Here is a 142,298-nt window from a genome sequence, read left to right as displayed (position 1 = left end):
CAAGTTTCCATTTTTACTTGCGTAGCTTGGATGTTTAATGAAACTAAGTCGTCTGCAGTAATTAGTGATAGTTTAAATCACAGCAAAATCGATGTTTACGTTTTCATAACGAAGCTTATTCAAGAGATAAAAAAAACAGCATGGCGATTTTGAAAGTATTTTCGTTTTCTCGGACGGAAGTAGCAGTCAATTTAAAAATAAGTTTATTGCTTGGAGTTTACCTGATTTACTGGCCGAATTTGGTTGTAAAAAACTTGAGTGGAACTATTTTGCAACGTCACATGGTAAAGGTGCAGTCGATGGCGTTGGAGCAGTTGTGAAAAGAAAAATCTGGCAAATTACAAGAACAAAAAATGTCGTTTTAAACGATGCATTCTCTTTTTACAATTGTGCGCAAGAGCACATTACTGGAATTAAAATTTTATATTTTGGAGCTGATACAATTTCCGAGATATCTCCAACTTTATATCGAAAATGGAAGGATATACCGAATATTGCAGGTATCAAAATGGTGCATTCGATTTCCTACGACGAAAATCTTAAGCTACGAACTGCTCGTACGGCCTACTCAAAATATAACAATATTAAATAAATATTTCTTGTGTTTTATATATGTTTATATCTTTTCAATCAATAAAAGGAATACTTGTTTGCTTTATTTAAGAAAAGGTTTCCAAAATCCAAATAAAAACTTGATGGAAAAATCGTACGTTCGCGACCCGTACGTTCGCGACCGGTACTCAACCTTATAAATAAAAAACCAATGGAAAAATTTCAGCGTGCAATTAGTTAGGAGGAAGTTACTTTATTCCAATTTAATATAAATTAATCCTTTTAGAATAGTTTGCTCCATTTCGCTATTTTTTGCGTTTTTCTAGTTGCACCCAAAAGCAACTTCCATTATTCGTACGTTCGCGACCGCATGTTTGTCGCTAACATATTAAAAAATAAAAATCGAAAGATCTTACCTTTTGCACCAAAGAAAGACCTAGCAAAATGCTATCAAAACATAAAAAAAAAATTAAGACAAATTAATGTTTTCCTTGTTTTTGAACTTTAAATGCGTGCGAACGTACTGTTCGCGACCGTTGGAAATGCCCATCTATGAGTATACAGGAACGACAATTTATTAATATGTATATCCACATAAAAGTGCAACAACATGCATATGGTGACTAAATTTTAATTTTAGAATTGAATTTCGATAAAATGAATAATGTCGATTTTCTAGGAATAGACCTAGTACCTAGTATATAACCGGAAATTATGCAAGACGCAAATGAAATGAATGTCTTTGGCTAGAAATATGTATGACTGTTCAATTAACTGTTTTCTTAAATAATAGCATTAAAAATTAAAAGCCATTAAAATATCTCTTACATTTTAGTATATTTAGCTCAAATTTAGTACTATTACTCGTATTGGGGAAAGTGCTGTCAAGTACAAAAATTTGTATGCATTTAATTAAACAAGAAAAAACGTCTGCACCTTTACTTTAACACTTTTCTCTGGATTATTTCAATTATATTAGTACATATGTATGTCTGTTTAAACAAAATCCGAAAGAGTAACCCGAAATGGCTTGCACCTATCAGAAAACGTTCCTTCTAGATATGAACAACCTTCAACTCGAATTAAGGTAAGGGCTTTTATGAAAATCTTTGTATTGATCGGTCAGTTTGTATCGTACAGCTGCCATGAATGCTGAAGTGGTCCGATTTGAACAATACGATTATAGCATTGCTATGAACAACAATTTGCCAAATTTTATAGGGATCTAGCTAAATAAAGCTACTTGATTTTGATCGATCAGTATAAAAGCTGTATGCTATACAGCCGCATTGAGCATTTACCACATACATATGTACTATATACCATATATTCTTCAGGTTCTCCAACGCTCCTTGTAGCAAATTTAATATACCTTGTTCAGGCTATTAAATACTTGAAAACGTTAAGAAAAAAGTTTTCCACTCTTCCATAAAGTATATTCACTCCTGGTGGAACCGGCAAATATAATATATAGTGTCTCATAACTACTGCATTTGTATTTATTTTCTTCAGATACTGCAGATAGTGCGTATTCGACCAATCGAATATCCATCCACGCGAATTATCACGAAATCCGAGTAATGTAAACATCACTTTAAAATACATTAGTGTAATAAACAGGATGACTGAATTTACGAAAAGCCAGTTATATTAGTGTTATCTGATATCCAATTAAAAAAAAATTATTGTTCATTTTAATACAATACTCCTTTTCCCTATTAGGCACTTTGTAGGATGATTTTTATTCTGGTTCACCTAACTATTTTTTGCAGGGCCGTAGAAAATCGGACCCGTGAAGAATTTAGGATCCATGCAAAATTTCTTGTAGATAATAAAAAAGTGTTCCATACCAGGACTGGAGTTGTTCAATCACTCGTTGCTTGCATTCCATATATCACAGATTTAAGCTCCATTTCATTATTTCACTTAACAGTATATGTATGTATATGTACCAACAATAAAGAAATCGGAGTTAAAATGCTCAAATAATTGTTTAGAGTACTTTATTTTACGACCAAATAATGTTAAAATCGGACCACAACTGTTCAAACGACCAGAATACTATATATACGGAATATTTATGTAAGTGTTTATGGCCGACTTTTTTTTATCGAAATATCGCTCAATCTATAAATTATATTATTGAAATTCAGAGAATTTTTTTCCCAATCATAACGTGCCCTTGTGTCAAGTTTTGCTCCAAGGCCTGATTCGAAGCGGAATTGTCGGCATACTCTTTAAACTTTACCTCTCAGAAAAAAGTCGAATTGTGTGATATCACACATGCTTGGTGCCAAATCGACTGGCGCAAAACGTGAAATTATCTGCTTACCGAAATATTCTCTCAATAAATCCATTGACTGATGCAATATGCGGGAAGTAGAGCCGTCTTGTTGAAACCAAATATCGCCGAGATCACGAGCTTCAATTTCAGGCATCAAACAGTCGGTTACCATGGCGCGATAAAGGTTATGTTCCGTCCGTTACCATTTTTGAAGAAATATAGCCCGATGATTTCACTGGCTCACAAACCACACCAAACCTTTGTTTTTTCTGAATAAAATGGCAGCTCTTCAATCTCTTCAGGTTTCTCTTCGTCCCAAATGCGCGGAATTCGCTTGTAGACATACCGATTGAGACAGAAATGGGCTTCATCGCTGAAACGTCGGATCTTCTTGGAAATTTTCAAGAGCCCATAGAGCGAAGCGATGTCGCCTGGGAGGTTCGAGCGGCTTCAGTTCATACACAAGCTGTATTTTGTACACTTTCAATTTAAGATCTTGAAGATTTAAAATACGCCAAAACGTTTCATACGTCAGTCCAAGTTGCAGCGAACGGCGCCGAATCGACTCTACACGGTCTTCGTGTACACTCTCAGCTGCGGCTGCTATATTTTCTTCACTGCGTGCTGGACGTGGTCTATTCGGTTGAATATTATCCAATAGTGAAAGCTGGCACGACTCACATGTGATCCGTCAATAAAGGCTATTGAAAAAGAATAACTCTCCTGGGTATTGATCAACATATGAGTTATCTTAATGAAATTCAGAAAGCATCTTTAACTGGTAATAGTATACTGTGGTGTTAAATGAGGTCAAAAAGGTAAATGCTTTTCTTAGCAGCCACATAATACAAGTATATCTAATACAAGTATAAGAATTTCAAACTTCCGGTTGGCTTTATACCATAATAGGTTGTCAAAAAAGTCTTGCGGTATTTTCGCTAGTTGGCGCTGAAAGCTCGTAGTTCTAGTTTTATTCGTCGCATCGGGTCATACACGTGTTTGATTGATTGTCGTTTCTTTTAAGTCGTTCGTGAGTTATAGCGTCGCAAACATGGAGCAAAATAAAGAGAAAAAACGGCATATTTTACAGTACTACTACGATAAGGGCAAAAATGCATCTCAAGCCGCCAATAAAATTTGTGCAATTTATGGACCCGATACAGTTTCCATTTCCACCGCTCAACGATGGTTTCAACGTTTTCGTTCTGGTGTAGAGGTGGTCGAAGATGCGCTACGCTCCGGTAATTTTTTCAATAAAATACCGCAAGACTTTTTGACAACCCATTATATAGTACATTCATCGTCGGTATGTAAGATATCTTAAATATACACACTATAGTTTAATGCCGAATAAGTGCTTCTAATGAATATTTTTGCTAACAGCTGAAAGTGATTCTGAAGAACTTGAATTTTATAGTTTTTTTAGAAATAGTCGAAATTTCGAAACATAAAACATTTTATGTAACAACCTTAATGCCATTTTGTTAAGTTTTTTACGTTTTGAAATATAACTTTAGCCATAAGTAAGTTTTATAAAAAATTGCGGGTAACCACTAAAACTGTTTAATTAATATAATTAGGGGTTTCACATAGTCTCATAAAGTTTTAAGTTATAACGATCCGAAAACATCGCGTCATACCCATTTGAGAAAATTAAAAAAATGAGTTTTGGGGTAAAACCGTTTAAATGCGAAGCACTGCATTGACGTGGTTTGATGGGAGGAACTTCAGAACTCGAATCAATTTGAAGTTTTGGGAGAATATTTGTAACATATTGTACTATTTTATACTTTGCAACTATCCAGATGTGCTTAAAACTAACTATCCAAAACAGAAGAACTCATCATAACATTCGAAATTGGTTTTTCTTGGATAGTCTAAAATATTGATTTTTCATACTACATGGTAGAGGTTATACTCTGCGAGAAGATTCCATTCACATCTTTTTGAAACCGAAAATAATAGAAATATTTTATTAATCATTAGCGCTGCACTTTATTTCATGACATTGACTCCCCTTCCTTGACCCAATGACGCATATTAGTTGCAGCGTAGTCAAGCGGGTCGCCGCTAACGATGCGATTTTTATACTCTCGCAACAATGTTGCTAAGCAGAGTATTATAGTTTTCTTCACATAACGGTTGTTTGTAGGTCCTAAAACTAAAAGAGTCAGATATAGGGTTATCTATACCAAAGTGATCAGGGTGACTAGTAGAGTTGAAATCCGGATGTCTGTCTGTCCGTCCGTCCGTCTGTGCAAGCTGTAACTTGAGTAAAAGTTAAGATATCATGATGAAACTTGGTACACGTATTTCTTGGCTCCATAAGAAGGTTAAGTTCGAAGATGGGCAAAATCGGCCCACTGCCACGCCCACAAAATGGTGGAAACCGAAAACCTATAAAGTGTCATAACTAAGCCATAAATAAAGATATTAAAGTGAAATTTGGCAGAAAGGATCGCATTAAGGAGGGGCATGTTTGGACGTAATTTTTTTGGAAAAGTAGGCGTGGCCCCGCCCCCTACTAAGTTGTTTGTACATATCTCGGAAACTACTATAGCTATGTCAACCAAATCCTATAGAGTCGTTTTCTTCAGGCATTTCCATATACAGTTCAAAAATGGAAGAAATCGGATAATAACCTCGCCCACCCCCCATACAAAGGTTATGTTGAAAATCACTAAAAGTGCGTTAACCGACTAGCAAAAAACGTCAGAAACACTAAATTTTACGGAAGAAATGGCAGAAGAAAGCTGCACCCAGGCTTTTTTTAAAAATTGAAAATGGGCGTGACGTCGCCCACTTATGGACCAAAAACCATATCTCGGGAACTACTAGACCGATTTCAATCAAATTCAGTATGTAATATTCTCTTAACACCCTGATGATATGTACAAAAGATTGGTGAAATCGGTTCACAACCACGCCTTCTTCCAATATAACGCTATTTTGAATTCCATCGGATGGCTTCTCTGTATAATATATACATTTGGAACCAATCATGATAGCGGAATAAAACTTTACACAAATACGGTAATTGAAAAATATGTTAATGACGGATAATGAAATCTCGATTATCACTTTATCGTGCGAGAGTATAAAATGTTCGGTGACACCCGAACTTAGCCCTTCCTTACTTGTTTTCTAATACTTACATTTTAAAACTCGTGATATCTTTCGAATCAAATAGTTAAAAAAGTTATATAAAGGTATTGAGACAATATTGAATATGAAGTAATTTATTTTGAGTATTAATACTACGGTAGAAATGAAGAGCTTTTAGAGAAGCGGCATTTTTTTTAAATTAAAGAACACTTATTGTGACGAAACCATAACAGTTAGACATATGCTGTCGCGATATTTTCTATATGTAGATAATCATACGACGATGGAGCAGACGTTCCATTGCCCGACCGTGAAGAAGCTCGAATAGCAATTACCCGTCTGAAGAACAACAAAGCGGCGGGGGCCGATGGATTGCCGGCCGAGCTATTCAAACACGGCGGCGAAGAACTGATAAGGAGCATGCATCAGCTTCTTTGCAAAATATGATCGGACGAAAGCATGCCCAACGATTGGAATTTAAGTTTGCTCTGCCCAATCCACAAACAGGGAGACCCCACAGTCTGCGCCAACTACCGTGGGATAAGCCTCCTCAACATAGCGTATAAGGTTCTATCCAGCGTATTGATATTCACCATGCGCCAAATCTTGGAAAAGACCCGTGAAAGGAGAATCGATACACACCACCTCTTCGTCGATTTCAAAGCTGCTTTCGACGGCACGAAAAGGAGCTGCCTTAATGCCACGATATCTGAATTTGGTATCCCCGCAAAACCAATACGGCTGTGTAACCTGAAGTTGAGCAAGACCAAAAACTCCGTCATGATCGGGAAGGACCTCTCCGAGCCGTTCGATACCAAACGAGGTTTCAGACAAGGCGACTCGTGCTTCTCGACTATCGTGCGACTTCTTCAACCTGCTTCTGGAGAAAATAGTTCGAGCCGCAGAACTAAAAAGAGAAGGTACCATCTTTTATAAGAGTATACAGCTGCTGGCGTATACTGATTGATATTGATATTATTGGCCTCAACATCCGCGCCATTAGTTCTGCTTTCTCCAGATTGGACAAGGAAGCAATGCAAATAGGTCTGGCAGAGAACGAGGGCAGGACGAAATATCTCATGTCATCAAACAAACAGTCTTCGCACTCGCGACTTGGCTCTCACGTCACTGTTGACAGTCATAACTTTGAAGTTGTAAATAGTTTCGTATATTTGGGAACCAGCGTAAACACCACCAACAATGTCAGCCTAGAAATCCAACGCAGGATAACTCTTGCCAACAGGTGCTACTTCGGACTGAGTAGGCAATTAAGAAGCAAAGTCCTCTCTCGACGAACAAAAGCCAAACTCTATAAGTCACTTATAATTCCCATCCTGCTATATGGTCAACAAGTTGACGTTGCGAGTTTTCGAGAGAAAAGTTCTGCGAAAGATTTACTGCGAATATCGTATTCGATGGAACGATGAGCTGTATGAGATATATGACGAAATTGACATAGTTCAGCGAATTAAAAGACAGCGGCTACGCTGGATAGGTCATGTTATCCGAATGGACGAAAACACTCCATCTCTGAAAGTATTCGACGCAGTACCCGCCGGGTGAAGCAGAGGAAGAGAAAGACCTCTACTCCGTTGGAAGGACCAGGTGGAGAAGGACCTGGCTTCGCTTGGAAAATCCAATTGGCACCACTTAGCGAAAAGAAGAAACGACTGGCGCGCTGCGCTTTATACGCCAGTAAAGAAGAAGAAGAATCATATTTTATGTTGTACTAAGTCGTATTACATTTTTGTTCAATGATCAGTAGTATTCGCAGCGCACATTGTTGGCTTTTAAGAATCCCTAAATGTTTGATATTAATAATATAGTCTATGCTCACCGAAGAGAGTATAGCTTCCCAACGGGAAAATAATTTTTCAAATACGTCAAGTAGTTTCTAAATTAGCGCCTCGTTACAATTTTTAGATGAGCTTGGCAGAAAACGTGCTTAGTATTTTTACCTCATAAACGAAATATTAGAAATGTTGTTTACAATTACTATAAATGTTTGATAGTTGCATAGTATAGTTGCCTTTTCCAATCCTCTGCTTAAACGTATAAAAAGACATAACTAAGCAGTAAAGACTTAGCAGGCTTTATACCTCATATATCGGCGTGTTTTACTCAAAACAGTGTATCTTTGTGTCTAAAATAAATAAAATTGGAAGAAAGCTTGACCTAGCTACTATATTACTACTGTCAGGATTTTTGAATATCCGGTAGGTAAGGTACCTTAAAGAAACCCAGGAAACATTTTTAATAAGTGGCATGTTAATAATAATGTCGTTTTGTCAAAAAAGTCTTGCGGTATTTTCGCTAGTTGGCGCTGAAAGCGCGTAGTTCTAGTTTTATTCGTCACATCGACATGCTATACCTTTTTGGAAAGCTCATTTCACACGCTTACACGTGTTTGATTGATTGTCGTTTCTTTTAAGTCGTTCGTGAGTTATAGCGTCGCAAACATGGAGCAAAATAAAGAGAAAATACGGCATATTTTACAGTACTACTACGATAAAGGCAAAAATGCATCTCAAGCCGCCAATAAAATTTGTGCAGTTTATGGACCCGATACAGTTTTACAGTTTCCATTTCCACCGCTCAACGATGGTTTTAACGTTTTCGTTCTGGTGTAGAGGTGGTCGAAGATGCGCCACGCTCCGGAAGGCCTGTCGTCGAGAATAGCGATAAAATCGCTGAATTGGTCGAAAGAAACCAGCATAGTAGCAGACGTAGCATCGGTCAAGAGCTGGGCATGAGTCATCAAAAATTCATTTCAATTTCAATAAAAAAAAAAAAAATTCAATAAAAATACCGCAAAACTTTTTTGACAGCCCATTATATAGTATTGGCAAAAATCGGGTTGATACTACGACAACTACCATATACTATATATAATGATTTTCGTTTTTCTAACAAACCTTATACCGAATATGTCGGTCAGTGTATGAATTAGAATAATATATGTGACCTGGTCTACGAAAAGGGGGCTTAGGTGTCAAAAAAAGGAGAACAATTAATGAGATAACGAGAAACTGACGATTATTTTTAACAGCTTTTCCCAGAAAACTAGTTTTCGCACGTTAGCCCTCTTTTCGTAGACCAGGTCACATACATATGTATATAAAATTGCTTAGATTCCGATCTTCTGGTTAAGGTTTTATTCTTTTATGTATTTCTCTGGCTTTGATTCTTGCAAGTTGTAAGAGTATAAAATTTGCGGTTGCACCCGAACTAAGTTTCTCTTTCTTCTTATAAGTAAATATGCACTTATTAATTTTAATATCTTTTTTTTGCAGACGAACCAAGGAGAATTCTTCATATACTTGCGCCGCTTAAAGCCATTAGGCATTCAGCAATATACTATGTATATGACAGCATAAATATATTCAAATTGTATTTAGATTTGTAATGCAAATTACTTTGTGATATTTAAAAACAAAAAACACTCATTTTAATTGAACTGAAGCTTCAACATTAAAAAGTTATATTTTGAAAATTGTGTTGAAACAACAAAAAAACCAAAGATTTTTATAATTTCACAAAAAAGTGTTGTAAGTTGGAAACAATTAGCAAACTAAACGATATTAGACACGTGGTCAAAGTTGCCAATTACAAATAAAACATTGAAATGGCTGAACAAGTGGAACAATCGCTGAACAATCAACAAAATGACGCGCGTAAAATACGCAAATCACCGGAATTTCAACCGATGCCCAATCTCACACCTGGCGCCATACTCAGAGAACGCAGTTTTGTGCGCACCTCCAATCAACAGGTAGGCAAATGCAATTAATTTCATATACATATGTATAGTAAGTTGATTTTGAATGGAAAACACATTCTCGAGGTGTTATGAATACATAACACAAATGTCTGCATACACATATGCATATGTTTATACATACTTAAATACATATGTATATGAGTTTTCTTCACTTTCGAAACTTGTGCAATTTGTGTGATTTAGGTTTTTCGGATACATTTATTTAGAGAACACTCGTTACCGCAAAATTTACCGAACATTAAGCATGAGGTTATGTTTAATTTCTTTCTCTGAGTACCTATTTCACAGGGTGGCTAAAAGTACCATCAATCGATCCAAGTTAAACTGTATTCGAGCTATTCACCTTTAGATCTCATGTAGGCCATGTTTTAGAAAAAAACTTTGAAGCCTCAAAACTTAAAGTAGAGTATGGGTAAATGAAGCGTCGGTGGTCTTATATTACTGCAGTAAGGAAGCTAACTGAAAATTAAGTAGTTCGTTCTATAAAACATGCTGTACGTGTAAGACGAGCGGCTTTATCCCTGAAAGGACATTAGTTGAAGTATATAGTGTTGTGTGCAATACTCTTCATGTTGACTAATGGTGAGTAGCGGGGGATAGCGGGCTAATGATTTTTCAATTAAAATAGTGCTTTTGGTTTCTTGACGCTTTTTGGGAATGAGCCGAATAAAGCTGCGTTGTAAAATCCTAACATATTATTAGTAAATTTCTAATCACCCTATTTAAAATTAATAATGAAGTCCTTTGTCGATTTTGTTTCAATCGTGTGAAAAAATGCCAAATTAATCACCAAGTTCAAATATAAGAAGGCTTTAGAAATATTTTTTAATATGTTTTCAAGGTGTCAGTAGGGTAATCTTTTGTATTTTTTTTTTTTTTGTTTTTTTTTTTGCATTTTCTGTTCTCTTATACTCTTAGAATTAATGTAGAAACCCACTTTACCATTGGAAGGTTTCGAAAAGACCCAAAAATAATAATACCGCTCGACGTTCGGAGCGCTCGGAGTGCACACCTCAAACTTTAAAGGCGTTTTTCTCAAATCACACTTTTTTAAACTGGCGGACATGATTCCGGTCGAACTACTCAACCGATTTGCTTATTTCTTTTTAATGTTCACAAAACGCCTGGCTATCGTCCCAACGTCTTTTTATAATTTATTGATAGCACTATGACAAAATTTATGTAAAACAGGAAAAACGTTAACTTCGGCTGCACCGAAGGTAATATACCCTTCACAGGTGCATTTCTTTTAGTAATTATGTGTCCAGTTTGTATGGAACCTATATGCTATACATAGTAATCCGATCTGAACATTTTTTCGGAGATTATGTTCGTGAAGATACCACGCATTTGACGTGAGTGACGAAAGTTTTCCATACAAGCGCTTGATTTCGATCTTTCGGTTTGTATGGCAGCTATATGCTATAGTGAGTCGATTTGGACAAATTCTTTCGATATTACATTATTTCTATAAACAATAACTCATACCAAATTTCGTGAAGATATATTGATAAATGAGGAAGTTTCCCATGCAAGTATTTGATTCCGATCACTCAGTTTGTATGTCAGCTCCGATATCAGCAGTTCTGACAAATGAGCAGCTTCTTGAAGAGAAAATGACATTTACAAAATTTCAAAACGGTGTCCTAAAAACTGAGGGACTAGTGCGTATATATACAGACAAGCAGACGGACAGACAGACAGACGGACATGGCTAAATCGACTCAGCTCAACATACTGATCATTTATATATATACTTTATAGGGTCTCCGACGCTTCCTTCATCGTGACAAACTTAATATACCCTGTTCAGGGTATAAAAACATGGGGAAAAATTTAAAAAAAAACGTTAATTACTGTTTTATTTATCAACATTTTTTCATGATTCTAGTAGGGAAGATAACCATTCACGTACTTTTTAAGAATAAATTGGGTTTTTGTGTTTCAGATGATCCAAACATGAGACATCGTATCCGCCAGTGAAAAACGCTTCTCATTCACTCAGCCATTTCTCCGACAGATGTCATCAAAAAATTCCGAAAACATTTGTTTATATACTTCACGATATACCTCATGATATGTGAAAAAAGTTCTATTGTAGAATAAAAATTTCTATAAAAAAATGTCAAAAAAATAGGCCAGATTACCCTACTAACCTATTAAAAATTGTTGTCAGCTAAAAATATTTTCCGAAAAAGTGCAAATTTTATCAAAATTTGAACGTCTATGGATGAAAAACACGAAAAATAGCATTATTCAAAGTTCTGTCTATCTGAGGCTATAAACTTCTTTTCGACCTTTCTGGTAATTTGTGAATTTCATCCCAAAAGCACTGCGCCGGCTTGGCGGCCAAAAATAAATCAAACCAATTTTTGATACCACGTTCTGACGTGAATCGTATTCCAGTGAGGACGTTCTGAACCGATCGGAACAAATGGTAGTCAGAAGGCCAAGGACTGAGCCTTAAGGACAGCAAAACTTCCCAGCCGCTGTTTTCCAAATAGCTTTTAACCGGTCTTTCAACATCTAGCCGAGCGTAATTATGGTGGAAAAATATTGCCTCGTCTAGTGGTGAATTCCCGGCGTTTTTCAGCAAACTATTTTTAAAGTGTTGTTGCCGGTAGGGTTCCTCATAACGGTATCAGCTGATTTTAGAAGCTAATAATGCAGTACGCCCTTCTGATCCCATCATTTTGAGAATTGTGGAACTTCAGAATTAGCGTGGCTTCTAGTTCCTAAATTTTATATACTTAATATCGAAGGTATTTTGTAAAAATTCACTTTTGTTCGAACCACCTCATGAAACTTGTAGGTAGGTAGATTAAGGGGGGCGGCAGAACATCCTTGGCCCCGGGCGCCCGAAGTTGTAGCTACGCCACTGATTTTTTGCATTTAGGGGTGTAGGAATGGATCTATTTTTCATCAACAGTTATAATCTGATACAAAAACGACTTATTTTTGCAGCATTCAAGCAACATTTCTGAGATGCAAAATCGTCTTTCAACTTTTCTTTGCTTTAATTCACATAGCATTTACTTTTCTTGCATTTGAATGTATTTAGCAAACCACTTTTAGAAAGTTCGCTCAGATAGAGCATTTTCATCATAAACTTCCACCAAAGTGCAATGACTTTGCTAGAGTTTTATTTATATTAAAGTAATGATGAAGAACATCCCGCGAAAACACTTTCCCTGGTATAAAGTTGGACATACTTGTATTTAAGTTAAAAAAATGCTGTTGTTTGTGCTTCAAATGAATGACAGAAAAAGAGCACAAGGGCAGTAGCTCTCCAACGCATGCTAAGAATATAGGAACAATGAAATAATAATCAAGTTATTCTACTGTTCTTTAGAACTACTCTAAATTTGTCTGATAAACTTTACTCTCCAGATTCACTTACTGGAATGCATCATTCCTTGTTTGGAAAACTTTTTTATTTAAAAAGTAAATTTCACGAAATTTGGCAAATATTATTAGCCAATACATACATCGCTCCAAGTTTCAAATAAATTGTTCAGATGTAACTACTACTATTAGCAAAAATAGTATGACTTTGTTCATACATAATTTTAAAATTCTTAATTTATTCTTCAAAATCTATGTAATCCACCTCAAAGTAATACCTCTTGTCCCAATACACCAGAGCCGACGTTTTTAGTCTATAATATAGTCTATAGTCTTCAATGCGTGTAGTAATTCACGTTTAATGTCTTTAACTGACTCGAAACGGTTTCCCCGTAGCGGTCGTTTGAGACCCGGAGCTAAATCAGGTGATTACGTAGGTTGCGACACGACATTGTTTGAAAATTTGGCGAAAAACTTTCGGAAATTAAATGCAGTATGCGACGGTGCATTATCATGGTGGGAAAACCAAGACTTGTCGGCCCATAATTTCATCCTCTCTTTACGAATAGCTTCGGGCAAACGATACATAATACTCAAATAGTATTTCTTGTTGACAGTTTGGCTGGTCGGAAGGAATTCGGAGTGCACCACGCCTCGATAATCGACGAAAATTGTCAACATAACCTCTCGCTTTGACTTGCTAAACGTGGTTTTTCGGATTCGGTTTACCTTTGCCACGATATTCGGTCGGTTGATCGTCTGTTTCCAGGTCCAATTCTCATCGTAAGTAATAATACGTTGCCTGACATCCTGGTAGTCGGAAAGCATTGTTTCACAGACGTTGATTTTGGAACCAATCGTTTTTTCACTTTTTTAGGCCTAAATGATCTTTCAAAATGGTTTTCACTGATCCTTCTGATATTCCAACAATGTCAGTAAGGTCTCTGACTATAAATAGGCGATTCTCAAGCACCAATTCTTTTATTTTATTAACGTGTTGATCATCAGTTGATGTTGATGGCCGTCCTGAACTTGGTTCGTCACCACGCCTTCTCGACCTTCTTTGAATCATTTATACCAATCAAAAACACTTTCTCGCGAAAAACAATTATAACCGAAGGCCTTTTCCAACATTCTGAACGTTTTAGGCACCAGAAATTTGAGTCCTCATATAAAATTTAATGGAACATTTTTGTTGAATAATTTCACTCATCGTAAAAATCGCTGAATGCAATGTGTACTTCAGAAAGGTAAGCGTATACTAAACACTAATGATCATTTTGACGTGAGATGTGGACGAATGGGTTTTTGCGCGAAATTTAAATTAAAATGTCTCACAGTAGTATTATAGCATATACATAGTTGCCGTAGAACTGACCACAGAGATTGTTATCCAAAACATCGCTACATTCTGCGATCAAAACGGATCACTATAACCTATATCTGCCATACCCACTGAGCGATCAAATGCACCAGTAAGAGTTTTATAGCTTCGGTGCAGCCGAGGTTAACGCTTTTTCTTGTTATTATTGTAGTACAACAACATATTTATATCAAAATTTTAAATTAGGCACCATTAAGTTTACAGATCTAACGAAAGTTTTAGTTTTTCAAATATAATAAAATTTTATATAAAGAATATTCAAATAATTTACTCTTAACTGCTTTTACAGAATATCAACAAAAGGCGCAGTCTCGCTTTCAATGTACAAACTGCTGCAAATCAACACGGGCAAATGCGTGGAAAACCTGCTATAGACATCTATAGACCACCGAGTAAGTGTGAAGCTCTTAATATGTTTGACAAGCTTATACTAAAAGTGTTATTTAGAAATAACCAGATATAATTAAAATGCCAATAAAAATTAAGTTTCAATACTTTAGAGCTAAAGTATTCGAAAACATGAAAATCTCATTGGTTCACATACGTCTCCCCTTATAAAAGCTTCTTGTCTTTAGTGCTTTGTGAGGCTATAGAAGTTTAGAAAAGAGAGTGGCTCAAGACGAAAAAAGCTGTTATACATACATTTAGCTGCGTTTAACGTTTATAGCCGCATATCAGCGATATTTCTTTGTTTTAATTGGATATGTTAGAAGTTTTTTTAAAAACAGTAGACCACCTGAGGAACCGATACGTTAAAATTTACATGAATTACAGTTAACAGAGTTTCCACACACATTTTTATCTAATTTGCAGGCAATTTTCATTTATGTTAAGAAATATTTTCGAGGGTTTGGAAAATTTCTGCAATGATAAGTAGAGAAAAGAACCACTATTGCTGGATATAACATGAATAAGGTTTAGACGTTAAGAAAGGATCATTATAATTCAGTGATTATTGGTTTGCTTAAATTATATTCTATATACAATATTTTATTCGGGGATATATCCATGATTAAATCTATGACACAGTGTTTTCCCATTTTTTGAATTAATTGATTGACCAAACATGGATGCAATCAGGTTAAGAAAAATTTCCCTAAGGTTGATTAGAGTTTAGTTTGATCCAGGCAATATATTGTTAGATTTTATTATATGATTCTGAAAAACCGAAGGACCTAAAAACCGACTTTTTATTTTATTGCATAATTTATTTCTTATGTACATATATGAGGACCTTGCGCTATAGCTTTTTGGACTCACCCAACATTAATGAACAACTCTAATGCTTTCTTTTTTTAAGCCAGGCGTTTTCGTTTTTAAAAGCTGCGCTAACTTAAATAGTGTCTACTCCAAGCGGCTTCGAATGCTTCAGCTGTTACATTGCATGTGCTCCACTTTTCGAAATTCACTTCAAAATGAAATTGCCGACACTTTCTTAATCGTAGCATTTTTTCCTTTCTGTATTTTTCCGAAATTTCACACCATTTGCATACCGCATCCCACACCCATCTACGAAAACGTACTATCTGTGTTTATCATATTCGATGGTACAATTTACCACAATGATCGAATGCAATTCGAAATGTGTTTGTGGCAAAAAAAATCTGTTCTAAATGCATGAAATACCCAGATGTTCGCAATGATGGCGGCTCTTCACCGGCAACCTTAAATAGGTTAAACATTAATGCGCAGGAGTTCCAAATGGGTAGTACGAATGCCGCGCGCACCACACCTCCACGTGGAGATGGAAATAGGGCTGGAGATAGTCGGTAAATACTGCCTGTCGCAAGGCTTTGCTAATAGAATTTCGCTTTCGATTTTTCATTTACAGAACTTAACTTCAACCTACAACATTCTTCCAGTTCATCGGCGGTTATTTATCCAACGGCGACTTCACCTCAAGGCTTAGTACCACAATCGAAATCATCGGTAGCACTGCATCAGCAAATGCAATATATGGCAGCCACAAATGCGATGGCCAATCGTCGACAGGCGGGGCTCTCCCTGGGCAGTATGCCGATGACAACGAACCCGATCGGCAACAAGATGCATCATGTGGGCGCTCATCGACCCATTTTGGTCACACATTCACATCCGTTGGCCGTGAATCGGTTTTCGGGTGGTGTGTCACAACAAATACCACTAATTAACTCACCATCCAGTGGCAATATATTACACGTATGTATAATACGCTTTATCAGTTACGTATTTCTAATATTATTATGAATTAAATAAATTTATATTTGCAGCAAACAGCGAATACGAATCGTGTAAAATTCGCCAATGAACCACACAAACATCACAGCCATAAGAATGGACAAAATCATCTAAGTCACGACTATCAACAGCAGCAACAACAATTGAATGCCATGTCACAATATGCCGCCGCCAATGGCATCAGCGATTCATATATAAATGTGAGCCCGCTACAGCGTTCGAAATCTTTGTCTTCCGCAGATGCATTGACACGCGGCATTGCTGGCCTTGGGTTGGCTTTGGGCAACGAGGTGACCGACATCGGTCAATTCAGCCCTGACATACAGGCATTGATCGATACAGCTTTGGACGATCCAAATAAATTGAATTCGCGCGCTCTTATGGAACTGACGTCACACTTCATTAAACGTGCCGTTGAGGGTCGTCGCTATGCTTTGCCCATCTCACGTCTCTGTCTAAATATTATAGCCAAGGAGCAGAAAGAGACTTTCTTGGAAGCCCTCTTGAATACTTGCCGACAGTGGTATCAGGAGCGTGAAAAGGTAAATAAACTGTACATTTATTTTGATCGTAGCTACCAAGTTGGCGTGTCAAAAAGTTGTTAAAAACAAGTAAGGAAGAGCTAAGATCGGTTAAAACCGAACATTGAATACCTTCAGGTACATAAAGCCTGTTAGTTATATGGGTTCTAGGGCGAGTTTTGCCTGATTTTATGCATTATAAGCACAAATATCAACCGTTATAAGAAAAACGCGCACTCTCAATTTTATTAAGATAACTCACATATTGACCGTTGTATGCGGTATAAAGTAACCCGAAAGTTGGAAACCTTTTTACTAGGTATATGGTGGCTAAAGGAAGATCCCACTCAACCCATTTGTCGCACACAGACATACAACTATTAGGAAAGAATTCTGAATCTGACACAATGACCTATATTATCGATGAAAAGTCAACTATAGGTACTGGAGTCCACTTATTCGGTATCTAAGGACTGGAACAGTTTTTTTTAGACTTGGACAATAGGAGTTTCTGATAGCTCTTTGGCCTTTTGTCAAGTGAGGTGTCAGCCTGGCCTTTGGCAATATAGATCATAATAAAGACTGCCCTCTGGTACCGCCTTTTCCTCGCCTGATTTGGGGATTTCTCTTCTTGCGTTGCTCATCTTTTTTAGGCGCCAGTGTACTTTGGTTGGTATTCATGGCTGCTCTGGAGGTGGGAGTTCCATATTTATACTATGAGTTCTTTGGCTGGTACATCCGGGAGTACTCTTAATCGCCTTTTAACTGGAGGCAAGGAGGGTATCATCGCGAACTTCGTTAGGGGTCCTGGAGTCCTATAGGTCATTATCATTGGCTGAATACCTTGGCTTACGGTGCTGCTGTTATGGGTATCTTCATACTTCCACAATAGGGAATGGGCGTAAGACCGAAGGTTTATTCGTCCATTTCCCATTGTAGCCATTGTAGCATTTATGAGGTATCCCTCTTACTTCGTAAATGTAATAAGTGTACCCATTTGGATTGCATGCATTACAATTAGTTAAGCCACGGCAAGGCCACCAACGCTGAAGAAGTTTTTAACAACAACATATTTTTTCTCTTTCAGTTACTATACTCCATACAAGGCATGAAATCGCCATCCCGTCTACGCTTTACCGCTTTCATGGCTTTCCTTACCGAAATGTTCTGTCAACTTAAGCGTCGTCAATTACAACTTCGTACTCAACGTGAAGGTGCACCACCACCATTGGTCTTACTGACGTTACTATCCAAATGCTGCGAAGACTGTGTCAAGCCACCTGTGCGTTCGCTGTCCGAGGTGAGTATACATACATACTTTATAAGTCAAGTCGAAATATAAAGCAAAAGGCTAAAACCGGAAACAATTTGTATACGTTGAAGAAAAATTTACACAATACACAACAATAAAACTTTCTGAACTATGGTGAAAGGCTTCTACAGGCTTTTATCATCAGTCTTAAATAAATGAAATTTTAAATTAAGATTGAATAACTAAACTTCGAGTCAATCTTAAGGCGTACGGAATTCCTGTAATGACCATACAGTTTGCATGTAATGCCAGTATGTTATGCCCTGAGGCCGCCAACCGTCTTTTCGAGACCGTGTGAGTAGAGTAGCTTGCGTGTTTTCCTTCGGCTACTTTGACATGATCGCATCTGCATGCCCTTAAGGATATTCCATCTCACCCTGATACGTCTGTTAGCACTTACAGAAATTTCATTATGTGTCCTTTTTAGCGACTTGCGTATTTCCTGAACTGGGACGGTAGCCAAGTGGATGGCACATTTAGTAATCGTACCTACTATTTTTCTTCCCGGACACAATGCGATGTGGGATTAATTACCCGTCTCATCAGCTTTTCTAACTCCTGTAACCTTATTGTTGTAATAGGGCGCCTTGAGATCTAGCTTCACTTTTTGTCTTGAAACTTTCTCACCAAGCTAAACCGATCCCCTGCTTATCGAGCTATGCCCAAAGATTCTTGTGGAAAACTCACCTAATGCTGCAGAGTTTTCTATTGCAATGTTAGTTGGTGTCAGGTTGCGTAACCTTTCTATTGCAGCCTTTGGGGTGATTCTTAGAGACCCCGTTATGAAAAGAGCAGTGGGCCGCTACATTCGCTACAACGATTTCCTGTATAAGATTTTACTGGCAATGGTACACCACACCAGAGCACTGTAAAACAAGATTGACTTGATTAGTGCTATGTAACAGTAATGCAGAAGGGCAACTGATAGTCTCCATGTTGACGCTTACATCTTTTATATGAGTAGAGAGCACCACTGTCATTTTTCACTTTCCCTTTTCCACATTGTCTTTCCATATCAGTTTGTTGTTCTTAGTTACTGCCAGGTACTTGATATGACCCTTAGTAGTTAACTCTACCGTTGAGACTAGGGGGTTGCTATGACGGCATCTTCCACCTCCTTGTAATGAGCACTATTTCCACCTTACCGGCATTTACCTCTAGGTTAGCGGACATTGCTAGTTGGTGTGTGACTTCAGCGCTGTTCATCACGCTAAAAATTGTGCATAAGAACTTTCCCATCATTAGTTTAGCTACATATGTCATCTATATCAGTTCGAGCGCTCCTACGTCAAATTTATATCAAATTTGATTACACTGTGGAACACGTTTGGGATTATTGTCTGGGGGTTGAGAAATTACATGTCAGGGTAGTTTTTTTTTGTTTTTTTGCCAAAATGTTACAACTAAGCAAAAAACAGCAAGATAAGGAAAAAATTTAAAGGGTCATAAAAAAAACTGACACATACGAACGCCAAACCCTTTGAGGGTTTTACTATACTGACCTAGTGCCATCATAGTAACCTGACTTGGAATTTCTCACCCCCCAGATTAGCTTTTGTACTTTGTTACGAAATTTTACATTGTTCTTTGTTTTTTTTTTTTATTTTTTTTTGCAGATCGAATGCCTTTTCTATGTTCTAACCTGTATCGGGCAAGATATGGAATTGCAGTTGCCGCAACAATTGGAATTGCTATTGTCGCTGGTGCGTGATGCTTTCTTGAATGCAAGTGACGCCGCACCGGCCATTCGTCGCACCTTATTGCAATTAATTGAACTACAAGCGTCACACTGGCAATTGCCCGGAAACACTGTTTTATACTACTATCCATCGGCAAAGTAGTGAAAAGGCCAACACCACTCACAACTCAACTCAACTCAACTACCACTTGAACCAGACTCAACTTTTGTTTGCACTCTTCTTGAAACTGAAACTCCTCAGTGCGCCGGACGCTGCGCAGCGGCTTCGTGTTCACGCAATCATTTCAATTTTTATTATGTACTCATACACTGTATGTGGCACTTTACTGTTAGATTAATATTTATACATATGTACATACATATATGTATGTATGTAGCTGCAGTTGTGCCTTTTATTATATTTATTTTATTATGGAATAAGATAAGAGTGAATAGTTTTTGTGAAAGCATTTATTGAAAATGATGCAAATTGTATTAAAAAAGCTAAGCGCCTGCACTGACTTGCGAAAAGCTTCTAAAAAAGCCAACATTAGTAGTAAATATAGGCTGAAACTATGCATATACATATTAATCGTAATTTCGGAAACGTACTAACCCAAAAGAAAGTCTGTCATAACACACTTTCTTGACACATGACAGAAATAAAATTTCATTTAAAAACAATTTTTACATTTTCATTGTTTAGGAAAAAACGCAATATTTTTTTAATTCGTGTCAGTAAGTTTTAGAACATTTACATACATACACACAAATCGTATATAGCGAACCTATACATTATAATTTTTTAATTGTTTTTCGTCTGTGAAACTTTAGACATTTAACAAAAAAAAATGAAATTTATTTATTTTGTATAATCGTACTCCTATAACTTCATTAAGTTTCTTATGTGTAGAAAGATAGAGAAGCTCAAATTATTTATAAAAATACACAATTGCACTGCACACTCGTATACAAATCATACAAAAATATTATAAAAATATTTCTCTAAGGAAATAAGCGTAAAAACTATTTCTTTAATTAATGCACGTGAAAAATGTTTAACAAATAAAAAATAAGAAAAAAATAAACTTTAAATACTAGTCAGAGAACAAGAAACTAGCGGTACTTTTCTTTAAGAGACACTCGTGAGTAATTAACACTACTTTACTCTTTAACTAACAGGTCTTCTTCGTTATTGGCGTAGACACTGCTTACACGGTTATAGCCGAGTTAACAGGGCGCCAGTCGTTTCATCTTTTCGCAATTCGACGCCAATTCGTGATACCAAGTGCAGTCAAGTACTGCCCCGGCGAGTACTGCGTCGAATATTTTCAGAGCAGGAACGTTTTCATCCATTCGGACGACATGACCCAGCCAGCGTAGCCGCTGTCTCTTAATTCACTGACTAACGCAAATGTCGTCTTATAACTCATACAGCTCATCGTTCCAACAAAAGCGATATTCGCCGTTGCCAATGCGCAAGGAACCATAAATCTTCCGTAAAACCTTTCTGTCGAAAACTCGTAAAGTCGACTCATCAGATGTTGTTATCGTCCATGCTTCTGCACCATATAGCAGGACGGGAATAATGAGTGACTTATAGAATTTGGTCTTTTTTCGTCGAGAGAGGACTTAACTTCTCAATTGCCTACTTAGTCCGAGGTAGCACCTATTGGGAAGAGTTATTCTATTACGACTACGAAGTTATGACTGTCAACAGTGACGTGAGAGCCAAGTCATGAGTGCGACGACTGTTTTTTTGATGATGGGAGATATTTCGTCTTGTCCTCGTTCACAACAAGACCCATTTGCTTCGCTTCCTTATCCAGTCTGGAGAAAGCAGAACTAACGGCGCTGATGTTGAGGCCAATGATATCAGTATCATCGGCGTACGCCAGCAGCTGTACACTCTTGTTAAAGATTGTACCTGCTCTAGTCAGCTCTGCAACCCGAATTAGTTTCTACAGCACTAGATTGAAGAAGTCGCTCAATACCGAGTCGCGTTGTGTGAAACCTCGTTTGGTATCGAACGGCTCGGAGAGGTCCTTCACCATCCTGACGGAATTTTCGGTATTGCTCAACGTCAGTTTACATAGCCGTATTAGTTTTGGGGGATACCAAATTCAGACATAGCGGCTTAAAGCCAACTCCTTTTCATGCTGTCAAAAGCAGCTTTAAAATCGACGAAAAAGTGTATGTCGATCCTCTTTTTACGGGTCTTTCCCAAAATCCGTTGTTGATTTTCCAGGCCTGGAGCCACACTGATAAGGTCCAATCAGTTTGTTGACAGTGGGTTTTAATCTTTCACACAATACGCTCGATAGAACCTTATATGTGACGCGATGTTGAGGAGTCTTATCCCACCGTAGTTGGCGCAGATTGTGTGGTCTCACTTTTTGTGGATTGGGCAGAGCATACTCAAATTCCAACCGTTGGACATACTTTCGCCCGACCATATTCTACTAAGAAGCTGTGACTTGTTGTCGATTGTAACGTTCGAAGTAGGCAGTCTGTTTTATCTCCGCTGAGACACGGCACTCCTCATCGTACCAAGTGTTCTTTTGCCTTTTCCGAAAACCCAGGGTTTCGTTTGCAGCTGTACGTAAGGAGCGTGAAATGCTTTCCCACAGCTTCCTTATACAAAGTTGCTGATGGGTGCTCTCAGAGAGCAAGCTAACTAACAGGTCAGAATTATTTAAAATAATTATAATAATGCCAAATTTGGCAAACAAGACTAAGCCTAGGGCAAAACCCGGCAAGGAGGGGTTGAAGGTGAAAGTTATGTATCTACAGAGAAGCGATCAGTCCATGAAAGACGTAGCTGCAAGTCCAATTGAAGGAAGAACCAAAAATGGGTAATGGGGTGGGTACCGGGATCTATTGCGTGCAGTAGTAACTCAAGCGACTCAGTAATCTGCTGGAATACTGCAGTATCTTCCTGGCTGAAGTCTTTGCGGTCAGAAAAGCTGCTGAGATAGTCAAAAACGCGGAAACCGAACCATTTAAGGAAATACGCAAATCCTACTGACAGACGGATCAGTGTGAGGGCATGCAAATCGCCAAAATCAAAGGTAAGTAAGTGGAAGGGTAACACGCAAGCTTTCTTCTCACACAGTATCGACAAGATTGAGGTACGGCTGTTGACCTAGTCACCGTTCATAAAATATATTATTAACGGTGACATATAGTATATATGTCGAAAGTACAGGAAAGTAGGCATAAGAGTGACGATGAAACACCTCCTTTGCTTTTGTCTGGCTTTATCTAGAACTCGGCTTAGATATCTAGGAGCTTCGCAGTTCAACGGACTGGGTGAAATATCAGAATTAGATACTAAGCCGTCTTGCACAACGTAAACTTCAGCTCGTATTAGTAATGAATCTCTTTCTGTCATTACAAAAGATCTGTAGGCCTATGTATGAATTGACAACCAACCAATATGACCTAACCTAACCTAAAAGCTGTATTCACCTCGCCAAACGTTATAGTTTAAATTGAACAAGCCACTAGTAAAATGAGGTACTTATTTTTACAAAGGAGCAAAGCGGGTGAAAAGAAAATAGGCTATTAGCAATTTAAGAACTATCCACGTCACGAGCTTTAAAGTGATTAAATTCAACCCGGACTGGGTATTGTATATAATACAATTAAATACAATTTCATACCATCGCGGTTGTAAAATTTCAAGTCTCTGTCGTATTTGATTTAGCGCCAAACCGCGTATTTATCGCGGTTTTAGTGGTTTTTAACAGTAAAGTTATATAGAAAGTGGGCATGGTTATCTTCCAATTTCATCAATTTTTACAGTGTCGATAGGGGTGCTTATCGGCTTTATTCATGGCAAATTTGATTTTGGTAACTTAAATGGCTTGGAATATAATATATGTCCATTAAACTTAGTAGAGGTCGAGGCCACGCCCACTTTTTTAAATTATTCGCCCACAGGTGCACCTTGCAACTGCAATCCCCTGTGCCAAATTACAGTTCCATATCTTAATTAAGTACTTAGTTATGGCACTTTATATGTTTTCATTTAATGACGTTTTGTGGGCGTGACGGTGGTCCGATTACGCCCATCTTCGAACTAATCCTTACTCTTTGCCAAGGTGAATGTATTCAAAGTTTCATTACGATATCTCAATGTTTCCTCAAGTTACAGCTTGCACGGACGGATGAACGGATAAACTGACAGTCACCCGTACTCAACTCGTCTCATCATCCTAATCATTTATACGTATATATACAAGATGTGTTCCAAAGTAAACAGGTCTTAAAAAAAACAGAACAAATGGGTTTCTTCGGCAAAATCAATTTATTTTATTCAAAATAGTCTCCTTCTGCTTCAATACAGCTTTTTGCACGGTCCAAAAGCATGTCGAACGAGTGCTTTAGCTCGTTGGCTGGAATGGCCGCCAGTATGCCGGTGCAAGCCTTTTGATTGACCTCTACGTCTGCATAACGCGATCCTTTCATGGGCAAATGCATTTTTCCGAAAAGGATGAAGTCGCACGCCATATCAGGTGAATACGGGGAGTGGTTAATGCTTAAAATGTGATTTTTAGTCAAATAATCGTTTTGAATGTTGGATTCTGAGCAATTTTTGGTCGTCAGTCAATTTGTGCGGAATAAACCATGCTTACACCTTTCATAAGCCCAAATGTTCGGACAAAATGCAATAAATCGATGTTTTGAAGATGTTCAATTCCATTTCCATGAATTTCAACGATGATTTCGGCCGATTTTTGATGAATTCACGCACAGTTTCGATGGAATTTCCGGTAATTACGGATTTTGATTGGCCCACATGTTGATCGTCATTTAAGTTTATGTCCTCACGAACACTTTGAAAACGTTGAAACCACTCGTGCACTTTACTACGGTTTAGGCAATCATCACCATAAGCTAGTTTCATCAATTGAAACGTTTCGGTAAAAGTTTTACCAATTTTAAAACAAAATTTAATGTTGGCTCTTTGTTCGAAGCTCATTTTCGCACCGATAGTACAAACATACTGATACTTAAAACGCAATAACTTCACTTCCAATCAATGAAATGTCATAAAATTCTCGCTGGACAATCGATAAAGATAGCAGATTTTAACGCACCAGTCGTCATATAGATGGCGCCAACAGGGGGTGCTAAATTCAAAAAGTCCTGTTTACTTTGGAAAGCACCTTGTACATAACCCTTTATCTAACTCGATTAGTTTTAGGTGAGACATACAACCGTTAGATGTTCAAAACTATTATGATATGTAACAACATGTTTGTAAGAGTATAACAACGGTGCCTAGTTGATAACTGCATTTGATGTGTAAATTATTGTATTGTTAAAATTGTTAAACATTGTTATTTTTTAGTGCAGGTTAAAAGCTGAAATACATTTTGACAAACAAGCAACCGAAAATTGTAATTAAACTTCCCGGGTAAAAGATATTTCAAAAACTTCAAGGTATTTTTCTAAGATGTCCTTAATTACTATGCCAAATATACCATCTGTCAACCAGTTTGTTTACAGCAGCTGCTTAAGTCGGTACACCTCAGTAGTGCGTTGTGATTTTAACGAAGTGTAAAAATATCGAAGAAAGAATTCGCTTCAAATTTTGTATTTCTAACAAAATTTCGTATGCGAAAGCGTTGCGAATGTTGGAAAGGGCTTACGTTGATCCAGCCTTATAAAAAACACAAGCCTACGAGTGGTTAAAAGCCTTCAAAGACTGTCGAGAGAACGTTGAGGACATGCCTCGTTCCGGACGGCCATCGACCTATTCAACTGATAAAAATATTAAAAAAATGAAACATCTCCATGTACAAGTTTTTTTTTCGTTCACTGCATATTTTTTCAGGTGTTATAGATGACCACCGAAAAAAGAATATTAATGAGTTACAAGGCTAAAGGCTAGCACATATAACTTTAATTTTGAAAGTTAAAAAAATTCAATATACTTTAAAAACTATCAGCGTTATTATACATATATGTGTATAACTAATTATACGCCTAAAATATACTGCTGAATAAAAATAAACTAAAAATATAAGCAAAATAATTAGGCGAAACAATTTTTCGCCTACTTACTTGCCAGCGCCTATTTAAATCAACTAAGAAACACGGCCAATCTTTGTAATGGAATATTTTCAATTTGGTGCGGACATGTTTGCATACTTACTTTCATTAACATTTTGTTATTTTATTACAGGAAGAACACGCCAAAGCTGGTGAAACGGAAAGCCACATACGCAAATATGCATGAGCGAAAGTAATATTTACAACAGTAAACAAAATATACAATATTATAAACAGAAATACATAGTTACATATAAGTATATGATAATAGTTTTGTGCTAATTTTACACTATAACCAACGAAAAGTTGTGATAAATATAGCTAAGTACGAATATTAAATGCTTCAAAGTGGGAAATGCTTTAGGTGAGCCAACTAAGTTGAGGAAGTGTATCGATGGGGATGCAACCAAGCGTTTGGTGCCTGGCTGTTGATAGACATGCTATTGGATTTTGGTATGCGCACATATACATATACATATGTATGTATTTCTTTCTATGTGTCAGTATTTGTAGCAATAAAACGCCAATGTTATGTGAAAAACGCCGTACCGAAGAGAGTTATAGCTTCGATAAGCGCTAAAATCACTTTCAGTATGACTTAACAAACGTTGAAATGCATATGCACTTACATAAATAACAGTACATTGCATATTATCGATGTTATGCGTGTGTATGCCTGAAAAGCGCAGGCGCATGCGCAACATACAAACTGGAAAACTATTGAAAATAAAACGCGAACGCTAGAAAATCGCAAATATGTAGATCCCTTTATGTGTATAGGTGCTTATAACTGTGTGGGTGGGAGTATATGTGTGCATATATGTAGATATGTATGCGTAAATGCATTTGGCGCTAAATCAAACACGACGGGATAGAGCATTTGCCTTGCACTTGAGCTTAACGCCAACTATTTACATATACACAGTTGAATACATACGTACATATGTACATATAAAACATACATATGTACATATGTATGTGCATAACATAAAAACTCTAAAAAGTTACGCTAGAGCGAAGTGCGTGTTTGGCGCGCTACACATACATACATACGCCCACACACACACACACACACACATATGTGTGTACCTTTTAGGTGTTGCAGGGAATTAATCGTTCTACTTTTATGCGCATTCGCAATGCTGCCGGAATATCCAACGTTGGTTATAAATAACGAAATGATGTGCAACACGTCAAACAGTTTGTATATCGGCGGCAAGGCGTCAAGTACTTTGTCGTGCAAAGTGGATTATTTTTCGAAGTAAACACACATACATATGTATGTAATAACCGCGAACTAACAACGCGCTCACTCATTTGGATTAAACAGTTGCAGACGCGGCAAGCAACACGCGCAAGGACAATATGGACCCGCAGCCATCGATTGTAATTACAACCGTTATTCAAATCACGACAGCGCTTTTAGCACTACTCTCCCCTACTTTTATCTTTTTCATCCCCACAGTATCAACACCGACAGCGCCGACTACGACCGCTGCTTTTGCTCTTTTTCCTTTGCTACTTCGCCAGCAGCCAAGCTAAAAGGACTACACGTCGCCTGCCGCGCGATGAGATACACGAGTATGCGATACATCACTACAACTATGCCGAACGTGACGTGAAGGAGGCGAGCGGCAGCGTAGCAGATTTGCATGCGGATGAATCGAGACGCGTGGAAGTTCAGGTGCCATCACCGAAGGGCAGCAATAATGGTGGTACAACACGGGACAAGCGTGGCACTAAGAGAATTCGACATATCGTGCATTTGGTTAAAACGGCACAGCAGAAGCGGAAGAAGCCATTGACAACACCACGAAACGATAACCAGCAGTATCGTCAGCAAAATGCAGTTGATGGTGATACAAAACCATATCACACCTACGAAGAGGTGCATGAGCATGTTATGGAGCCAGCAGAAGAGGACGAGTCCGCGCAAAAGTCTTCGCATGCACACACGTCCGGCTCTAAAACGAAAATACATACGCAAAAGGAACCGCTATCAGAGGTATCTTCGAATAGCTATGCTACGCATGCTCTTCTCAAGCCACATTCGGTGAAAACGGCACAGCAAAAGAAAAAAACGCCACTGCCGACAACAAGAACCAATAACCGGCACCAAAATGTATATGAAGGTGATACAAAGCCATACCACAACTACGAGGAGATGCATGAGCATGTGATGGAGGCAGCAGAAGAGCAGGAGTCCGCCCAAAAGCATACCTATGTGGCTTCGTCGGCGCATGCGCATACGTTCGGTTCAAAAGCCAAAGCACACGCGCAAAATGAACCTCTACCGGAGGCTACTTCGGAAAGTTATGCTACGCATGCTTTTCTCAAACCACCAGAGGAACCGCAAGTTGAACCACACATGAGTAGCACGGAGCATCATGAACATGAAATTCTCGAGGAAGAGGAGCATCATCATGTTGAGAAAGTTAAGGTGAAGCATCATCATCACCATCATCATCATAATCATGTTAAGGAAATCATTAAAAAAGTGCCCGAACCATATCCCGTCGAGAAGATCGTACATGTGCCTGTAGAGAAGATAGTCGAAAAATTGGTGCATGTACCCAAACCTTATCCGGTGGAGAAAATTATTGAGAAGAAGGTACCATATCCGGTAGAAAAGATTGTCGAAAAGGTCGTTGAGAAGAAGATACCATATCCGGTGGAAAAAATTGTCGAAAAGATCGTGCATGTGCCGATTGAAAAGATTGTGCATGTGCCAAAACCGTATCCTGTAGAGAAAATTGTCGAGAAAAAGGTACCGTATCCAGTAGAAAAAATAGTTGAAAAGATTGTTGAGAAAAAGGTACCATATCCGGTTGAGAAAGTTGTCGAGAAAGTTGTACATGTGCCGAAACCATATCCAGTTGAAAAAGTGGTTGAGAAAATCGTCGAGAAGAAGATTCATGTACCTGTGGAAAAAATTGTCGAGAAAGTTATACATATACCCAAACCGTTTCCGGTAGAGAAAATTGTTGAAAAGATAGTGCATATACCAAAACCATTCCCAGTGATAAAGCACATACCATACCCAGTCGAAGTTAAAGTACCCGTGCACATCGAAAAGCCGGTGCCATATCCAGTGGAGAAGAAAGTACACGTACCTTATAGAGTCGAGGTGGAAAAGAAGGTGCCGGTACCGTATAAAGTGGAAGTGGAAAAGAAAGTGCCCGTTTTTATACACGCACCACATGTGTCTCATGAACCCTACAAGTTCGAACACAACGAACACGAGCACAAAGAGGATGCACACGAGCATCATGAAGAGAAACACGATTACGAAGAGCACAAACATTTTGAACATCATGACCTCTCCGGATATCCCACCAATCAGAATGCCAATTACGCTAGGTTACAACAACAGCAACCTAGGCATATAACAAATGGCGCTAAAGCAGTGTTAGCTAAAGCGCATACACCCGCAGCGGCTGCAGCGATACGCGCCGAACTGCTGCACCAGCAAGTACAAAATTTTGGATATAAAATCGCCACCAGCACTACGCCAACTGATCTAAATCAATCTTCTAGCGAAAATAAACCGCAAATTGTGCATTTTGAGCCTAAACCGGAAAATAAATTCGGTGTTAAACAATCTACACCGGCAACACCGTCAGATCTCGAGCCATCCGCCTCGGAAAACAAACCGGTCGTAAAACATTTTGAGCCAACGGCACTACCCTTTCGAATACACGTAGATGATGGAGCGACAGCGGGAGATGGCGGTTCATCGTTAGGTGGACCAACAACCGCCAATGATATGCAAGCTCAGGCCAGCACTCATAGTTTCCGTATGCTGGCGCGTCTCCAACCTATCGCGATGCCACTGCAGGTATATCAATTGCATTCTATGCCGTTCCAACAACCACTCGGTTTCTCATTGCCTGCCATACGGGCGGTAGTGCCGAGCAGCACGCCCTGAATATGACAGAAATTAAATGAAAGACATGGTTCGTAAGACTGAGCAGACTTAACGCGCAAAATAGATTTAAGCCATGATTTATAACATAATTTTCCATATAATTAACTGTTATAAAATAAAATCTTTATATGCATTTGAGATTTGATATTTTTTTTTTAATGATTAAGAGCTTGAATGTTGCCTAAAAATCCTAGGAATACAAACTGGGAAATGTACCGCAAGAGTCTTCTTCAAACTCTTCCACGCACGCCGGGGATACACTCATTGGTCACCACCGCCACGGGTAGGGATGGGTCTTCAACTCGGCATGTAAAACCGCACTGGAGCGCTGTCCACTGAAAACACCGAAAAGCAGGAAGAAACCTCTCTGCTGGACTATAAAACTCTCGAAAATCAGAGCATCCTGCAGACGTTTAAGCCCGTAGGAGTGGGTCAACTGACGTCTGGGCGTTGCATAAAACGGGACGTGCAATATAGAAGTCCGAGTTAAGGAAGGCAAAGAGGACTTCTTGTAAAAGCTTCTGCGAAAAAAGTGGAGGGCTGCCATGTGGGAGGATATCTCAGAGAGTGCTGTAATACGATTTCACGGCCTTTGTCGACCTTCCGGATGAACTGCACTTGAACTGGGCGATCAATTCGTTCAAATCTTTCAAGTCCCTGGGACCGGATGGCATCATACCAGAGCAATTGCAACATGCTGTTAAGGTGTCATGCAACTGATTGCCACCTATCTATGCGAACTGCATAAGCCTTGTTACAACCCGGGAGGCTGAAGACAAGTAAAGGCACGTTCATCCCGAAGGCTGGCAGGGGCTCCCACGTTACAGCCAACCTGCTTAAAAAACTTGAAGATCTTGGCTGCCGGGTGATTGCCTATGTAGTCGATGTAGCGCTTAATGTCAAAAGAAAGTTTTATTCACTAGAAGATACAAGATCCCGGTACCGCTGCCGCAAATGCGAGACATTTGCAACCAGCGGATACACACAAGGAACACATGCCTGAATTCTCGGATATCCTCACTCACTTTGACTTCATACCGGATCACTTGGATCATAGAGTCACCAAACCGAACTCTGGTGGCACCTTCTCGTTCGTTGGAGGAGAGGGGCAGTGCGTTTCTTCATGAATGGCTCAAAGCTTTAGGGGAAGCTTAGTGGAGGGGTTTACTGTCAGGAGTTCTCTATCAACTCCAACTTCAAACTTCCTGACTATTGCAGTGTCTTCCAGGCCGAGGTTGCAGCCATTAAGGTAACAGTAGATTTACTGCTCTGGAGTGCAGCCTCCGTTCGAGAAGTGACCATCCACTCACATAGCAAATCGGCGATTCTAGCTGAAGTCATTAAAAGTGAGGGAATCTTACCAGACGCTGTATGGAAGAAGATAAGATGGAAAAACTCAACACAACAACGAGCTGGCGGGAATGGAAACTTGTATTGGCTACTAAGCGTTTTGCTAATTTATAAGTTCGAACACAAGAGTTCTTCTGCGGTCTATGGTCTCACAAAAGACTACATATAGTAGAACATGTGCCATCTTTGATCAGCCATCTAACCTGTAGGTTGACTTTAGATAGCTAAAGAAAAACGTTGGCAATATTGGACCAGTGGTCATATTTTTGCTAATAGAACCACCTCTTCAGGTCTTCATAGCTCTATTACAGAAAATAACTGAAATTACTATTTTATGAATACTTAGCAAGGTCTATGTCGATACTTTGCCCTACCATAATGAAGAGAAATCGTGTTTAGATGGAGTCATCTCAAGATTCGAAAATAGTTCGGTTTGATACTTTCAAATAAAACAGAAAAGATCGGATACCTTAATTTTTATAGTATTCATATATCCGGTTGAAGTATACAAACCCAATCACGACACTCGGCGGTACGTAACTGAAACGGATTTGTAAGTCGATATGTCAAAGCGGTGACGGTATAAAATAAATATCGACGAGCGATATCCCGAAGCGAGACACTATTTACATATTTCTTAAACCCCAATCTAAATATTCTTCGTTTGCCTTTCACTACATCCAGGCAACCATATCGGTGCAGCGTAGGTTACTGACCGGCCGGCCCATGGCCTTATATGCTGTTAACAACTGCTTTTGGCTTTTCTTAAAAGCTTCTGATTGCTGACCGCTCAGCTAGATCATTATCCACCTCTTTGTGTCAAAGGCTATTGACAATTCCAATTCTAGGAGGATCCTACTCTCACAGGATGGTTTTTGATTTAGACCACGAACTATTTGGACGTTTATGACGCTATGCGTTAGGGTGCTGCTGTATACTTTTTGGAAGCCATGTTGCTGGTTTTCTAGGCTCAGGTAGGAGTGAACATTGGGTGTAACAAGGCGGTCAAATGTCTTCACTACTGGGAAATGGGAGTTATCGGACGATAAGATTCCCCTTGGTTGGCGAGATTACTCTTCCAACTTTCCACACATCGGGTATTTGAAGAAAGGTCATCGACAGGTTGAGATCTTTGTTACGTAGCTTTCTCACGTCGAGCCTAGATGTCTTAGTATCAACATGTTAATTCCGCCTGGGCCAATGGATTTGGATGATTTAGTCTTATTGATGACATTCTGTACCCCCTAATCGGTGAAAGTAAGTGGCGCGTAGCTTCGTGGCAGTTTGCGCAAGGTTTTGATTTTACTTTGATTTTACGCACACCGGTGGAGAGGTTGCAAAACTTCAAGTGCTCTACCCAGTATATCCACAGAGATTAGATCACCTTGCGGGATTGGCTTTCGACAACGTATACGCCCGCAGGAATGGGTAGTGCGGTCAAGGTGTTCTCGGTGAATTCGGTAAGTTCCTTAAGTTTATGAGTTCTTCTTCTTCTTAATTGGCGTAGACACCGCTTACGCGATTATAGCCGAGTTAACAACAGCGCGCCAGTCGTTTTCTTTTCGCTACGTGGCGCCAATTGGATATTCCTATCGAAGCTAGGTCCTTCTCCACTTGGTGCTTCCAACGGAGTGGAGGTCTTCCTCTTCATCTGCTTCCCCCGGCGGGTCGAATACTTTCAGAGCTGGAGTGTTTTCGTCCATTCGGACAACATGACCTAGCCAGCGTAGCCGCTGTCTTTTATTTCGCTGAACTATGTCAATGTCGTCGTATATCTCGTACAGCTCATCGTTCCATCGAATGCGATATTCGCCGTGGCCAATGCGCAAAGGACCATAAATCTTTCGCAGAATTTTTCTCTCGAAAACTCGTAACGTCGACTCATCGGTTGCTGTCATCGCCCAAGCCTCTGCACCATATAGCAGGACGGGAATTATGAGGGACTTATAGAGTTTAGTTTTTGTTCGTCGAGAGAGGACTTTACTTTTCAATTGCCTACTCAGTCCGAAGTAGCACCTGTTGGCAAGAGCAATTCTGCGTTGGATTTCCAGGCTGACATTGTTGGTGGTGTTAATGCTGGTTCCTAAATAGACGAAATTATCTACGACTTCAAAGTTATGACTGTCAACAGTGACGTGAGAGCCAAGTCGCGAGTGCGACGACTGTTTGTTTGATGACAGGAGATATTTCGTTTTGCCCTCGTTCACTGCCAGACCCATTTTCTGTGCTTCCTTTTCCAGCCTGGAGAAAGCAGAACTAACGGCGCGGGTGTTGAGGCCGATGATATCAATATCGTCGGCATACGCCAACAGCTGTACACTCTTATAGAAGATGGTACCTTCTCTGTTTAGTTCTGCAGATCGAACTATTTTCTCCAGGAGCAGGTTGAAGAAGTCGCACGATAGGGAGTCGCCTTGTCTGAAACCTCGTTTGGTATTGAACGGCTCGGAGAGGTCCTTCCCGATCCTGACGGAGCTTTTCGTGTTGTTCAACGTCAGTTTACACAGCCGTATTAGTTTTGAGGGGATACCAAATTCAGACATCGCGGCATAAAGGCAGCTCCTTTTCGTGCTGTCGAAAGCAGCTTTGAAATCGACGAAGAGGTGGTGTGTGTCGATTCTCCTTTCACGGGTCTTTTCCAAGATTTGGCGTATGGTGAATATCTGGTCGGTTGTTGATTTTCCAGGTCTGAAGCCGTCTGCTCCATCGTCATCGATTGGGGAATCGGGTTCTCCTTCTCTTGGTGTTGTGCGTTCACTGCCATTCAGCAGGCTGGAGAAGTGTTCCCTCCATAATTTAACTATGCTCTGGGCATCAGTGACTAGATCACCTTTGGGGGTTCTACAAGAGTATGCTCCGGTCTTGAAACCTTCTGTAAGCCGCCGCATTTTTTCGTAGAATTTTCGAGCATTACCCCTGTCGGCCAGCTTATCAAGCTCTTCGTACTCACGCATTTCGGCCTCTTTCTTCTTCTGTCTGCAAATGCGTCTCGCTTCCCTCTTCAACTCTCGGTATCTATCCCATCCCGCACGTGTAGTGGTCGATCGTAACGTGGCGAGGTAGGCAGCCTGTTTTCTCTCCGCTGCGACACGGCACTCTTCGTCGTACCAGCTGTTCTTTTGCTCTTTCCGAAAACCAATGGTTTCGGTTGCAGCTGTACGTAAGGAATTTGAAATGCCGTCCCACAGTTCCCTTATACCGAGTTGTTGACTAGTGCTCTCAGAGAGCAGGAGTGCAAGCCGAGTAGAAAATCGTTCGGCTGTCTGTTGTGATTGCAGCTTCTCGACGTCGAACCTTCCTTGTGTTTGTTGGCGTGCGTTTTTTGCTGCACAGAGGCGAGTGCGAATCTTAGCTGCAACAAGATAGTGGTCCGAGTCGATGTTAGGACCTCGGAGCGCACGCACATCTAAAACACTAGAGACGTGTCTTCCATCTATCACAACATGATCGATCTGGTTGGTAGTTTTTCGATCCGGAGACAGCCAGGTAGCTTGATGAATCTTCTTATGCTGGAATCTAGTACTACAGATAACCATATTTCCGGACCCCGGCGAAGTCAATCAGCCTCAACCCATTTGGGGGATGTTTCGTCGTGGAGGCTGGAATTTACCGACCGTAGTGCCAAATATACCTTCTTTGCCCACCCTGGCGTTAAAGTCAGGCGCCAAGCACGATTTTGACATCGTGGCGGGGGCATCTCTCATAAGTGCAAGGTTCCCAAGCACTCGCCAAAGGCATCTTTGGTCACATCGTCCTTCTCATCCGTCGGGCGTGGGCGCAGATCAGCGATATGTTGAAGAACCTCGCTTTGATGCGGATTGTGGCTAGACGTTCATTCACCGGAGTGGAATGATAGTACTTCGGCGACGGAGTCTCTCTCCCACCACGAATCCAACACCAAACTTGCGCTCCTTATATGGCCACTGTAGTAAATGTCACAAGGACCTACTCGTCTCTGTCCTTGTCCCGTCCATCGCATTTCTTGGACTGGCGGTGATGTCAGCCTTTATTTTTGCGAGGACATCAACCAGCTGGGCAGCGGCACCTTCCCAATTAAGGGTCCGGACATTCCAGTTGCATGCCCTCAAATCGTAGTCCTTATTTCGTTTGCCATGGTCGTCATCAAAGGGGGGTCTCTCATCCGAGGCTGTGTTTTATTTTTCATTGGTATTGTTTTTTACGTGGCGGGTACCAAACCCAGCGCACAACCCTATGTAGGGGATGTTTTGCCTTCTCACTTTAGCTCACCTTCGAACGGATGTCCTTAGGCTACCCAGAGGATACTTGGTCAAAGACCGGAAGTAGTGAGCTGCTTGAGCCATGTGTAAAAGAATCGTTTCTGGCCACTCCCAAGTGAATGGCGATCAGAGAACTTTCCTCACTTGCGTGAACTTCTACACATGACTCCATCCTCTTTATGAGTTATTGATCTGAAATTTGTGACAGACACGGAATTTATTTTTACTTTATTAATGTGCTCGACGACGATGATGTCCCTTTTAGATACAAAAGTGTTGACCAATATACATAAGTACATACATATGTATAAAGGTTGATAATTTCATTTTCAACATTCGTTTGAGGAATAGTAGGCGTTATATCAAATACAGCTGTCATTATTAAATAACACCCCTCTAAATAGGTTAGACGTAATCTCTGGAGGATTTTGTAAGCACCACAGTCTAGTAGCAATGTGGAATACAAGCCAGATTTGAATAGTTATCGGAATTGCAAACCAATTCTGATTTTCGATGGTGTTACAGAATCTGATTGGATTTTTGTCTTTTCGAGTATACGCAAAACCAATATTCGAATCAGCTCACTTCCAAATGAATACATTTTGAACCCATCCTGTTAAAGTTTTTAGTATAGTTCTGATTTAGAGGAAGATTATAAGAGATAACATTTATCGAATGAATAAATACGCATTTGGGTGTTAAACTATGTTTTGCAAATCTTCTTTAAATAACCTAATTTTTTTCCAAAAACACAATATTTCAAACATTCTGTGTTTTAGTCTTATATTTGTCCCTATAGTAATAAAGATAAATTAATTCGTAATAATAAAATAACTTGATTTCTTAACTTATATTTTAAATCTGTCAGCGACTAACTTGTCACTTTGTTTCTGTAAGGACAACCGATAAATTTGGTTTCCGAGACACCCAAAACCGATACAAATTCTGTTTCGAACATCAAACCAATAATATTCTGATTCCGACAACTATCAGATCCATAACACAATAATATTGATATTTGTTGTATAAAAGTCGTTATTAGTTTGTTAACTTAATACCTACATACATACGTACATTCCCTAAGCCTTTTATTTGAATTTTGAAATATGTATATTAAGACGTTACGTATTTGTAAACCATTTTTAATTCAATAAAAATAATGTATGACACCTTTCTACACTTATATAGTAATGAAAAACTTAAAATTATAACTTTAACTTTATATTAAATAAAAAACAAACAGATAAAAACTAGGTATCGAGGTATTTAGTTTCACATCACTTGTTCTTGTTTTAGCACACCTGCTTCTTCCAGTAATTGCTGAAAGCCGTCTGGTATGTTACCTTCACTAAGTTCTGTGCTCCATTTTTTTAACTAAAAAAAAGAAAACATTTTAAAATAAATTTGATTATTTCAGAACAATAGTTGTTTTTATTGACCTACTCGCTCCAGTTCTTCACGCAAAGCCAATACAGCCTTTTCTCGATCGGCTACTAGCTCTTCCAAGTACTGGTATCGTAATTTTTTACGTGCTCGACATTCCCGAGCACTTTGACGACTGCGTTCTGGAATTTAATGAAATCTTTTATTACTATAATCCTATTCGGCTTCACTCTGATGACATTACAAACCTAATTTGGCTCTTATATCCACTTTTTCCGTGGAAGCTTTACGTCCTGGTTTACGTCCCCTTTTGCCAGTCTCTTTGCGTTCCTGAAAATATCATACAAAATGAATTTAATTCGATCTCATACAAATATTCAATACGCCACCTCATAAGAAATCCTTTATCTAAAAGTTATATTATCTAAGGGTTGATTCTTTTGTTCTTAAGCGAAGCTATGCCCTTATTCCAACTCAAAGGTACAGCCAAACTATTGCGTAGTATTTAATGTGTGAAATTCGAATGGTGTTTCAATTATAAAAATTAAAAACTATTAATTAAAAAAAGGGACTCGTTCTTTTTGACTATATAAAAAAGAGCAACTACGCATTAAAGCTCATTAACGTCCTTGAATTCACGACACCCACAACAGTTAATAAGTATTACTCACTGAAAGATTTGGCTCTTCTATGACTTGCATTTCATCACAATCCATTATTTATTCAATGTTTGTTAATCTGAGTGATTTATACTTGAAATTCACAAAAAAATAAATTGTTTTTCTCTCAGCAACAATGCGTTTACGAAAAAATGTTTGTTTTCTTTGTGTTCTAATAGGACTGCCAAACTTAAGTATAAATTTTACAAAGTTACTGCAGATGTCGCAAGAGTCACATAAATTCACAATGTTGCATTTACACTAGTGTTATAATTATAAGCGTTTGTATTTTTAAATAAAGTCAGAAGATTTTAATAAATGTATTCATCCACTAACAAAATATTTGTTTTTTTATATAAAAAAATTTTTTATTTGCAATACTATCATAAACAGATATTCTTTCTACATCAATATAATGTGGCAACATGTACATATGTCTAAATACCGTTTTTAGCGGCAATTCACAATAGATTTGGGCCGCGTATATTGCTGTTTTGTTCTTGTGTTCTTATTGATTTTAAAAACAAAATTTGCTTATTTCATAGTAAAATGGATAAAATCGAACAAAATGATGGCACTAATCGTGATGAATTGATTATGCAGCAACAGCGTGAAATCGAAAAAGAGGTATGTACAAAATTGTAGCATTAATTAAATATAGGGTTTGTTTGTTGGTGTTGACAAAGAACTGTCGTCCAGCCTCCAATCAACAAAGGCCAAACACTTAAAACTTTGTTTCGGTCTACACACAGATAAGTGATTCGACACCATTGGTAAGTGAACAACTGCCCATAACTTGCCTTAATGCTGAGTATCTGGGTGATGAAGTTTTCACATCAAAAATTCAAGATCTTGCCGGCAAGTATAAGTTCTTACGACGTACCCGCCCTGACGGAAATTGCTTTTTTCGTGCATTCGCTTATGCGTACTTAGAGCATTTAATATCCAACAAAGATGAATATCTACGATTCAAAGACTTGGCGGAAAAATCGAAAGATAAGCTAGTGCAGTTGGGATTCCCTAGCTTCACGCTAGAGGACTTTCATGATACCGTACGTATGCTTTCATATAAATTACTTTTAGAATATAACAATTAATTATTTTCACTTTCCTATAGTTTATGGAAGTGGTTAAACGAGTAGACCCTGCAAGCGGTTCCACAGACCAAGTATGTGACGAGCTGCATAAAGTGTTCAATGAGCAAGGCTACTCTGATTATGTAGTAGTCTATTTACGCTTACTCACTTCTGGAAAGCTGCAAGAAGAGGCTGATTTTTATCAGCACTTCATTGAAGGAAATTTTACAATTGAGGAATTTCGTCACCAGGAAGTGGAACCAATGTATAAGGAATCAGATCATATACATATTATTGCGCTCTGCACCGCTTTAGGTGTAGGCGTGCGCGTAGAATATATGGATCGAGGTGACACGCATGTGAAGGCGCACGACTTTCCAGAGGGTAGTACACCAAAAGTTTTTCTAATTTATCGACCGGGTCACTACGACATTCTGTATCCCAATTAAAATCTAAACTTGAAGATATCAATGCCTCAAAGCTACGAGCTAAGCTGCCTGCTTCTTTTCTAATTTGCTAAGAATATGTTAAATGTACGTATGTATATTATTTATGGCGCTAATTGTATATGTATTAGGCAGCTTGAATTGATTTCCTACTTGTTTACGTTCATTAACGAGGTTTAAATAATTTTAAATGACATTATGATCATACGAGTCATTCAACTGCAATTATATTTTGGATTTATAAAAACATTGTAATCAATTCTTTTCGAAATTTTGCGATATTTCACACTGGAGTAAATTATGAAGATATATTGCAATAATTACTCATTAAATTAATATTTTCCTAAAAATACAAATTAAAACTAAATGTTCTTAAAACAATATAAATATGTGTTTTGCCATTACTAAAATAAGTTACATACATAAGTATTTTTATTCCAGATCCAACTAGCGCACGAAAGTTGTAAGACAAACATTTCTTTAACTGACCCTTCTAAGTATATTCTTAAAAAAAGCAAGGGAAAACTTTAATTTCTGCTGCATTAAAGCCATATGCCCTTGACTGGTGAATTTCTTACAGCATAAAAAGGTATATGTGACCTGGTCTACGAAAACGGAGCTAACGTGCGAAAACTAGTTTTCTGGGAAACAGCTGTTAAAAATAAACAACTTGTTAAAGTGGCTAAAAAGTAAAAATTAATTTTTTGACACCTAAGCCCCCTTTCCGTAGACCAGGTCACATATAATGATGTCTATCTATCTGTCTTCAGTTCGTATATTGTTGTAGCGGCCGAGTTGACAGTCCTTGGCCATATAAAAATCCGTTGCAAATTTTCAGAACGATAATTCAAAAAGTAAAGGACTGGTTTGCGTATATAAAGTCAGGCGGACATGACTAAATCGACTCGGCTCGTCACGCTGATCACTTATACACATACATATATACATTTTATAGTCTCTGACGTCTCCTTCTAGGTATTACATACCTACATCGTATAAATTTTTATATACACTTATGGGTATGTGCATATATAAAAATACTGTGGATAATAGCGCCTATAAACACAGACAAATGATAAAATTTCAAATTATTTCGCCTGAAAAGCCGCCTGTTAAGAAAAACTCTAGATTTTTGTTTGTACGAATATTTATTCTACTCTTCTGTAGCAGTTATACAATATTTATATAAACAAGTAACGTATTTGCCTTCCCGAAGTATATAAAAATTATACAATAAATTCTCTAATTTATTTAAATCTCTTGCACTAAAAATGAACAAACTAGTTATGAACATATATATATTTATTCATTGCTTTACTCTTAAATTTTTTTTTAATAATGAACTAATGAGTCAATTTCTATTATTATTATATTGGACACTTTCGTTGAAACACTTTTTTTTACTTATTACATGATTTATATTTTGTGTAAGTGTGAGCGCTGTACTACTGTTATGTGTATATAAAATAATTTATAATTGCACATGTAGCTTGCGCTTTTACAACTTAGCATCCGTTGTAGCTAGTCAATCTGCAGAACAGACAGCCATAGCTTCTCCTTTCTCTTCCTCCAGTTCCTTGCCGGTGACAGCCAACTTCGATTTGGCAAAGTCATCCAATTGCAAACCTTGTACAATCTTCCATTTACCATTGCTAATTTCTACTGGGAATGAGAAAACAACATCCTTGGGGGCACCGTAGCTACCGTCAGAAAGTACACCCATCGAAACGAACTGACCAGATGTGGTACCATGCCACCAATCGTGCATATGATCGCAAGCCGCTTTAGCCGCCGACATGGCCGATGACATTTTACGTGCAGCAATAACAGCAGCACCACGCTTCTGCACGGTTTCCACAAAGTTACCTTGCAAAAAGGCAGCATCGTTGACAGCATCCCAGACGCGTTTGGTGCTGCCGTTAATTTCAACAATACCATTGCTGGGGTCAGGGAATTGTGTGGACGAGTGATTACCCCAAATTACCACATTTTTAACGGCACTAATTGGTACGCCTAATTTAGCGGCAATTTGTGCGGTAGCACGATTTTGATCCAAACGGGTCATGGCTGTGAAATTCTCACGTGGAATTGATGGTGCATAGTGTGAGCATACCAATGCGTTGGTATTGGCTGGATTGCCAACAACCAAGACCTTAATATCCTTGCGTGCGTGCTGGTCGATAGCTTGACCTTGTGCCTTGAAGATTTTTACATTGGCGGACAACAGATCCTTACGTTCCATACCCTCTTTGCGTGGCATGGCGCCGACCAAAAAGGCAGCGGCTACATCCTTAAATGCTACAGCGGGATCAGCGGTGGGGATAACTTGACGCAAGAGTGGCAGAGCACAATCGGCCAACTCCATGACAACACCCTCAAGTACTCCCATCATTGGGGGAATATCGAGTAAATGCAAAACTAAAGGTTGTTCTTTGCCGAACACCTCGCCGCGTGCAATCATATAAAGCAGAGAGTATGCGATCTGACCGGCAGCACCAGTGACAACAACACGAATTGGCTCAGCCTGTAGATAAAAGAAAAAAGTTTCGTCACTAATTTAATATCGAAATAAATGAGTAAGAAAATAGAAAAGACGGGCAGGTTGTAAGAAATAGCTGTAAAATTCAAACACCCTATTTATTCATTAATTTATTAACAAATTTAAATACATAAAATTCTCGCTACTTAGATACAATAAATGTTTTATTCTTATGGTATCATATAGTATACAGTTGTGCATGATTTATTCTATATCTATTCTACAATACATCCGTTAATATAGCTTTAAATATTTGCACCATTCCCCTAAAATATTCCTGAAATGCAATCTAAAATATTTTGTTTTTAAGTAAACATCAGTTTTCTTCGTTGCCACATAAACAAGTTGCTAATTATAGATATGAAATTTGTTGCGGTGATGCGAAAAAAAAATATTAATAGCCACTCAGCTTCTCTTTTCAAACAGATGACATATCCCTGATTTTGTCTCGATAAAAAAAATAATGCCTTCCGAGACATGGTAATCTTTGTAAAGTCGTGTTATAGGCTATTGGCATAATAAGTGTTGTACTGGGGCCAAGAAAGAAAGAGTGGTGCATTTGTTTATTACATTACCTTCCTCAACTATTAATAGCTTTGGGTGCATGTACTCTTTAAAGGCACATTTTTTCATTTTGTTTGTGTTCATAGATCCTGGATGTACATTAAATATACATATACATATATATATATATATATATAATTCAGAACTATTCAATAATAATGGATTCCATTTTAAATGAAAAAACTATTAAAATATAAAAATAACACCATTAAAATCAAAGTCTGGCTGATAAAGTGAAAATAATCAAATTTAAGTACGTATGCGCGTCAGGTCAATTAATTAAAACTAAAAGCATCACCACGCCTGACAACAAAACAAATGTCAAACAGACGAGCCTCCGTTACACAGTCGTACAATAACAATTGCTTATCTTTAGGAATTGGATTGGGATTATCACTTTATATGTACATATGTATATAGTTGACAAATGTGCTTTGTTATATGTATGTACCCAGAATCGGCATTTCAAAATATAATCACAAAGTAAAAATTAATGCGTGAACGCATATATGTACATAACTACCTATTTACAGAGGTGTTTTGCCATATGACGTAGTGTATTTACTAATCTTGTTTTTATTTTTCAAAGATATTTTGAAAAATCTTATTATCAACACATATTGATCTTAGATAACAAGACAAAACGTACTTAGATAGTTATTTAAAACAATTTCTTAACATCATAAACATTTGACAGAACTTACCACCACTTAAATATTTACCTAAAGCATATTTTCTACAGTATCATGTTCGAAAATCATACGGCCGTATTAATGTGACGATCAGCCATATAGTTATAGCTAAATCTTTTCATTGATAATTGAATTTCGGTATATAGAAAATTATTATATAATACACAATCTTCCGTTACGTGACCCTTGGCTTTGATAAGCACATTTATGGCAAATGAGAAATGTATTCACGCATAAGTATGCATCTAAATATAATTTCTGTACATGAATGTATGTAGTTTCCGGCCGGTTCACTGCATATACCTAATCACTACCCTAGATAGTCAAGATTTCAAGGTCATCTTTTTATCTCAATCCGCCACATATTCCTATCAATTTATATGCAAATTTTTGCATTTGTCCTATCACACACACAAATACATAATACAAGCGGAAGCGTTGGTTTTTGTTGGTTTCTATATTTTGCCAACAACAGCATGCGTTTGTAATTTAGTGTGTCCAGATAATCAAAGTCCCCTATTAATAGCGAACCGAAAATTTCAAGTTCATTTTTGCTGACGTACTGGATTTGGCACATATATTCCGGCAGAGTAATTTATTATTATTCCATTTGCACTATTTATTTTCACTTCAATACATAGAAAAAAGGTCAAATGAATGTTACAAAGTATTTACTATGTGGCTGATAGGAATTTTTCTTATATAAAGAATTCATGAAGTGGAAGGGCTTAGGGTATGGTGCGTATGTTTATTACTTATACCAAAATGTGAATATGTTTATGGACTTACCATTTTTGCTTAATTCCTTAAAAAAGTTTTCGGAAACCAGAGTTTAAAATTAAATCAAATGAATAATAATATTCAATAGGCCGAAAATTCGTAAGAAATTTTTCAGTTAGTACCGCACAAATGGATGGAGAAATGGAGAATAATCAGCTGAAACGTCAGATTTAATATTTTGCTTGGAGTGCCGATGGTACACGAAGCATGCAGTGTTGCATTTTTGTTTTTAAGGCCAGTACATTGCAGAAGTGAGAATTTCTATAAATCTTTGGGTTAATTCAAAATTTTTATTGTTTTGAATCAAGATAGAAATCCATTATTAAAAATTTATTTATTACACTGTCCAACAGCATTTTTGGAACAAAATAGCGACCCTATAATTCTGAAAGGGTATGTTGAGTAGATTATTTTTGTAGAACAAACATGGTCCAGCACGTCTGAGTTTTTTTTTTTACAGTGGGTCAAAGTTTTCATTTTTTGGTTGAAGGGAGCATTATACCATATGAAAAAGTGTTGTAAGTTAATGTCTGAGAGAATTCTTATGGTCAGAGTTGTATTGTGGAATTGTATGAGGATTATTTTTGTGGAAGATCTTAACCCTCTAACTGGTTTCTTTATGGGTCCTTTTGACCCTTTTTTCGAGAAAATCAAAAAATATCCTTTAAAAAAGGACATTTAAGGATTAAAATATTTTACGAAAATGTTTGGCGAAAAATTTCAGTGGGGGTCACCAAAGACACCATTGTTGTAAATAAAGCTCTTTACGATTGATAAAAAAAATTACACGCCAACATATACAAAGTAGGTGAAAACCTCGTCAAGTTCGGCCGGGCCAAACACTGAGTTCTCGCGTCTAGTCAGCTGTGACTTACAAATCGGGTGTGATAAAATTAAGCATAATTGACTTACTAAGCAGTACATATCGGGTGTGATTTTTACTAAAATTAATATAAAAAAAGAACAATTAAAGCTTAAATAAGCATGGCGGATTCTGTTTGCAAATTAAGAGATTGGTTTTGTTTTATTTGTGGACATTTTACGCACCTTCAAAGCAGAAGAAAGATATTCCCTACAATTGAAGAACCATATTTTCTTTTCTTTGGAATACGATTTTTATGTGAAGCTTGGATACCAAAAACCGTATGTACTACTTGAGAAAGTGGTCTTTTCCAGTGCCTCAACCGCCTACACATACATTTTCGGCCAATATGACATACGCCAATACAGAAATAACAGCGGCGGTTAAAAACATATCAGTTACTTGCCTCCTGGTGGTTTAAACCTATGTCCTAATTTGATAGTCCAAGCTTATTTTGAAGATCTTGTAAGAGATTTAGGACTAACAAAAGAGAAAGCTGAAATATTATGTTCCAGATTGAAAAACAGGAACAGAAAAAGACACGCCGATTTGGAAAGTTATTTTAAAAAATCAGAAGAACTTGTATACTGTTGCAGCATTGAAGAGGTTCTAAAATATCTAAAGCTTCCACTGAACTCTTCCGCTTGGCGAATATTTATAGATAGTTCAAAACACAGCTTAAAAGTAGTTTTACTGCACAATGGAAACCAGCATCCATCAATACCGGTTGCGTATTCCACAAAAAAGGAGGGAAAATACGCAAATATTTCAAATCTCTTAAATAAAATTGAATACTATAAATATAAATGGGAAGTATGCGCAGACTTCAAAATGATTGCAATATTGACTGCAATGCAAACAGGATACACAAAATATATGAGCTTTCTTTGTAAATGGGATTCACGTGCTACCAGCAGTCATTATCATATTAAATATTTCGAAGAACGTAAAGACTTAAATGTAATCCATGAATCTCTTGTCCCAAAAGATAAGGTCATGCTTCCACCGCTGCATATTAAGTTGGGCGTGGTGAAAAATTTTATTAAAAGCTTAAATACACAAGGATATGCTTTCAAACGCATTCAAACAATTTTCCCCAGATTATCTACAGCAAAATTAAAAGAAGGTAAAATACGATTTTAAGAAATAATTTATTTCATTTAATGTAAACTACCTTTTCTAGGAATGCTCGTTGGACCCGATATAAGAAAATTATTACAAGATGAAGAATTTTATGGTCATCTGTCGGATATGCAAAAGACAGCATTTGACTTTATGCAGCTGGTTATATCAGAATTCCTTGGAAACTCAAAAGCACAAAACTATGCAGAAAATATTGAAAGCATGCTAATCGGTTTTAACAATATTGGCGTTAAGATGTCACTAAAGCTGCATTTTCTGCACTCTCATCTCAATTTTTTTAAAGAAAACCTTGGAGCGGTTTCAGATGAACACGGTGAAAGGTTTCATCAGGATATAAAGGTATTGGAAGAAAGATTCAAAGGGAAATCCCAAAGTGTTATGCTTGCTGAATACGTATGGGGCTTGTACAGAAACCTTGACACATCGGAACATTCACGTCGAGCTAAATACAGGAAAGCATATTAAGTTTAATCTTTAATCCATTGTCCTACTACTGCTAAAGCAAAAAAATAAATACATACATATGTACATACTATAATAAACCACTATTAAAATAAAATTATAATTTTTTTATCAATCGTAAAGAGCTTTATTTACAACAATGGTGTCTTTGGGGACTCCCACTGAAATTTTCCGCCAAACATTTTCGTAGAATATTTTAATCTTTAAATGTCCTTTTTAAAAGGATATTTTTTGATTTTCTCGAAAAAAGTGTCAAATTGACCCATAAAGAAACCAGTTAAGAGGGTTAAGATCTTCCACAAAAATAATCCTCATACAATTCCACAATACAACTCTGACCATAAGAATCCTCTCAGACATAAACTTACAACATTTTTTTCATATAGTATAATGCTCCCTTCGACCAAAAAATGAAAACTTTGACCCACTGTAAAAAAAAAAAACTCAGACGTGCTGGACCATAAGTTTGTTCTACAAAAATGATCTACTCAACATACCCTTTCAGAATTATGGGGTCGCTATTCTGTTCCATTCAAAAGGTCTTCATTTGTTGGACAGTGTTATTTTACAACGTAATCAAATTGAAAACAATGAAAATTTAGTTAATCGAATTAAATTAATGTAAAAATGCATTTAAGGACAAGTATCAATCTTTTCATCAAGCTAATAATCATCAGATAATTTTTGCAAATTGCTTTTAATAAAGTCTTAAATATATTTAAAAGGGAGTGGAATTTAATTCTTTCGCACTGTTTAAATTTGCCGTAACTTCGGAACAATTGCTTCTTGGCAAGTTTTTGAAGAAAACACAATTTCAATTTAAAACTTATTAAACTATCTAAGGACAGGCTCACCGCACTGCTTAGTATAATTTATTATAAGCTACATATAGCTACGAATAATATAAAGCAAAATCCATTCATATATACCTTACAAATTCAAATACATAATCATATTTTATAGCCAGTATAAGAAAAAACATAAAGATAGGAGAATAAATTGTATGATCGCTTCACAACAAAGCTGTCTACACAGCTTGAATACTTGAATAAAATCTTAGTTTAACTGATTGTTGCTACAGCGATCTCCATTTGAATTTGTTCGTTTGTAAACGCTTATGCCCAGAGTGGCGCCAAATATTAAAAACTGCATGAAAACCGTATGCCTTCGACTAATAATATAACCACTTCATATATACATCATTTCTGCCATAGTTGACATTTTCTTCGGTATGTGCACAAATGTGTCAAAATAGCTGGCAAGTTCATCGATCGTTACATCGTCGCTGGTGCCACTGCTATTTGCAATCCCGGCGGCACCGTTTCCAGCTTGCTGTGAGCATGATGTACTTGCATTGGAACGGGTATTATTTCCAACATTTCTTTCTGGCGAACAAGCTTGAGCACCGGTATGTGCAAAACTATTTCTCTCTTTGTTACTAAACAGACTTCGTGATAGCATAGATGACTGCATGGTTGTAAAATTTTTTGAAACACGTTGATCTGGACTCACTAAACCAAATCGTCCTTTGACATCATTTTCTAAATTTAATAAATTTTCACATTCATGAATTAAATCACGAAAATCGCAAATCCCTCTACTCGATCCTGGCGATACTAAATTCTTATTTATTGACGAATTCAGAGCATTTCCCATTGCAGCTGTAGAGGTTTGCTCATTATCAACTTTAGGCAATGTGTGCAGAAGCTTCTGTAAATTTTGCAGTTTACGCAGCACGGGTGGTCGCAAAATACTGCGTCGATGCTTTAAAGATTGTCGTTGAACTCCTAATATAGTGTGTGTTTCACATGAAACTTCGGAAGTATCTGTAGATAGAACCGTCGTTGCGGATTTGTATGCATCTGCATTACTCTCAGACCGACGACGTAATCTGCAACGTCGACAACCTTGATTATTTCTTTGCAATTGGGTTGAACTCGAAACAATCTTTCCATCTTCAAATTTTAAGTCATTCGAATTCGCATCATCTTCGTAAAATGGATTTAAATTTAATGGTAACTGTGCAGTATCAATAAGATTCATCGCTCCTAAGTGTGCTGGATCCGTTGAATTGATTTCCAATTTATGGAGTTCGCTCGAAATTTCTTCCGTCATTTTGGAACTTGCTTTCATACTGTACAACAAGTTATTTGCACAATTTATTTTGTATTTCTTGACTTTACATTGACCTAAACTTTTTGAAAATTTACGACGAAAAATACGCTTTTTAACAAAATTTTTGCCAACAATTTGATATTTTCACTTCCACAACTTTTTTCTTCGTCTCGCTTGTTTTCAAGTCATATTTGTTATTGTTTATTTGACTTGATTATTCACTATGTTCTTATTGCCTAATTTGATCTTTTGCATTTTAAAGAATATTAACCTTTTGATAATGCGTAATTTTTGTTATTTCGCTTAATATTTATTATTGGTTTTATGTTGATATTTAAGTCAAAAATTTTCTTTCTGTTGTGGGTGATTTGCTAAATCTTCTTTTCTTTATTTTTTCTCTATCATACGTGGTGTGTTCAGTGCAAGATGCTGTTTAGCTAAAACATGGTGAGATTGAGAATTTTCGTAAACACATTCACCGGATTGATCTAGAAAAAAGGATCAAATATCCTCGTTATGTTCTTGATTACATTTTTATAATAAGAGCGTTATCTAAATTAAATAATAATAAAAGTTTTAATATTTTCGGTTCGCTTTAAAGCTTCATAACACTAGAATTATGGCATAAATCATAATGGTTTCGTAAATATTAGAGAACAAGTATGTTAAAAATGTATTAATACGTCATAATAATAAAAAGACATTAGTCAAAATATATAAATCTATATCGATTGCAGTAATTGGTAACATTTTTATTTTTGCGCAAATAAATTTTTGTGTCATTGCTGTTGTTGTTTTAATATGTTTATTATAACATTTTTCTTGAATGTGGCATCATTTATCAAGTTGAATCAGTTTGTGTGTGACTTTTTGCTGCGAAATTTTCGCTCATCTCAAATTGTGAAACGAAGAACTAAAATAAATTATAATATTGTTCGTTAACTAAAATAAAAAAAATCATTTTATTTATGTGGTGTTCTATGATGTGTAATTAATACATAAGAAGAATTCGGTAGCAAAAGGCAAATCGTAATCCTGTTGTGAAACTCATCTAGGAAAATTTCTTTATGTCAATCGTCAGTAGAGTTTCCAATAAAAAATTAGAAGAGTGGGAATGATAAACGGTGATAACTGTCAATAATTCAATTGTAGTCTGGCAGCTCTGATTGTCCGAGGATTTAGCAGACACAAAAACGGAAAACAACGAAAATGACGGAGTAGTTTAATAAGTGGTGAGTGAATGTGATTGCAAATTAATATATAATTTTTATACATTACATAGTGAATCTATAAAGTACTCAGTAATAATTAACATTAAAAAGGTATTAGAAAATATGTTAAATTTTTCGTAAAAATTGTTAGTTGTGGAAATCTTACGAAACGATAGTGAAAACGTCCATTTGGATTTCTTCGACGTTGCGCTCCTCTATTTTGCCCTTCAGTCGAACCAATTTTCGAGTTTTTATTTGCTAGCCTCCCTTCACACTACAGTCCAATCATCAAATGGTAAGAGCTAAAATCTAATTCCCTTTGCACATTCATATTAAAATTGATTTCTTCAGTTTTTTTACGCAAACATATTCTTATTTATTTTCATTTCTCGAAATCCGAGGAATTACATATTTGATTGTTGTGCATGAGTGAGTTCATACGAAATTTGTAATAGGTTTGGACTAAATAAAAAAATATTAACTAAACGACGACAGCTAAGTAAAGTTAATGAAAAAGACGTGTGCCTTTGTTCCAAGATTTGTGCCATCGTTTTCACTGTCTGCTTTGTCCGTCGCGTGTCTTTATTTGTGTATTCACAAGAGTCATTAGCTCATGTGTGTTCATCTTTTGGAAAAGGTGTGCAAATCATTTCTTACTTACATATGTATGTACATATATACATGTGCACATGAAATGTTGTGCTGAAGTGATTGTTGAGCTTTTAGATGTCTTACAATATGTGAATAAATATGAACGGACAAAAATATTTGGATCTCTTCGAGAAGTTTTTACACATTTACATATTTATATACAAGTATGTACCTTATCAAGATGAGAGCCTACCTATGTATACATTTTTGGGATATTAACCTCATTGGAATTTATTTACTGAATTAAGCAAAATTTGAGAAAAAAATCCACAATTTCGTTATTATTTTTTGCGTTTACCGTTTGACAGGAAGGCGGAAAGGTACCGTTTCACTTTGGGTATAATGCTATTGTAATGTAATATTAATTATTATTTTGTATTATACTTCAATTTTTATAACTTTAAGAGAATGATGTTTTCTTTGCAGATTTCACTCAGTAAAACATAATCGATAAAACGAGTCATCAAAAAGTGGAAGTGAACCACGAGAAATTCGAAGGTATATAAAATAATTTATTAATGTATATGTATATTATAGCATTATTTTAAACGTACTTGTTTATATCGCAGGCTTGTGACAATATTAAATAAATGAAAGTAACTTCTTACTTTTACGTGTAATAGAGTTTTATTTTGATGAATTCATATTCAAAAACCGCTTAACAATTAAAATAATTTATAATTGATTACAAATTACTTTTATGTGTATATATGTATGTACATACACGTATTTTGTATATTTGTATAAAAGTGCGTTGCGAAAAACCCTCGTTGTACGACTCTCGCAATTATGATATTTTCAATGTGTTTCACTGGGTATAAACACCCTTGATTTGTATATAAATGTACAAACATAATACATTCAAATTATTTTTCTAATCTCAAACAAGTCAATACTTTATACGCAGTACGATTTGTTTTTTTGTATTTTACTTTTTTAAATATATGTACATACATATTACTTTTTATAACATGATCAGGGTGTATTCATTTTACCGCGATGTTGGCGAAATCCAAAAGAAGCACTGTGATTTTATAGACCCGACTGTCATGAGAACAGCCATCTTTTTAATTTGAGAAAGTATCTTTACTAAGTTTGCCAAAAATTGTGCAGTTCTGACAACTATAGTATATAGCGCAACGGTGCAATCGAGGTAAATGTTTACTAGTTGAGTTTAAAATCGGAGGTAAAGATAAAGGATAAAGGATTTTACTAATTTACTTCAGGCAGGATTCGGCGGAAGTAATGTGTTCTACCGTTACAATAACAACATCATAAAGCCGATTTAATTTCAAAACCGGTATTCTGAATAATTTTTCATTAAAATTTCTGTAAAAACATTTATTTGTTCCATATACAATGTTCTGCTTTTTTATGGCACATATGTATGTATATATCGTTAAAATTTATTATTTAAATTAATTATTATTTATTATGTTGTGTATATAAATTTATATATTTGAAGAATTTTAATACTTTTTAAGTCTACTACTTTCGAATCATGTCATAAAATAGTTTGCACAAACATTTCAACTCTAGTGGCAGTAAATACAAATGTATTAAAAATCAAATCAAAAAAGGAATTGTTTATATAAATAAATTTTCTAACTTCAATTTATCAAAACTTCAAAATTTCAATACAAAATTATTTTTTTTTTACTAATTCAATTGCAGATGGGGGACGTTGATCCAGAAACACTCTTAGAATGGCTATCCATGGGTCAGGGGGATGAGCGCGACATGCAATTGATAGCCTTGGAGCAACTATGTATGCTTCTGCTTATGTCCGATAACGTTGATCGGTGCTTTGAAAGGTGAGTTATTGCTAAGCATTTTTGGAAAATCCGTTTCTTTTCTTTTTTGCATTTGCAATTAATTCAACATGTTCAATTTCTCACCATATTGCAACAGTTGTCCACCACGCACATTCTTACCAGCGCTTTGTAAAATATTTTTGGATGACCTCGCACCAGAAAATGTCCTCGAGGTTACCGCACGCGCTATTACATATTATCTTGACGTATCAGCTGAATGCACCCGCCGCATTGTGGCTATCGATGGTGCTATTAAAGCGATTTGCAACCGTTTGGTTGTCGCCGATTTATCATCGCGCACCTCACGCGATTTAGCCGAACAATGCATCAAGGTATTGGAATTGATTTGTACCCGTGAGGCGGGTGCCGTCTTCGATGGTGGCGGCTTAAATTGTGTACTCACCTTCATACGTGATTGTGGTTCACAAGTACATAAGGATACATTGCACTCCGCTATGGCGGTGGTGTCACGTCTCTGCACCAAAGTAGAACCGAATGCACCATGCATTCAAAATTGCGTCGAAAGTTTAAGTACACTGCTGCAACATGAGGATCCAATGGTAGCAGATGGTGCGCTTAAATGTTTCGCTTCTGTTGCTGATCGCTATACGCGCAAATGGGTAGATCCAGCCCCTTTGGCTGAGTACGGACTTGTGGAAGAACTGTTGAAACGTTTGGGCAATGCTGCGGGACCCATCAATAATACAACAACAACCGCTGCCAGTCCAGGGGCAACTACCGGCGCTTCAACTTCGACCACCACCACTGGCAGTGGTAGCAATAACGACAGCATAAGCAGCGTTACAACAACAACAGCTACGCAGAACAAACCAACTGCAACAAGTGATCCTTCAAGGACATCACAATCGATTTCAACAACCATATCTTTGTTGTCCACCTTATGTCGTGGTTCGCCGTCTATTACACACGATTTGTTACGCTCCCAATTGCCAGACGCAATTGAACGTGCATTGAAGGGTGATGAACGCTGTGTGTTAGATTGTATGCGTTTGGCCGATTTACTTTTACTATTACTATTCGAGGGACGTCAAGCATTGAATCGTGTTGGCACAGCCGGTGGCGCTCAAGGACAGCTGGCAGCACGTGTACGACGCAATGATTCGAGTGCCGAACGTACACATCGCCAATTGATCGATTGCATACGTTCAAAGGATACCGAAGCGCTGCAAGAAGCTATCGAATCGGGTGGCATCGATGTCAACTGTATGGATGATGTTGGTCAGACCTTACTAAATTGGGCATCCGCCTTCGGCACGCTTGAGATGGTCGAGTATTTGTGCGAAAAGGGCGCTGATGTGAATAAGGGACAACGCAGCTCATCCCTACATTATGCCGCTTGCTTTGGTCGACCAAGTATAGCGAAAGTGCTATTAAAATATGGCGCTTATCCAGATTTGCGCGATGAAGATGGTAAAACACCACTAGATAAAGCACGTGAACGCGCCGATGATGGTCATCGTGAGGTGGCTGCCATATTGCAATCACCCGGCGAATGGATGGCTGCTGGCAATTTGGCGGCAAACAAGGACGGCGCCGACGATAATGGCACATTAGAACCGCGTGGTGATCCAGAAATGGCACCAATTTATTTGAAATTATTTTTACCGGTTTTCTGTCGCACGTTCCAGGGCACAATGTTGGCCAGCGTTAGGCGTGCCAGTCTTGGTCTCATCAAGAAAATGGTGCAGTATGCGCAGTCGGGTGTTTTAAAAGGTCTTTGTGAACCACAATTGCAGCTGGAGACGATAGCTGTTACGAGCACAAACGCGCAAAATTTGGGAACGTTGTTGGTGGAAGTGGTGGCCAGCGTGTTAGACAATGAGGTTTGTACATTTTTTCGTTTTATAAGTGCTTGTTATAAATTAAACAACACAGAACTGCTCATTTGTCGTAGACGTCGATATCGGACCACTAAAGCGTACAGCTGTTATACAAACTGACCGATCAAAATCAGGTTATTGAGTGAAAGTTTTTTTATTTTGACAATATATTTTCACGAAATTTAGCGTAGTTTTTTCTTTAATACAGCGCACTAATTTCCGAACAAGTTGTTCAGATGGGATCACTATAGCATAGTATAACTGGCATACAAACAGACCGATCAATATCAACATATAAATCCTTTTATAACATTTTATATTATAAAATATTAGCTGTGTAGGGCATTATAGCTTTGGTGGTGAAGTGAACGTTTTTTCTTGTTTTTTATACGCCGAGTACCGATTGGATCATAAAATTCGTTTGGTGCTTGATACCTTTATTCTATCGAGAGAACTTTAAATTTAGTTTCAAAAAGAATACTGAGAACTTGAAATATTTTTCATTTATTATATTAATTTGTTAATTTATTTTACTTTCTCGTTTTATTTAGGATGACGATGATGGCCATTTGGTGGTGTTAACTATTATCGAAGAACTAATGAGTAAAACACAGGATGAATTTTTGGATCATTTTGCACGTCTTGGCGTATTTTCTAAAGTGCAGGCTCTAATGGAGCCGGAAAATGAAATCAATGATGCCACAACAACTGTGCACGTTGGAGCTAACGCTATCACAGCAACGACAGTTGAAGATCAGCTAAATCAAAGTAGTAGCAGTGGAATAACCAGTTCCACGCAGCAGACCACTACAGCAACAGGTATACATATATGAATAATTTAGTAAGTTTAGTTCTAACTAATATTTGAAATGTTTAGGTATTGGTATCAGGGTTGCAAATAATGCATAAAAAATATTTCTATGCCGCTAACCAAGTGCGGCTCGAATTAATTACAGCTAAATAAACAGATTTTTAATTAAAAAATTACTAAAATTTTCCAAATCGTATCGAAATTATTCAATTTTTTTATATGTCCTAATCTAATGCTTTTTCTTTTTGCACAGAAGACGCCATGGAGGATGCCAAAGAAATTCTTCAAGGCAAAGCTTATCACTGGCATGAGTGGAGTATTTGTCGTGGACGCGATTGTTTGTATGTGTGGTCCGATTCAGCGGCATTGGAGCTTTCGAATGGTTCGAATGGCTGGTTCCGCTTTATACTCGACGGCAAGTTGGCTACAATGTATTCTAGCGGTAGTCCTGAAAATGGCAATGACAGTTCAGGTAATTCAATATAGCATACCACCTACACTCAAGTTTAGAACAAATGCATATTTCTACTCGTTAAAAATAGCATAAATATTATTTTTATTTTTGTATTAAGAAATTATATGCGCTTAGTGTGCACGGTTACAATTAAAAGTTTATCCAAAACAAAGAAAAGTGACTAGTAAATACCCAAAATCTCTTGCATGGGCCTAATTGTTATCTAATATACCATATACAATATAATTGTTTTTAAGTGTTCCCTACCAAATGCTTGATTTTTCTTTATTTTCACTATTTTTAAACGCCAAACCAATGAAAAACTAAAATTTTAAAATTCGGTGTAACTTTTTTACGGCTATAGCCTTTAGCTGTGCTGAATTTTGAACATATATAACACTAGATTCTATACTATTATCATTTGTTTTCAATTCATTAAAAAAAAAACAATACACCTGTTTTTACGTCGTAGGAAGGGGTCGTGGCATGGATTCTGTTACTAGTGAAGGTGAGAGAATTTATACCTTATTTTTTTTTTGTTCATTTGTATACGTTCCTCATTTCATGTTTAGCTTTGTTGTTGTTTATTTTGTTAAATTGATTTGATGTTTCGTTGCATTTGTGCTTTTGTTATAATATTCTAATTGCGCGTCCATAAAATTATTTTGCTAAATTGAATTCGCTTTAAAATTTTCATTAAATTTTGTAACTTATTTGTGATTAATTTGTAACTGATTTATATTAATTTTCGTGTTATTTAATAAAATACCGATGCAATTGTATAAAGTGACATTAACTTGTAGCGTCCATTATTCACAATACTAATTGATTCTATTTTACTTAACACTTAAACCAATTATTTAATCCAATAATTATCCTTTGAGAAAATGTGTGTATATTCATCAAATTTGAGAGGGACTGACAAAAAAACTAAAATTCTTGAATATCCCTTCAAAATAGGCTTCTGAGCAAATAGAAGCATACCAACGCTTAAGTAAATTTTCCATTCACCTGTTATAAGCCTCGGATGTGATGGCCTTCGGTGCCTTCTTTCGGTTTCGCTCATTTTTGAAACGACTTTCGCTAGATTTTGGACAGTTTCGAAGTCATATTGCTAAACCCACGTCTTATCACGATTTATGTTGTATTTGATGAATGTAGAGTACTCAATCATTGAGTCCGTGAATGGGGACTAAATTTACTGTTCCATATTCTAGAATAATAGGTAGCACTAGCTGGTTAGAGAATAAGCAGGTTAACGAGCAAATTGTTTTCAAACTACGTTGTCAAGAAAATCTTTTGAGACCTTTCACTCTGGTACACGCTTCATACCCAAAATATTAACCAAAATATGTTGAGTCGATCCATAAGAAATATTTAGATACTCTGCTATCACTCTAATGACAACCCGACTTTTTTCAAGTACGGTTTCTTTAACTTTTTCGGTGAATGCCTTGTGCCACTCAAATACTTGTGGTCGTGAAAGAAAGTAGACTCCGCAAAACAGCCTTTTCAATGATTCCGTAGACGCGATTCCATTCTAAACACAAAATTACAAGCAAATATGTTGTTAAATTTTTCACGTTGTAAACAAACAGCTGTCAAACACACACTAATTGACATAAGAAAATCAAACTTCACACAAAACAAACAAAAGATTTCAATAATATAGGGAAAAATTTGTATCGAAAAAAATATCGATTCAGTTTTTGCGAGCAGTTTAAATGGACCACTTCGAGCCAAATTTGATCGGCTGGTATATGTGGTGCATTCGAAATGTACTATAACCCCTTGAGGACTTTGCACCTTTATACAAATATTAGTGATAAAATAATTCCTTTGCATTATTTTAAAATTTGGTAAAAAGGAAATAAATAAAAATCTAAACCATAAAAAATAATCCAATTAATTTGAAATGCATACATATTATATGTACATACATACATACATACTATGTGTATATAAATAAATTTATCAGCAACTCTTAGTGCAAATGTGCCAGGTTTCGTTTTTATAAATATGCTAGAGCCAAAAAAAAAACATTTTCAAAAGTTTTAACTCAAATAAGCAAAGCGAGTGGACTTGATACCTTCCCTCATGCCTATGTATGTATCTATTGTACATTTGTTTCCGTTGAGTGTCAAACGCATAAAACTCGAGAAATCGCTGACAAATATTTTGAAAGAAATAAATGATTGGACCTTAAGCTCATTTACTATTTATATTCTACAAAAAAACATACATTTATATGAACCACAAAATGTATTTGAAGTGTCTTTTGATCGGTTGAAAGCAAAAAATATCAAAAATGTGGATAAACCACATATTATAATATTATAAAAAACTACATCTGAACATTAAGGTTGAGGAAATTTACCATATAAACCATATACTAAAAGTCCATAACAAATCTATATCAAAAATATATTATTTATCAGCTCTACATCCTTTACTTGAAAGAAAACATTCCCAAAATCAAACTTGAGAGTCAGTCATGCGTTAGTACACTAAGCACCCATTAAATATATAACGCTTCTAATACAATATTTAGGAAACATTTCGTCGAAAAAAATTGAAGTTTACATATTTGCTCATCAAGCTTTTAACTTTACTTGCAATACCATCCTGGAAAAGGAAATTCGCATGGAAACACCTACCGATTTCAATTAGAAAGCAACAGCATAAACAGTATTCTTTCCTTATAAAAGTACAAGGGAGAGAACGATGAATGCAAAAAAATATAGTTGAGCGACGTCTCTAGTCCACATTATTTTTGGTAAGAACCAGAAGACGTCTTTCTTTATATTCTTTCCCACGAACGACAGTCGGGTTGACGTAACCAGAAGCTTTGGAGCATTCTAATTTTCATACTTCATTCAAAATTCACTCTCGACAATTAAAGAAAAAAGTGTGGGTGTCTATACGAAATGGAGATATAGTATTTGCTGTCCAGAAATGGTATTCGAGGCACATCATCCAATTTGGAAAATCCAACATATCCGATAAGTGCTTTTTGGTTAAAGTTTGGTTTGGAGTAAAGAATATGGAATCAAATTCCTTTCTACAGACTTTATTAAACATATATTCGAGTGTACAATTTGTATACTCTAACGACAGGGTATATTAGGATTGTCACGAAGTATCCGCTAGGATTGATCTTATATGTAAGTTAATCAGCCTTTATTTATATCAGCAGGGATCACATCACCTCAGTAGCGCCCGGCAAACTCCTGGAACTATTCAGGCTGTTGTTGTAACGGCAGAAAACATTCCTGAAGTAATTTCGAGGAATGGTGCAGGTTTGACAGTCCCTGGCTGGATACAAATCCGGGGCCGTTCTGGATACTTAGACCCGTCTGTCGTGGGAATGTGTATTCTTCTGCCCTGTGTAAGGCGAAAGCTTTTTGCGTTATCGTATGTGTTGTTGTAACGGCAGAAAACATTCCTGAAGTAATTTCGAGGAATGGTGCAGAGTTGACAGTTCCTGGCCGGTTACAAACCCAGGTCCGTTCCGGATACTTAGACCCGACTGTCGTGGAAACGTGTGGTCTTGAGGCAAAATCACTCTTTTTCATTTTATACACTTTTATACTAAAAGAAATGCACCTTTGAAGAGTATTATAACTACCGTGCAGCCGAAGTTGACTTTTTTACTTGTTTCGTTTTTTAAAGAATTAATATTGATTTTTCATGCAGTCATCATATTTTTATTTGCTTGTAATCTTATCTGGCCTGTGCAACATCACATTACACACTTTAAAAATTCAAATGTTTTAATTGTGTAACTAATAGAAGTTAAAAAACGAGCATGTTTTTAACAACGCATTGTCAAAATTTTATTTAAGTATTAAAAATCAAATCAGATTGAATTAGACGAGATATCAAAATTAGTTAACGGTGTTAAATTCCAATTAGCAACAAAATTTGCTTGGATACTAGATGTACGTTTTGAATTTACAAGTCGTGTCCCCAGATGAGTATCGGCTTTCACATCGTAATATGTATGTATGTATATATATACTTGTATGTATGTAATATAACATTTATGCGTCATGTGCTCTCTTTCATACAGAAAAATTAAAAAAAAATTTTTTTTTTAAAGTAGAAACAACGTATTTTATATTTTGGAGAAACAAACATTTGTTTTCCATAAAATCATTGATTCTTTAATTCGCATTTTCCATTTATAGTTTACAGTTGAATATTTTACTTTTCAAACCAAAAATATGAATTGTTTATTATACTATTTTGAACTAAAAATAGACATAGGACTCGATAAATTCTTATGTTACCTAAATCCAATCTAACCTAACATTTAACACCACAACATTGTCAATTGTCATTTTGTCTTATCTAAATCCCTAAATTAGCACCTCTAATTTGTTCGTTCGCTGTTCCTTAATATTAGTATAGTGGATATATTAATAAAACTCGCAGTAACTGCATTAGAGGAAGCACACTTTATTAAAGCCTTATATTTTTGGATTTTTCTTTCAAAACATTTCTTATGCACATATATTTATATTACCATTACAGAAAACCGTGGTGAGTTTCTCGAGAAATTGTTGCGTGCACGTTCTGCTGTACGCCCCGGCACACCTTCGCAACCCATACTGCCGACTGTAAGCGTTTTGCGACTGGTCGTCGGAAATTGGGTGCTTCAATCACAGAAACCCAATCAGTTACAAATACACAACACTGAAGGTCATCAAGTGACCATTTTACAAGATGAGTTGCCCGGTTTCATATTCGAGAGCAATCGTGGCACCAAACATACCTTTACTGCCGAGCATACGCTCGGTCCCGACTTTGCCTCCGGTTGGTCCACCGGCAAGAAGAAGAAAATAAAAACCAAAACCGAAGTTCAGAAGACACAAGTAAAGAATTTAGCACGCGATCTTTATAATAAATACTTCAAAGCAGCGCAAGCGGTGCCGCGCGGTGCTGTCGCCAAGCTCACCTCCATTGTAAAGCAAATCGAAGTCGCATTGGAGGAGCAACGCTTGTCGCCACACTCGAATTGGCAAGAGAAATTACGCACATCACTGAATGAGTTGGCACAACTGTTGCACGAAGACGGTGTGGTTAGTGCGTATGAGATGCATTCGTCTGGGCTTGTGCAAGCCTTGGTGGCGGTACTCTCGAAGAATTATTGGGATAATGGCTTATCACGCAACAAAACCAATAAAATGCTAAAACAGCGCATAAATATTTTCAAACAATGCATTTTTGATGCCAAGCTGCCCAGCGGCGATGTACGCAACACCACCGCCAGCATATTGGTGCAAAAGTTGGTGGCCGTTTTGGAGAGCACCGAAAAATTGCCTATCTATATGTATGATGCTCCTGGCGCAAGTTATGGTTTACAGATTTTAACTAAACGTTTGCGTTTCCGTTTGGAGCGTGCCGCCTGTGAGACGACGCTTTTCGATCGCACCGGTCGCACTTTGAAAATGGAACCCTTAGCCACAGTCGGTCAGTTGGCTAAGTATTTGCTGAAAATGGTTGCCAAACAATGGTATGACATGGATCGTTCTACGTACCATTATCTAAAGAAATTGCGTGAACATCGTCAAGGTATGGTCTTTAAGCATCATTACGATTTCGATGAAGAGGGTCTTATGTACTATATCGGCTCAAATGGTGGCACCTGTGATTGGGTGAATCCGGCACAGTATGGTCTGGTGCAAGTGACCAGCTCGGAAGGCAAGACACTGCCATATGGTAAGTTGGAGGACATACTCTCGCGTGATAGCGTGTCGGTGAACTGTCACACAAAAGACAATAAGAAAGCCTGGTTCGCTATAGACCTCGGTGTCTATATAATTCCCAATGCCTACACTTTGCGTCATGCACGCGGCTACGGACGTTCGGCACTACGAAATTGGATGTTACAAGGTTCAAAGGATGGTATCACTTGGACTACGCTTGTTACACACACGGATGACAAGAGTTTGGTGGAGCCCGGTAGCACTGCTACGTGGCCCATAGTGTGCGCACCCGATGAGATGCACGGTTTCCGTCACATACGCGTACAACAGAATGGACGTAATGCCTCGGGTCAGACACATTATCTCAGTCTTAGCGGTTTCGAGATTTATGGACGCGTGGTGAGCATCTGCGATGACATTGGTAAAGGCGCCAAGGAAGCAGAGGCTAAAATACGCAAGGAGCGTCGTCAAATACGCGCACAACTCAAGCATATAACGACGGGCGCACGTGTAGTGCGTGGCGTTGACTGGCATTGGGATGATCAGGATGGTTGCTGTGAGGGCAGCGTTACTGGCGAGATACACAATGGTTGGATCGATGTGAAGTGGGATCATGGCGGACGTAATTCGTATCGTATGGGTGCCGAGGGTAAATATGATTTGAAATTGGCAAACTGCGACAATTTATCCATGTTCGAGGGTGGCACTTCAATTGCACCGGTGACTGCTGTTACAGCAGCCGGCCAAACAGCAGGTGCGGCTGGTGGCAAAAAATTCGAAAAGGCCGGCACGCTTACATCACGCAAGTCCAGCTCGACGCCATCACTGCCCGAGGCTACTGAAATCAATCGAAACACGGAAGTGCCTTCTGATCAGGCAGCATCCGCTGATAACTTGGCTTGGAAGCAAGCTGTTGAGGCTATCACTGAGAGTGTCTTTAGTTCGGCCAAGACGCAAATGCTCAATTCCACAGCCGGCAATAGTGGTGATGATGGTGAAGGCAGCGGCATGGGTAGTTCGGCAACAACTGGTGGTAGCGGTGTTAGCTTATTGCGTGAACGTGAAAATATTGCCGATCTTTCGGCCATTAACAACTCGATGCAGGCTATTAATGCGAATGTTGTCTCCGACTTGGCTACAATAACCGAAAATTTGGTGTTGTCTGAGGCGAATACGTCTAATGTCAGTGGCAGCACAGTGAGTTCCTCAACTGGTTACGGTGGCAGTAGTAGCCGCAATGCTTTGGCCGCTATATTTGGCAATGCCGGCGTGGTTGGCACTCAAGCAACGGGTGGCGTTTCAAGCACATCAGCAACGCCATCAAACACTACTGGTCCGTTACTGCGTAGTGTATCGTTGCAACAAAGCAGCGATGAACCGAAATCCACAAATATTGAGGCCAACAATAAAATGAATGCCAATAATTCGGCAAGCGCCAGCGGCAGCATGGGCAAGGGGCTTTTAGTCAATTTACGCGCGAATACATCAGCTGGCCAGCGTGTGTCACAGTTCTCGTCGGAGGCTTTGGAGATGATCGATAAAATGCGCGATGGTGTCGACATGATACGCAACAACACCAATAATATCCTATCTTCGGATATACTTTCACTCTCGGCGGCAAATTTAATGACATCAGCCGTTAAGTTCTCAAATGTGACCGGTAAGCCTGAAAGCGGCACCGATCAGCTCTCTACAGACACCTCGGGCACTTCGGTGGTGGTCGATTGCAGCGCTACCGCAGTCGAGAAGTCTGTACGCACGCCCGCTCTGAAGGTCGACACAGAGAAACGAAGTAACATTGATTTGGCAGAATATAAAAACCTCTCCGGTATACCCAGTACTACATTGACCACCAATAGATCGACTAGTGTTAGCGAACAACAAGCTCAACAGCTACAACCACCACCACCGCAGCTTGAAGTTGACCAACAACATACGGGCGACTTACAGCCTGTTGACAATACACAGCAATTGGGCGGTTCCGCCGATAATGTTAATGTCTCCGTGTCGAATCAAATGAGTGTCAGTGTGCCTAATCTGACTACGACATCTGTTTCGGAGACCACCTCACAATCTGAAGTGACCAGTCATACTGGACTTTTGGAGACTTTTGCCGCCATGGCACGACGTCGCACCTCGCAAGGCACAACAAATCTGCAGAACAACCAAATGATCAGCTCCAATTCGAATTCGAATGAGCGCAATAATCAGAGTGTTGGCACCAGCTCTTTCTTCCCACGTGGACCGAATTCGGTAACGAGCCTCGTGAAATTAGCATTATCGAGCAATTTTCACTCGGGTCTATTGAGCACCGCCCAAAGTTATCCAAGTCTCTCATCTAATAATGCCGGTATGTCATTTGCGCTTCATATTATTAATCTTTATATTGAAAACAATATATATTTTGTACATAAAATACCTTATTTTACTTTTTAATTAATTTTTTTGATATTTTTTTTAATTTTTCTATTTTTATTTTTCTTACTTAATTTTGCTTAATTATTATCTTCCCTAACTAATTTTTAATTAAATATTATTCTTAATTAATTTGTAATTAATTAATTTTTTCAAATGTTTGTCCATAATAGGCAACAGTAGTGGTTCAAATACTGGCACAGCTGGTAATGGCAACTCCTCGGCTGGTCAACAAGTTCAAACATCTATAAATCCGGCACTAACGATGAGTCTCACATCAACTTCGAGTGATAGCGAACAAGTTTCATTAGAAGATTTCTTGGAGAGTTGTCGTGCACCAGCTTTACTTGGCGATATGGACGATGACGATGAAATGGACGAAGACAACGATGATGAAGAGAACGAAGACGAATACGAAGAAGTTGGAGTAAGTCGATTGGTAATTCTGTTGCAATCTTAATGCACTTTTTTACTTTTTTTATTTATGTGCTTTTCCTGTCTGCATGCGTCTTCTTACTTTTATAAAAGTTACTGATTAAGACATTCACAGCAATCGTGATTTTAGAATCGTTTAAATTGTTCATAGATACGAAATTGTTGTGTTCTTATTAGTAGTCTGTTTGATGTATGTATTTTAAATAATTTTACTTGCCTGGTATTTACGATTGTTATACTCTGAACAGAATATATTAAGCTTGCCGCGAAGTTTGTAAAGCCCAGAAGCATAAGTCAGATACTTCATAAAGTTTATAACTCAGCGTGCCGAGCTGAGTCGACTTAGTCATGTGAGTCTGTCTGTTTGTTTGTATATACTCGAACTTGCCTCTTAGTTTTTGAGATATCGCTCTGAAATTTTGCACTCGTCCTTTCCTCTCCAAGAAGCTGCAAATTGAATTGACATTGACATCAAATTCTTTAATGAAAAACTTTTTTATTTCAAACGATGTCTTCCCGAAATTTGGCATACATTACTATTCAAGGCATTCCAGTCTCAGTACAGTCTCCGTACATATTGTTCAGATCAGACAACTATAGCTTAGCTGCCATTCAAACCGATCGTTCAAAATCAGAAAAAATATCTTTTTATACTCTTTTATGCTATAAAAAATGCACTTGTAAAGGGTATTAGAGCTTCGGTACAGCCGAAGGTTACTGTCTATCCCCTGTGTTACAGATTGTATTCCAGTCTTTCGCAAAGCTTTGTGTGTTTTAATGCTAACATTTTGTAACAGAATTGTCAACTTACATAAGTCTTTCTTTCGCCGTTTAGAACACATTGCTGCAGGTGATGGTTTCCCGCAATTTGCTGACCTTCATGGACGATGAGACCTTGGAGAATCGTTTGGCCGGCGTGAGCAAGCGCAAATCGTGGGATGATGAATTTGTGCTAAAGCGTCAGTTCTCCGCACTGATACCAGCCTTCGATCCCCGCCCTGGACGTACTAATGTCAATCAAACATCAGACTTGGATATACCAGCACCGGGTACCAGTGCTGAATCGCTGCGTCAAGATGAGCATGTACCGCTACCACAGCCAGTACTATCGTTGGTGCTGCGTGGACCCAGCATAGGTGGTGTACCAGATGTCGAAATCGAATTGAGTAATAGCGAGTGGACGATATTCCGTGCCGTGCAGGAGCTTTTGCAAGTTTCGCAATTGAACAAGACAGATAAGTTCCGCAAAGCCTGGGAACCCACGTACACCATTGTTTATCGCGAGGTGACGCCACAAGAGTGCATTAGCGGCGGCATCAGTGGCATTGTTATGGAGTGTGACGATGGTCCGAATACACCAGTGGTATCGTCAAAGAGCGGCGCATCTACACTCTCACCAAATTCTCCCATACGCGGCGAATTCACAACATCTGAGAATGTCACCTGCTCAGTTGATGATGTTTTGCAATTGCTGAGCCAATTGAATGCGCTCAATCAAAAGGAGAGCATCAGCGAAGTCGTAAATACAACAACCGTTAGCGCTGATGCAAATGCAACAACTGGCGGCAATCTGCCACACGAACTGTTTATGAGTAAGAAAATCACAAACAAACTACAACAACAGATACAGGACCCCTTGGTGTTGGCAAGCAATTCTTTGCCCAATTGGTGTGAAGATCTCAATCAGGCTTGTCCGTTCCTGTTTCCATTCGAAACACGCCAGCTATACTTCAATTTCACTGCATTTGGAGCTTCGCGTAGTATTGTTTGCCTACAATCGCAACGAGATGTCACCTTGGAGCGTCAACGCATGCCCGGACTCAGTCCACGACGTGATGATCAGCACGAGTTCCGTGTCGGCCGTTTGAAGCATGAGCGCGTTAAGGTGCCACGCAATGAGAATCTGCTCGAGTGGGCCATGCAGGTGATGAAGGTGCACTGCAATCGCAAGTCAGTGCTCGAGGTGGAATTTGTGGGCGAACAGGGTACTGGTCTGGGACCCACACTGGAGTTCTTTGCACTGGTAAGTTTAACTTGTCACTAAAAAACGTAAAAAATTACTATTTATTTTTTTTTTCAGGTCGCAGCCGAACTACAGCGCACCGATCTTTGCATGTGGCTGTGTGATGACGCCGATCTGGAGTTACCCGACAAAGCTCAAAGCGATCAAACTGAACATCTAATAGCCAACGATGATATTAAGCCAGTCGGTTATTATGTGAATCGTCGCGAGCACGGTCTTTTCCCAGCGCCATTACCGCAAAATTCGGAAATTTGCGACCGTGTATCGAAATACTTTTGGTTCCTTGGTGTATTTTTAGCTAAAGTGCTGCAAGATATGCGTTTAGTGGATTTACCACTTTCGAACTCGTTCCTAAAATTGTTATGCCACAATAAAGTGCTATCACGTGGTGTACATCAGATTCAATCGAATCCTGTCTCCGAAGATCCGATGACCTCATCCGTTGTATCTGAGGATTCCGAATTGGCCGAAACTTGCTCGAAACTATTAAGTGGTGTCGGTGGTAACACCAACACGGAATATAACAACGCCACCCTTACCAGTTGGTATGATGGTATTTTGACGTATGAAAATCTCGCCGAAATCGATCCGATACGTTATGAGTTTATAAGAGAATTGCAGGAGCTGGTTGCACGCAAACAGGCTGTTGAGGGTGACGCTTCACTCACGCCCGAACAGAGGCGTGAATATTTAGCCGCACTGAAATTACGTACTAAACGAAATGAGGAAATCGATTTGGAGGATTTAACCTTGACATTTACCTATTTACCCAGTTCTTCTGTTTACGGTTATCCGTATGCTGAACTGGTACCAAATGGCGCCAACATTGATGTTACGCTTAACAATTTGGAAGAATATTGCGATCTGTTGATAAATTATGTTTTGCAAGATGGCATTGCCAAACAGTTGGAAGCATTTCATCGTGGTTTCTGTGAAGTGTTCCCACTGAAAAAGTTGGCCGCATTCAGTCCGGCCGAGGCGCGTATGATGATTTGCGGCGAGCAAAATCCGCAATGGACGCGTGAAGATCTCATCAACTACACAGAACCCAAACTTGGTTACTCCAAAGACAGGTAAGTGTTGGAACACTCGAGAATACGAAAGATATATTAGTTATTGACGGCTTTTAGAGTTGTAGGGTAGAAAGCTTGTCAGAGAGCATTCGACTTTATCGATGACAAGCATTTCTTATCTCTACTTATACAGTTGTTATAGCATGCACAGTATGGATATTGGTATTAAGAGTGCCGAACTGACTCGCTTAAACAATGTTCGTCTGTAGTATATATGCGAACTTGTCACCCAGTTTATGAGATATGGACCTGATAATATGCATACGTCCTTTTCTCCTGAATAAGAAATTTTTGTAGTTGTTGTTGTTGTAGCAAGGTTGTAGGTGCCGTTCCGATAACTTAGATCCAACTGTGGTGGGAATGGAATAAGAATTTGTCGTGACTACTGATACGGGCCACTATAGCATATTGCTACTTTATAAACTGAACGATCAAAATCAGTTCTTGTATGGAAATCTTTTTTATGTGTTGATAATGTATTTCTACCCTTTGGCTTATTTGGCAAGTAACGTAGGGCATCTCTGATTGAAGGAGAGAGGGTGAATAAAACTCCGGCTCGAGTTGATGGACTTCCATGAACGCAACGAGCAATACCAAAAGAGAAATTACCCCCATCCCTATTAGGATTGAGATAGACAGATACTCTCTCTGAGATAAATATTTGTAGATACGTACTCTAGTTTACGCGGCGACAGAAATCTGAAAAATTTGCAAAGATATTTGATGACATTGATATTTATTTTCTCATACATACACATTTTTATATTGCAAATATATTTTCATATATACATATATACTAATATGGAATTAAAACGTATTTTTTCTTGGCAGCCCTGGCTTCTTGCGTTTTGTCAACGTACTAATGAGTATGACAGGACCCGAGCGTAAGGCGTTCCTACAATTCACCACCGGCTGCAGTAGTCTACCACCAGGCGGTCTAGCTAACTTGCATCCACGTTTAACAGTCGTACGTAAAGTAGATGCCGGCGATGGTAGTTATCCATCGGTAAACACCTGCGTGCATTACCTCAAGCTGCCCGATTATCAGACCGAGGAGATAATGAAAGAGCGTTTACTGACTGCAACAAAAGAGAAAGGATTCCATTTGAATTAATATACATACATAACATACAATATGTGTTTAAATAATTTACTTACATACGTCTCTATACATATTAATCTTAAGCATTTGCCGAAATTTCAAATTGGGCGTTAACATTGTTAGGCGTTTCTACGAGAACAATTGAACAATTTTCAGTTGATGGTGATGAAATTGTTTTATCTTTTATCTTTTTTCTCTGCTGAGTTTATTACTACTATTATTATTATAATTATAATTATTATTTTTTTTTGATGTATAAATTTAGGAAGTGTAACTTACATATATACGCTATATATTTAAAAAAAACAGGAAATTTTCTTAAAATAGCACGTGAAAGAAAAAGTCAACGAAACGACATGAGCATTCTTGTTTTGTACCCAAGTGGTGGCAATGTGTAAAAAAGTTAGGCAGAAACAACAACTAAAACTGTGTGTGTATGTAATAAAAGAAGAAAAAAACCAAATCTAAGTAGAGCAAAAAACCAAGTAGTGCACCAACTAAAGCAAAAAAGAAAACTTTGGCTGAATATGAAACTGCAAGTGGCGCTTCAACTATTTCCTAACTAGCTGCTGCAACATTATTACACAAATAGTTAAATAATAGAGAGAAAAGGCAAAAATAAAAAAAAAAAACAGCAAAACAGCAAAATACGCGGCAAATAGCAAATTAAATTCACAGATGAAACTAGCTTATATTATGTATATATATGTTTGTTTGTTTTCTTTTCATTAAAAATTAATTAACTTGTTGATGACTACCTAACTTACGCGTATATACAATATTGATACATACATACATATATAGAAAATCAACTACAATACAATATTTCAATATTCACACAATTATATACTGGTGTATTATTAATATCAGAAAACCACCAATAGCACAAATATTAAATTGCTTGCTAGCATTTGCAACAGCAACAAGCACTGTAAGTAAAATTCGAAGGCAAAGCATTTTTTTTTTTTGTTGAAATTGGCACATTTCCTTTTGAATTAAAACTTTATTTTGTGAAAATTAACAGCAGCTACAACAACAACGGTGCCTACTTTTGACACACCTGGCCAGAAATCGTCATGCAGAGTATTTGCATACAAAAATAAAGTGCATTAATTTGTGCTGCAAACATGTCTGAACATGTTTTTAAATTAAAGTTTGAAGCAAGGCAATTTTCAAGTAATTTTCAAAGCATTTCGCTGCTTGGTGATTTTCAAAACTTATATAATGGAATACTTGAAAAACTAATATTGAAAAAAAAAAACAAAAACAAGAAATATCATTACTGAAGTGTACCCACAATTTGATAACCACCAAATCCTTATACCACATACTCGTGCATACTATTTATAACATACATACATATATACATATGCTAAAAGTAAAAATAAAATAGCAAAAACAAAAACAACAACAATAGAGCTTTTTTTTATAGCTAAAGAGACAAGCATAAAGCGAACAAGCGAGAGCGAAAGGGAAATGAGCGCAAGTAATCGGTTGTATGCGAGTGTTTCAATATACAATTTACACAAAACTAAGCAAAAATGTATGTAACACACAATATAAAAAAAATAAAAACAATATAAACATAGATAAGTCAAAGGATATAGCAGTCATAAAGTGGTGTATATGTAATGCCATTGCATCAGATGGGGAAATACAGTAGCAAGTTATATATGTTTGTATAATGTTTACATCTACATAAATACACACAGTGCTTATTGAAAATCATAATTTTTGTAAGTGAAAAATGTGAACAGGTCAGTTGCTATGAAAAAGTATGTATATGTTTGCCGCAGCGGTAATCGACCACAGCAAAAGAGAAAGCTATGCTTCAAAAATAATTAATAATTGATCACATACACAATGTTATTAGACATTTTTTCTGAATAATTTTAAAAGTTACTCTCTTAAAGCAAATAAAATCTTATCGGTAGTAAACAAATATGTAACAAAGTGTTTGTCATTTTAATTGTTGAAATAACATCGAGGCATTGTGCATGGATAAGGTACAAAAGCACATCAGATCACTTGTGGCTTCCATCAAGGAGGCATCCCATCGCCCTTGCTTTGGGTCACTTTGTTCAATGAACTAATATTGCTACTCGATAGGGAGAGAAGGACTTCTCCGAGCCGTTCGATACCAAACGAAGTTTCAGACAAGGCGACTCCCTTTCGTGCGACTTCTTCAATCTGCTGCTGGAGAAAATTATTCGATCTGCAGAACTTAATCGAGCAGGTACAATCTTTTATAGCAGTGCACAGCTGCTAGCGTATGCCGATGATATTGATATCATCGCCCTCTACACTCGTGCCGTTATTTCTGCTTTCTCCAGACTGGACAAGGAAGCACAGAAAATGGGTCTGGCAGTGAACGAGGGCAAGACGAAATATCTCCTGACATCAAAAAAAAAACAGTCGTCGCAATCGCGACTTGGCTCTCACGTCACTGTTGACAGTCATAACTTTGAAGTTGTAGATAATTTCGTTTATTTAGGAACCAGTATTAACACCACCAATAATGTCAGCCGGAAAATCCAACTCAGGATTGCTCTTGATAACAGATGCTACTTCGGACTGAGTAGGCAATTGAAAAGTAAAGTCCTCTCTCGACGAACAAAAGCCAAACTCTATAAGTTGCTCATAATTCCCGTCCTGCTATATGATGCAGAGGCTTGGACGATGACAGCAACCGATGAGTCGACGTTACGAGTTTTCGAGAGAAAGGTTCTGCGAAAGATTTATGGTCCTTTGCGCATTGGCCACGGCGAATATCGCATTCGATGGAACGATATACGACGACATTGACATAGTTCAGCGAATTAAAAGACAGCGGCTACGCTGGCTAGGTCATGTTGTCCGGATGGACGAAAACACTCCAGCTCTGAAAGTATTCGACGCAGTACCCGCCGGGGGAAGCAGAGGAAGAGGAAGACCTGCACTCCGTTGGAAGGACCAAGTGGAGGAGGACCTGGCTTCGCTTGGAATATCCAATTGGCGCCACGTTGCGAAAAGAAGAAACGACTGGCGTGCTGTTGTTAACTCAGCTATAATCGCGTAAGCGGTGTCTACGCCAATTAAGAAGAAGAAGAGGGGAGAAGTCCACGTAGGCGTTGTGATCGCTATTTGGAAACATGGATCCCACGGCCTTTATCCTGCGTCTGCAGACTGCTATGCAGTCAATTAGTAGGTGTTCTGTAGTTTTAGGTTCCCTGTTGCAGAACCGCCAATTTGCGCAAGAAGCTAGGCCCGTGTTATATAAGTGCATCTCCAGTTTGCAGTAGTCAGTGTTGATTATTACGCTCTCTACATTCCCGCACTAGTAACGATTTGATTTCATAGGCAGAGATTGCTTTAAGTGCCGCTTGACTATCACTAAGTATGTTTATACGTTCGTTGCGATAGTTGCGTTGGAGGTTTATCTCTACGCACCGATATATGGCAAAGACTTCCGCTTGAAAAATGGTTGCAAAACTTCCCATGGGTATGGATAGTTTTGTGCGTAGTCCTGCGACTCCTGCATCAATTTCCTTCGACGTTTTCGAGCAGTCGGTGTATCACTTGATTGTACTATCCCTAAGTATGAGCACGAAGTGGAATCATTCAATTCAGCCTTGCTGCTAAGTTTAACCTTGAACTTTTTGGTAAAGTTTACCCTTTTTATTCCTTGGGAGAAGAGCCAATGGTGTTACACCACTTAATTCTTTCATCCGCTTGGATGAAATTACCTTACCTCTGCCACATCCTTCTGCTGTCATTTAGAGTAGTGTGTGTTTGGCTATCTGGCCGATTACGCGGTGAAGTTGTGTGAGCAATAGCATAACTTCAAGTGCTGCCGTCGGGCATGCGACATGCAGATGCATGCGAGTTGTTGCAGCTTCGATAGTTGGAGCCCTACTTTTAATACATTATTTGCACCCCTCTCTTGATGCACCGATTATAACTTTTAAAACTTACCGATCCGAACAGGGTTAGATAGCAAAAAAAAAGTTTTTGGTCGAATAAAATCCGGATAAATTCCGATAACGGTGAACTAAGCCCTTTACGTCATTTGTGCCCTTATAGTCTTTCCGAAATAAGCAATCCACTTTCGAAGAGTTATTTCGACTTATGTACGTATAATCCGAATAACTGAGCAGAAGTATAACTATCGTTCAGAGTATTATCGCTTCTTTTTCCAAACTGGCTGTTCCAAACGGGCTGTTTCCACAACTCAATTCAGTAGTTAGAAGCTTTAAATAATACAAAGATCAAATAGGCCTCGTGTTTCTCCGTTAGATAGTAAAAACGAGACCAAGTTGGTCGAATAATCGAATCGCATATTTTGCAAACGTGATAACGGTGAACTAAACCCTGTTTGTCATTTGTGCCTATATCGGATTATAGATCTATCTGCCGAAATAAGTAAAACAATCCAGTTATCGTTCGAAGAGTTATTTCGACTTGATCGGACCACCATAAGACAAAACCTGGTCGATCAAAAACAAGTTCACTAATAAAAATCAAGTTCTCCTGTGGAAAACTTTTTTATTCGACAAGCTATGTTCGCGAAATTTTTTATAGATTTTTGTTCAAGACAACGATACAATTCACGAAGGAAATGCTAAGATAGGACTACTAAAGCATATAACTTACCCCTCACCGCACAACACTAAACCCTCCAATACACCACTTCAATTCAAAACAATACCAAGAACACCCCACTCTAATACAAGCATACACCATCCACGCAGACAACACATATCTATCCATTCAGGAATACCCAACGTCATTATTAACCAACTATTTTCCCAAGCATATACGATTTTTTTGAGGAAAGGGGTTTCTCTCCATGCTGGAAATGTCAACGGCTCCTTCTTCTCAGAGGCTGACAAGCCTTCGGAAAAACCTCATCGCATTGTTCTTTCCGCATGCTTGTTACGGGTGGAAAGGTTTTGGAAATTATTAAAAATTGAAAAATACAATACAATAAATACAAAAATACTGTGGTTTGATTTCTGGAAAGGGATATGCTCCAAGAATGCTATAAATGCCGTCACAAATATAGCCAAAAAAGCATTGGAAGGAAGTAGTTCGATGTGGCGATAAACAATACTGCGTTGTCATTAATGATCCCTATACGGTGCGAATATCCTTCTTACGTCCTAAAAAAAAGCATTATAACGGACGATTCAGTAGAGGTACTATTTTCATTAGCCTTTTTTGACAGATCACGCGTGAGTCGTGTCAAGCTGCCACGTTATATTTTTCAGTATTGTATGGCAAATCGTTCAACTTTATTACGAAAATTCACGTTCTATAAAAAATGTGTTTCGTGCGCTTTACTCAACTTATGGTCAACATACTATTCGCAACACCATCAGTCATCTTGAGACCCAGCATTCGTTATTTGATATTATTTGACCGAATAGACCACGTCCAGCACGCAGTGAAGAAATATAGCAACCGTAGCTGTACACGAAGACCGTGAATAGTCGATTTGGTGCCGTTTGCAACGACTCGGGCGACGTATGTAACGACTTGGCTTTACGTCGAGATCTTAAATTGAAGCATACAAAATACAGCTTGTGCAATACCTGAACTCAACCCGCTCAACCTTCACATGCAATATCGCTTCGCTCTAAGGGCTCTTGAAAAGTTCCAAGCACATCCGACGTTTTCGAGGCAAATTTTTTTTCAGCGATGAGGACCATTTATGGCTTGATGGGTATGTACACAAGCAAAAGCGCCACATTTGGGACGAAGAGCAACCTGAAGAAATCCAAGAGCTGCCATTTCATTCAGATAAGTATTTCATATACATAAAATGTTAACAGTGAGAACGTAACCGTCAATGGCGACCATTATCGTGCCATGATAACCGAATATTTGTTGCCTGAAATTGAAGCCCGTGATCTCGGCGACATTTGGTTTCAACAAGACGACTTCACTTCCCACACACCACATCAATAAATGGATTTCCTGAGAGTACAATTCGGTGAGCAGATAATTTCACGTTTCGGGTCGGTCGATTTGTCAACAAGAACGTGTGATATAACACCGTTAGACTTTTTTGTGTGGGGATATGTCTAAGGTCTATGCGGATAATTCCGCTTCGATTCAGGCACATCACGCGTGTCATTCGCCAGTTACCAGTCGAAATGCTCGAACAAGTCATCGCAAATGGGACTTAAGGTTTTGTAACTTGGGTTCAAAAAATGTTTTCTGCTTAATTAGAAAGTCTTGAGAATATACTGTGAAAATTTCAGACAGAAATTCGAAATATTTCGGGAGTTATAAAAAGTTTCCTAGAGTGCCTCGGAGTCCTCTCTCTCGAAGTTGTTGAACTTTAAACGCGTTTTTCTCAAAACATTGTTTTTCTGGTCGGCCCGCGTCCTAACTTTTTTTCTACTGAACCAATTTCTTTCAAATTTTAACAGGCTATTCTATACACTTATAGTTCTTGTTGGTCAATTCTGAGTGGTACACCACCATTTGTTTGCCTGAAGTCTTCGGAGAAATTCGAAAAACGAACAAGAGAAGACGAATCATTGTGCACCATGACAATGCGAGCTCTCACGCATCGGCTCAAACCAGCGCCTATTTGACCGACCAAAACGTCGAATTGATGGGTCATCCGCCGTACAGCCCTGACTTGGCACCCAATGATTTTTTTTATTCTCACACATCAAGAAAATAATGCGCGGTCAACGATTTTCGTCGCCAGAAGATGCTGTTGAAGCATTCAAAAACCATGTTTTGGAGGTTTCTCAATCGGAGTGGAAAAAGTGCTTCGAAAATTAGTTTGAGCGCATGCAAAAGTGTATAAGTCTTGATGGAGAATATTTTGAAAAACAATAAAACCATTTTCGTTGATAAATATTCCCATTTTCATGATTAGGCCAGAAATATATATAGCAGCCCTCGTACTAACGAGAATTCTTTTACCACTAACTTTTTATTTTACAACCCTTTCTTTGCTAAAATAAAAGGACTTTTTTTCAAAGTCCGCCATTTTATTATTTACCCTTGAAATTTAACTTCAGTAGTTCCGACCAGAATGACATGTCTATTGAATAAGAATAAACCAGAATATTTGATTTCAGATAACATCAAGAGTCAAAATCACCCGGGCCACCCACGTGCATTTTTATTGAGGTTCCAACTTCGAGTGACAATAGTAATAATAGAATAAATTGTTAAATTTTTTCAAATACATTTTTTTTATATTTTCAATATGTAAATAAAAACACTCTAAATATTCAAGATAATTCATTTATATTTTCCTACAAAAAACCACCCTCTAAATAAGTCATTCAAATAGGCATAAGTTACCAGATGATTATATATGAGACGTATGAGACGTAGCCGTGTCCAATATTTAAAAGAGATAATCTTCGAAAAAAAATAAATAAATATGTAAATGTCAAAGCTTGTTCTTTCGAATGATAATAAGCATTCCCCATTAAATTTGAAGTTTTTGTGTTTTTTCTTTAAAAAAGTAAGGAACCTCTTAATGGATCACCCTACAGGTAGCTTCGGTGCAGCGAAAGTTAATGTTTTTTCTTGTTTCAATTCCGAAAGAAAAGATGATTTTCTATACGTTTTGTTTTCTATCTGCTTTAGATATTTTATTTTATTGATTGAAGTAAATTAACATCAAAAAGATTAAAATACAATGCAATACATACAATACCGTACAGTAATCGAATAGTAGATAATAAACTACAGTGTGTCTGTTATGTAAGTGTACAATTGTCACATTTGATTCTTTTTCGGTATTCACTTATTAATATTTGAAAATACATTCTTCTAAATTTAACTAAAAATCATTACAGAGAATAAGGTATGCTTGCTTTTTAATTGTTAAATTATAATTCTCCACATTACATACATATGTATGTACATATGTATATTTAAACCCATATCCATTAATTTCGCACTTTACCACAGCAGTATAATATGTAAGTTATAAATTTATTAGCGATATATTTATTTTATTGATTAACTAAAATCTAATCATCATATCCACGCGCTTATAGAATTTTCAGATTTTAAGGATATTGCTAAATATGTTTGATATAAATTTTAGAAGGGCACATTTAAGTGATTCATTGTCCTATTGTTGTAATTTGTATATATGTACACATGTGTCTAATTGTTTAATATTCAATTTTTCAATTCTTCATACGTACATACATACGTCGATCAGTAAGCATGCGACTATTTATTATTTTTGTTTTTATATTTTTATAGTAATCGAAAGGGTATTAGTATGTTTTTAAGAAAATAACGAACTGAACTGAATAAATTTTAAACAGCTGCAACGCAGAATATTTTGAGGTTAAGTTAGGCGGACATATTCACTATAACTATTTTTCTAGAAATTGTTGTTAAATTGTGAACTTGTAAATAACTGCTTTTTGGTTGGGTAAACACATCAAACCGTTACTCTCTTATAAAAAAAACTTGATCTTCGGTGCAAGCAAAATCAGCCGTAGCTTCGCAAGAAATTCTATTCTAATTCTATTTCATAGACGACTTTTGCAACTGAAGTAAAAAGAATTATTCTTCTGCTCTTATTTGTGCTACGAAATTAACTGAAAAAATTGCGGATTCCATTAGCTTTCAGACTCAGATTGACTGATCGATTTTGAAACACAAATTCATGTCAGAAATATTTGCACTCGGTTGAGGAACAGGCTCCGAGTGCCAGTGACCAACCAAATAACCGATATTTGAAAGTTTTTTTTTTATAAATTTGGAGTTTTTGAATATGAATTCGAAATCCACGTAGTGTTAATCATGTACTAAAATATTGAACAGAAAATGGCAGTCTTGCTATTGTGTCTAATAAATTGCTATGAACTGTAGACACTGTATTGGCACGCAATGTTAACACTTAATTCTTTACGGACTAAGCAGTACTTTGTATATAGTAAAGAGTTTATATAGGAAAAAGAGTATTCTTTAGCCAAGTATTTTAATGAGAGATTGCCACTTGTAGGTAACCTAACTTCTGCATAAGCTTGTCTCTTGTACTCCATTTCTTAGTTAGAGAAAAAAAGAATTAAACATCAAAATTCGCAAAAATATACCGACAATTTGTAAGTGGCCTTGGTCAAAGCCTTAAGTTTTTTAGAAACATTGCTTTACCGTGCCCTTGGCGCCCGGGTCTACGTAGCTACCTACATATGTGAGATCTGGTTCTCGGCTGAGGTCTCAACTGCATTTCCCAGACCGTTAGCATATTTGTTAATTTTTTAGTCCACCAAGCATTGTTGTCTCTGTAGCAAAACCACGGGCTTGCGAAACGCTACAACAATATTAACAGTAATTAACTGCACTTGACTAGCGAAAAGAAAGTGGAGACCTGTCATTATAATAAACAATGAAGTTGGATAATTGAAGAGCAAGTTAAGTAATAAATGTAATTAATGTCTAGAGAACCTAAGATGTCTTCCCTAAGCAAATTATGCAATAGTACCGCTAATATAACTTGGAACAGTTTCCCCATTTCACCAATAATAACCAAATTTAGAGACTTGCTTTTAAATTTTTTATGAGAAGATAGAAAAATCTTATTAATACAATAGAGAATTCTTCAAGCTGAAAAAAACAAAATATTCATTTTATTTCAAGTTTATACCATTTTCCACTCAAGATTTGACAAATTTTGGAATTCAATAAGTTTACACAAAATTGCTGCTATATTGTGAAATTATTATTGAATATTTACCGTTAGTGATCATCAGGGTTGCAAATTGTTTAATTAAAACAAAATTTTGATTCAAATTAGCTTTTCAATTTCTAATTCCGAATTTGTGAAATTAAATTTTCTAAAAGAAAAATTGAAAATTTAGTTTTGGAAATTTGAAAGTTTTTTTTAATTCAATAATAAAAATTGAGCAAAGAATATTGAATTTCAAATTCCAAACATGCTGGATTAGAAATCTAGAAAAAATGTTACAATTAAAAAATTCGAGGAATTGTAATATTAAAAAATGTAATAAAGTAAAGCGTTAATTAAATACTGTTTTTAGTGCAGTCCTTGTGATCACACAAATCAGATACATACATGACTGTCGCCAACTGTTTCCTATAGAAAAATACACGGAAATAGCAAGTAAACAGCGGCAGTCGCTTTTAATTTTAGCCAAATCATTTTAATACATGTATTTGCAATTATTATTTTTTTTTCAACAATAATTTTTTTGATGCTGAATGCTCATAAGTCATCATTATTTAATAGTTGCAAATACAGCCCTAACAAAAAATTATTTAGGTAATAATTTCAACTTTTTTTCACCCAAAGCATATTTAAAAATAATAGTAATAAATAAAAAAAAAATTTGGGATTGTAGTCGAAATCTATTTTATGGAAACAAAGAAGAAATAATAAATTTAGTTTTTCGAAAAATTATGTATTTAAATGTTTTTATTATTTGTTGCTTTAGCTTAATTTTCGCGCAACATGTCTTACGTATCGCAATATGTACATATGTAAATATTTCCAAATAACTGCTGATAATTTGTACAGATTCCAGCATTTTTTCAATGTTTATCAATTAAAAACTTAAATATGTAAAATATTTATCAATATGTATATATGAATAAAAATGTTTGCGTTCAATAATATTATGGTAATATGTAAAACTACAAACTGTAAGCAAAGTGGCAATTATAATAAAATGTTTTAGATCAGTTAAATCAAATATTAATTTTAATGCTTACACGTAAAACTCCATATATGTATGTTTGCATATACACATGTTAGTTAAAGCAAATATATAGATATATGCATATATTATATGTACATATATGTACTTTAGGGTGTGCGTTATTTCCCAAGTTGATTGTTTGTTTTGCAAACTGCCACTGAAGTTTAAATTCTTGCCCTAATACTAAGGATCAAACGGGAATAATCTCTTTACTTTCCGCTCTACTAAAACGGTTTTTACTTTTCCATAAAAATATTGCTTTACAAGTTATACAATGCATGAAATGACCCGAGTATTCATGAAAGGGATTTATACATTCTGTGTTGCTCATACGACAAGGGGTACTAAATGAATACAGTACTTTTCACGCGTAACTTCAACTTTTTTAGTGCAAAAACTGAAGCTTCAGAGCACATATGAGAAAAAAAATCAACTTGGTAAATATGTTACATACATATATGTATACGTCGTTCTATGTGTATTCTCCTTTGTTTTTATTGTAATGTATGAATGTATTCATGTAAATGCCTACGACCTACAGTTTTACGTAGTACAAACATACATTGGATTCTTACAACATGACATACATATGTATTTATTTAATGATGTATGAAAATTTAGTTTGAAGTAATTCATTACTTGATCTTATAAACAGAAAAATATAGTTCTATGTATATATTGGTTGTAGCGAAAAGCATAGGCGCATCCACCACAAAGACAACAAACCGCGATATAAAGTGACACTGGACAATTAAGAAAAAATAAAATACAATACAAACTAAGAGAATACAAATGCGAGCAATATTGCTGGCAGCACGCACATCAATAAGGTACTTAGGCAAACAGCAACAATAACGCTAATGTAATATATACCGTTATACATGTCATTATGTATATTTGTCTATACGCAAGTGTGTTTGCTTTCAATTGTGGTTTCTATACGTTTGAGATCTGATTATTTTTCATTAAATTCTTACAAAATAATAACCACACGTAAGCTTGTATATATGTATGTATATGTTTACACAAGAACTATACGCGCTAAAAATACAATACAATCAAAGTGTGAGAAATAATGCTTATGAAAAAAACTTAAATAAAAGCACTGATATTGGTTGCAAAAGCGCCTACTAATCGAAACAGTTCTAACACTGTTTATTTTTACAAATGTAGATACTACATACATAATTACATACAGTAGCAAACAAATAAAAATTAAATTGTATTGCGAAATTTAAGTAATAGTTGTTGATTTATTAATAATTTCACGTTTCTTGAAAGTAATTTGGCATACAACTTTTTTAGTAATTGCTTACAATCTTATAATTACTATACGAAAAGCACCACATATGTATGTATGTATGTATATTTAAACATAAAAACAAGAAAAATCGTTAACTCGGGTAGCACCGATAAAATACCCTCCACAAATACAAAAATGTTCTTTACAAGAACAAGAACGGTTAGTTTGTATGGCAGCTATGTATGTATATGCTGTAGTGGTCCGTAATGGTAGTAATTTTTAAGTTTGAAGACATCTTCTGAAATAAAAAAAAATCCATACAGCAACCTGATTTGGAGTTTGTATGTAGTCCGATCTAAAATAAAAAAAAATCGAATTTCGAATATTATAGCGTTGCTTTAAGCAATAATCTATGCTAAATTTCGCGAGGATACCTTCTCCAATACAAAAATTTTCCATACAAGAACTCGCTATGCTATAGTAGTTTGATATCGACGATTGCAACACACAAATGAAATGCTTCTTGAGGTGTAAAGGACGTATGCGTAACTCCCTTTTGAGTATTACCAGCTTCGTGGCAAACTTAACATTTTATTTTACAACAACTTGAAATTGTTTAAATAGCAAAATTTGTGGGCTTCCATGGTGACTGTTAAGCTAATTTCTTTTATTTTATACATAACCAAATACTAATATAATTCTTTTACCAAAAACTTGCTACAATTTTAGACCAATAAAAAGTTGCAGTTATAGCACAAACAGCTAAAACTCAAGTATTTTATCTATGTTTTCAAAATATGCAGAGTTAGAACGCTGTTTTAGAAGAATGCCTTTAATACTGTGGTGTCACTTATTAGTAATATAGTGTCGCGGTTGAGTTTTACAAAAGTTAAGAAGTTAATTTTAAGAACTTTGGAAATTATCTTATATTATGACTTAAATTTGTTGTTTGCACAGACCACACAACACTTTAATTAAATAAATTAGTAATTAAAGTTATTACAACTGTATATATGTATATGTAATATATGTATGTATATGTCATCTACATATGTATGTATTTATATAATACTCGGTAAATTGATTTTTTAACGAGTCCAAGTTGGGGAGTTTGCTACAGCATAGAATGGTATTAAAAAACATATAGTTTATACAAATATTAACATATTTATGTGTTCAAAAAACCATTGCATAGAATTTGATTTGTATTTATTTATTTTTTATACACTACTACATTCTTTACGCATATCAAATGATGATGTGTATGCCTTTTGCGATCACTCTTATCTTATTACCTTAAAGCAATCTTCATTTTTTGTCTTTTTGTTATCATTTTTTGTTTTTATTTATTTTCTCTTTTTTATTAAATTTACTTGATTTACCATTTTCAGTTTAATTTCACTATGTAGTTTTCTGCAAGAATTTGTTTTCTTTTTCTTTCCAAACGCTAAAATATAAATATGTGCACAAATAGCGAAAAAAATGTAATACGTAAATTCTACTAGACATAAACGTTCGCTTTTTATTTTTTTTTTTAATTTATTCACATTTTTTATATACGCTGGTTGCTTCTCGTGCATCTGCTGCTTGTATTTGTAGTATTCTTTGTATCGCCTTTTACTATTTAAATTTGTTGTATTAATGTTTTTTTTGGCTAATTTAATAATATTCACACATTACTGTTATGATTTTTCTAAATTTATTTTCGCCGACACTCAACAATTTAGCCGCATAAAACGGAAAAAACGTTCACTTTTAATGCATTATTATGTTTGTTTTATTATTATTTTTCTCTTTTATGTATAGAATTTGCTAATGAAGAAACAACTTTTTTAAATGGTAAATGGAATTTTGATATAAAATTTACGTACTTTTGTAACTACTTATGCTTGTTTTACTTCATTTGCTGAATGCTCGTAAGTTATAGGTATTACTATTGTATGTAAGAACAATGTTTACAACACAGGAAAACATTTAAAATACTTGATTTATCTTATTAGTTTAGAAAATAATTTTATATGACGACCACGACCACGACGAAGATGAAGAGTGCAATTTATATATATGTATATGTAACGAGAATCACAATGAAAATATGCCAAAATTAACGGCAACGTGCCTTAGATAGAGAAAGTTAATTTGTATGCTTAATTGATTGGCTGACTGAGTGCACTAAGCATGCTCAGCAAGCGTTGTTTACGAATGTCTGACTCAACAATTAACCACGTTTTCGCGTATTTAGCCGGCTGACTGGATGACTGATGAAATGGCTCTTTTATAGATTTGTTTTTATTTTTTTTAGACTTTTTAATGTTTTTTTTTTACTTAAATGCACTGTGTCTTAAGCGCCATCGAAAACTATACACACTAATTAATATTTATACCGCTTGATCTGGTTGCCGTTCCTTAAATTTAAGTGTTTCCTCAAAAATCAATGTTTTTAAGGTTTCTTTTGGAAGATCGTCCAGCTCCATGCTGATGCTGAAAGGCACCTCCGCAACAGGCTAAACAAATTAAAATTTTTTATAATGAATTTTATTTACAAACTCTAAACATTTTTACATACCTCATCGCCCGGATCGTAATACTGTTCTAAGTATGGATGGGCCAACGCTTGTTCAACGGGTATTCGATTATGCGGATTAAACGTCAACATTTTGCCCAATAAATCCAAGGCTAGCGGATCAGCATTGGGGAACAGTCGTGACCATGGTACTTTTGGCTTGAAAGTCAGTGATTCCAAATAATTACGAGCCTGTCAAATATTAATACATACATATATAGATTTTTTTTTTGTAAATTAAATATATCAAGTAAAATACTCCTGCTACTTACCTTTTCATTTATAATGCACTCTAAATCTTCTTTTGAAGGTGATCCTAATACGCCTAAAATATGATTTAATTGATCCAGATAGTGCTTGCCTGGAAATATGGGACGATTGCTAAGCATCTCCGCCAATATGCAACCAACCGACCATATATCGATCGATTTTGTATAACCTTTTGAGTTAAGCATTATCTCGGGAGCGCGGTACCATCTTGTTGCGACGTATTCTGTCAAGAAGCCAGTATGATCGTGATCCGGATCGGCCACACGTGCCAAACCAAAATCGCAAATCTGCGGGTTTGGAGAGAAATTTATTAAAGTATATATATATATATGTACATATATAAATATAAGCAATAATCTTTGCAATATAAAATTGTTATGACGTAATGAATAAATAAAAGCCCTTTTGTAAAGACAAATATTTTGTATAGCAATCAATAAATTCGCGGATGATTGTATAATGTAATGAAATCTAATTTGCAGTCAAAATATTATTACTTTTTTATTGTTGCTATATATGACTACTTCAATATTAGCGAACCAGTCTATACGTATGTATATAATGCCGAGTTGTCAATATTTAAACAACTAGTCGCAATTAAACAGCCACAACTCTGAACCAATAAGAAGAAAAACGTAAACTTCGGTTGCACCCAAGCTATAATACCCTTAAAAAAGAAAAGATCTCCATGCATGGACTTGAATTTGATCATTCAGTTTCTATGGCAGTTATAAGTATGTTGGTCCAATATGGGTAATTCCGACTAATGACCGGTTTTTTTTGGAAAGAAAAGACCTGTGCACAATTACAAGTCGATATCTAAAAAAAACTGCACGACTAGTTCAGGTTACATACAGACGGACAGACACAACCAAATGGACTCAGCTCACATTGATCTATTATATATATATTATAGGATGTCCTTCTGAGGCAAACTTAAGACACCCTAGTCAGGATATAAAAATATTATAACTAACTCAAAACCTTTGCAATATTAAATGCAATACATTAAAAATATTAATTTTACTCACTTTAAGATCACAAGTGGTATTCAGCAATAGGTTGCTGGGCTTCAAATCACGATGTAATACATTCGCCGAATGAATGTACTTCAAACCTCGCAATATTTGGTAAAGGAAATAACAAATGTGATCATTGCTAAGCCTCTGTAAATATATAAAATAAAATAAGTAGTGATACTTAAAGTATAATTGTCTTAATACATACCTGAGTTTTAAGTAGTTTGTAAAGATCAGTCTCCATTAAACACTGTACAATATATACATCTCTCATCTGTTCTATGCTATCTACACGCAATATATCTCGAATATCAATTATCTACAAAATAACAACAAAAAGAAAACGAGTGATTAGTAATCATTTTACAAATAAAACTGTGTGGTGGTGAGGCATTATGGGTAGAAATAGCAACCTGGGATTGCTTACTCACATTTTCATGTTTAAAGCGGGTTAAAATTTTGATTTCTCTCAACGTGCGCTGACAATAGGTTTGATGCTCGAATGGCGAAATTTTTTTTATAGCAACTTTTATATTTGTTAATGTGTCCAGTGCCGACCTGTGTAGATAAAAAAAAACAATTTTAGATAAAATGTTAATAATCAAAGCGAAAATAACAAAATATGCAGATATATGGTGTGACAGCTTGGGCCTGTTGATACCACTTTGTGATTTTTTTTTGCTTTCACATTAGCCACACCCTGTGCCTTCGCAGGGATTTCGGGTATGAGGTTAATGCAGTGAAGAATTATTGAATTAATTGAGCAAATATTAATACTTGTAATACTTACACTACCATACCGTAGGCACCTTCGCCAATATAAGTTAAGTCCCTGTAGCGAGGTCCAACTTCAAAAATTTGTGACCGTATGACTTCCGCATTAGGATTCGAGGTGGCGTTCACAGCCGTCGACGCTGCATTACTATTGGCATTGCCAGGGACCGCTGCAGCAGCAGCGTTTTTTGCAGCCGGAACTGCACCATTGTTTCCACCAATTGGACCGGTGGTGGACTGTGTGCTACTTGCCGCCTCTGCCATATACGCGCTTGTTCCGGTGCGATTTATTAAAAAAGCGTAAAATTCACAAAAATTATGCGACGCAGTGCGCTACTATACGTATGTATACGCACAATTATGTGTATTGAAAAAATGTTAAGCGAAATTCGTCACCACCAGTTGGCAGGTTCGGGTTGATTTTCTTAACATACTTTTCGAACAGCCATTCATTTTCACCACATGCTTTAGTGACTTTCGCAAGCAGTGTTGTATTGACAATATCTGACGTTAATGATTTTCGAGAAATTACATTTACATGCAATCATTCAGCATATTACGATTTTAGCTTTTTCACTATGAAAATATACTTATATGTATTCTAGCTATCATCATTAGAAAATATAAAACGTAAAAATGAATTAAAATTATACTTTTGTTTTTTTTTTTTTATTTAAAAAATGTTTTTATATATTAAAATATTAATCAGGCTTCAAAATCTTTTATTCAGTAATTTTGGCAACCTAAATTTTCCCAATTTTTCATATTTGTTGTAAATTGTTTATATTCTGCAATCCGATAATTGTGATAAAATATTTATTTCATCTTTTTATTTAGAAAAGCTTCCATGGGCTCACCATGTTATATTTATTCTTTACACACGAATATTCAACCTGTTCTATTTAAAAACAAATAGCGTTCACTTGCTTGAAAACAGCTGTTTATTGGCCTTACTCATCAATGACGTGAATTTTCTGTTTTTATTATCTTTAATCCATGATAAGGTAAATAAAACAATTTGAAGTAATGTAAAAAGCGGTATATATTTGCAATTTACAAGAGGAAAACAAACTTGACGACAGTAGAATATAGTGAAGTGAGTAAATTTATAAAAGTGATGTTGGTGAACTTAATTAAATTAATATGTGATTCCCCGCTTTCATAAAAATCGTATAATTCAGCTCATATCATTTTTTCCACTTTCTAATTGCCCGAACCACTATTTCTTCATTTTTCAACTGATTTCGTTTTCTCCTTTTCATTTTTTATTTGAAAAAATTTGTCTCAATTTTAGTTGTACTCCAGTTAACTTATTGAAAGTAACTAAAACTAAAAACAATGGATCAAAAACCTCCGATCTACTCCAAATTTGCCATCCTAACACGTACAACTGAGATGCGAATGCATATTTCTGCTGAAGTGCCCTGTGATCGTCCTTCTGAAGTACAAACATTTCCTATGGTGGGTGGAACACTCATAAAAATGTATCAAAGTCAAACGCCAGTAGAAGTTGCAGGCTCCAGAAAATTTAGTACAGTACAAATTCTTGACCTGGTGCGTCAGGAACCGATATATGAAAATCTTTATGAATGTCCACAAGAAAATTTGTTAAAAGTGAGTGAGGCGTTGTGGCCATATGTAATTGCCATAATGGAACCAGAACGGCGATTACAGTTGGTAAAGAAGGTTGAACATTGTAAATGGATAATATACTTGAAAAAGAATGATTTAGTGCGTGTCTCCGGTGCGTCGTTTGGAAAAAAATCGACATTCTACGACTGCATCATACGATACATTGGCAACGTCGCTGAACTTTATCCCGTTGGTTATATCTTCGGTCTGGAGTTGCTGGTATGAAATGTGAATTTGATTGTGTATGATAATTCACACACACGAAAGGAATTACATATATGCTAGTAATAATATTGATTTCTATTAATGGTACATTTGGGCTATGATTTTATATATCTACCTTTATCTTTTTACATAATATAAACTAAAACAAAGAATATTTAAATATAATTTATACAAGAAAAAGAAACCTACATCCCAAGACTGTGCATTATAAAAGTATTAGTTTAAATATAAGTTAATTATTAAATTTTATAGGAAGAGATACGATTATACTATGCATATTATCATATAAAAATATAATATTTTATTATAGCACTTAGACAGCGGCTTCTCACCACAGTCCGAGGATATTCCTTACTCAATAAAATACATGCAATGTGATCCGACACTATCCATATTCTCAACAGCCGATAATCTATTGCAGCTACCAAGTGAGGTTAAGAAAAAGTTTTCTATGCAAAATATCATCGGAGAGACTCTAACCAAAGTACGTACTGCTATTGTACCATCGACTTGTGCGAACGGTGGTGGTGGTGGCGGCAGCAACACAAACTCTTTGCGCAGACAAAAGAAACCAAAAAAGAAGGTAGCCACTTCACAATTTTATGACATTCCAAGTTCTCCAATTGCTGAAGACAATAAACTAGTTCCAAACGGTGGGCTTGATTTCAGCCAACACCACGAAATGGAGCGGGACAGTAATAAACCGAAAAATTTGGATGAGTTAGATAACGGTAATCAAATTATATCGTTAGAAAGTGATGAATACAAGCAAAGTATTGAAAATTATGAACGTAGCTTGGAAAGGCAACGTGGTACAACAGCATCAACATCAACTGCAACTACAGCAGCACCGGTAGGAATATTAAAGCACCGACATCCGCCCGCTGCTCCAGCAAACAGTGTAGATGTTGGTAATAGTAAGGATGCCGCTAGTGGTACTGTGGTGCACCCATTAAATCTAATGAGTATGGAAGATCGCGATATAATTGTTATTGATCGTGCCGATATACGTGAGTCTACGAAAAATGAGTCCAACGTTATTGTGGTGGACAAAAAAATGCAACAAGAGGTTGATTTGGCTGAATTATTGGGTAGCAATTGGCCAATCAATGCGGGAGGCGCAGCTAGTATACTAAATAATAAGCAACCGCCGAAACAACAGCACACAACTGCTAACGCTAACATCGATTCAGTGCAAATAAAGAGTGTACGTAATAAATCACCAAATCCACTGACACACTTTGGTGGCATTAAGACTCCCGGCAATGTTGCTATGGATGGTTATATTGGCGGTGAGCAGGCAAGCGACAGCATCGGAACAAATAGTAAGTATTTAGCATTGTAAAGCGTTTGATTTTTGTACGATTTTTGTTTTAACAATGCAATAATTTACTTTCTTGTTTGTTTAAAGTATAAACATAACAAACAGAAAAATATATATATTCTAATTCCTTCTAATGTCTATCTATGTGCGAGAAGACAATTGAATTCTTCTTAGGTACAATAAACTTTCGAAAAAGCATAGAGCTATTAACACTGTTTAAACTGCAAGATAAAATTTATAAAATAAACACTTTAATAACTCCATAGACGAGTGAATTAATTAAATTTCGAAAAACCAATTTATTTACTAAAATTTCAATATTATTATTATTTTTATGCGTAATTAAAACAGTTAATTCTTTTGGTTTTTTTTCTTGTTGAATTGACGTTTATGCACGCAGCCCTTTAAACAAAACTATTTGTAGTTTCCATACATACATATGTATGTATATACTTATGTACACATATTTAGAAACTGTTTTCAAAAAGCTATTTTTAGCACAAACCAGCTGGTTAGTGATGTATTATTCTAATGGCAAACAATTTTTGAACTATATTTACTTTTTCATGTTTATTGGACATTCAGAATTATAATTGTGTAATAATTAATACTATAATAATTAAATTTTGTGACAATTATTATGATTATTAATTTAAATATATTTTTGGTTTAAAATTTTTCTTACATACATACATACATACATATGTATGTATACTGAAAATTTTCAATTTGAGGTAATTCAAACACAATCGCTTTTTTTTAGTTTCAGTCATAGAGAAAATTCGTTTATTTTATAGTTTGCTCGAAATATAACTAAGAATTTCTTTATTAGCTACATATGTATGTACATATTTTATTTTTGGCTATATTTCCTATTAGGTCACCCCTCTGACTTGTTTCTAAATTTATTTTTTGGTGCATTAAAAAAAGATAAACTGAAAAAATTGATAAAATGTAACGAAAATTTTCAATAAATGAAAAAAAGGTCAAAATGATTTAATCCATTCAAGGTTACAATGTTTTTAATTAAAAAATTTTGGATGAAACATTAAATATTTATTTTTTAATCCCGATGGCATGTAAAATTAGATTTCCAATTTATTATCCACAACGTTTGGGTTTAAAAATTAAAAATTTGTCTTTCGTCCGTTTGTCTGCCTGTATATACGCGAACTAGTCCTTCAGTTTTTAAGATATCGAACTGAAATTTTGATCATGTTTTTTTCTTCCAAAGCAGCTGGTCATTTGTCGGAACCCCTGTTATTGGACCACTATAGCATATAGCTGCCATACAAACTGAACTATTAAATCAATTTCCTTATTTTTGTGCAACGGAAGTTGACTTTTTTCTTGTTTTTTTTTTTAATGTATGTATAATGTACATATGTAATTAATTCAGAAGAAAGAAAGTAGATTTTTTAATTCTAATTTTGTGATTCAAAATTAAGTTTTCAGTTTTTGAGATAAAAAATAGCAATTTTAATTTCAATCCAATTATTTTTGATAAAAATCAAAATTTATTTTTTTTATTTTATTAAAAATTGAAAATTCAGCTCTTAATTAAAATTTTTCTTATTCACTTTTAAGGTAAAAATTTAAAATTACTTTACAATTTTTAATCCCGAAATCGGTATTGACAACTGACAAAATATTTAATTTAAAACTGCATTATCTGATTTTGGGATTAAAAATGTAAAATATAATTTTCGTTGAAATTGTTTCTGATTAAAAAAATGAAAATCTAATTTTTAATTTATATTTTTATTATTAGATTCCCAAAAGAAATTAAAAACTGAGAAAATATTTTTTTATTTCAAATTTGGAGCAACAATAAAAAATTATTTTTCAAATTAAAAGCCGGAATAAAAGAGGTTAAAATAAAGAAAGATTTACACAACTATGTATGTATGTATTTCTAACTGAAACACTATAATTAAATAAGACAAAAAGTGGTGAACTAGTTGATATTTTATTAAAAATAAGGTTTGTTTTTCAAAATTTAACCAATATATACATAAAAGCGAAAAATTGAAATTTTAGATAAGTTTCTTTTATTAATAAATTATAATTTTGTATTTTTCAAACCGATACGAGGGATTCAAATCTCAATTTGAATTTTTATTTAAAATATTAATTAGAATGTCATTTGTAGTTTTCAACTCGAATTTTCAAATGTTTTTTGTTTATTATTTTTCAATCCTGTATAGTATTTGGCATTAAAAATTAATGTCTCAATTGAGATATTTAAAAAATAATTGATTCAAATGTTATGAATTACATTTTATTTACTTTGTTATCTTAATCAAAATTAATTTTTAAATTTCTAAATAACGGTTTGTTTCAACCATTATATTAAATTTTTCAATCTGCTATTTAGGTTTAGAAATTTAAAATTTATTTAAGATTTTCGGTACTACAAAATAAAACTAAATAAACTCAAATGTTATCTAAATTATTAATTTTGGCTTAACAATTTAAATATTAATTTTAATTAATTACCTACAAAATAATATAAAAAAATTTATTTTGTATATAATAATAATAATAATTTAATTTTATGTAAGATTTTCATGATTGCAAACTAAAAAAAAAATCAAATATTATTTCAATTATAAATAAAAATTTTTAATCCGTTATTTTGTCTTAGAAATTTCTAAAATAATTGTATTTAAATATTCGTGATTATAAAAAAAATATTCAATTTTATTTTAATGAATTTTAATGAATTGTTTGCATCACTGTATGGAATAAAATTTAGTTTATTTATTATATTTTGTATTTTGTATAAATAAAAGTACTTTCTTTATTTGCTTGTATATAAATTGATTTTATTACTTAATTTATCTTATTTCATTATTTTATTTCTTAATTTAGTTTATTTAATTATTAAGATTATATTTTAATATTTTTATTTAATTTATTTTATACATAATTTTATTTTTTAATATATTCTATTTTATTACTTATACTTTTAATTAATATTTTTTTAATGTAAGCACTTAAATTTCTTATATATTTATATTCCGTAAAAATACTGGGTTATTCCTGATCATTTCAAATCTTTCAACTCAACCGAATACCAATAGTTTCGAATCTTTTTTACCGCTGCTGCTCTGACATATTTATATCCATTCTAATACAGAGTGCACAACATTTGATGTCACCTTTCAGATGTTTGTGCGGTTTTGGTATAAATAGTACTGCTGCTCGTTGACAGTGTTTACATTTCGGTCTTGTTTTTTTGTTCTAGTTCACAATTATTATTATTAAATTGATTATTTAATTATGGAAACACAAAGCACCAGTTCGTTAAGTCCCAGTGACACTTCACTTTACAATAATATACCCTTAACTGTATTGGAATTGTTCGCGTCTGGGCCAAGCGTGCCATACAACTGTACACCGAATGCCTCACCAGGTTGTTGATCTATTTCTTTATAAGTTGATTTATTTATAACTTAGTGTAAGAGTTTAGAGTATTAGAGTTCAAAAGTTTATTTCCCTTTTTCCATTTCTACTTTTGATTTTGCAGAATATGCTAATGCCCGTGATTCGCCAGTGTATGACAATTTGGTTGATATCGACACGCCGGCCGAAGTGGATTTGGTTAAATATACGCCCTTGCAAGATATACCAGATACCGCATTAGGTGTTGGTTCCATGGTAGAGGTGTCAATACCAGAGGCGTCAGAGAACTTATACGGTGTTATACGTTGGATTGGCACAGCGCAGGGACGAAAACAAATAATGGTTGGTGTGGAGCTGGAAGAGGATCAGGACGATCGTACATTGCCGACCACAAATGGCACTTACAAAGGCGTGCGGTAGGGGAGCATAAAATAAATTTGTATGCAATAAAATATTTACAATTTTTGCTATACGCAAAATTTCACAGTTATTTCAAATGTCATGACGGTCGCGCACTTTTTGTCACTTCTGATCGTTGTTGCACGGATCGACGCTTCATTGAGTTGGATGGCAAGGCTGCTGCAAATATACCGACCGATTCGAAAATGTTCGGACAAGTGGAGTGTCCGTCGGTGCCAGGCGCTGTTGCACCGTTAAGTGAGTTTAAAAATATGTCTAGTTATAATAAAACTCACCATATGTTTAAAATATTTTACAGAAATCAAAAGTCTGGAGGAGCTGGAGGAAAATTGTGGCAAGTTTAAAGGTATACAAGGACATCATAATTCCTGTTATCTGGACGCAACATTATTTGCTATGTTCACTTTCACGCCAGTCTTCGATTCGTTGCTTTTCCGACCGCCAGAAGCGGATGTAAATATTGAAATTGCTCAACACCGTTGTGCTTATAATAATTATTATTTACGCCCTCTAGGATATTCCCAACTATATGGAGGTACAAAAGGTATTGCGCGAAGAGATCGTTAATCCGCTGCGTAAAAATGTGTTCGTGCGCGCCGATCGTGTCATGAAATTACGCCAGCTGTTAGACAAGCTTAGCTCCGTTAGTGGTCTGACCAGTGAAGAGAAGGATCCAGAAGAATTTCTTAATAGTTTGTTGGCGCAAATAATGCGTGTAGAACCCTTTTTGAAGGTATCCACTTGCAGTATTTATTTTTTACAAAAATTTCAAAATTTTCCTTTAATTTTTTAGCTGAGTTCGGGTCAGGATGCCTACTTCTATCAGCTGTTCGTGGAAAAGGATGAACATTTGTGTTTCCCCACAGTACAACAACTATTCGAGCAGAGTTTTCATTCATCCGATATTAAACTGAAGGAAGTGCCGTCATGTTTGATTATACAAATGCCGCGGTTCGGCAAAAATTTCAAAATGTATCCGAGGATTCTGCCCTCACAGCTGCTGGATGTCACCGATATCATTGAGGACTGTACGTATGACTATATCTGGCATTTATAGCATTTATATAATATATTTTTAGACGTAAAGAAATAGATGTATATATATATAATTGATCGGCATACCAAGCTGAGTCGATTTAGCAATATCCGAAGGTCCGTCTGTATACGCGAATTAGTTCCTGAGTTTTTGCGTTGTCATTCTGAAATTTTCCACACGTCCTTTTCACGCCATGAAGCTGCTCATTTGTCGTAGTCGCCGATATAGGACCACTGTAGCATATAGTTGTCATATAAACTGACCGATCCAAGTAAAGTTCTTAAATTAAAAACTTTTTAACTTCACAAGTAATCTTCTCGAAATTTGGCATGGCTTATTGTCCAAAGATATGCTACCACTTCCGAACAAATTGTTAGCATCGGCCAACTATAGCATATAGCTGTCATACAAACTGAGCGATGAAAGCTCAGTTCTTTGATGAAAAATTTTCTTATTTGTGATACGTATCCGAATCTGTATCCGAAGTTTAAGTTTTTTCTTGTTGTTTTCACTACGCTAATTGTATAACTTAATTGCTATCTTCCGCTAGCTCCCCGCCAATGCTCCGTATGTGGCAAGTTAGCCGAGTATGAGTGCCGCGATTGCTATGGTGTTTTGCAAGGTGGCGTTGGCCTGGAGAGCACAGCATTTTGTCTCAAATGCTGTGATACTGTACATATGCATGCACGCAGGTATTTCACAATTTTGCTCAAACATACATAATTTTCAGTCTATCTCATTGCGCCATCGTTTTCTCATTATTTTTTTAGAACAAATCATACTCCAAAGAAATTGTCTGTGCCGCAAGATTTCCGTATAATGGCCGATCACATGAATGTGCCGCGTTTATATATGGAATTATTTGCTGTTGTCTGCATAGAAACTTCACATTATGTCGCTTTCGTAAAAGCCGGTTCGGGTCCAGATGCGCCTTGGTGTTTTTTCGATTCCATGGCTGATCGTAAAGGTAACTGTAATATATTTAATATTGAAGCATGTGGGACTAAATATAAGACAAATTGCAGGCGAGAAAAATGGCTACAATATACCGGAAATGATCACCGTTCCCGACTTGCCGCTGTGGCTGTCGGAGGAGGGCGCCCGCGTTGTCAATGAGACATCGACAAATGACAAAATGTTGCCGGAACATGCGAAGCGACTCTTCTGTGATGCCTACATGTGCATGTATCAGAGCACAGATGTGATGATGTATCGCTAACGAGGAGAGCGCAATCAGACAGACAGCTTTAAAAGTACATACTTAACTAAATTTTAGTTTTATTTCTTTACATAAGTATATTTGATATACCTACATAAGCGCATATATCATATTAATAATGTATTGTTTTGCATGAAATGACACCAACAACAAAAATGTATATTTAACAATATTCATACATACAAGTTAAATTAATAAAATGAAGTAAATATCTATTTTATAGGTTCTCCGAAGTTTCCATATGGGTGTTAAAAAATCTTCGTACTAAATGTCTTTGTTGTTGTTGTAACAGGTATCAATCTCCGTTAGGATAGTAAGCCCAGGAAACGCGCTGTTTCCACGGGGTAAAGTCCTCTCTCGACGAACAAAAGCCAAACTCTATAAGTCGCTCATAATTCCCGTCCTGCTATATGGTGCAGAGTCGAGATATACGACGACATTGACATAGTTCAGCGAATTAAAAGACAGCGGCTACGCTGGCTAGGTCATGTTGTCCGAATGGACGAAAACACTCCAGCTCTGAAAGTATTCGACGCTGTACCCGCCGGGGGAAGCAGAGGAAGAGGAAGACCTCCACTCCGTTGGAAGGACCAAGTGGAGAAGGACCTGGCTACGCTTGGAATATCCAATTGGCGCCACGTAGCGAAAAGAAGAAACGACTGGCGCGCTGTTGTTAACTCGGCTATAATCGCGTAAGCGGTGTCTACGCCAATTAAGAAGAAGAAGAAGACCACAGGGAGAAGGATGTCAGATGTATTGGGTTAGCAGGGCATGCAAAGAGGTGGCTAGTGTCATGCGGGGAGTCGTTACACCTTGGACATATGTATATATGATATGGCAAGATCGATTCTGGATAAGTAGCAGTTGAACCTGCCACAGTATCCAGAATGGAGTGACCCTCGTTTCTCGCGACAACTCGAGCTCTCTCCTGCAATGGATGGTGGTTTGATTTCAAGTACGCCATTCACTGAGAGGAAGGTGTTAATAGCTCCGAAGTCTGGTCGGCGTGTTGTTTGATGTCGTCGACGTAGTTCAGGAATAACGTCTTGATGCTCCTGGGAGGACTGTACCCCAGCAGAAATTGCTTCGAAAGGAGTTCTTTATGCTCCTTAACTGGGAGCATACGGGCCTCACTACGCAAGTGTTGGATGGGGGACATTAAGAGACATCCTGTCGTAGTCCGAAGTGCAGAAATATGCGTGAGGGATGGAGCCGCTAGAGAAGTGGCGCAGTGAGCTGTCTCACGGATGGATCGAAGCTCAAGGTCAAGGAAGTTTGGTGGGAGAGTCTTCTGCCGGGAGCTCTCAATCAACTATTGTGTCAAGTTCCCAGATCACTGTAGTGGCTTTCAAACAGAAGTGGGATCCAACAAGGTAGCAGCAAGTTCAAAGCTCGTTAAGGAGTGCATGACCACATTAGCAATTGCATCCATATTGTTTGGGTGTCTGGTCACAGTGGAAACGTTGGACATTGTGAAATCGATGAGCTTGCAAGAAAAGGCATCCTTACCCAAAATGGGCTCCCTTGTCTTCGCGTATTCGAGCGCTGGACAAATCACTTGTCATCATCTCATCACTTGTGAAAGCCTTCTGACCCAGAGTGGAACGTAAAAAGTGCATTGAATTGCTAGCTTTTAGCAAGGTACACATGACCGCAATGACCGGCGTCCTAACTGGACTCTGTCTCATTGGCATTCACGAGGTAAGGCAATGTGATCACGTAGGAATGGATTGTCTATTAATTTCTGATATTGAGTAGGCTGTGTGAACTTGCTTGAAGAAAAACAGGGATATTTTGCTTTTAAATTCAAGAATATAAACAAGTTTCCTTGTCTCTCAAATCTCCAACTCCTTCTGAAATTTTTTTCAAGCTACGAGATCTTTAGATCATACTCACCAACATTCTCAAAAAAGCGTATTACATCGCTCGGCACGAGGCCACCTTGATGCAAGGTAGAGCTCGAACCACTTAGGCGTAGTATTACGGAACTTTTCAATTGAACAAGATGGTCGAGTCCTGCTAGAGGGAATATAAAATAAGAAATGAAATTCGCAAAACCAAGAGGGAGTCATGGAAGAGCTTTTGTGGGAAGTTATAAAACACAATCGAGGTAGCTGCGATTGGAAACTTATTATCCAACCACCTGACTACTCTTAGGCTGCCACACAAACATGTAGAGAGTGCTCTATTCGCAGTGACAAATCACTGGTAGATCTGGTGAAACCGCAATTTCCAGGTTGTACGAACGTTATAAATCTCCAACCTGTAGGAGATAGCGTAGAGTACGTCCCCACCAATATCATAATGGAGAACAAAATACTTTGGGCAATCAACGGCTTCGAACCTTTTAAACCTCCTGATATGGTCAGTATTCTTCCAGCCATGATGGAGAATGTAACAACAGCGCTGGAACCTTACCTGATCAGAATAAACGAAGGATTTTTTTGGCTCAACTATATTGTATATCTATTCGTTGGAGAGCGGCGAGGGTCGTATTCATACCGAAGCCGGTCAAAGCAGTCACATTTTATATATAGACCAATAGATCTGATTTTAATCCTTCTGAAGGTAATTGAAAAATGCACTAATTGTTATTGAAATTCAAATGTCTTTTATTTAGTGTGAAGTACAATCGATAGAATTAAGTTTTGAATATGACATCATTCAAATGGCCTTAACGACTTCTTTTGCAGGCACCAATTCGATGAAATAAATTTTCGAGTATTTTTTTCACTAAATTAAGTCATACTATATGCCACAATAGCACGTTCATAATTGACTTCTAAAGCTTGAAGCAGGTCTGGTTTATTGTTAAAGACCAATGACTTCAACTAACCCCATAAGAAGTAGTCTAATGGTGTTAAATCACGACTTCTCCGAGGCTATTCAATGTCAAAATTTCTTGAAATCGAAACTCCAAAGATCTTCTTGTTGGAACCAAGTGTTATCAAGATCAACTTCCAATTGCGTCTATGCAAAGTTGGTTATCATTGCTCTATACCGCTCTTCATTGACAGTAACGGTGTCGCCAGCAACATTTCGAAAGCAGTACGGACCGATGATTCCACCAGATCGAAAACCACTCCAAACTGTCAATTTAGGTGAATGTAATGGTTGTTCATAAATAATTTGTGTATTTTCTTCGCACCAGAAGCTACAGTTTTGTTTATTTACACCATCACTCAGATGAAAGTGAGACTCATCGGAGAATATGATTTTCTTAAAAAATAGTTATCGTTTTCAACTTGTTTCAAGGCAAAATCAGCAAATTCACGACTTTTACGGTAGTCAGATGGCTTCAGTTCTTGAGTGAGAACAATTTTATACGGATGCGAGCCCAAGTCCTTTCTGAAACTCCATCACGTTGTAGTTTGAGACAGTCCAAAACAGTCCAAATTCTTGAGAACTTCTTGAAATCGCCAAATTGCGGCCTTCAGCAACACTTGCCTGAACAGCAGCCATATTTTCATTACTTCGAGCGGTTTTTGTCTTATTGGTATCTCAATATTACGTATCATGATAATTAATAATATAATAATTATTAGTAAACGGGTTTAATGCAAACGAAAATCAGCATAAATCCTTATATTTATTAGCTGAAGTTTTAAAAATTAAAATACGTTAAGAAATAAACTCCTCCACACGCATATAAAAATGAAAGAACAAGCGGCGCTTAAAATAATGTTACTCATACGCACTGTACACCACCCACAACAACAATAAACGCGACACAATGTAAAGCAGAAATGTAAACAATCTCATCTATACAAATAAACACAAAAGAGCGAATTGCTGCATTCTCAACGGAGAGTCACTTAACGATAAGTAGGGAGTTTCCCTACTCGTTTGATTATAGCAACATGTAACTGGTTAGCTGGTTGTTTGGTGATGGCTGGTGCTTGAAGGACACAACAGTTTAGCGCCACATAGTCTATGGGCGCCAGTTACGGTACTGGTAATGAGCAACTCCATCAGATGAGAAGCAAAGCGCAAGAGAGTAAGAGTAATTTAGTGTGTATGAGTAACATTCATTGAAATTTAATGCCGAAAACACATGTTTAAAAGCTTGCTGTAGCAGAGAGAGGCTGCGAGTAACACTTGCTTTACTAAGGTGAGAGCAATTGACTTTTGAAATTTGATGTGCATAGGCCATATTTGGGGGAAGTACAAATGGCTTGTGACAAAGAATAGCTACTCTGAAAATAACCACTTAGCTCACACTGTTCATGATATTAATATTTGTGGGTATGGTATTACTGTTAGAAGGCCTCTTTGTTTAAATTCCGCTTTGAAGAGCTATTGTACCTCATATGAAGATTCCTTTCCGGTTTGATTAACAGAGTTTACGTTTACATCGAATAAATATATGTCGAGAGGTCCAAATGTCAGCAATAACTCGTCGAATATTCTCTTTCTTTAATCGCCCCGGGCTTATCTGCGTAGAAAAGCGATTTCACATGACATGATCACAGACTTACAATGCAAAATAGTGCGCTCAGCAAAAGTTTAATACAACAAATTGATTGTTTCATTAGATGTATGGCATAGTATATCGCAGTCTCGTCGTCCACATCAATATTCTCCAATTTAGACACAAAAAAGTCAAAGTAATAGGACTGATTTTCTTCCGCCGCGACTGAACTGAATTCGGGAGAGGGCATTCCTAGCTAACGAACGAGCGGCTGGTCAGTTGTCTCTGAGCACGTGGAGGGTCAGGACAAACATTTTCTCGAGACGTGTTTCTGTGAGTGATGCAAGCCGAAAATGTAACGTTCGTTAGAGTGGAAGTCCTCAAGAGACTCAAACGAAGGGTCAATCGGGTCCAAAAAGACATCGCGACCGATTGGAAGGCTCACACCGTCTTTCTCATGAACAGTTACGTAACCAAGGCCGGCATTCCCAACGCTTGCGCAGCTGCGCTATAGCCCAGATGTGGCTCTCCGTGTACTTGCCTGAAAAGGCCGATGAAAGGCAAACATTTTGAGAGGCAGAGCAAACAGCATGCACCTCGTCTCTCAAGGCTATTCCGAAGAATATCTTCCGTGGCGCCTTAAATGCTTGGAGCCTATTTTGAAAGTTTTTTAAAGAATTGTAACGATTGGTTCAATAAATGTTTTTAAATCGACTCAGTCCTATTACTTTTTGGACAAACCCTGAATAGCGTTCCCCATTGACTGTAACATTATGTACAAAGTTCAATTTTGTAAAGCTGCAAACCAAGATCTTTCTGCAAAATCTTCCCCAAAGTGGATGGAGGATGGATTCATTCGGGTCTTTTTTGAAACTCTGCTCCACAGCAGCAATATCGCCTTTAGTGCGCACTAGATGTCTCTGAGATCTACTGTTGCTCGAATTTCCGACTCTGCCAACTTTGCAAACGTTGTTCCGGAGGAGATCTGTTCATTAAGAAATGACAAACCAAATAGAGTGCAAATCAAGTAACAACGGATGGACCATCTGAGACGTAGTCGCAGCCAACATTTGAAAGAGATAATCTTCAAAAAATAAATGCCAAAGAATGTTCTTTCAAATGATAATAAACATACCCCTTTAAATTTCCTCGAAATGGATCACGCTTTATTAAGAAAAGTTGAGCTTTCGTTAAAAGAATATGAATTTTTCGGTACACTTGTTATATAGTATACATACCATGTATGCCGCTGTGCTAAGTCGGATCTCTTAAGTTTTAAATGTTTTTCGAGTCCAATTTTCGATGTCTCGTTCGAGCAGTGCGACTAGTAACTGGCGAGTGACATACGTGATGTTTTGCTCCAAGGTCTGTATCGAAGAGGGCTTGTCTGCATACACTTTAGACGGTGTAATATCACATGGTTTTCGTGGCCAATCAATCGGCCCAAAACCTGAACTTATTTGCTCACGGAAGTATTCTCTCAATAAATCCATTGATTGGTGCGATCACTTTTAAAGCAGCATGGCCCGATGGTTCCAGCAGTTCACAAACCTGAATAAAATGGCAGCTCTGGAATCTCTTCAGGTTGCTCTTCGTCCCAAATGCGGCAATTTTGCTTGTTTACATACTCATTGAACCAGAAATGGGCCTCATCGCTCTACAAAATTTGGCTCGAAAACGAAAACATAGAGCGGAAAAATCTTTCTTGGGAAGGCAGCGGCTTCCGTTCTTATAGAAGCTGTATTTTGTACGCTTTCAATTTAAGTGCTCGACGTAAAATGCGAGAAGTCGTTCCATACGTCAGTCCGAGTTGCTGCCAACGGCGCCAAATTGACTATCGATGGTCTTCGGGTACACTCTCAGCTACCGGTTGCTATATTTTCTTCACTGTGTGCTTGACGTAGTCTATTCTTCAAATATTATCAAATGATGAATGCACCTCTTGAGAGGTGATGGTGTTGCGAATAGTACGCTTAGTAGGACGATTACATTGATCATAAGTTGAGCGAAGCGCGCGAAATACATTGAGAGAGAGACCGTGAGTTTTCGTAATAAAGTTGAACGATTTATAATCGTTGTTCAGGCGTAAGTTTTTCCATGCTGAAGGTACATCTATTTGGATTATCCGTTACATTTACTTATATTGTATTATTCATTGTAATTGCTATCGGAAACGATAACTCGATTATATGCACCTTCGAACCTTTCGATATCATCGATATCATCTTTAAAATAGTCCTCTTTGTTAGCGATTATCTCTGCATTGTTCAGCTTTCATACTGAACAAATAATAATAGGTTGTCAAAAAAGTCTTGCGTTATTTTCGCTAGTTGGCGCTGAAAGCGCGTAGTTCTAGTTTTATTCGTCGCATCGGGTCATGCTATACCTTTTTGGAATGCTCATTTCACGCGCTAACACGTGTTTGATTGTTTGTCGTTTCTTTTAAGTCGTTCGTGAGTTATAGCGTCGCAAACATGGAGCAAAATAAAGAGAAAATACGGCATATTTTACAGTACTAAAGGCAAAAATGCATCTGAAACCGCCAATAAAATTTGTGCAGTTTATGGACCCGATACAGTTTCTATTTCCACCGCACAACGATGGTTTCAACGTTTTCGTTCTGGTGTAGAGGTGGTCGAAGATGCGCCACGCTCCGGAAGGCCTGTCGTCGAAAATTGCGATAAAATCGCTGAATTGGTCGAAAGAGACCGGCAAAGTAGCAGCCGTAGCATCGGTCAAGAGCTGGACATAAGTCATCAAAAATTCAATTCAATTTCAATAAAAAAAAATTCAATAACAAAACCGCAAGACTTTTTTGACAACCTATTGTTTTCCGATATATCCAACAGGTTTCTTTGACATCGTCGGAGAGATCGAGTTAGTTATCTCAACTTTATTTTACTGTCATTCTAAATCTGTTCGGCTCTTCCATGGCTCTTATAGAATTTTACAAAACACAGATCTCAGATAGCTTGTTCAATCTGCTTTTTGGATTCAGTACACACCTGATGAAAAGACCAAAACTCACGTCACTTAAAATGATTGCGAACCAATTGTCCAAACATTTGTACACAGGTCGTTTGAAGGTTGGATCTAGCTACATATCATTATCTAGTGTTTAAAGTCCTTATTCAAAAACTTTGTTTTCAAAGGAAAAGGTTGAATTTGGCGACAGCTAGAGATATTTTTAGTAATATTTTCTCTTATTTTATATGCACCAATTTTTCATTATATGTATATAAAAATATCATTATCGTTCATACAAATATACACAGTCGTCTTCACAAGTATGCCACCTGGTGGTTTTTGTCAAAATTAAGGGCAACATACTCGCAAAATTAAGTATGTAGGTATGTATGCAAGCGGGTATATGGCCGCTCTCGAAATTTGACATACCCTTACGCAGTGGTTTCTACCTAAGTGCTGTGCTTCAGCAACATCGCATCCTTTATTCCATTTGTGTTGAGCATTTAGTGTTGATAACGATGTTTTAATATGCGTGACAATAAAAATTGCTCACTTTTTCATATTCTTCCGCCTTTTGCGCTCATACCGTTATTTTTTCTAAGCTTACTTGTAATATGCTTTGCGCGCACATGGTCCAGAGTCAATGTAGTTAATACATAGTAGCACAATTACATTTGCTTTCACCACCCACATGTTAATTGTAGCATAACAACAACATAACTTGTCCAACAGCTGAAATTCTGCCAACATAAAGTTTAGGAGCGAAAAACAGAGTACTCAAATATTTGGAGAGAAAAGTGAGTGCTGCTTGCTCTCTGAGCAACATTGTTTTGCAATCATTTTCACCTTGCTTCTCTGATCTGCCTTCCATGGCGTTCATTACACTCTGCTTGAAGAATTGGCAATTTTACACCGAACAGTGGGCAATTGGTGAGATGAATTTTCTATAAATAAATGTTCCTCTTGCTACAGATTTTTATATATATGTAGTTGACTATATTTAAATTTAAATATTTATATTCTTAAAGGATGAACAATGCACAGTTGAGAAAGTATGGTGAGGTTACCGCATAACACTGGAATCATTGTTAAGATAAAATAGCATAAGCGCGGATAAAACACTAAAGGGCTTTAAAATATTGTGGAGAGTTTCCACTTGCTAAGTTTTTTATTTAGATATATCAACTCAATTTATAGAACTTCAAATATTCGGTAATCTATAAAAGACTATGAAGAGTATACATCCCTATTAAATTAAAATATCGGTCAGATTCACTTAAAAAACTCTTCCATAAAGATTTTCAAATACAAAATAAAAATGTAAATATCAATCATTCTTTTGTTAGACGATACAAAGTTCGAATGATCAGCTGGATACACTTGGCCCATTAATGGTACAACTTCTTTATCTCTTACTGGACAAGATTCTTCTCAAACTTCTTCGTTTGATTCAAACTTCTTCTTTCGGCCGTGAGAACCAACGCATTTTGGATTTCTCTAGGTATTCATTGTAGATCACACGTTGGGAATTTCAGTAAACGATGTAAAATGAAAAAAAAAAAAAAATTGAAGCCTGCGGGGAGCCTTAAAGAATACCGTGTCTTTCAAATGGATTAAAGTAGCAGAATATCTACTGCTGTGAAGTGCAGCCTCCTTTAGAGTGATGACTATCCACTCCAAAAGCAGGGCGACAATATTAACCTTGAACTCGCTGACTGCACGCTTCAGGATAGTGAAGGGATGTCTAGACTCCTTATTTCTGGCATTAAGTTACTCCATGATTACACTGATTTGTGTGCCTGGCCGGAACAGTACTCAATTGTAAGGTCTTAAGCCCAGCGTAAGCCATAAAAGGTCTAATGAGCTCAATAGATGCAGGAATTGCAATTGAAAGCTCTCAGATCAGGATTCATGTGAATCAAAATTTTACCACAACACCAACACCCATCTTGAGACCCAGCATTCATTATTATATTATTCGACCGAATAGACCACGTCCGCCACGCAGTGAAAAAAATATAGCGGCCGTAACTGAGAGTGTACACGAAAACCGTGGATAGTTGATTCGGCGCCGGTCGCAGCAACTGGGATTGACGGATGGAATGACTTGGCGCAGCTTACGTCGAGATCTTAGATTGAAAACGTACAAAAAACTGCTTGCGCAAGAACAAAAGCCGCTCGACCTTGCTCTTCTTCTATGGACTCGTGAAAAGTTCCAAGAAGATCTCACATTTTTGAGCTAAGTTTTGTTGAGCGGGCCACTTTTGGCTCAATGGGTATGTAAACAGGTCGAGCAGGTACAATCTTTTATATTTCATCGGCCTCAACACCCGCGCCGTTAATTCTGCTTTCTCCAGACTCGACAAGGAAGCAAAACAAATGGGTCTGGCAGTGAACGAGGGCAAGACGAAATATCTCCTGTCATCAAACAAACAGTCGTCGCACTCGCGACTTGGCTCTCACGTCACTGTTGACAGTCATAACTTTGAAGTTGTAGGTAATTTCGTCTATTTAGGAACCAGTATAAACACCACCATGAATGTCAGCCTGGAAATCCAAAGCAGGATTACTCTTGCCAACAGGTGCTACTACGGACTGAGTAGGCAATTGAGAAGTAAAGTCCTCTCTCGACAAACAAAAACCAAACTCTATAAGTCACTCATAATTCCCGTCCTGCTATATGGTGCAGAGGCTTGGGCGATGATAACAACTGATGAGTCGACGTTGCGGGTTTTCGAGTGATTTCTGCGAAAGATTTATGGTCCTTAGCGCATTGGCCACGGCGAATATCGCATTCGATGGAACGATGAGCTGTACGAGATATACGACGACATTGACATAGTTCAGCGAATTAAAAAACAGCGGCTACGCTGGCTAGGTCATGTTGTCCGGATGGACGAAAACACTCCAGGTCTCAAAGTATTCGACGCAATACCCGCCGGCGGAAGCAGAGGAAGAGGAAGACCTCCACTCCGCTGGAAGGACCAAGTGGAGAAGGATCTGGCTTCGCTTGGAATATCCAATTGGCGCCACGTAGCGAAAAGAAGAAACGACTGGCGTGCTGTTGTTAACTAGGCTAAAATTGTGTAAGCGGTGTCTACGCCAGTAAAGAAGAAGAAGGGTATGTAAACAAGCAAAATGGCCGCATTTGGGACGAAGAGTACCCTGAAGATTCAAGAGCTGCTATTTCATCCGAACGTAAGCGTCAATGACGACCGTTATCGCGTCGTGATAAACGACTTTTTGATGTCTGAAATTGAAGCTCGGAATCTCGGCGACAGTTGGTTTTAAAAAATAAATGTCAAAGAACGTTCTTTCGAATGATAATAAACATTCCCCATTAAATTTGAAGTTTCTGGGTGTTTTTCCTTTAAAAAAGTGGGGAAACTCGAAATGGATCACCCTTTATCTTCGAGTATTCTTGTTATCTTTTAAATTAGTGTTTTAAAGGGTTATTATATGGTTCTCAAATATAATATGTATTTCTTAATTTATAGTAAAGTCGCAAACAACAGCATCAACGCCTCTTATCAGCCACACTCGACCCACTGTGCGCGATTAGCCATTGACAGCTGGCGGCGTTTAGTCTCTGTTGCTGCTGCTGCTCTGGGAATTTCTTGTGCTTGCCACGCGCACATGCATACGACATACAAGCAAGCAAGTAGGCCTGTTGTTGCGCGCTTTTGGCCACACAAGCCGACGCTAGCTCGTTCGTCAGGAGGGTGGGCACAGCACGTCGCTCTCGCGCTTTGCTTACGCTCATCACTTGCAACTCGTTACCACAGCTGCTGCTGCTGCTGCTTAGGCTGCTGTTGCTGCCGTTTGGCGGCGTTTGTGCTTTTTGGCAATTGGCATTAGATAAGAGCTTTCAGTCCCGGATTGGCTGTTGCTGGGTAATGTTTCGAATTCTATACACGCCGTGGAATCGCGTACGTTCGGTCGAGCATTAGCACACACATCCTGCTATTGCGGTTATAGCACCACTCAAAACTGCTTCCTAACCAACTCTAACCTAATAAATGCTACAAAGAAAGTAACTAAAAAACTGCTCGCAGCTTAAAGAAAATGTGCATAAGTAGTGTTTAATTTATGAGTGCTGATTTGTGGCCGCATTGTGGCACTTCGCTGCAATTGGATAATATTCGAATTGTGCAATTGTTTCGCGACGCGTTGCGCCTCCCACTACCCCCCCTTACAAGCTGCATAAGTGTGTAAATTTGTAGCAGTGTGCGTGTGTATGTGTGATTTTTTGATTTTTTTTCATATATTTTGGTGACATTGGCTAGCTGAAAATATCGAATAAAAAAAAAAGAAAATCTTTGCAGCAAGAATGTGAGCATTTAAAATAAATGTTTAATAAGGCAAAATACACACATAATCATACATAAAAGCACATGTGTGTGTGCAAAAGTTGAGGAAAATTGTGTAAGCGTTATGTGCGTTAGTGTGTAAGCTGCAGGAGTTTTCGAATATTGCTCGGAGTTATGAAAAAATTTCAATATTTCACACGTGTGCATAAGTGTACATATATAAGCAGTTATAACTGTGCATAATTATATAATAAAAAATGTCGAAATTTTTCAAAAAACTAAATGAAATTGAAAACTATTTCAAGACAAGCGTGGTGCTGTGGAATAAATGAGTACGAGACGGTCCTAAACGGGTGTTTGATTTGTTATTAACGCTAATATAAATATGGCAGTATATATACTTATGTACAATATACTTTTAAAAAAGTTTTGAAAAATGAATTTTTGCTTAGCAAACTGTGAGTTAGCCTTATGACTGTATTTAAAACAGAAAAACGTGTAGAATAAGAAGAAAAAAAGCAGAATAATAGAAAAAGAAAGTAAAAAGAAAAAAAAGAAAATAAAAATAAAAGGAAAAGGAAAAAATTTGCGAGAAAATAAAAATAGAAAAAGAAAGTAAAAAAAAAAAGAAAATAAAGATAAAAGGAAAAGGAAAAAATTTGCGAGAAAATATAAATAGAAAAAAAAGGAAAAAGAAAAAAAACGAAAATAAAAATAAAAGGAAAAAAATTTGCAAGAAAATAAAAATAGAAAGAAAAAAGGTAGCAAAGTAGAAAAAATATATATTTATATCTAAGAAAAGCTGTACAAACCAGAAGAAGCAGCAGAAAAAAAGCCAAAAGCGGCACAAACCGCATTTAATTAAAAATAAAAGCTCAAAAAAATTTGCACGTGTAATAGAATATTGAGACCCTTAAAACTGTGGCGCTTTGTGTGCGCTGCAAAGTCGGTCAAAAACTTGCAAAGACCTCTACGCCCACCATAACCTCACACTTTACCACAAATATTACGCTTACACACAGCATCATCAACTGGAGCTACAGCTACGGCTAGAACACCAGCCGAGCTAGGCATAACACACAAAAATAACAAAAACAAAAAAAAAGAAACAGAACACGAAGGCAAGAACAACGTTAGCGACAGCGGAAATTGGCAGCCAGGCATTTGGCAGCTGCGAACGCGGACGTGGAAACCAAAAAGGAAATCATTTTTGCCAACATTTTCCAAATGAAATTTACATACACACGCAGACACCTACACATATACGTGCGCACATAATACACACACAGACACACTCTCATTGACGCGACCGTTATAACACTTACTTGCATGCGGTTCAAACGTTGGGCCTTGCAGCGCAGCAGACAGGCGGCAACCGCGTGGTACGCGCTATCGACACACAAACATACATATATACAGAAGTACATACACACGTACATATATTTGACTAACTATGAAGCAGCATAGCGCCAATAGCCAATACTATTTTCACATAAATAATCCTTTCCAATTATTTTCAAAGCCTTCATCTCTGTCTGTGTTTGAGTGTGTGTGCGTATGTGTGCGCGTGTTTTTCTTCAGCTTCTTGAGAGATCGTAAAATTGTCGAATTGTTTTTTGGCAACTGCAGTTGCGACGGCACAGATGCGCACAGCCGCACCGAGACCAAGCAATCAACCGACCTGCCGTCCGTCCCTGCAATCGTCTAACCGACCACAGCGGGACATAATAATTTGAGTAAATCAAAGTTGTCGAGACGTCGTTGTACGAGTATAAAGCAGACCAAAAAGTGGTTGCATAGTTTTGCCTATAAGTCAACGTGACTAGTCGAGGGTGTAGCCAAGAAAGTAACAAGTCAATGATGTGGCCAAATTGCCGTTATAAGCAAATAAATTAAAATGCAATTTAATTAGTGTGAACAACTTTGAATTATGGCAGTTTTATAGGATTGTGTGGCATAAATTTTTAAAGGAAATAAAAAGAAGAACGAACGTTAACTTGGGCGGCAACGAAACTGTAATATCAAAGTTGCCATAAAAGAACTTGATTTTGATCGATCGGTTTGGTTTGCAGCTATATATTTAAAAGGGTGATCCATATTGAGATTCCCTACTTACACATAAACTTCAAATTTAATTGGAAATGTTTATTATCGTTCTAAAGAACATTCTTTGGAATTTATTTTTTGAATATTATCTCTTTCAAATATTGGCCGCGGCTACGTCTCAGATGGTCCATCGAGCGTATCGACTGGTAACCAGTCCAAAGCCAAGGTCTGAATCGAAACGGGTTTATCCGCATAGACTTTAGACTTTATCCTCACAGCAAAAAGTCAAACGGCGTGATATCACATGATCTTGGTGGATATTCGACCGGCCGCAAACGTGAAATTATCTGCTCACCGAAGTGTTCTCTCAATACATGCATTGATTGTGGCGATGTGTGGGAAGTGGCGCTGTCTTGTTGAACCCAAATGTCGCCGAGATCACCAGCTTCATTTTCAGGCATCAAATATGTCGGTTATCATGGCGTGATACGGTTGACGGTTATGTTTTCTCCAGCATTATTTTTGAAGAAATATGAACCGATGATTCCACCCGCCCACAAACCACATCAAACCGTTGTTTTTCTGTATGATTCTGGCAGCTCTTGAATCTCTTCAGGTTACCCTTCGACCCAAATGCGGAAACTTTGCATTTTACATACCCATTGAGCCGGAAATGGGCCTCAACGCTGAACAAAATTTGCTCGAAAACGTCGGATCTTCTGGGAACTTTTCCGGAACCCATAGAGCCAAAAAGTCTTTCTTGGGAAGGCAGCGGATTCAGTTCTTGTACAAGCTGTATTTTGTACGATTTCAATTTAAAATCTCAAAGTAAAGTGCGCCAAGTAGTTTCATATGTCAGTCCGAGTTGCTGCGAACGATCTTTTAATTTGTATAGCATCTTCTTAAGAAGAGAAGGATGTGTGCATAATTTCAGATCGATATCTCGAAAACTGTGACAATCTTTATAACCCCATTCTGGGCTTAGTTGCCGAAAGCAAAGTTTTGTTGGAGCGGAATCTTCTATCTATCGAATTAATTGCCCAACTTTCTGAATTTTTTTTTTAATATCTGCAAATCTGCCCTTCTGAAAAAAATTTAAAAGAATTTGTACTTATCAGTTAAGAAGCTTCATTTTATTGAGTTGACTCTCATTCTGTAGCAAGCGTTGTAGTAATAACTTTCTCTATCGTGTAATTCAGATTTCGTCTCGATCCCGCTACCTCAACCACTGACCACATCTCTGAAAAGTATGCACATACAAAAGTCTAAACTAGAGAAGGCAAATATAGATAAAATAGGTATAGAAGTTTTGGTTGCAGTAGACTAGTCGAAATAAGTGAGAAAGGACTAAGTTCAGTTGTAACCGGTCATTTCATACTCTTACAACTTGACAGGATCAAAGCCAGGGAAATAACTTCAGGCGCATAAGGTTTGTAAATTATATGGGGTCTAGGGCAAGCTCCGATTTTATCCATTTTAGGCACAAGGATGCACTGTTATTAGAAAAGATGCTCCCTCAATTTTATTAAAATAACTCACACATTTGCCAATAAATGAGATATAAGGTCAAGTGGAAGTTCGAAAATCTTTTTATTAGGTATATGGGGGCTAAAGAAATAAGTGATTCGATTAAAGTTATTTTTGACATACAGACATACTATTATTAGCAAAAGATTATCTACGAACATCTATAGTATGTCTCACGTATTGACCGATATTTTAGATAAAAAGTTCGTAGTTGAACCTTTGATACACACATCGGTGTCTGAGTAAATCAAAGTTGTCGAGACGTAGTTGTATAAAGCAGGCCAAAAAGTGGTTGCATAGTTTTGCCTATAAGCCAACGTGACTAGTCGAGGGTTCCAACTGACTTTGATCCACACATCGGTGTCTGGGGACTTGAATAGTTTTGCTCCGAATTAGACAATATTGCATAATAAAGTGACCTATTTAAGCGCACTATTCGGGCAAAGTTTTATTCTGATGCAATCATTGGTGCTACATTCTGGAAATTAAAAAAAAATCCAATGGTATTTAAAATTGGGTTATGTGGGACGTAAGTGTGATTATAGTCCGATTTCGTCTGTTTTCACATTGGCGCATAGAAATCCGACAATTTGGTCGATATCAGTAGAGTAGGTCCTTAGATATGGCTTTTTTGACCACGGCTTATTTATTAATTGGCTTATCGCACTTTTAGTAGTTTTTAGCGGAACCGTTATATGGGTCTTGGGTGGGGTTATGATCCGGTGTAATTTTTACAGGGTTTGTTAGGGTGATTAAGTAATTTGTTTGGTGGGAATTTGGATATTGTACCTTAAATGGTTTAGGAGATATGTACATTAAACCTCTTAGAGGAAGTTTTATATTTTAATCTAGTGTTTAGTTATGACACTTAATAGATTTTCGTTTACTTTCGTTTTTTGGACGAGGTAGTGTTACCATATGCTTATCAACGAACTCGTCCTCCTTTGTTTTTGCTAAGGAACTCGTGTACCACTTCATTACCATATCTCAACTTTTACTAAAGTTATCGCTTGCACAGACAGACAGATACACAGGCGGACAGACAGCAACTCGGATTTCAACTCGTCTCATACAACCAACCGTTAGGTGAACAAAACCATTACACTCTGTATCAACATCTTGCAAAAGTATGATAAATGAAAGTCTTAGTTTTTGATTGAAGGATTTCTTTTCCATGTTTCGAATACTTGGCTGTCTCGGCTGGTCTTGTAAACGGCTTCGCCCATTAGAATATTTGATATTCATTTTTGTGCCTAAATCGTAATGAATACCGCCGAACTAGGTTTTTTTCTAAGGTTAACAAGCATATTATTTACGCGGCTGGATCGAAGAAACTCCAGCCGTGATGCCCAATTTTCGACCACTTCTTGCTGCAATTCGAACATCTGTCTCCTACTTTACTGGCGTAGACAGCGCTTATATCATAACATGATCAACTGGAGTCTAGCACTACAGACAACACCTGCGAAGCCGATCAGCCTCAACTTATTTGGAGAGGTTTCGCCGTGGGGACTGAATTTTCCAACTGTTGTACCAAAGATGCTTTCTTTGTCCTGACTGGCATTAAAATCGCCCAGCGCAATTTTTAAAACGTGGCGAGGAAAATCATCATAATCGCAATCCAGCCGCTCAGAAAAGGCATCTTTGATCATATCGTCCAAAAAAGTTTCCTCCAATAAATTGATTTTTCGTTGGCTGTATGGCATGTAGCGCCGTTTTGTTGGTACCAAAGGTCGTCCACTTCAATATATTCCAATTCAGGCACAATAAAGTTATTATTCATAGCCCCATAGCATTCGCCATTGACTGTAAAATTCTGGACGGTTTCATTTTTGTAAACCAATGATTCCCTCTACCCATAGAGTACATTAAAGAGTGACTTTTTGAGGATGTAACGGTGTTTCAACAATGTCTTGTGGATAATCATCACTCCAAATGCGCTTTTGACTACTAACCTAACGGACCTATTCCACCAAAAGTGGGCTTCATCTTCTTCTTCTTAATTGGCGTATACACCGCTTACGCGATTATAGCCGAGTTAACAACAGCGCGCCAGTCGTTTCTTCTTTTCGCTACGTGGCGATAATTGAATGTTCCAAGCGAAGCCAGGTCCTTCTCCATTTGGTCCTTCCAAAGGAGTGGAGGTCTTCCTCCTCCTCTGCTTCCCCCGGCGGGTACTGCGTCGAATACTTTCGGAGCTGGAGTGTTTTCGTCCATCCGGACAACATGACCCAGCCAGCGTACCCGCTGTCCTTTAATTCGCTGAACTATGTCGATGTCGTCGTATATCTCGTACAGCTCATCGTTCCATCGAATGCGATATTCGCCGTGGCCAAAGCGCTAAGGACTATAAATCTTTCGCAGAACCTTTCTCTCGAAAACTCGCAACGTCGACTCATCCGTTGTTGACATCGTCCAAGCGTCTGCACCACATAGCAGGACGGGAATTATGAGTGACTTACAGAGTTTTGTTTTTGTTTGTCGAGAGAGGACTTTGCTTCTGAATTGCCTACTCAGTCCGAAGTAGCACCTATTGGCAAGAGCAATCCTGCGTTGGATTTCTAGGCTGACATTGTTGGTGGAGTTTACGCTGGTTCCAAGATAGACGAAATTATCTACGACTTCAAAGTTATGACTGTCAGCAGTGACGTGAGTTCCAAGTCGCGAGTGCGACGACTGTTTGTTTGATGACAGGAGATATTTCGTTTTGCCCTCGTTCGCTGTTAGACCCATTTCTTTTGCTTCCTTGTCCAGCCTGGAGAAAGCAGAACTGACGGCGCGGGTGTTGAGGCCGATGATATCAATATCATCGGCATACGCCAGGAGTTGTACACTCTTATAGAAGATGGTACCTTCTCTATTTAGTTCTGCAGCTCGAGCTATTTTCTCTAGAAGCAGGCTGAAAAAGTCGCACGATAGAGAATCGCCTTGTCTGAAACCTCGTTTGGTATCGAAATGTCATTTCGGTAAATTTCATTTTTTTTAATAGGCGTAGAACATTGTATAGGCAATACCATAGAGATTTATAAAAGTTTAAATTTTTTTGTTTTCAACCGAGGGGAAGGCCCTTTAGTTCCGTAGGTTCCTTTTTAAGTAACATCCGAATTAGCGAAAACTCGGTAATAATTCAATTTTGTTTTTTCCAAATTCTATGTGTTTATTCACTCACATTCTACATTCTCAAAGATCACATTTTTTTAGGTAGACACACTGGGTGCGCCGACAGAAATTTTTTTCGACATGCTTTATTTCATATTCATATTTTAATATTTCATTTATGTTTTTAATTTGATATAATTTTTTTTTACATGTGGCAACGCTGCTAAAAAGGATTTGCCACAGTAAGCTACAATTTGAACCTCAACCTATTCGACTTACCAGTCAAAAATTAATTTAACTTAAAACAAGTAAGGAAGGGCTAAGTTCGGGTGTCACCGAACATTTTATACTCTCGCATGATAAAGTGATAATCGAGATTTCATTATACGTCATCTACATATTTTTCAAATACCGTATTTTTGTAAAGTTTTATTCCGCTATCATCATTGGGATTCTCAATGTATATATACTCATTATTATACAGAGAAGGCATCAGATGGAATTCAAAAATAGGGTTATATTGGAAGAAGGCGTGGTTGTGAACCGATTTCACCTATATTTCGTACATGTCATCAGGTGTTAAGAAAATATTATATACCGAATTTCATTGAAATCGGCGAAGTAGTTCCTGAGATATGGTTTTGGTCTATAAGTGGGCGAGCATACGCCCATTTTCAATTTTTAAGAAGCCTGGGTGCAGCTTCCTTCTGTAATTTCTTCCGTAAAATTTAGTGTTTCTGACGTTTTCTGTTAGTCGGTTAACGCACTTTTAGTGATTTTCAACATAACCTTTGTATGGGAGGTGGGCGTGGTTATTATCCGATTTCTTCCATTTTTGAACTGTATATGGAGATGCTTGAAGGAAATGACTCTATAGAGTTTGGTTGACATAGCTATAGTAGTTTCCGAGATATGTATAAAAAACTTAGTAGGGGGCGGAGCCACGCCCACTTTTCCAAACAAATTACGTCCAAATATGCCCCTCCCTAATGCGATCCAAATTTCACTTTAATATCTTTATTTTTGGCTTAGTTATGACACTTTATAGGTTTTCGGTTTTCGCCATTTTGTGGGCGTAGCAGTGGGCCGATTTTGCCCATCTTCGAACTTAACCTTCTTATGGAGCCAAGAAATACGTGTACCAAGTTTCATCATGATATCTCAATTTTTACTCAAGTTACAGCTTGCACGGACGGACGGACGGACAGACAGACATCCGAATTTCAACTCTACTCGTCACCCTGATCACGTTGGTATATATAACCCTATATCTGACTCTTTTAGTTTTAGGACTTACAAACAACCGTTATGTGAACAAAACTATAATACTCTCCTTAGCAACATTGTTGCGAGAGTATAAAAAAATTCTATATGAATCACCCTGTACTAATGACGTACAAGGAGCTGTTTAAGTTTAGCACAAAAGTGTACGAGCAAAACAATTAGTCAGTACGTCATTTATGCCAACAGCCCTAGGTAGCAAGCACTATATGTTTCATAGACGGCATGAAAGCGAACAGCACAAATAAAACCACCGTTATAACGGACTCAATGCATCAACCCATGGCAAGACGTAAATTGTTGCGAAACAGGAAACTACCGCAAGAGGAAGGAAACCGCGCCACAACTACTGCACAAGCAGCATAAAAGGTCAGGCTTTCGGGCATTGAGTTGTTCGATTGGCTGCAACGGGACTTTTAATTGTGTTACGAGTTGATTTAAATTTATTGGTTAATTGTAGCTAAAAGCGTTTAATTTGCGACGAACTTCAGTATGTAAAATGGAATTAGTGCATAGCTATTGTAGACAACAAAGCTCATGTGTATGTGTTGTTGTTTGTAGACAACAAGCATGTGTATAATTTGTTGTTGTTGTTGGTAAGCTGATGTTATTTTGTGTGTGCGCTTGTGGAGGGCCTTTGAATAGTGTAGTTAGTTAAGGCTCCAGGCAAGCGCTGCAAATGAATTGACCAAACATTACAAAACAACATTACAACAACAACAAATATAGGGTGGTGTGTGTATAAGCAGCGTGAGGAATAGCGCTCAGAATGTGTTGGAGCGATTATGGTTTTGCGCAATTATTGTTTTTGTTGTTGTATTTGGTGCAGTTGTGCGCGTCGTCACGGTCAACGGTGCAAAAATGTAATGAAACTCAAGCCGAAGATATACCGAGTGCGCTGAAGGCACTCTACGAACACATATACATATATACTCGTACACACCAGCATACACGTAAATCACGTTTTAACTTCCGGTTGAAATGGCGTTTCCTTTTGTGTTCGAGACGGAAGTAGCCGATATTTTATAGCGTTTAAACACTTACTTACTCACGAGCACATTGTGAATTACGTACACAATTGAATGAGTGTGAACTTGTAAAAGCACACACCTACATACACATATATCGTATAGTATATATATTAGGCTGAACAATATTTACCAAGTATATTTTAAATCCTCAAAAAGGTAAATTAAGTTTGCTGCGAAATTAGTAACAACCAGAAGTAAACGTCGGAGACTCTATGAAGTATATCTTACTGTCCATCTGTCTGTCTGTATATGTATACGCAAGTCCCTCAGTTTTTATACTCTCGCAACAAAGTTGCTAAGGAGAGTATTATAGTTTTGTTCACATAACGGTTGTTTGTAAATCCTAAATCTAAAAGAGTCAGATATAGGGTTATATTGAAATCAGGATGTCTGTCTGTCCGTCCGTCCGTCTGTCCGTCCGTGCAAGCTGTAACTTGACTAAAAATTGAGATATCATGATGAAACTTGGTCGCTCATTTGTCGGAACCACCGATATCGAACCACTATAACATAAAGCTGCCTAATAAACTGAACGATCGAAATTAAGTGCTTGTATGGAAAGCCTTTTCATTTGAAGAGATATCGTCAAGAAATTTGGCGTGGGTTGTTGCCACAGACCATGGTACAAACTCCGAAGGACTTGCTTAGATCGCATCACTTTATCATATAGCTGCCATACAAACTAATCTATCAAAATTAAATGCTTTTATGAAACACTTTTTTATTCGACGAGATATTGACACGCAATTTGGTATGGATTGTTGTCAAAAGCAATGAAACGATTTCTGAAGAAATTGTTCAAATCGAACCATTATAGTATATAGCTGCCGTACAAACTAATCTATCAAAATGAAATGCTTTTATGAAACACTTTTTTATTCGACGAGATATTGACACGAAATTTTGTATGGATTGTTGGCAAAAGAAACGAAACGATTTCTGAAGAAATTGTTCAAATCGAACCACTATAGTATATAGCTGCCGTACAAACAAACCATCAAAATTAAGTTTTTGTATGGAAAACTTTTTAATTTGACGAGGTATCTTCACGAAATTTGGCATACATTTTTGATAAAAGTATCGATATAATCTCTGAATATATTTTTTAGATCGGATCACTATATCATATAGCTGTCATACAAACTGAATGATTAAAATTCACTAAAGAAACTTATTCATGTCTTTTCTTTGTGGAAGGCGGTTCAGCCGCACTTAACGGGGTTGCTTGATTATTTTGCAAACGCTGCCTGAAATGAACTGAAACTTTGAAACTCTTGAGCAGTTAACTTTAGGCACCAATTGTACTGAGCTTAACACAAGTGTCTTACCTTATGTTTAATTCAATGTTACTCATACGCCATGGCACTTAATGAATGTGCAGTACATTGTTTGGATATTTTTAGCAGCGTATAGCTTTTAAAGGTAGATTTTTATGAAAAAAATTGTTAAAACCTTTTTTTTAAGGGGAAAGTTTTATATTAGTATGTATGAATGTGTTTTTTTTTAATTCTAGACTTACTTGTTTAACGCAAAATATCAAAAAAAAAACAGAGCAGAAGAAAGAAAAGAAGATTTAGGCACGGTTTAAAGTGAAAATAAAATGTTGCTAACGTCGAAAATTTTTTTTGAGGACAAAAACAAAAAAAGATCATCTTATTAGAAACGCGCACCCTAATATAAATATATGCATATTATTGTGTGTTACATTTTATACATAGTATAATATAGCGCATACGTATATACTTGTGTATATAATATATAAATTTTTCCCGAACAAAATGCCTGCTGCGGTGCTTTTGTCTAGTTTGTGTGCCTGTTTGTGTGTGAGTTTGAGTCCTTACATGTAGTTACATATATACATGTGTGTTTGTATATGTGTGTTTTGCCATGCGTCAATGCGCTTTCTTTCACTTTGCAGTCTTCCTCGCCACCGCGCTCTATTTTTGCGCTTTCTGCTTTCCGAACCGCAGCACAATAAAATAACGACAACAACAACTTAAATAAAATAAAAATTAAAATAAAGAAATAATACGAAGAAAAGTGCTAAAGCAAAAACAAAAGTGCAGGAAACAAAAGAAAAAACACAACAAAAGAAACGCCGACGAAAGGAAGCAGCAAAGAAAGCCAAGCAAAGCAAACAAACAAACAAAGAATATACTGGTATTGTATATTAGTTTGTGTGGAAGCAGTTGCGGGCGCACGCCGACGCCCCCACTCCCCACTTGACAGCCTTGCGGTCGGCGCTGCGCTTACGTCGTCTTTTAAACAACGTGTGCGCATGTGTTGTTGTTGTACACGTATATTGAATGCGTACGGCCAGTACGCTATCAGCTCGTAACGCTTCGTTTGTTTGTCGGTTGGTGCGCCCACACGCACACATACTTACGTGCGTGAGCGTGAGTCCGATTTCCTGCGCGTTTGTGTGTGCGCGCATTGTGTTTGCGTTGCGGTACGCGTGTGTGTGCCATTGTATTAGTAACGGTGATTCAACTGTGAAGCGTGACAACGAATATGATTAAAATTACACGTAAGCGGTTAAAGGCAACGCAAACGTACGTAACGAGTTGAATTGAGTTGAGTTGAGCGTGAGTCAAATTGCACGGCATTGCACGCGGCACACACGGAAAGTGGCGTTAGTGTGTGCAATTGTATACATATGTGTTGGCAACGGTGGTGTGCAAAGAAACTGTTATAAGGCAATACATTATAGCGCCAACGTTAAGGATACCCTAGTTCTTCTATGATAGTGCTTAACAAACAACAAAGTAAGTTTACAACCGCATTATGCGCTCATAAACTAATTATATAATATTTTTTTTGAACACTTACATATTGACTATTTTATACGCTGTTATGCTGTAAGTTTCTTAGAAGGTAATGTTGGAGCTCCTATGAAGTATATACATAAATGATTGGCGTAATGAGATGAGTCGATTCTCAGTCAAGTTCGTTTGTCTGTCTGTTTATACGCGAAATAGTCCCCCCGGTTTTGCGAAATCTTGCAGATATTTTTTTTTTTGCAAGAAGCTGTCGGAACCTCCAATATCGGACTACTATGGCATATTGCTGTCATACAAACTGAGCGATGGGAATCAAGTGCTTGTATGGAAAGACTTTTCAATTGAAGATATATCTTCAAGAAATTTGGCATGAGTTATTGTTAAAGACCATGGGACAATCTCCGAAGATTTTGTTTAGATTGGATCACTTTAGCATATAGCTGCCATACAAACTGAACCATCAAAACTAAGTTCCTATATGAAAAAAAGTTTTATTTGAAAATATTTTTTCGCGAAGATTGTTATAAATAATTATCTAAAGCAATGGTGCACTTTGCGAAGAATTTGTTTAGATTGGATAATTGTAGCATATAACTGCCATACAAACTGAATGCTGCGGATCAAGTTCATGAATGGGAAGCTTTTTCATTTCACGAGATATTTGGTTATTGTTTAAGGTAGTATTTCAATCTCCGAAGAAATTGTTCAAATCACATCAATATAGCATATATCTGGTAAACAAACTCAACAATATAATACATGTTCTTGTACGGAAAACTTTTTTATTAGACAATATATCTTTACAATATTAGGAGCGAAATATTTTCCATGTCATCGAAACATTTTTGAACCAATTGCGTAGATCGGACCACTATAGCATATAGTTGCCATACAAATTAAGCGATCAAAATCAATTTCCTGCAAAGTTTTGTATTTGTAAAGGGTGTTATAGCATCACTGCAGCCGGAGTTCACTTTTATTTTGTACATATAATAAAAAAATAACACTCTAAAGTATTTACATTAGCTCTAATATTGTCGAGAGTTTATTAATAAGAACAAATTGTGCTCACCTGAGTCGAAATTGCTTAATTCGTGCGTGCTGAGCTTGAAATCAACTGCTCAGACTACTTTTTCTAACATATAATAGACCTTAACTAAAATGCCTATGGTCATGATAAGACAATTTAGACTTTCTAGCAGTCCTTATTTTAAATTCAATATCAAGGCATTCACCAAAAATTTACTCAAAACCATGAGAATCACAAATTTTATATTAATTGCCTAAGAAAAAGATTATTCCATTCTTCGACTTATCAGTGGCAATTATACTTGTTACTTCAATTAAACTAATCATAATTTCTCTTCGCGTATAATTAAAGACGATTAAAAAAACTAGCTTCAGTTTTGGAATTGGAGCATGTGTGAAGATAGAGTGTTTGACGCAACATAATCGATACGAACTAAGATTTACGTATATTTGGTCAAAGACTGTCAACTTTGCAGCATTACTTTGGGAGTAGTTTTTTGTGAAGTGATTGGCAGCGTAGAATTTTCTAATAAGCAATCATTTTTTTAGAACTTTATAGTACATTTTGTTGTTTAAGAGATATTCGATTGGCAGAATACCGAAAAAAGGCTTTTTTAATAATGGGTTGTCAAAAAAGTCTTGCGGTATTTTTATTGAATTTTTTTATTTTTATTGAAATTGAAATGAATTTTTGATGACTCATGCCCAGCTCTTGACCCATGCTACGGCTGCTACTATGCCGTTCTCTTTCGACCAATTCAGCGATTTTAGCGCAATTTTCGACGACAGGCCTTCCGGAGCGTGGCGCATCTTCGACCACCTCTACACCAGAACGAAAACGTTGAAACCATCGTTGTGCGGTGGAAATGGAAACTGTATCGGGTCCATAAACTGCACAAATTTTATTGGCGGCTTGAGATGCATTTTTGCCTTTATCGTAGTAGTACTGTAAAATATGCCGTATTTTCTCTTTATTTTGCTTCCATGTTTGCGACGCTATAACTCACGAACGACTTAAAAGAAACGACAATCAATCAAACACGTGTTAGCACGTTAAATGAGCTTTCCAAAAAGGTATAGCATGACCCGATGCGACGAATAAAACTAGAACTACGCGCTTTCAGCGCCAACTAGCGAAAATACCGCAGGACTTTTTTGACAACCATTATTTCGATCATAGTGCCACCTGTCGCGTAGTCACTTTAAAAGCAACAAGGCAAGGTTGTTGTCAAGTTACTGTCTGTCTTTTAGTCTGCATATACAGGAACTGGTTCCACAGTTTTTGATATATTTTACATGAAATTTTGCGTCAGGCGTCTTTTTATCAACAACAATCTGCATATTTGCAGGAACTACCTAATTGTAAATTAAATGCAAAATGTTTAATTATTGATCAATATTTATTTTGTCGTCTTCATAGTAGTTCTCACCAAATTTAATATACTTATGCCAACGATCTTCCAGTCCTCGGAACACTTTTCATAAGCACTTTTTGGAATGCCCTTCAAACTACTTCAGCGAACTTTATTTTATCTCTCTGATCGACTGAAAATGGGTTCCATCCGATGATTGTTGACTTGTTTGCATGTCAAACTCTTAAACCCATGTCTCATCGGCAGTTATAATGCTCTCCGTGTGTTTACGGTTCCCGGGAATTTAATTACCATTTCTGGGTACTCTTTTGTCACAATGTAGAATAATAATAATATTGATCACAATTGATATTTTGTTAGGTAATGGGGAAGTTTATGTGTATAAAATAATGAAAAATTATTATTTACTTATTTCACTCATACGACATGGTGTCCTCTCAGAATTAAAATCTTTGCTATACTGTAAGAATAAAAATGCAAAAAATTTAAAAAAAATTTGCCGATATGTACTTTGCATTAATATTTGAGTAACCCAAAACAAAATATATTATTCCATATATATTTTTAATTGTTCAAATGCTTGCATGAATTTTAAATGGAAAATCTCATTAATAATAAAATATCACTCATACGTCCTGTGCACCTTATGAGTGAAAGTAAAAATATATTTAAAATAATACATATGTTTTTGTTTTATATTTGTTATTATTGAATTAAATCAGGTTATATTGATTTCAATTAGATTAGCTTATTGACCGGGCAATTATTTTTCATTATTCGCTAATGTAACTCATACGTCATGGTAACTTTGAGAAAATAATTGCTGTGCTTTGCTAAAGCACCAAGTGTGTTTACTTATCATACTTATTTAATAAATATAAACTATTTTGGTTATAAAGTTTGTATTAGCTTGTTCAGCAAAGAATTTTGGAATTTTTATTATACACTAGAGCACCCGTCCACGCTTCACTGTGGCTGATACATAGATAATACTACTACTACCATCTACATATATGATTTCTATTAGCGGATTACAACTAGTTAGTTAATGAGATATAGCGTTTTTGTGAATTGCCTTTTTGGGGAAAATATTGTTGAATTTGGGCTCAGGGAAGCATTTCGTTGAAGAAGGTATTTGCTTTAGTTGAAAAGATATTTGCTAAGATAGAAACAGGCGAAATGAGCAAAGTAGGTGCCTCGCATGTTCATAATCCAAAAAAAACAACGAATAACTGATTCTAGTAAGTGTTTAAGTGTTCTCTAATCGGAATTAAGCCGAAATTTTTCGCCAGTGATAGAAATATAGCTACATCATTTAACACTGGAGTCCAATCGACAGTCATTCAAGTGGACTGCACATGATGAACCGGTTCTCAGGCGTGGAAAAACGAAAAAGGCGGCTGGAAAGGTTATGACATCAGTCTTTTGGGATACACGTGGTATAATATATACTGAATACTGAGCAAGTTATAATCTATTTCACTGCGTATTTGATTGCAGTTCTTTTCTTCTATTTTAAATATTTATCAATTGTATTATTTTTGAGAAAACTCTGTTTAAAATTGCACGCATATATTCAAATGATTATTATTTAAAATATTAATTTTTTATTTATGAGTTGTACTAAACTTTGACATAAATAGATAAAAGGTATGCTATGTCCTTACCCTGGTTCTAAGTTACCTCCCTTTCTTTTATATATATAGATATGTACTTCGTAACAGTAACAAATTCCAAAATAAATAGTTTTGAGAAGAAAGTACAAAAAGTAACAAATGTGTCCAGCCGAACTGTTCTTTATGAATCTTCACCCAGGTATGAATTCTCGACGGGAGCTCTTGAAAAATTTATTTTATCATTTGCGAATGCCGTCGGGTAGGTGGCTGATGTAGCGCACGTTTTGAACTCTTGAACTCCTTAAATATTTTATGTTGAAAATATTCTTTTTTTTTTTACAAATGTATATTTCTGGGAAAAATAAGATAATAAGAAAAGGAAAAAGATCCTTTTTTTACAAATGTATTTTTGGGAAAAAGAAAAAGAAAGAATTCATATTTTTGGACTACTATATAATAATGGTGGCATAAATTTTATATACCAATTAAAATAATAAATTTAAATGAGCAATGATATATTCCCAACCCAATTTGCATAATTTTTCTGTAAATTAACAATATTAACCTAAATATTAATTTTCTGGAAAAATGTTATTTTGAAAATGTACTTTATTTTTATAATATACTTTTTTTATCAACACCTCAGTTATGCCGCTATTTTTATATGCAAGATCTTTTGCAATTTTAAATTGCCTGTCAAAATACCCCCTCCAATAGTTAGCAGGTAGAAAAAAATGTTGTTGCTACCCATAGATGTATTGAATCACCCAATTTATTACTTAAGAACGAACAATTCTGTCCACATTATGAAAAATTGTCTACGGATGTCGCCTTTTACTTTGGCATCGTTTTGTTTAATGCACGTTTACGCCAATTTAAGGTTTGAATATTGGATATTGCGATGGTAGCGCAATCTATCGGATGCAATGTAAAACATTCCAATTAATTACAAATGAAAAATTAATTTAAAAAAACATTTTCTAGTGGACCAAATTGTGAATCTAAACCATTACCGAATCTCCTTAAACACACCGAAAAATTTTCATCAAAATCGGTCCATCCGTTTAGGAGCAGTTCAATTACAAACACACGGTCAGAAGATTTATATATATAAAGATATATTAAAGTTACTTATACGCGGTGGTGGCTTGTATGGTTGAAAATCTATTATTTAATTTCATTGTTTTTGCAAGCATGCCGCACATTTAAAATTTTTAAATAACTATTACATATAAATAAAAATATTCCAAAGAAAAAGTTATTTATAGTACCTGTATATATTTTTTATTAACATACATATGTATGTCTTGAAAAAATGCTTAATGAAAATCATATTTGCTGCATATTGCAAAATATCACACAAAACACATATGTGCGTGTATTTGTAAAGTGCATATATTATAATTTAAAGAGAAAGTGAGAATTATAATAACTATTACAAATATAATGAATCAATTATTGTTTTTAATACAGATTGTTGGCTAGAACCGTATTCATTATTATAAAATATTTTCTAATAAAAAAGTGCTGTGACGGAAGGCGATTTTTTTTATAAATTATTATAAATTTTTGTTGAAGAGACACTACCTTCCACTCATTTACATAGTTTGGACCCATGCGTGCAGATGCCTATCCTTGTACCCTGTCCACCTCGCTCCTTTCTCTCTCTCTTCTCTGAAAGGGAAAGCAATTTTGGACACCGAATTGAAGTTGTATTCCATAAGATTACGAAAATTCGTGAACTTGGGTAGAAACGGAAACTTACTAAGTATCGAAGAATGTACCTTACTACAGGCCACTAATAGGTAGGATTCCTTCAGTTTAATAGCTAACTTCTCCGTCAGTTGCTTGTAGCACAAAACTGTTGACAGTAACTGTTAAATGACATTTAGTACCTAACGTGGCTTTGTTTTAAAAAATCCACTGTTCCGTATGCCATGCCTCTGTATGCTGTCCATATGTCTAACTACGTATGTTGTTTTCATTACTAACCACCATAGTAATATACCGCATGTCATAATCGGTCTTACAAGTGCTGTGTAGAGCCACAGAGCTACACGACGACTTAACCCACTTTGGTCCCACCATAATTTTAAAGGTGTATAGTACCGTAGCTGTAGCTTGCTTTACCCTAGCGCCCAAGTTGGGATTTTATGAAAGCTTCAGGTCAGGTCCAGGCCCCTAAGTCGAAAGAAAGTATGGCTATATGCGGTCAATGAGGATTTTTCGAGAGAGGTGCTCAATTGTTATCTTTCGAATCATAATTAAGAAAACTAGTACCAAGATTGTGAGAGTATACCTGAAATATTACGATTTTTAAAGGTTAAAAAATATTCCTGACGTCGAAGCAACTTTTTATATTTTCAACTATCTTCAACCCAACAAATGTCTTGAATTCAATAGAAATCAGTTCATTTCGAATACAGATAAGTTCTCAGGAGAACCAAATGGTGAATGTCAAGGTGTTTTGTTTTTAAACTCGGTAGTTGGCATTTGAAAAGTCCTTGCCATATGGGCATCAATTGAACAATGGTCTATCAAAACTCTTAAAACTTGACAAATTGCAGCGATCTTGAGGTCACTGAAGCTTTTGTTATACACTCAGTTTCTCGATTCTCGATCATGTGAATGCCAGTTATATAATATCTATCCACAAAAAAAAAGAAACTGGGAATTTTTTTGAGATCTTCGTCTTACCTTGGCATCTTTAAGAAATTATAGTAGCTATGCTGGGCATTACAATTCGCTCCCTGCAGGGTACGCAAATCGCCCATATCATTTCGCCATTCTCCTACACACGTGCATGCATCGTCTATGTGATCACATAGACATACACACACACACACGAAAGCAAGTGAACAATTCTCCTCTGTTGCCCTCAAATCATTTTCATATTTATTCGCTTGCTTGCAGAAATGCAAAATGATACGAAAAGTGTTAAGTAATAGCTATCAGCGTTGAACATTATGCAATCTGCCGCATATGTACGAGAATATTGTGTTGCATGCCACATACTATTCAATATGCAGGGCGATGGTGCTCGTTTACTACTTATTTGTATAAATGCGCCTTATTTCATTTCCTCGGTGGCACTGCGCCTCTCTTCTGCTTTATGAATCTGTCTTTGGTCTCCGTTTATTTGCATGAATGGTTAGCCAAAGGTTTCAAGGTTGGCTAAGTACTGGATTCACTCAAGGAAATCTAATCCATTATGCGATAAAATATATACTTGTGTCTATTTTCGATTTTCACATGCATATAGTCTATATAAGGATACGTATGTTCATGTAAGCGTTTGTGGTTTGTATGGAGTCGCAGTGGCTTTTAGCGGTATTATTTCAACTTATTATGCTTTATTAAAAATATGATATGATTGTATTTTTTTTATTTTTGTAAGAGAGTATTTTTAAATTGTGAATATTTTAAATACTTGTGAGTTACTCGAGAGAAAATTTATATTCAAGTAGATTCGCTTATTATTTCAAATTTTCAATTCATGACTATAAATATACATAAGTATTTTGTGAATATCTGAATTGAGTTCGAGCGCAAAAACTAGTATTTTCCTAATATCAACGTACCTTAAGAATTCAAGAAAGATAAAGCTGCTGTCTTAATGACAGTGGCATCGAGTTACTCTATGTTTAGATTAGTATGAGTGCCAAGTCATAGCGGAATTCACTGCTGTCTTCTTGCGGTTTACTATGGAATAGATGGCGATAGGATTACCGAGTTTGTTGTTGATAGCATCAAGCTACTTCATCCTCAGACTTATTTGGGTGCCTCGTCAAATCGGCATCACTGCCAACTGCAAAACCGAAGAGCAAGCTGCAGTGGGCAACCTTGCCAAACTAATATCGAAATGGAGCCCAGATGAATTTCGTGTGCGCTTAGCAATCGCTGGTCGACGAACTACCAGCCTTTAGCAAAGTGCATCTTGCCGCTATGTAGGGTTTCTCACTGGACACTGTCCAATAAGCCATTCATGCGCTAAGACTAAAAGTGAAGTGGAAACATCCAGGCATTTTCTCCTCAATTTTTTAGCTTTTGCAAGATTAGGGTTGCAATATCTCTGCAGTCTTACCTTCGGCGAATCAGAGGACTTTGTCGCAACCGACAATTTATGCCTCAACAAATTTGTCATAGACTCAAAGCCCTTTGTCGATTTGTAAATGCCTTATTATCTATTATACGAGAAGTAAAAGAGGTTTAGGTACCATAACGCATCCAAGAGAGATCCCAGTTGTAGATGTTAGTTGGAAGAAGACGATATAGAACTACTTCCACACTTTTTTCTTGATCGTTCATCGTTTGCTTGGTCAAGGTTAACACGTCTCGATTTCATATGGATAACCGAAGCGTTTTATCCTTGACTTCCACCAGGCAATGAAAACTCAGATTGTTCATCCGTTGAGTCCAATTTTCGATGACTCGTTCGAGTATTTCGACTAAAAACTGACGAGTGACACGCGTAATGTTTTGCTTCAAGGACTGAATGGAATTGGGATTGGCCGCATAGTCTTTAGACTTTACATATCCCCACAGGAAAAAGTGTAACGGTGTCATATACCATGATTTTGGTGGCCGATCTACCGGCCTTAAACTTGAAATTATCTGCTCAACGAAGTGTTAAACCCATCGATTGAACGATGTGTGAGAAGTGGCACCGTGTTTTCGTTTACGTTCTCACCGGCTTCATTTTTGAAGAAATATGAACCGATGATTCCACCAGCTCACAAACCACACTAAGCTGTTAGTTTCTTTGGATAAAATCGCAGCTATTGAATCTCTTCTGGTTGCTCTTCGTACCAAATGCGGCAGATGTGCTTCTTTACTCACCTATTGAGAAATGGATATCATCGCTGAACAAAATTTGTCACGAAAACGTCGGTTCTTCTTGGAAGAGTAGAGAGAAGGGTTCATAGACCGAAGCGATGTCGCTTGAGAAGGTCAAGAGGCTTCAGTTCTTGCACAAACTCTATTTTGTAAGCTTTTAATTTAAGACCTCGATGTAAAATGCGCCAAGTCGTTCCATTCGTCAGTCCAAGTTGCTGCCAACGGCGCCAAATTAACTCCCGACGTTCTTCGTGTACACTCTAATGAATGCTGGGTCTCGAGATGGGTGATGGTGCTGCGAATAGTACACTCAGTATGCGGATTATGTTGACCATAAGTTGAATTTTCGAACTGATACTGAAGAAAAATAATATGACAGCTTGAAACGACTCACGTGCGATCTGTCAGAAAGGCGCTTGGATCACCCGCAATGTACAAAAAAAAATTGTTTGAAAAAGAAAACCGCTGAATCCGCTACTGCTGGTGACACAAATTATCTGACCTCGTAATTTGTTGATATTCGTTGCGAAACATGTACTGTGCCCAAAAAATAAGTTGACATTTGAATTTAAACTGCGCGGGTCGAAGGATTTGAAGAATTTTTTTTAAGGTTGGTAGTACTGTCAGTCACATTTATGTCAAATTTCATGTCAAAATATTCATTAGTGTTTGAAATACGTGTCGTTTTGTGAGCTGCTTAAAGTAAGTTTTTCGTTTTTTGCGATGTCGAAATTTGTTGAGCAAAGAATTTGCATGAAATTTTATTTACGGAATCAATTTTCTGCTGCGGATACGTTGAGGATGGTGCAGAAAGCCTTTGGTGATGAGGCTATGTCTTAATAAAATGTTTACAAGTGGTATAGTGAGTTCCAAGCCGGCCGTGAACGTGTCGAAGACGAAGAGCGTCTAGGGCGACCATCAACCTCAACCGACGAAGCTCACGTTCAACAAATCAAAGATTTGGGGTTGAAAAACCGGCGATTAACAATTAGAGACCTTGCTGATGAAGTTGGCATATCGAAAGGCTCAGCCAGTACCATTTTGAAGGATGTTTTGGGCTTCAAGCGCGTCAAATCTCGACTGGTACCGAAAACATTGAATTTTTTCGAAAAAAGGCGTCGCGTTGAAGTGTGTGAAACGACGCTTTTCGACTACCAGGGTGTCATAAAACGCTTAATAACTGGCGATGAGACTTGGATCTATGCTTACGACCACGAAACAACCGATAAATCGAGCGAATATCGTTCCAAAAGAGAGCCGAGACCACAAAAATCGCGCCAAAGTCGCTCAAACATCAAGGTCATGTTGACTGTGTTCTTCGATTATCGTGGTGTTGTGCATTATGAATTACTTCCAACCGGTCAAACAGTCAACAAGGAATATTATTTGAACGTTATGCGTCGTGTGCGTAACGCTATCCGTCTAAAAAGGCCGGAATTGTGGAAAGACAATTCTTGGTTTTTACACCACGATAATGCACCATCCCATACTGCCCTCGTAATTCGTGATCATTCCGCCAAAAACCCAACCCATCTCGTTCCGCAACCACCGTATTTACCTGATCTGGCGCCGTGTGACTTCTGGCTGTTCACCAAGCTCAAAAGACCGTTCCGGGGACACCGTTTGTATATGATAAAGGAGATTCAAGCCGCAGCGAAGACGGAACTGAAGTGACTACAACCAGTGTTTCGAAGATTGGAAAATCCGTTGGCATATGTAAGTGCATTGCATCGGGAGCGGATTACTTTGAAGGGGATGAAATTGATTTGGAAGAATAAATAAAGAATTTTCAAAATACATAAATACAATGTGACCTTATTTTTTGGGCGCAGGTATATGGTAGGTCTGAAAGATGACTCAAAGACGGTTTCCATTGCACAATTCTCAAAAGTTGAGATTCTTCGGGCCAAATTGTCAAAATCATTACTATTAGATAGATCTGATTACTTTGACTTATAGATTACTGAATTTTAGAAAAAAACTTTTAAAACGAATCAGTGTTATCCCAAAGCATTAAAATAGACCATCATCCTCCATAAACCAAAATAATAATTGGGCAACGAACAAACTTAAAAAGTTTCAATGGTGCAGACAATTTTCAGTGGAAATGAATCTTCAATAAATGTTAAAAAAATGTCCGAAAATTCTTGCGTAACGGGTATAAACTTGTTGCATTGTTTGGATGCAAGGCTTAGTAAGCTATATTTATTGATAAGAAGTGACTAAGAGCCTTCTTGGTATTATTGTGCACTCTCTACACAAACAATTAACAGTATTCTACATTATGCAACACTCTTCAGCTTATTACTATTTCCTCGAATGGCAGAAACTTTGATTACTGTTACTTATGTCGTGGCTGAAGGCTGTCTTATGCTGACTGCGGCCAGTTTTACCTTCATTGTTAGCAGCAATAACTAACTAGGAATCACACCTACTTAATATGTTTAACATGTAAACATATGTACTACGTTCACTTCTTAAAGTAATGGTATAGTTGTAATTGTGGCCATGTTTTGTGCAACTTTTTGGATACACGAATCAACAGATCGTAGTGATAAAGGTACGAGTATCCTTGTTGCAATAAATGTTCCGTTACCGTACGGGTAATTGGCAAACAAAATTACGACGAACGATGATGGCGTGCTTATGACCAAAGACGATATGTTGGACTCGTATGTAGATAAATGCAGCCATATGTTCATATGTATGTATGAATTTCGTTAAAGAACCCAGCAACAATAATATCTGAAAAATTTTTAAAGTAGAAAATAGCAAAGTAAAAGGAGGATATTTTTTAACTCGATTCGATAACTATTACGTAATTAGTTCGATTCTTTTTTCTCTTATTCTTGCTGGCAACTTATATATTGTTATCAAACGTGTTTTGTGAAAGATTACTTATTGTTTATTGCATTTTTTATCCATTTTTCAGTTATTTATTTTTTCATAATATCAAAGGTCTGAATAAAATGTTTTAGGAGTTTTCTCACAGCTTTGAAATTTGTACACACTGTTTAGAAAATTACGTCTAACTGCAAATTCCATCAGGATGAGAAGGTGTAGGATCTTCGTGCATTTGAACGCTAGGTCTATGGGCTTCACCCGAGCTCAGAAAGCGTTTGTCAGCAAACACTCGTTGGGTGCGAAAGCCATCTGTCAAAAGTAAAATGAAAAAGATCCCTGCTACCTCCAAACAAGGCTGAAATCTCCACAACGATAATCGTTCTAATTGTATACTGTCCCATTGGACCTCAAGCGATGGCTAAAGATTTTGGGAGACGCAACCGCGATGGTCTTTTTGATCTGTACCTAGGAGTTGTGTGCATCACAACAGAAAGCGTTTCCAGCAATCGAAGCTATCCTTACTCCTCCAATACATATACGAGTATTCAACGCAGTTCTTCAAAAAAAGTAATAACCTATAAATATCAGTATTACCAATAAATTCGGCATAGAAACGGCAAAAAGTATGAATAAAACAAGTAAGGAAGAGCTTAGTTCGGGTGTCACCGAACATTTTATACTCTCGCATGATAAAGTGATAATCGAGATTTCATAATACGTCATTTACATATTTTTCAAATACCGTATTTGTGTAAAGTTTTATTCCGCTATCATCATTGGTTCCTAATGTGTATATAATATTATACAGAGAAGGCATCAGATGGAATTCAAAATAGCGTTATATTGGAAGAAGGCGTGGTTGTCAACCGATTTCACCCATATTTCGTACATGTCATCAGGGTGTTAAGAAAATATTATGTACCGAATTTCATTGAAATCGGTAGAGTAGTTCGTTCCTGAGATATGGTTTTTGGTCCATAAGTGGGCGACGCCACGCCCATTTTCAATTTTTAAAAAAAGCCTCGGTGCAGCTTCCTTCTGCCATTCCTTCCGTAAAATTTAGTGTTTCTGACGTTTTTTGTTAGTCGGTTAACGCATTTTTAGTGATTTTCAACATAACCTTTGTATGGGAGGTGGGCGTGGTTATTATCCGAATTCTTCTGTTTTTGAACTGTATATGGAAATGCCTGAAGGAAACGACTCTATAGAGGTTGGTTGAAATAGCTATAGTTTTCCGAGATATGTACAAAAACTTAGTAGGGGGCGGGGCCACGTCCACTTTTCCAAAAAAATTACGCCCAAATATGCCCCTCCCTAATGCGATCCTTTGTGCCAAATTTCACTTTAATATCCTTATTTATAGGTTAGTTATGACACTTTATAGGTTTTCGGTTTTCGCCAATTTGTGGACGTGGCAGTGGGCCGATTTTACCCATCTTTGAACTTAACCTTCTTATGGAGCCAAGAAATACGTGTACCAAGTTTCATCATGATACAGCTTGCACGGATTTCAACTCTACTCGTCACCCTGATCACTTTGGTATATATAACCCTATATCTGACTCTTTTAGTTTTAGGACTTACAAACAACCGTTATGTGAACAAAACTATAATACTCTCCTTAGCAACTTTGTTGCGAGAGTATAAAAATTATTTCAATATTAAGCTTGCACTCGGTATTGGTATATCTTCCGCCTTATTTATTGAGACGCGAATTGTCTCTTCTAGACAGCTAGAAAAGCCGGTCCAATGTGATGTACAAAACTCCCAGGTATCTATCAAAAAACCATGTAAAAGCAGGAAAATGTATATATGTTTCCTTAGCGCAACTTTGACCATGCGTGCTCCAAGAAACTTGAGTCTTACCCCATGAGTATCAAAAGAATGAACACCTAAACAAGTATAATGCTAAAGTAGCTTGACGCTATTGATAAAGGACTAGTTAACTGGGCTTGATTGTACCGTTAGCGAGCTGAAATTGGTTGTGGGTCTGCTATTGTAGTGCCTCCTTCAAAGAAGCTGTAATTCGAAGCTGTACATTTGTTGCTGCCTTGATGGCTGCCACATCTTCTTGAAAGACACTACAGCAGTTTGGTAGTCTGAAGAACGGCTTGATTGCAAGCACCTTATAGAAGATTGTAACTCCATCTTTCCTCTTTAGCTTCGATTCAACCGGGAAGAAGATCACTGCACATCTTCTCCAGTCACTACGTCTCACTTACATACCTTTGTAGGTATGTATGCGAGAAAAGATACCAACAGAAATCAACTATGAAAGGTAGCGGGCCAGGTATCAGATATGCAGTCTAAGCGACTGAGGATTTTGGTATACCACTTTACGGAACCCATAATATATCTGATTTCGCGGAGTCTGATCTTCACGCCAATGCATCTTCCGGCTATGCTCTGTGTAGAAAGGCATTAAGTGCCATATTTGGTCATATTCGCTCATTGAACCCGTTATAGCTGTTAGGGAGTGTAGCTGTCCTTCACCAAACAGATATACCATAAAATATTATTGGTGAAAGATCGCACGGCTCTCTAACAGCTCTTTTATATCAATATAAAGTCCATTCCCACACGTTTATTCCCATCCTTGATAGGAAGCGAGGATGACATTGCTTCCTTACTCTATCTTCTCAATTAGGCCTTCTTGATCGCTTCCTATCAAGGATGGGAATAAACGTGTGGGAATGAACTTGTTGGGTTCACAAATGGTTGGTGAAGATTGATTAAACTTGAAAGATATATCAATGACTTAGTAAATGGGCAAAAAACAGCAAAATTTTCGTCAAATCTCTGCCAAATCTCACATCAAAATAATGATTAGTGTTAAGTATTATATACTCTTGTGTTTCTGAAGTATGTATATAAAGTGCATAATTCAATTGAAGACATTACACGTGAATCGCTATGAGCATTTAAGGCTATGCCGGAAATTGATTTTAACAACTATTTAGAGGATTGGAAAAAACGTTGGCGCAAGTGTATTGGGACTAGGTGGATTATTTTGAGGGCGACGACATAGATTTGGAAGAATAAATCAAGAATTTTAAAATTATGAACAAAGTTTTACTATATTTTGCAAAAGAAAAAACTGATTCTTCATAATCTATGTCGTTTCTCTCAAAGTAATATTCACCTTGTGTACATATATACAGGAGAACATAATCTAAAAGTTTATATTTAATGATTACACCGTCGACGTTCTATAGCCTGAACTCTAACCAAATAATTATCCATCATTGTCACATTTTCCGCTGGGTGCAAACACAACTTATCACTTCAACACTTTCAGTATGTACGTCTCTGTATATGTACCATAGACGAGTGGGTTATGTCTGTATGACCCGCAAACCTATGCAAGTTGGCATAAAGAAAAAGAAAACTTGATGGACTTTTGTTGATTTGCTCGCTATAGGTCTGTAGAGGTAGTTGCAGCGGGACTGTGCGGCGGTATGTAATGCACTTTGTAACCATTACCGTTACGCTTGCGTCATGACTGCACTCAATGCAATAAATGGATGACTTCGTTTGGACGACTGCGGCTAGGGATATAAGTACATTTGAAGTATTGCCGACACATATCAATGCACACATACACACAGTCATGTGCATATATAGACGATAGCTGAATCCAAGGTTCGCAATAAATAACCGCTACTTGTGGCGCGAGTGGGTTTGTGATATATATAGTACATACATACATGTATGTATTCATATATAGTATGTTAGGGTGCCCAATATTTCTCAAGTTGATCTTTTTTTGCTACGTGAAGCTTCAGGTTTCAACTTAAAATAAAAGTGATAATGTGAAAACTCTTTATTTTCATTTCAAAACGTACTTAAATCATTTTTTTCTTATATAACCTGAGACTTTTCGATATTTTGCTTTACACAAGTAATCTCACAACTTTGAAAATATATCATTTACTCGCTCTAGATAAAAGGTCGTTTGATTTTTTCCATACAAACATTCGTTTGCATTTTATGCGCAGTTAAAATTATAAATCAAATGTAGTGAGCCTTCATACTAGTGATATTGCACTGTAAGTTGCTCATACGCCATGGCACTCATGATTGATCAGTACATTTGATGCCAAACTTTAACTGCTATAACTTTTAAAGTAATGCTTTCACGGAAAAAATTATTAAGACAGTTTTTGTAGAATGCAATATTCTGTTCTAAATTATGCTATGTTTTAGGTTAAGTTGTTTAGAGATGAAAAAAATATTGCAAAAGCTGAAAATATGCCTTGTTAAATAAATGGGAAAGGAAAAAGTTATTTATGCACCGGTACAATTGAAAATAATAAGCTTATTTACTGAATTTCTAGGGGTCGTTTGGAGAAAAACAATCAACTTGTTAAAAAAAATGACCACCCTAATGGTACACATGCATATGTAACTATATGTTGGCAAATGCGGCCTGTGTTTCCTTGCGTTCTGTGCACTGCGAACAGGTGTGCTCATACATTCGGTGTAAATTTAGCCTTGAGCTTATCATCATTATTGAGTTTTGTTGTAAATGAAATGTTTTCATCATTGAAGAAAGTGCAAATTAGTGCAAAGCATATTATTTCAAAGCAACTACCATGCCATGAGTATATTGTGTCCAACTACAAACATATAAATCTAAATATATATTTGCCAACATACATAAGTACATATATTATACACCAATGAAATATGCATATAAGTTAGATACTAAGGTGTGTAGCTAAGTTATATACTAACTCTTGCATGTATGTATATGTGCGCATGTGTTGGTGCGAAAGAAAAATGGTAAACGAAGATGAAACCAGCAATTACGACCGAAAGTATGCCTGAATGCACTTATGATGGTTCATTCAAATGACGCTTCTTTGTTCTAGTATAATGAAGGTGTTACTATTTTTATACGAATGCCTTCAAATGTTACAAATTGCACACACTCGTGCCTACTAACATATACACAGGCATGTACATGACTTATTTAAATGAATATATTAATTTCTATGAAGCGATAGTATTGAAAATACTTTCGTGCATTGAGAACGTGCTATGTATAGCATGTGTGAAGAAGTAAGGATGCGTTAAGTGTTGGCGGAACATTCGGCTCTATTCCGAAAACGGTTTATACCTGTTCTGGAATCCATATAGGGATCAGAAAGGTGTCTCATATTCATGTTGGCTCTATATCTAATGTAGCGATCATTATATTAGCTATTCCATTGAATTGAATGAATCTTAATAATAATACAATAATCATGTACCCTTGCGCCATAAAGGGATAAAATCGGTAAATATCAGTGTTTCCAGTACCATATTAAAAGATTTTTAAACTTCTGGTCGACTTTATATCGTGAAATCGAGTCGTGCATTGCCATATCCCTTGTATAGTATACTTAGTTTTGCGTTAAATTCTTTTTGTTGATATCAAAAATACAGGTAGTTTGACAGTTATCTTAATAAAATTAGATGAAAATATGTTTTTGGACACGTTATAATTTATTGCCAAAAGCATAATAAGTACAGACTCTCTTCCAAATAAAATATATACAAGGTCTGTCGCAAAAGAAGCAGAACTTTTTAAATATAACTGTTTCTGGTGGCGCCACCTATTGGTGGGTATATGAAATAAAAAGCTTGATCTCTTGTTGACATTTCGTAAAAATTTTAAGACAATTGAAAAACTACAATCAATGTTATCGATCAAAAAGTGACAGCAGCTTTTGGTCATCGGTCGTAAAATGCATTTTGAACAAAGCGCAAATATTAAATTTTGTTTTAAACTTGGGAAAACGTTTACTGAAACATTTCAAATGATGAAAAAGGTTTATGGTGATCAGTGCCTATCCCGTAGTAATGAGCATGAGTGGTTTAAGCGATTCCAAGAAGGTCGTGAGGACCTCTGTGACGATCAGAAGTCGGTCGTCTTCAGAAGTCAAAAATAAAGACAATGCTGATTTGTTTTTACGATTCCGAGGGTATTGTGCACCGAGAGTTCGTCCCACCTGGCCAAACGATTAATGCTGCGTTTTATCTTGGTGTTATGAAGCGTCTTTTGTCACGCATTCGTCGTGAGGCAGGGTCCTGGCGCCTGTTGCACGATAATGCGCCGTGTCATCGGTCGACGCTCGTCACTGATTTTTTGACAAAAAACTCCTTATTAACCATTAATCACTCACCCTACGCGCCTGATCTGGCACCCTGTCATTTTTACCTATTTGGAAAACTTCGTTTGCCCATGAAAGGACACTGGTTTCAGGACATTTCAGCTATCCAAAAGGCGACGACCGATATTCTCAAGAGCATTCCGAAAAATGACCATAAGGGGCTATACCAGTGTGACACTTTCAACAATTTTTTTTTCTTTTTTTTTGCTTTTTCGATAGTTTATATATTCAAAAATATCCTGTAAAATCGGCGAGGTCGTATCTTAAATAGTTTTTGAATGGCAGCGTTTTAAATAGCGACCGCTCAGAGGTGCAAACATATATGTATATGTAAGTGAAACTTTAAAAGCGTTTTTCTCGAAACGGCATTTTTCAAAATTGCTGACATTATAACTCAACGAGAAATTGACCGATCGACTTCAAATTAATATATGGATGGATATATGCAGGATATAGCTGAATATAGCTGAATACATTTGCTGTACAATAGACTACGATCTTTTTAATTGGTTGAAAATTGTCAATTTGGCATTAAAAAACGACCATTTTTTTCGTAAAAAACGATTTTTTTTCAAAATTACGCCATTTTCTTAATTTTTATATTTTTCAAAGATCGTAGTTCATTTTATAGAAAATATATTTAAATTTAATAAACATTTTGAATTTTTTTGTTTTAGCTACTCAATCGACCGGAATCATGCCAGCAGTTGAGGCACTTTTTTTCGGCACTTCCGCAGACAGCACATAACTCCGTTATTTTTCAATATTTTTGTAAAAAAAAAAATTGTTTAATATAGCTAAAAATATACTTTATTACGCGCATAGAACGTCGAAACATTCAATCTAGTACTTTCTTTTAAAAAAAATTCATGAAAATCGCCTAATTTTTCATGCGTCACACTGGTATAGCCCCTTAAACACTCATTTGAAATGCTAATTGACCGGGCTAAACGCTGTATCGAAGCACAAGGAAACTACTTTGAATAAAGAATATAACTTTTGAAAAATATTAAAACAACAAAAGTCCTGTTTCTTTTGTGACATACATGGAATTAGTCATTTTCGACTTTTCGGTTGACGGTTTAGAAAAGAAGTGAATCTGTTTTACTGAGCATAGTAAAAGGTGATCCATTTCGAAATTCCTTACTTCTTTACTAGAAAAAAACACAGAAACTTCAAATTTAATGGGAACGGTTTATTATCATTCGAAAAAACATTCTTTGGCATTTATTTTTTGAAGATTATCTGCTTCTAATGTTGGCCGCGGATACGTTTCAGATGGGCCATTCGTTGAGTTCAATTTTCGTCAACTGGTTCGAGCATTTCGACTGGTACTGACAAATGATACGTGTGATGTTTTGCCCTAAGGCCTGAATAGAAGAAGACTTTAAACTTTACATATCCCCACAGGAAAAAGTTCGAAGTGTTCGTTCAATAAATCGATAAAGCGTGATGTGAGAAGTGGCGCTGTCTTGTTGAAACCAAATGTAGCCGAGATCATGAACTTCAATTTCTGGATTTAAATAGTCGGTTATCATGACGCCATAACGGTCGTCATTGACGGTTACGTTCTCACTGGCATCATTTTTGTAGAAATATGGACCGATGATTCCACCGACCAAGCAAAACCGTTTTTTTTTTCTGGATGAAATGTCAGCTCTTGAATCTCTGTAGCTACGGCTGCTATATTTTGTTCGCTGGCCTATTCGGTCGAATATTATCCAATAACACTGGTAAACAAAAATCCACAACGAAGTATTTATTATGTAAAAATTGCTAGAAATGCAGATAATACATAGCTGCAGATTTCTTCTATCACCTCTATTTTTTTGTTATGAGGATTTAAAAAAAAAACAGCGATAGATATATTATTGTTATATTATTTTATTAACCAAAGAGTACCTTAAAATGTTACTGTCGATGCTTTTGGGCAATATTTTGTGTTTGGAGTATCCTGTAACAATGTCCAGCAGTAATCCGAAAGCTAACAGGCACTTCACTTGCCTTGGTACCGTTTCTCCATAGCAGAAATGTCTTGGCGGAACCGTTCCTCATGTTCGTCACTTATGGCCCCTAAATTTTCGCTTTTAAAGGCACTCCAGGCTCGTATTTCATTAAGAATTTCCCCAAATATTTTATCTTTCATTAGTTCTCTTATTAGTGGACCCACAAATATGTCCTCTTTAATTTTTGCTTCACTGATCCTTGGAAATTTTTGTTTAAGATACAAGAACCTTCTTCCATTTCTGTTCATTAACTTAACAAAATTCTTCAATAAACCCAATTTAATATGCAAAGGTGTAGTAGTAACTTTTTGGGATTAACTATGGATTCCCTGGTAACGTTTTTTTGTCCCGGAGTGAATGCCTGACGTACTGGCCACTGCTGCTGTATATAATGACAGTCTCTCGCACGGCTGTCCCATTCACAAAGGAAGAAACAATATTTCGTATATTCGAGTTGCATACCAAAAAGAAGGGCTATTACTTTTAGGTCTCCACATATTGCCCAACCATACTCATGATAACGGATGTGCTCTAAAAGAACTCTCATATTTTCATATGAACCGCATGAGCTACGTTTGTTACCGTTAAGAACCAATACCGTCTTTAAATTAAATTTAGGGGAATCAATGACTAGACGCCAATCACGTGGATTATGTTTCTGTCCTAGTGCGTTAAACAAAAGATTAACTTCTGAACATTATACTAGATCCCCTTCTTGAAGAAAGCAATTTGTGAGATCTTTCTGCCTTTTTCCAACCTTTTTGTCTGGATGCTAAAAGTTCGGTCAGGAATTTTGAAAGACTTAGATCTCGAACTAAGTCATTAGTTCATCCTGTAAAATTAGATGTGGCACTGTCGAACATCCAGGTAAATCAAATAAAGGAACGATTGTCATTTCCTTTGCGGTTTCTGTAAAATCACTTGAAGAGCTAGTCGATTCTAGTTCTTCATCAAGACTATAAGATTCTGGTGCTTTTGGAATAGGAAGTTGTTCTCTGTGTTTGACAGGTCTTAAAGCTGGTGGTAAATTACAGTACTTAACCGTTTAGACTTCGGTCCAATACCTTTAATATTCGTGAGGCAAAAATAGCAGTCTGCTGTAACATGGTCTTTAGGTTCTCTCAAAACCATTGGCACTCTAAGGGGCATTTTAAGATTAGAAACTTTTAACCAAGCTGTTAACAATGTTACACAAGTTTTACAACAGATATGAAGGGCCCATGCTTTGTATTGGTCCCCAACTTTAACACCAAAATACAGTTCGTAAGCTTTTCCCCTCATGGTAAAAATCGCCGAATGCACTTCCTGTACTTCAGAAAGACCAGCTTATACTAAATACTAATGATAACTTTGATATGATAATATATTTGGCACAGATGTCACTAACTGTTATATCAACCTAGAAAAAAAAATATTTGTACGAATGGGTTTTTGCGAGAAATTTAATTTCAAATGTCTTACTATTTTTTGCTCATAGTAGTATACCCTATAAAGTCAATCGGAAGTTTGAAATTCCTATATGATAATTATTAATTTTTATACTCTCGCAACAAAGTTGCTAAGGAGAGTATTATAGTTTTGTTCACATAACGGTTGTTTGTAAGTCCTAAAACTAAAAGAGTCAGATATAGGGTTATATATACCAAAGTGATCAGGGTGATGAGTAGAGTTGAAATCCGGATGTCTGTCTGTCCGTCCGTGCAAGCTCTAACTTGAGTAAAAATTGAGATATCATGATGAAACTTGGTACACGTATTTCTTGGCTCCATAAGAAGGTTAAGTTCGAAGATGGGCAAAATCGGCCCACTGCCACGCCCACAAAATGGCGGAAACCGAAAACCTATAAAGTGTCATAACTAAGCCATAAATAAAGATATTAAAGTGAAATTTGGCACGAAGGATCGCATTAGGGAGGGGCATATTTGGACGTAATTTTTTTGGAAAAGTGGGTGTGGCCCCGCCTCCTACTAAGTTTTTTGTACATATCTCGGAAACTACTATAGCTATGTCAACCAACCTATATAGAGTCGTTTCCTTCAGGCATTTGCATATACAGTTCAAAAATGAAAGAAATCGGATATTAACCACGCCCACCTCCTATACAAAGGTTATGTTGAAAATCCCTAAAAGTGCGTTAACCGACTAAAAAAAAACGTCAGAAACACTAAATTTTACGGAAGAAATGGCAGAAGAAAGCTGCACCCAGGCTTTTTTTTAAAAATTGAAAATGGGCGTGGCGTCGCCCACTTATGGACCAAAAACCATATCTCAGGAACTACTAGACCGATTTCAATGAAATTCGGTACATAATATTTTCTTAACACCCTAATGACATGTACGAAATATGGGTGAAATCGGTTCACAACCACGCCTTCTTCCAATATAACGCTATTTTGAATTCCATCTGATGCCTTCTCTGTATAATATTTACATTAAGAACCAATGATGATAGCGGAATAAAACTTTACACAAATACGGTATTTGAAAAATATGTAAATGACGGATAATGAAATCTCGATTATCACTTTATCATGCGAGAGTATAAAATGTTCGGTGACACCCGAACTTAGCCCTTCCTTACTTGTCGTATATAAGTTAGATGGGGGAAATTTTGACTCGATTTTATCTAGTTCCGGTAACACGACATATAATTACCAGAAATACAGGCTCTATGTATTTCATTAAGAAAGAGTACAGATTACCCCATATATATGGTTGAGAGGATGCATGAAAATACTTATGTATATTAGGTATATGGGAACTAGGGGAAGTATTGCTCTGATTAATTTTAGGCAAAAAATTATTAGAATATTATGTTATTAAAAATTAATGCTTTTTGAATTTCTTTAATATTTCTTACATTTTGAACGACAGATGCGGTATATGTAAGGTCAACAGAAAGTTCGAAAAATATTCATATTGGTATAAGGGAAGTATTGACCCGATTTTACCTATTTTCGCCACAAGGCATTCTGTGTTCACAAAAATATTCTACTCGAATTACTATTATTATACATTTATTAAAAATTATGGTCCAGTTTCGACCATTTTTGGGCGCAAGATGAAACAACTACAGGGCATTATTTGTGCAAAGTTTTATTCTGATAACTTTATTGATACTTTATTTATATAGTGTAAAGTGAAAGAATCAGACGGAATTCAAAAGTTTGTTATACGGGAAGTAGGCGTGGTTGTAATCCGATTTCGTCCGTTTTTTTCACAGTGTATGAAAAATCTAATTTGTTCAGGTAGTTCCCGAGTTATTGGATTTCAGCGAAAGGTTTTGTATTTTTTGGATGGAATGGCTCATATATTTATACGCAACTCCACATTTTTGTTGAAAACAGAACATGTTGCGAGAGTATTAAAATAAATATTCCTTTTATTATTTTTGTGCATTGCTGTTTGCTTTTCCACACAAGATGCGTGATTGCGCAAATCGTCGTTTTGATTGCTATTGCCGTGTGGCAGCAATGCCAGCGACCATAGTTTGCTTTTTATTTTATTATTTAACAAATATGCACCTATGCGAGAATGCACGAAGCACACTTGAATGTCAAATTTATTATAGCAAATATTCTTGATGTGTTATTTTTATTCGACACTGCTGACAATTGTGCAACCGACAACATGTGTTTATTGATATATGTGTGAGTATTTTCGCAACAGCACGCAAGCCTATGAAAAAATAAAAACAAAAACAATACAGAAAAGCAATTTTCAATGCCGAACTTGAATTTGCCGCCACAATGCTATAAACTATGAATAAATTTTCTAATTTTACTACGAATAAAAATATATAAATATCTGCCAGTCTATATATGTATGCATGTGCGTGTGCATGCTCAAGTAGAATTTTCGAAATATTTATATTAAAGAGATAAAAAATGTTATGATCGCGCCAAGTGTCATCGTCGCCATCGAAAGACTCTTTATTTTGTACGAGCTTGCATGCTTTTGTTTGTTTGTATGTATGTATGCACCAGCTTATTTTGGTGAAACTCGGAGATATACAAATCAATTTTAAATGTTGTCACCTCAAAAGCAGACTGATTTTATGGGTAAACCTATTTACCTAAAGAAATAAATATATTAATAAAGAGAAATAAATATTTTCGTCATTGATTCGTAAATTTCTTTGCTTTAACGATTATCGGATTGGAAATTCGGTATGAACACTCAAATGCATATTAATAAATGATACTGGCATCAATAAAATTACGAATATGCGATTATTCGTACAAGAGGCAGACTTAAAAGTTTGTGTTTTTTAAAGAAAAACTTTTTTATGAAAATTTGATTTTCGTATTCCGACTACTGCGAGCTTTCACCATTTCGTTATCATTTTTGCAGAATTTTGCTCTAAAATAAACCCCAGTCTTGGCCTAGTTCTTCATTGTCACTAAATTCCTTTCCACCGATCAGTTTTTTGAACCTGAGAACAGCAAAACTCTGCTAAGAGCCAGATCTGATACAATGATATAGTAATGATATAGTAAGCAATTCGAATTCAACTAATACAATTTTGACACCATTTTGATTTGCGTCACGTTGAATCTTCCGATTAAGAGCTTCAACCAGTGGTCAGTATGAGAGGAACTTCGAATTTGTTTGTAGGTTAGTACGAAATTAAAGACACCCAGGGAGAACTCTGTTACTTTAAACTTTATGAATCTTTTTCGTTCTTTGCTTAAACAACCACTTTCGTGCTTCCTCATTAAATTAATATAGTGTACGAATAAAATAAATATATCAAACCCTTAATACCTTAACCTAACCTACCTAACTTTACAATCGGTGGGTACTGCGTCGAATACTCTCAGAGCTGGAGTATTTTCAGCCATTCGGACGACATGACCTAGCCAGCGTAGCCGCTGTTTTTTAATTCGCTGAACTATGTCAATGTCGTTATATATCTCATACAGCTTATCGTTCCAACGCATGCGATATTCGCCGTGGACAAAGCGCAAAGGACCATAAACCTTTGGCAGAACTTTTCTCTCGAAAACTCTCAACGTCGACTTATCAGTTGATGTCATCGTCCAAGCTTCTGCCTCATATAGCAGGACGGGAATTATGAGCGACTAATAGAGTTTGGCTTTTGTTCGTCGTTCGAGGACTTTACTTTTCAATT

The 142,298-nt window shown here is 36.8% G+C and overlaps 11 protein-coding genes across 19 annotated transcripts in view; 7 read left to right on the top strand and 4 right to left on the bottom strand.

The window, feature by feature from the left end:
* The window catches only part of LOC120767205, a 59,726-nt gene extending 38,863 nt beyond the window's left edge, over positions 1 to 20,863 (top strand). Inside the window, exons 2-8 of one of the 2 annotated variants that reach the window (XM_040093013.1) lie at positions 9,235 to 9,713; positions 14,741 to 14,843; positions 16,082 to 16,220; positions 16,314 to 16,629; positions 16,701 to 17,210; positions 18,277 to 18,489; positions 20,118 to 20,863. In XM_040093013.1, the coding sequence (XP_039948947.1) occupies positions 9,567 to 9,713; positions 14,741 to 14,843; positions 16,082 to 16,220; positions 16,314 to 16,629; positions 16,701 to 17,210; positions 18,277 to 18,489; positions 20,118 to 20,342 (1,653 nt within the window). In that variant the 5' untranslated portion in view covers positions 9,235 to 9,566 and the 3' untranslated portion in view covers positions 20,343 to 20,863. Of the gene's footprint in view, positions 1 to 9,234; positions 9,714 to 14,740; positions 14,844 to 16,081; positions 16,221 to 16,282; positions 16,630 to 16,700; positions 17,211 to 18,276; positions 18,490 to 20,117 lie in introns of both variants that reach the window. The other variant, XM_040093014.1, reaches the window with a different exon arrangement.
* Positions 20,864 to 27,607: 6,744 nt separating this feature from the next.
* LOC120768791 (titin-like) lies at positions 27,608 to 30,170 on the top strand. The gene is made up of 3 exons (XM_040095547.1): positions 27,608 to 27,628; positions 27,708 to 28,130; positions 28,407 to 30,170. The coding sequence occupies exons 1-3, from the start codon at positions 27,608 to 27,610 to the stop codon at positions 30,168 to 30,170; spliced, it is 2,208 nt and encodes a 735-aa protein (XP_039951481.1).
* A 6,714-nt stretch (positions 30,171 to 36,884) lies between these two features.
* LOC120768187 (REPTOR-binding partner) lies at positions 36,885 to 37,988 on the bottom strand. The gene is made up of 4 exons (XM_040094756.1): positions 37,813 to 37,988; positions 37,390 to 37,471; positions 37,202 to 37,323; positions 36,885 to 37,132 (listed from the first exon to the last, which is right to left on the bottom strand). Exons 1-4 carry the CDS (start codon positions 37,855 to 37,857, stop codon positions 37,031 to 37,033), a joined length of 351 nt encoding a protein of 116 aa, XP_039950690.1. The 5' UTR covers positions 37,858 to 37,988; the 3' UTR covers positions 36,885 to 37,030.
* Positions 37,989 to 38,274: 286 nt separating this feature from the next.
* Positions 38,275 to 39,569, top strand: LOC120769476 (ubiquitin thioesterase otubain-like). Its single transcript, XM_040096498.1, has 3 exons — positions 38,275 to 38,427; positions 38,553 to 38,852; positions 38,918 to 39,569. The coding sequence occupies exons 1-3, from the start codon at positions 38,350 to 38,352 to the stop codon at positions 39,323 to 39,325; spliced, it is 786 nt and encodes a 261-aa protein (XP_039952432.1). The 5' UTR covers positions 38,275 to 38,349; the 3' UTR covers positions 39,326 to 39,569.
* A 1,006-nt stretch (positions 39,570 to 40,575) lies between these two features.
* LOC120767969 (malate dehydrogenase, cytoplasmic) lies at positions 40,576 to 44,047 on the bottom strand. The gene is made up of 2 exons (XM_040094377.1): positions 43,907 to 44,047; positions 40,576 to 41,846 (listed from the first exon to the last, which is right to left on the bottom strand). The coding sequence occupies exons 1-2, from the start codon at positions 43,907 to 43,909 to the stop codon at positions 40,848 to 40,850; spliced, it is 1,002 nt and encodes a 333-aa protein (XP_039950311.1). The 5' UTR covers positions 43,910 to 44,047; the 3' UTR covers positions 40,576 to 40,847.
* Positions 44,048 to 45,276: 1,229 nt separating this feature from the next.
* Positions 45,277 to 47,141, top strand: LOC120767935. The gene is made up of 2 exons (XM_040094301.1): positions 45,277 to 45,885; positions 45,943 to 47,141. The coding sequence occupies exons 1-2, from the start codon at positions 45,591 to 45,593 to the stop codon at positions 46,365 to 46,367; spliced, it is 720 nt and encodes a 239-aa protein (XP_039950235.1). The 5' UTR covers positions 45,277 to 45,590; the 3' UTR covers positions 46,368 to 47,141.
* A 41-nt stretch (positions 47,142 to 47,182) lies between these two features.
* LOC120767934 lies at positions 47,183 to 48,940 on the bottom strand. Its single transcript, XM_040094300.1, has one exon. It carries the CDS (start codon positions 48,495 to 48,497, stop codon positions 47,553 to 47,555), a length of 945 nt encoding a protein of 314 aa, XP_039950234.1. The 5' UTR covers positions 48,498 to 48,940; the 3' UTR covers positions 47,183 to 47,552.
* Positions 48,941 to 49,402: 462 nt separating this feature from the next.
* LOC120767933 (E3 ubiquitin-protein ligase Ufd4) lies at positions 49,403 to 69,964 on the top strand. Of its 7 annotated transcripts, none has more exons than XM_040094292.1 (12): positions 49,403 to 49,711; positions 50,768 to 50,839; positions 52,016 to 52,155; positions 52,253 to 53,999; positions 54,548 to 54,815; positions 55,061 to 55,279; positions 55,734 to 55,769; positions 59,798 to 63,322; positions 63,561 to 63,826; positions 64,658 to 65,845; positions 65,903 to 66,918; positions 67,750 to 68,032. In XM_040094292.1, the coding sequence occupies exons 3-12, from the start codon at positions 52,016 to 52,018 to the stop codon at positions 68,030 to 68,032; spliced, it is 8,688 nt and encodes a 2,895-aa protein (XP_039950226.1). In that variant the 5' UTR covers positions 49,403 to 49,711; positions 50,768 to 50,839. The 7 variants fall into 7 exon arrangements, with proteins under 7 accessions (XP_039950226.1, XP_039950233.1, XP_039950227.1 ...); XM_040094293.1 differs by lacking the exon at positions 49,403 to 49,711 and adding an exon at positions 49,827 to 49,985; XM_040094299.1 differs by lacking the exon at positions 55,734 to 55,769 and having other exon boundaries at positions 63,561 to 63,814; positions 67,750 to 69,964.
* Positions 69,965 to 81,152: 11,188 nt separating this feature from the next.
* LOC120767687 (mitogen-activated protein kinase ERK-A) lies at positions 81,153 to 84,975 on the bottom strand. Its single transcript, XM_040093878.1, has 7 exons — positions 84,603 to 84,975; positions 84,244 to 84,370; positions 84,021 to 84,131; positions 83,825 to 83,959; positions 82,796 to 83,080; positions 82,527 to 82,715; positions 81,153 to 82,464 (listed from the first exon to the last, which is right to left on the bottom strand). The coding sequence occupies exons 1-7, from the start codon at positions 84,848 to 84,850 to the stop codon at positions 82,339 to 82,341; spliced, it is 1,221 nt and encodes a 406-aa protein (XP_039949812.1). The 5' UTR covers positions 84,851 to 84,975; the 3' UTR covers positions 81,153 to 82,338.
* Positions 84,976 to 85,512: 537 nt separating this feature from the next.
* On the top strand, positions 85,513 to 94,066 carry LOC120768339 (ubiquitin carboxyl-terminal hydrolase CYLD). 2 transcript variants are annotated; one of them, XM_040094991.1, is made up of 11 exons: positions 85,513 to 85,682; positions 85,881 to 86,437; positions 86,754 to 87,768; positions 91,300 to 91,591; positions 91,663 to 91,832; positions 91,894 to 92,048; positions 92,110 to 92,328; positions 92,389 to 92,623; positions 93,182 to 93,323; positions 93,402 to 93,598; positions 93,657 to 94,066. In XM_040094991.1, the coding sequence occupies exons 2-11, from the start codon at positions 85,925 to 85,927 to the stop codon at positions 93,848 to 93,850; spliced, it is 3,132 nt and encodes a 1,043-aa protein (XP_039950925.1). In that variant the 5' UTR covers positions 85,513 to 85,682; positions 85,881 to 85,924; the 3' UTR covers positions 93,851 to 94,066. The 2 variants fall into 2 exon arrangements, with proteins under 2 accessions (XP_039950925.1, XP_039950926.1); XM_040094992.1 differs by lacking the exon at positions 85,881 to 86,437 and having other exon boundaries at positions 85,514 to 85,682; positions 93,657 to 94,061.
* Positions 94,067 to 116,446: 22,380 nt separating this feature from the next.
* Positions 116,447 to 142,298, top strand: part of LOC120769369 (dipeptidyl peptidase 4) — a 46,182-nt gene continuing 20,330 nt past the window's right edge. The window contains exon 1 of the mRNA XM_040096332.1: positions 116,447 to 117,287. The gene's annotated coding sequence lies outside the window, so the exon portion shown is untranslated. The remainder of the gene's footprint in view (positions 117,288 to 142,298) is intronic.

This window comes from Bactrocera tryoni, chromosome 2 (genome assembly GCF_016617805.1).
Source record: "Bactrocera tryoni isolate S06 chromosome 2, CSIRO_BtryS06_freeze2, whole genome shotgun sequence".
Taxonomy (NCBI): Eukaryota; Metazoa; Arthropoda; class Insecta; order Diptera; family Tephritidae; genus Bactrocera; species Bactrocera tryoni.
This window is presented reverse-complemented; position numbering and strand designations above follow the sequence as displayed.

Excerpts from the sequence above, each read along its gene's own strand:
- LOC120768791 (XM_040095547.1), top strand. The coding sequence starts at position 27,608 with ATGGACCCGCAGCCATCGATT. Across the intron at positions 27,629-27,707 it reads TGGACCCGCAGCCATCGATT|TATCAACACCGACAGCGCCG; the intron begins GTAATTACAACC and ends TCATCCCCACAG. Across the intron at positions 28,131-28,406 it reads CATATCACACCTACGAAGAG|ATGCATGAGCATGTGATGGA; the intron begins GTGCATGAGCAT and ends AACTACGAGGAG.
- LOC120768187 (XM_040094756.1), bottom strand. The coding sequence starts at position 37,857 with ATGGATTGTGATGAAATGCAAGTCATAGAAGAGCCAAATCTTTCA. Across the intron at positions 37,324-37,389 it reads GGATATAAGAGCCAAATTAG|AACGCAGTCGTCAAAGTGCT; the intron begins GTTTGTAATGTC and ends ATTAAATTCCAG. Across the intron at positions 37,133-37,201 it reads TGCGTGAAGAACTGGAGCGA|TTAAAAAAATGGAGCACAGA; the intron begins GTAGGTCAATAA and ends TCTTTTTTTTAG.
- LOC120769476 (XM_040096498.1), top strand. The coding sequence starts at position 38,350 with ATGGATAAAATCGAACAAAATGATGGCACTAATCGTGATGAATTGATT. Across the intron at positions 38,428-38,552 it reads AGCGTGAAATCGAAAAAGAG|ATAAGTGATTCGACACCATT; the intron begins GTATGTACAAAA and ends GTCTACACACAG. Across the intron at positions 38,853-38,917 it reads TAGAGGACTTTCATGATACC|TTTATGGAAGTGGTTAAACG; the intron begins GTACGTATGCTT and ends ACTTTCCTATAG.
- LOC120767935 (XM_040094301.1), top strand. The coding sequence starts at position 45,591 with ATGATTGCAATATTGACTGCAATGCAAACAGGATACACAAAATATATG. Across the intron at positions 45,886-45,942 it reads TACAGCAAAATTAAAAGAAG|GAATGCTCGTTGGACCCGAT; the intron begins GTAAAATACGAT and ends TACCTTTTCTAG.
- LOC120767934 (XM_040094300.1), bottom strand. The coding sequence starts at position 48,497 with ATGAAAGCAAGTTCCAAAATGACGGAAGAAATTTCGAGCGAACTCCAT.
- LOC120767933 (XM_040094294.1), top strand. The coding sequence starts at position 52,016 with ATGGGGGACGTTGATCCAGAAACACTCTTAGAATGGCTATCCATGGGT. Across the intron at positions 52,156-52,252 it reads GTTGATCGGTGCTTTGAAAG|TTGTCCACCACGCACATTCT; the intron begins GTGAGTTATTGC and ends ATATTGCAACAG. Across the intron at positions 54,000-54,547 it reads CCAGCGTGTTAGACAATGAG|GATGACGATGATGGCCATTT; the intron begins GTTTGTACATTT and ends CGTTTTATTTAG.
- LOC120767687 (XM_040093878.1), bottom strand. The coding sequence starts at position 84,850 with ATGGCAGAGGCGGCAAGTAGCACACAGTCCACCACCGGTCCAATTGGT. Across the intron at positions 84,132-84,243 it reads CCCGCTTTAAACATGAAAAT|ATAATTGATATTCGAGATAT; the intron begins GTGAGTAAGCAA and ends GTTATTTTGTAG. Across the intron at positions 82,465-82,526 it reads ATTACGATCCGGGCGATGAG|CCTGTTGCGGAGGTGCCTTT; the intron begins GTATGTAAAAAT and ends TAATTTGTTTAG.
- LOC120768339 (XM_040094991.1), top strand. The coding sequence starts at position 85,925 with ATGGATCAAAAACCTCCGATCTACTCCAAATTTGCCATCCTAACACGT. Across the intron at positions 86,438-86,753 it reads TCTTCGGTCTGGAGTTGCTG|CACTTAGACAGCGGCTTCTC; the intron begins GTATGAAATGTG and ends ATTTTATTATAG. Across the intron at positions 87,769-91,299 it reads CGACAGCATCGGAACAAATA|AATATGCTAATGCCCGTGAT; the intron begins GTAAGTATTTAG and ends TTGATTTTGCAG.